The 131987-nt window shown below is 40.3% G+C and overlaps 1 protein-coding gene across 12 annotated transcripts; it reads right to left on the minus strand.

Annotated features, from left to right (window-relative positions):
- Positions 1 to 6295: 6295 nt before the first annotated feature.
- ACSL4 (acyl-CoA synthetase long chain family member 4) lies at positions 6296 to 120997 on the minus strand. Of its 12 annotated transcripts, none has more exons than XM_032329438.1 (17): positions 120912 to 120997; positions 103967 to 104069; positions 57032 to 57086; positions 44226 to 44752; positions 43804 to 43981; positions 42345 to 42454; positions 42089 to 42227; positions 37100 to 37250; positions 36824 to 36947; positions 33581 to 33652; positions 29450 to 29589; positions 28367 to 28539; positions 26277 to 26351; positions 23625 to 23816; positions 22222 to 22336; positions 17605 to 17762; positions 6296 to 9193 (listed from the first exon to the last, which is right to left on the minus strand). In XM_032329438.1, the coding sequence occupies exons 4-17, from the start codon at positions 44574 to 44576 to the stop codon at positions 9036 to 9038; spliced, it is 2136 nt and encodes a 711-aa protein (XP_032185329.1). In that variant the 5' UTR covers positions 44577 to 44752; positions 57032 to 57086; positions 103967 to 104069; positions 120912 to 120997; the 3' UTR covers positions 6296 to 9035. The 12 variants fall into 12 exon arrangements, with proteins under 12 accessions (XP_032185329.1, XP_032185338.1, XP_032185332.1 ...); XM_032329447.1 differs by having other exon boundaries at positions 44226 to 44462; positions 120912 to 120996; XM_032329441.1 differs by having other exon boundaries at positions 44226 to 44465; positions 120912 to 120996.
- Positions 120998 to 131987: the final 10990 nt, after the last annotated feature.

Consider the following 131987-nt stretch of genomic DNA (forward strand, 5'->3'; position numbering starts at 1 on the left):
GTTTGTTTTAATTTTTGGCTTTGTTTTGGGGCAATAATGCTTCAGTGGCTCTTTATTTATCCAGCACTATGCTAAATAGGCATGATGGGGCTTGTTAATTTCCTACTGCCTCCAAACACAATCAGTTCTCAGCCCCTCAACTTTGTTTTCCAAATTGTGTCTGGTGCACACCACGACTGTATATGTCTCTGTTTGTGCTGTTCTTCCCTGCAAATGTTTAACCCTTCCATGTTATTCAAATCTTACTCATCCTCCAAGGTCTGGACTCTCTTGTTCATTTACCCATTCATGAAATCTTTTCTATTTTTAAATTGAGACATAATTGACATGTTACTTTCAGGTATACAACATAATGATTCAATACTTGTATATGATGTGAAATGATCACAGTAGGTTGAGTGAACATATGTCACCATACGCAGTTACAGATTTTTTTTTTCTCATTATGAGAACTTTTGAGATCTACACCCTTAGCAACTTTCCAATACGCATCACAGTACCACTAACTATAGTCACCATGCTGGACATGATATCCCCATGACTTATTTATTTTATAACTGGAAGATGTACCCTTCGACCCCCTTTACCCATTTCAACCACCACCCAACCCACTCTGGCAACTGCCAATCTGTTCTTTGAATCTATGAGCTTTTTTTTTTTTTAAGATTCTACATCTAGGTGAGATCATACAATATTTGTATTTCTCTCTCTGGACATTTCCCTTAGCACAATGCCTTCAAGATTCATCCATATTTTCAGAGATGGCAACATTGCCTTCTTTTTATAGCTAAATAATATTCCTCTGTGTTTGTGCACGTGCGCACGTACTTCTTGTATTTTCTTCATTCATTCATCCATCAGTGGACGCTTAGGTTGTTTCTATATCTTGGCTATTGAAAATGATGCCGCAATGAACACAGTGCTGCAGATCTCTTTTTGAGTTAATGTCTTATATTCTTCAGATAAATACCCAGAAGTGGAATTGCTGGATCGTATGGTAGCACTATTTTTTACCTTTCTGAGGAAACTCCATACTGTGTGCCACTGTGGCTGTACCCATTTACAGCAGTGTACAAGAGCTCCCTTTTCTCCACATCCTCACCAACACTTGTTATTTCTTGTCTGTTTGGTTCTAACCATTTGGACAGGTATGAGATGATATCTCATTGTGGATCTGCCTTGCTTGAAATATTTTCCTGAGAACTCACCGCATGCCAGGCACAGTGGCAGGCCCTGGAGAGAGAGCAGTGAACAAGAAAGACATTGTCTACCTTCCCAGACCTGACAGTCTGCCTGGGACTACAGGCATGGCATCATGGTCACGTGTTACCAAGGTTTTCCAAGATGACGGATGTATCTAGAGGTGTATTTCCCATAGTTTTCACCACAAAGCACACACAGATAACGTCTATGATGCCCTGGGATGAATGAATAATAAAGTCAACCTCCCAGGGAGCCCTGGCCACTCCCAAGGGCCGAGGCATCAATATTTCAGCACACCTGGAATCTCTGTGCAATCTCTGGTCTAGAGCCTCAAGCTACGAGATCGCTATCGCTCTCACTCCACTTTGTCCTTGCAGGCTGATGGGCACAAAAGCGATGCTGCTACAGATGAGTACATACTCTTCGATATTAGCTAGAAGCTGCTAAGAGTCACTCGTGTCTCTTCAGCATTAGGCTCGGGCTGGAGGCTCCAAGAAACACTTCCCGGACAACTGAATCCTAAAGGGATCTCTGCCTTTGCCAAATTCCTACGTAGTTAGAGACTTCAGCTCACAGTACAGCTTCTATTGCACGCCCGTCGTCTGATACTGAGTGCTGACAGCACAAGCCCTTCTCCTGCCCCCTTAGAGAGACACAGAGAGAGTGAGAGGGAGAAAACACGAGCGGGATGAGGGGCAGAGGGAGAAGCCGACTCCCTGCTGAGCAGGGAGTCCAACGTGGGACTCGGACCTGGGACTTGGAGATCATGACCTCAGCAGAAGCTTAGCCGTCTGAGCCACCAGGCACCCCTCAGGAGTACTTCTTAACTTTAATCACATTAAAAAACTTTACAGAGAGAAGGTTACAAAGTTGTAAGAGGATAGAAAGTTACAAAGTTGTAAGAGGATAAAGTCCTACAGCCTTCCTCCAAGAGGCAGAATGCTGAATTCTCACAGCTCCCAAGCCAGTTTGGAGTTTTTCCTTCTCTGAGTGAAACCAAAAGCCAGCCAAGATACCCCACAACCCCGGGGTGGGGAGGATAGGGTGGAGAGAGCTGTTTATATCATAAGCCCAAGGAAAGAATTCACGAGCCAAGAGAGCCCAAGAGCCCTCTCGCAGACAAACCAAAGGCTCCTGCTGAAATGAAACAGAAGACCCCTTGTCCTTTCCTTCACTCAGACACATCCCCCCCCCCCCCGGGGAGGTTAATGTTCTTGCCACAGGGAGTCCCTATGGCTAATGAAATGCAGATCCGGATTAGAAATAATGTGGACTCCCCCAAATCCACCTCTCCCTCCCCCTCCAGGGAGAAGGCTGGGTATCAAACTGGACAGAGTTTTAACTCATTTCTTAGATCCCTCATTTCATTCATGCATCCAACAGTCACTGTCTGGGCAGAAAGACGTCCCTAGGCTTCCCTCTCTGGCCTCGTCCCTTATCCACTCTTGGGGAGCTACGTTACAACTCCTTACTACTCTCCTGTGAGGACATGTGCGGTTCACCATCCCAAACTGAATTAGGGCGTTGGAACGCCCTACCCTAAGGAATGTGGAGTTACCCCTAAGGTAGGGCTGTTGGCCATGAAGAAGAAAATACATTTGGACATGTCCGTAATAGATACGTGTGTGTGTGTGTGTGTATCCGATTCTAAGCTTCCTATAACTCTGTGCGCTTGCCAAGAGCCAGGCACAGGAAGAAATATCTGACTTTGAAAGACTCCTTTTCAGATTTATGCTGCAAAAGTCACTCTGGGGAGATAACAAGATATGGGAGTCTGGAGTCTCTTGACTTGTTTTGTTTGACTGATCTCTTACAACCCCAAGGCAACAATGTAAATTATTTAGAGTTGATAATTAGCACTTTTGAGTGGCCCCACCACTAAAGCCTGTGTCTGATTCTTGATACCTTTAGGAATGCCACCCGAGAAACATTCATTCTCCAGGAACCTCTCAGGTTTGCAAGCGTCAAAGGAAATAGTCTGCCAAAGCAAAAGAAAACTCTGTCTTGTACAAATAAGAGAGGGTTATGGGAGCTGACCGTTCACCAGGAGCCTCCTTCCTTGGTAACCTATGAAGACTGTCCTCTCTAGGAATTATTTTGTGGCTTAGTCGTAAAAAGAGATGCTTCTGGTGGGGGCCTGGGTGGCTCCGTCGGTGAATTGTCTGCCTTTGGCTCAGGTGATGATCCCGGAGTCCTGGAATCCAGCCCCGCATCGGGCTCCCTGCTGGGTGGGGAGTCTGCTTCTTCCCCTGCTCCTCCCTCTGCTCCTGACCTCACTCTCACTCTCTCTCTCCCTCACTCTCAAATAAATAATAATGTATTTTAAAAAATAAAAATAAATACAAAGAGGTGCTTTTTGTTTATTTGGGTTTTTGTTGTCATTGGTGTTCATCTTGAAGTGCAGCCAGGGTGAAGAACCACTTAAATGGATGAGCTCACCTTACTAGGGATCCAGGGATTTGAATACCAAGCTGACATTTTGATTTGAGTAAGAATAGCATCAACAAGGTGGTATTTTAGCAAGGTAAGTTTGATTTTTTTTTCTTAAAGATTTGATTTCTTTCTTTGTCAGAGAGAGAGCCAGAGAGAGCACAAGCAGGGGGAGGGGCAAAGGGAGAAGGAGGCTCCCCACTGAGCAGGGAGCCTGGCACAGGGCTCCATCCCAGGACCCCAGGGTCATGACCTGAGCCCAAAGCAGATGCTTAACCCACTGAGCCACCCAGGTGTCCCCCGTTTGGTAGGTTTACATCCGAGAGAGTAGACCAGCAGTGATGGAAGGAGTGGACTTGCCAAGAAACAGGTTAGGAGGTCGATGTGTAGTTCTAGGGGAAAAGGACTGAAGGTCCAGTCTAGGGTGGTAGGAGCGGGAAACAAGTAAGAGATGAACTGCAGGTACGTGAAGATGCCATGTCTCACAAACGAAGCCCAGTGGAAACAACAAGCGGGTGCCAACACTGACATACACTCATCTGCGTGCGGGTGTTTTAAGGTCACTGGAGTTGTCTTGTCCCCTTCTTCACAGCCGTCAGGCCAACAGAGGTTTCTCATGACCTGAGCCTCGGGCTCTCCTGCACCCCTACTGGAACACGCTAGTTCCAAAGACCGATCCTTCTGAGGCTTAGCACATTCTGGACAGAAAGTGATGAACCTAAGTGATTCATCTTTTTCACCCTCAACGTACCCAAATACACCCATCCTTCAACCTCTTCACTGTATTACCTATCTTGTCTACGCCAAGCATGCCTGACCCTACTCAGGATGCTCCGAAGAAAAAGACAGAGGACAGGGGCATCTGAGTGGCTCACTTGGTTAGGTGTCTGGCTCTTGGTTTCAGCTCTAGTTGTGATCTCGGGGTCCTGAGATCAAGCCTCGCCTACACTGAGCCCCACGTTGGGCTCCACACTCAGTGCAGAGTCTGCTTTAGACTCTCTTGCCCGTGGTGTGCCTGGGTGGATAAATTGGTTAAGCATCTGCCTTGGGCTCAGGTCATGACCCTGAGGTCCTGGAATTGAGCCCTGCATCAGGCTCCCTGCTAGGTGGAGAGTCTGCTTCAACCCTTCCCTCTGCTACTCTCCCAACTTGTACTCTCTCTCTCTCTCTCTCGATCTGTCAAATAAATAAATAAAATCTTTAAACACAACAACAAAAAAAAACCCTCTTTCCTTCTCCTTCTGCCCTTCCCCTACCTGAAATAAACAGTTTAATAAAAAAGTAGAGGTAAAGAGGCTGGAGCCCAAATCAGGACTAGTTCAGAACTGTTGTTATGAACTAACCGTTCGTGTTCTCCTTGCCAGAAAAAAAAATTTTTAAGATTGTATTTATTTGAGAGAGAGAGGGAGAGTGAGCGTGCAGGAGAATCCTCACTTCTTGTGATGGCTTCATCTACAGCCTCACATCCTTCTAGGAAAATTCGGGACCTAGGGTTTCGTTAACAAACCACAGTCCCAATGGAAAGCTAGAAGTGCTCAACCCTATAGGCAACATGACATGCCTGATTTCCTCTGTCGTTCACCGTTCCATTTTTACAAAGGGTGTCTTCTTCAAGGTTTGGTCCTTTTATTTATTTATTTTTAAATAAAGGAAGAAGAAACTGAGGCTAAGAGGGTATCATGAGATTTGTCCAGGGTTACAAAGCTAGTGATAGAATGAGCCAGGCTTCCTCTCCTCTATATCCAGAACCCTCCACGGTCTTCTGGGACCAGCAAGCCTGAAAGCCTTAAAGCCCTCAGTGTGTTAAGTAATACGTGAAACCAGCTCGCTGAGGAAATTGCCTGGCTAAGGTTGCCCTGATCCAAACACTTTACATGGACTAATGTGTTTTAATCCTCGCAACCACCATGTGGGGTAGATCCTCTGATCAACCAACCCCATTCGTTCAGATGGAAAAATGCAGCAGGCACACATTCGTGAACTTACTCACAGTCATAGAGCGTGTGAGGAGCAGAGCCAGAAAAGAGACTGAGGACAGTGTTTTATTCCACAGTATCAGGTGTTCCAAAGCAGTTCTACTCTATTAACTGTATCAGTGTAACAGCTTTAGGTTCAGATGCTCCAAATTAATGGATGGGACATATACAGGCCGGATTAACTGCTTAATTCAAGTCCATAAACGTACAGATGAGTGCTTTTAAAATATGTGCTTACAAGTCTGGCTAAGGGGCACTTGGGTGGCTCAGTTGGTTAAGTGTCTGCCTTCGGACTCAGGTTATGTTCCTAGGGTCCTGGGGACAGAGCCCCACATCAGGCTTCCTGCTCAGTGGGGAGCCTGCTTCTCCCTCTCCCACTCCCCCTCCCCCTGCTCACACTCTCACATGCTCATTCTCAAATAAATAAAGTCTTCAAAAAAATAAACATTAATAAAAGTCTGGCTATTTAGGGGTGGCGGGCTGGCTCCACTGGAGGAGCGTGTGACTCTTGATCACGGCGTTGTGAGTTTGAGCCCCATGTGGGGTACAGAGCTTACTTTAAAAAAAAAAACCTAAATATACTTTAAAAACCACCCAATTTAAATGAATAAAGAAATAATGGCTGGCTAGTAGTCTTCAAACCTGTGGGTTTTATCTTGGCGCATCAATGAGGCACAAATCAGCTTGATAACATGTGTGGATTTATTTCTTAAGATTCGAGTGCAAACTTAAAAAACAAGAACAAACCAAGCTTTTCATTAGGAATAAACACAAAAATTGAAGTAACAACCCCGCGATCATGCATTTTAACAGAAAGTACAAAAAATGAATACATTCTAATTTGTAACTACATTTGAAAATTAAAACATTCCTCTGGAGTTCCAAATATGACACAATCATTAACCTATTCTCATTCTGTCACCTCAGACATATCCATCATATGCTATCAGGAAAACACAGGCAAGGATTATTATTAATCAGCCTTTATGCCCAAAAGAAACATTCCTCTCCTTAACTTCTGACTCTTTGAATCATTTACCTGTATCTCAGTTCTGAAAGCTATACAATTATACCTCTGCTCTAAGAAAACGAAAAGAAGTAATACAAGTATCAGGAGGCAAGATATTTTCATGTCATTAAAGCAAAAGTCACAAGTGTTCAACTTAGAAATGTACAGAATTGTAGTAAATTTTTAAAGTACAACTTCATTTGATGGCTGACACGTCATAACAGCGAACAATTTAAACAGGTATAAAAATGTAGGATTAAAATCTTTAGGCTCAAATACTTGAAAAGTCACTATGAATATGGTAAGATCGGTTTACATAACCATATATTTTTTTTTTCTGATGAAAAATCAGGGGGGTAGTGGCATCTCCCTTGGTCCCTTAACAATATTTGGATTTTCTCAAAGAATTAGCAGCACCCAACTTTAAGTGTTGATTCCATGTTTCTAAAGGACCTTATACAACAGATTAGTTGGCAGTGTTCTAGCTTTCAGGAGATGGGACTGGGCAGGGGTGCAAACACGGGAGTATGCATGCATTCACATATTTGAAATCACCATTCCAGATGGGAAAACAATTCACATATTGAAAAAAAAATCTAAGGGACTTGTCCTTGAAGGATCAACAGTGGGCCAGAACAGTAGAAGCTGAATAGTAGTCTACTTGATGACAGTGGTTTTTCAAGCTTCCAAGGCAAGTTGGGAAAAATGAGAATAATCACATACACATAACTTCAGAGAGAACTTGCCTTGAATTGGACACTGCAGAACACTGAACAGAAATCTTTACAAAAACCTTCATTCTTGCTTATAATAACATCAGATTATTTATTTTTTCCTTTTCACCACCATATACATAATATTTAAATATTTTCATTATAAATATCTTAGAGCAAAAAAGAATGTATTTAATTGCAGTGGTGGCCCACATCTGTACAAAGCAATGTAAGCAACATATATATATATATGCATATATATATATGCATATGTGTGTGTATAAAATGATTAAGAAAAAAGTGCAAAGAATAACAGTATTAAGAATTTTTGCTTTTTACAGTAACTATGGTTCAAGTGTGAAAACCTGTCAGATCTAGAATCCCAGATTTTAATGAAAGAGTCAAAAAGAAGCCCACATGCCTAATTGCTGCACAAGTATCAGTCCCTTACTGAGTATCTTTCCTTTGCCCATATCGAGCATTTCCAGTTTCTAAACTTTTCACACAATCAGGAAAATAGTGGTAACAGTGTGTTCTTTCCCTGTCACTTCCCCAAACTCATCCATGTTAAGTCATCACTCAGAGATCCAAACAAGATATTGGGAAAGTCAGTCATCATAACCCGCTTTGCGCACATTAAAGCTAAATGAAAGGCTTTCTGAAATAAACTACAGATCAAGAATCAAATCAGCAACAGCAAACAGACCTTCAGTTCCAAGTGTAATTTAATACGAGGACATTTTCAAATCAATCCCTGTTATCATAGGTAAATTCCAAATTGAAATCCTTTCCTAGGTTCAGTGCTATGCAAGGATCAGAATTCTAAATATTTATGATGGTTTCACCTTTTCAAATAAAGAAAGTGCTTCCTGTTAAAATCGGATTCATTTTTTATCATCTTACTCTTGGTTTCAGTTTTTTCTTTGGAAAAGACAGACAATTTTTGGCAGTCTTTAACATAATTTACCCTTAATCATTCAAATAATTAGTTACTGATTTTAAGACCTCCAAGTTTCAGAAAACCAGTTCAATTTCCCTTTAAAAATATATTACTAAATATTTTTGGTGTGTTTAACGTTGTTGTACTCAGACTTCGGGCACTGTAATTATTCACAATATTACAATGATTCTATGTCTAACTTATGCCAACAATTATGAATCCTAAAATGGTTTCCAAGGTACTACTATTTGATTCTATTATATTATGATTGAATTTTGCCTTCAAGAGAAATGGTTGGAAGAGAATTTCAAAGCCCTGCAGAACTCCTGCTTTGAGTAGTGTTAATACATATTTTTTTGTCATGCTTAGTATTTTAAGCTTCTTCTGAACTAGGAAGACAATAGACATTGGAAGATACAAATTGCTGCAAACTACATTCTACTCCAATTTATTTTGTTCCACATTATTTTCCTTTAAGAAAACAAGCATATCTTGGGCTAATTTTTAAAACAGAATTTTTGCTCTAAAATTAGTAACACAGCTAAAGGGAAACAACTTCTCAATTTTAGCCACATGAGAACTAGGCAAAACTAAGTTAAAGTAGACTCGATGACTATCTTAATCACTTTGGGGTTTTTTTTTAAATTACCATGTCTTTAAAATGAGACACCCCTTACATTCTAACAGCTCAACAAGGCTTAAAACTCTAGCACTGAAAACCCGCCAAGCCACCTCCTGCACAGCTGTAAATGAGAGGCAGCACTCTACTTGCCCCCGTACATTCGCTCAATGTCTTTGAGGTAATGGTTCTTCAGCTCCTTCCTCTTCAGTTTGAAAGCATCTGTGACCAAACCAGTTTCAGGCGTCCATGGCTCTGGACTTAGGCGAACCTTGATTGGAATTTCAAATCGCTCCAATTTCACTGAAATGAGAAGGGGGGAGGTAGGAGAGAGGGAGGGACAGGGGAGAGGGGAAGGGTTGGTTAATTTAGGGTGCTAGTATCTTACAATCTCAGTTTCATTGTAGAGTTCTTGAAGTGTACATAAATCGTTTCAGTTGCATGTAGTTTTAGCCCACACATTTTTTTTTTTTTTAAATTCTATTGTATATGTAGACACCCTCCTCTTTCGAGTCTTCCTATTTGTCATTTCCTCTGCCTGGGCTCGTCTTCCCGGTTGGTAGCTGCCTAGCTCACTTTCTTACTCCATTTCGGTGTCCGCTCAAATGCCGCTCCTCAGAGAAGGCCTCCTGGACCCTTCAGAACAGGAGTCCCTGAGTCTGCTTAGCCTCTCTATCCTCTGACATTACACTTTTTTTTTTAAAGATTTTATTTATTTATTTGACAGAGAGAGACACAGCAAGAGAGAGAACACAAGCAGGGGGAGCAGACTGGAGAGGAAAAGCAGGCTTCCCTCTGACCCGGGAGCCAGAGGCGGGGCTCGATCCTAGGACCCTGGGATCATGACCTGAGCTGAAGGCAGACGCCCAACTGACTGGGCCACCCAGGCACTCCGGACATTACACTTTCTTCAGAATGCTTCTCACCAGCCCACAGATTATAAATCCCCATCTGACCTACTAGAAGGCAAGCTCCATGCAAGCAGGGGTCTTTTGTTCCCTGTCATCCATGGGGCTCCATCAAGAGCCCTCGATAAATGTGGACGTATGTGTTCATTCATTCTGCGGAAAACTATGCCTCTAGACAACTGTTCTTCAGGAGCTGTATTCAACGCTCAAGGAAGAATCAAAAGGGGGATGGTGAATTTCACACTTCAGTGGCATAAGGATGTGAGACAGCACGTACTGTATCAGAGTTAAACAACTCAGCGCGTGCGGAGAGAGGTAATGAGGCCACGCAATCAATCAATCAAGTACTCCGTAATTTTAAATTCAATTATATCCCCTCAAGCTACTTACTATTAATAGAGGCTCATCCTGAAAATCCTGACAGCCCCTTAACGGCAATGTCAAGCTACAGAGGAGCTATATGGCATGAGGTGAAGGGACATGGATCTGCATGGGTACAGCCTACCGCTAACCAGCCTGGGTGACTTTAGAAACAACTAGGTTTCCATGACAGGTGCCAAAACCTCAAATTCATGGAAGTTTTTGACCTAATACTGGCCTGGAGGTTTAGGAAAGCTTGCTTCGATTACTGAATTTCTCATTAAAATGAGAGAAAAATATCTGAGTGTGGAAAAATAATCCTTCAAATTACACAGAGCCAAATTCCTAAAAGTAGCCCCTGAAGAGGCAGTAAAAGAACAGGAAACTTGCTCAAATTTACTACATCTATTCTGTTGACACATCACAGCTCAGTTATGGGGAGGAGAGAGGCCCAAAGTAAACCCATCTGCTCCCCAAGTTCACATTTGGTTCTCAAAGAAACACTTCCATTCTCAAGTATAGATTTGGCTCCAGAACCTTTTATTTCATATTCTTTTCCTTATTTACATAGGCCCTATTCATAAAAGTCACTATATTTCATTTTTATTAACTAAATTCCTGTTCAAAGTGGGGAAAAGGCTACATGAGAGGTTTCATTTTGGGAACTCCTAAATATTATCTAGTACCACAAGCTTTAGAGAACAATGGGCAAACAGGATACACTGCCAGCAAGTGAGAAAGAGCAGGGGGAAGAAAAAACAAACAGCATTTTATGCATGCCATTTTATCGAAATTACCTACATTATGAAACAGAGCCTACAGGTGGCAGCAAATGTCGACATTTCAAGCCACTGGTCTTTCTCAAATAACCACAAAACTACTAATTTGTATCCTTCTCTTTTAAATTAGACTTTATAATTATTTGAGAGCAAGCGAGCACACGTATGAGCGGGTAGGGAGAGGGTTAGTGGCAGAGAGAGAGAGAGCAAGAGAGAGAGAGAGACTCTCAAGCAGGCTCCATGCCTAGCATAGTGCCCAACCTGGAGCTCCATGCCATGACCCTGAGATCACCACCTGAGCCAAATTAAAAGTCCAACACTTACCTGACTGAGCTACCCAGATGCCCCTATTACTTTGTATTCTTAAGATAGATACTACCTATACCTGAAACCATGCCCGTAAGGTCAATGAGGCTGAAATGAATAGGAAATTTCAAGCTTGTTTTTCAGAGACCTGTTTCTCCCGAATCTGCTACTCTTTCTTTCCAGACCCCAACAACAAATCCACTAGCTCCCCTGGCAGAGGCATAAACTGAAGGTCAAGGGTATGGCTTTAGCCTGTGAACAAGCAAGGCTCTGCAAGCATTCCTTCCCAGAGATAGGGAATCCGAGACCCCATCCAGTTTATACTGGTTCATGGAGCTTGCACCTAGCCCTTCACCTTGTCCAAAGAAGACCTCCTGAAAGCAGGGGCCAAATTTTGCCTCATTTTAATATTAAGTCTGCATCCCCAACAACACAGCATACAGGTTACAAATGTTTGCTCAAAGTCCACACTCCATCTTTCTTAAGAATCGTTAAGTTTCCCGTGCTGGGGTGGCTCAGTTGGTTAAGCATCCGACTCTTGGTTTCTGTTCAGGTCATGACCTCGGGGTTGTGAGGTCCAGTCCCCGCCTCAGGCTCTCCGCTCAGCATGGAGTCTCCTTAACACTCACTCTCCTTCTCCTCTCTCCCCCACACTCTTTCTCTCAATAAATAAATCTTAAAAAAAGAGTCATGTTCCCCCACCCTTTTCATCAATATGTATATAACCTCAACCCCTGTAAATGTTAAAAACAAACAAACCAACCAACCTTGTCCTCTCCTGAACAGGTAGTAAAGGAACATGAAACTTGCTCAAATTAACCATGTCTACCTACTGAAACATTACAGCTCAGTTATGGGGAGGCGTCTGGAACTGTGGAATCACTATATTGTACCCTAGAAATTAACATAACACTGTATGTTAACTATACTGGCATTAAAATAAAATTGAAAAAATAAAAATAAAAAAGGCTTTGTGGTTGTCAGATGCTACTTCTGATTAACTGTTTTTTGAGTGTTTGTTGTTTCCCTATAAAACTCAGCCAGGTACTGATTTCTTCTCCCTGAGTATCTGCCTATGACCCTTCCAACCGAGGCGTCCAACTTTCTTCCAGTCCCTCGAAATGATTTAAAATGAAAACAGCCCTTTTTCTAAAACCCTAGGAACAGATGCTAGGCTACTTGAAATGAATGTCAGTGAAATGGCCACAGCGGCTCAACTTTAGACAACCTTCTTACCTGCTGCTGTGCATGGGCCACTCGAAAAGATCACCAGAGACATTAGAATGGCAAGCCAGGGAAATCTGTCCAGTGGCCAACGCCTGCCCTCCTCCAGCTAAAGATGCTTCACACCTGGTATCTAGAAACCATCTCACTGGCAGCTCTCAGGACTCAGGACAGGGGGTTTATTCTTTCCCCCAACCACTAACGTCTATTTTCTTTTTGTTTCCAGAGAAATGTCACTTATTAGTTCCTTGCCTGCTTGCATAATATAGCCCTAAGTTTGAAGGCCCACCTGCCCCACCACCTCCCGAAATGAGACAGCCGTTTAACTGAACTGACCTTCTCTAAGACTGCTGCAGGAGATGAGGAGCACACCTGTTCCCTAAGGTCCACAACACAACTCTAGCTACAAGGGAACAATACACACAATCTGTGTGATATTTTTCTAAGAAAAATCTTGGTCTAAAGGGGGATCTCCCCACTACTTCTAACCAGATCTGGGGGAGCCATGTCTTGGCAGTTGGAAGATAAATCTGTTGATTTAAAAATTTGGTCCCCCCTTTCTCTAGTCACAATCTCAAGGAACCCAGTCACTGCACTAACCCCCTTAAACCTTTTCATCAAACAAAAAGGGAATCGACACCTCCTGCCTACCAGGAGGATAGAATCTGATGTTTGTTGGGGAGAACATTTTTACCCTGGTGGGGAATCAGGGCTCATGAACACATGAGGAAGAATCTTTCTATCACCTTAGGCGTGTTCACCAACAAAACTGCTCTTGTCACTGTTGCCCAACAAAAAGAAAATACATTTGTTAGCCTAGGTAGTTGTTGGTCACAAGATAGCAATGCTGATGGTCACATTGCTCAAGACTATATTATCTATGCACAACAGGCTCGGATATGTGCCATTTCTAACCAAACTGCAGTGTTTAGATAATCCTTCTGACCCAAGTAAAACTCACTCAGATAAAATCAGAGAGTGTGCCACTTGGCTGCCAGGAATTTCCCCAGAGATGTGTGGAAATTGACTGGTTTATTGGACACATTTCCTAGAACCCTGAAGGCATTAGGTCAATGGTACAGGGACTATTAAGATTTGGGTTATCTTTACATTATTTACACTACATTAACTAGATATGTAATAATAAAAAATGCTTTCCAGTATGGTTCTAAAACAATCAAAAAAGGAACTAATATATTGATTGCGCCAAATGTCCATATTAAGCTAAATACCAGGAAATTTTCTAACAAAGTACAAAGTTGCCTCTTTCCTCAAATCTAGAAACTGCTCTTTTCCAGCAGGAAGCAGCCAGAGTGGTCACTGTCCCAATTCCCTCAAGATCCTCAAGATCGAGGAAGGACTATAAAGCAAGGGAAAGTGAAACCATGCACATAAGGTCAATGAGGTTGAAACAGGAAATTTCGAGCTTGTTTTTCAGAGACCTGTTTCTCCCGAATTAGCTATACTCTTTCTTTCCAGACCCCAACAACAAATCCACTAGCCCCCTTGGCAGAGGCATAAACTGAAGGTCAAAGGGTATGGTTTCAGCCTATGAACAAGCAAGGCTCAGAATACATTCCATCCCGGAGATAAGGAGCCGGAGACCCCATCCAGTTTTACTGGTTCACAGAGTTTGCACCTAGCCCCTCACCTTGTTCTAAGATGACCTCCTGAAGGCAGGAGGCCAAATTTTGTCTCACTTTAATGTTAAGTCTCTACCCCAAAGTGAAATGAGATGTATATTACTTGTCTGTTTGCTCAACGCGCAAGCTCCGTCTTTCCTCATTAAGAGTTGTAAATCCGCCCCTCTTCCTCCGTATGTATGTATTCCCAACCACTAAGATTATTTGAAAAAACAAAAAGAAAAACCAAAAAAACTAAGAAAAAACCCTGTGCTCTCCCCCTTCGGGGAAGTGGATGTGAGACTTGCCCTCCTGTTGGTTCGGCTGCCTCTCAAATAAGCCCTCTCCTTCCTGTACACTCACTGTCTCAGTGACTGGCTTTGTTGTGCGCTTGCACCCATGCTGGGTCGGGTTAGGTACCTCATGCTTCTATTTAAAACATGAAGAGGCCATCTATAAAAGATGTATGATTTCAGGCAGATTTAGCTGAATACGACCAAAACTATTTTATACTTTTTGCATTCAGTCTCTGAAATTGGCATTGGAAGCAAAAGTTTGGCAAGATAAGTATTTTGTGGCACAGGAAAACTAGGATTTATACACTGAAGCTCATGATGATTGTGTATTATCGAAATCATCAATTGTTTGATTTCCTGCCTCAGTCTAGGAAAGTTATGAGAACCCAGCAGGTCCTAGAATTTTATTCCATTTTTCATCTGATTGTGATCCAGGTTGACTTTCCCCATTATTGCTTTTACACAGTGAAATGTACAATGACAAATTATTTAAGTTGCATTTTCCCCATCAGTACATTCAGAGAGTGACTAAGAATAACAGCCTATTGGCTGAAATACTTTTTGAAATAGTGAATTAAAAAAAAATTAGGATCTGTAGCAAAGAAAATTCTGGGAACCCAGTGACAGTAGTATAAAAAGTGTGGTATATCAATAATACTATAGCTGACAAAGCCATCTTCAGGAAAAAAACAGTAAGTGCCTGTTTTTAGGGTCATAAACTTAATTTCGTATCTGTTAATAGGCCATCTGTCATTTAAAACTTCATAGTGTCTAGAGTTAACTACAAGAATGCTCTTCTTGGTGGAGCTGGGGGGCCTGGGTGGCCTGGTGGGTTAAGTGTCTGCCTTCAACTCAGGTCATGATCTCAGGGTCCTGGATCAAGCCCCATGTTGGGCTCCCAGGTCAGTGGGGAGCCTGCTTCTCCTCTGTCTGAACCTCCCCATGCTCATGCTCGTTCACTCTCTCCCTCTCTCTCTCAAATAAATAAACAAAATCTTTAAAATAAATGTTCTTCTTGGGGAAAAATAATTTTTTTATTTCAACCTGGTAGTTAATATTATCAACTACTGAGTAGAACCTAAATAGTTAATTTAAAAGAATAAATTATAGTAGACTAGTTAGGGAAATAGTGGTGCTTATATACGTCAGATAAAAGCATAAACATGTCTACAGGTTTTCTGAGCGACGAGGAACTTATATGGCAACAGAGTTGGAAACAAGGCTTTAAAATATACATTTTCTTTGACTCAGAAATTCCATTTCCAGGGATTCTAAATAAACAAACAAACAAACAAACATGATAATATGTTACATTTGTTTATAGTGTGTTGCCAGGGAGAGGAACTCACCCTAAAATCCAACAAAGACTTAAGTGGATATTCCTATGCTGGAATACTATTTAGCTATTGAAAATGACAATGCAATTCTGTATCTACTGACTTAGAAATATGTCACTGATGCTGACAGGCTGGGTACGTATACCATAAACAATGTAACATTACCACCCAAAGATAACTACTAGAAAGTGATTTTTTTTTTACTTCCTCCTTTATAATTCTCTGTACTCTCTAGTATTTTATGATGAGTATACATAACCTAATCAGGAAAATGATGTCTTCATTTTTTAGGAGGGAAAGCAACAGGTTAAAACTAGGTTAATAGCTTCCTAATAAACATGAAGAGTTGGGTGCCTTGTTGGCTCAGTTGTTAAGCATCTGCCTTTGGCTCAGTTCGTGATCTCAGGGTCCTGGGATCGAGCCCCACATCGGGCTCCCTTCTCCGTGGGAAACCTGCTTCTCTCTTTCCCCCACTCCCCCTGCCTGTGTTCCCTATCTCGCTGTGTCTCTCACTGTCACATCAATAAATAAAATCTTTAAAAAACCCACAAACATGAAGAGTTCACAGTTTCTCTCTGTTCCCTTGGAAAGTAATTTAAACAGTTTAAAATAATCTTTTAAATTAAAAAAGGTAGTAACCACAAGGAAACAGCTGAGATGAGAGAAAGAGGACACTGGGTGAGTAGTCAACAAAATTTTGGAAGACCCAAAGCAAACGGACTAGCAGTAACTGATGGAGAGTTGAGGGACTTAAAGCTAACTGCCAAAAAAAAGAAAAAAGATATAAAAGCTCACTGCCAACAGAGGACACCAGTGAGAGGCAAATGGACCTCTTGAGCCCATGCCTCTGAAGACAGAGGTGAGGGATACACCTCTGAAAAGAGAGTTCTGGTCCTCAGCCCTTTTTCAGAGGACAGCTCTTCTCCAAGAAGAAAATCTTGCCCTTTTTCAGAGGATAGCTCTTCTCCAAGATGAAAATCGCCTTGCTCTTCCCTAAGCAGGATGGCAACAGGTTTACTTTTTGGAAAGGCTGAACGAGAAAGACTCGGGACTCCAAGGACACTAGGTAGGACAGAAGGAGGGAACAGAGCTGAAAACAAAAGGATGCTGTGAGGGTAAGAGCCACCCACCCCACCCTCTGCCCTTTTCCAATTTCTTCTTTTTGGGCCCCAAATGGGCAGTCATGCTGCTATCCTCCAGGCAAGAGACTCAAGAAATCTTTACAGAAATGGGATGACTTCAGATACTAACTTTGAACAACCTCTCAGTGAAGCCCAGTGAGCTCTCCAAACACTATTTTAGTGCCTTGTTCTCAAGTATGAATGGACAAACAGGGACCAATGGGTATAGGAGAGGCTATGAGCAAAGCAAGCAGGAAGTGGAGCTTGTAGGAAACGACCAATAACAGGAGAAGAATACGCAGGAAAGGAATACCTTGAACATCCTCGGGGGAATAAGAGGCAACACAGTGAGTGCATTCATGAAAGAGCAATAGGATGCTATTAAAAGAACATGGAGAAAAGAGGAAAGAGCTCTTGAAAACTAAAATTCTGACACTGGAAGTTGGAAATTCAATAGACAGAGAGATGACAAAGTGGAAGGATTCTGCCAGAATATAAAACAAAAAGGACAAGATAGAAAACAAAAGGAAAAAAAGGATAATAAATCTAGAGGATGAAAACAAGAGGTCCAACAACCATATAAAAGTAGTCTCAGATAAAGACACAAACACAGAACTTGGGGGAGAAAAGCCATAAAAAGAGCAGGTTTTAAAAACCCTGTATTATGAAAACAAAATAGATAGACATCTCAAAGAGCCTAATGCATAAAACATCATTAAATGACTTCTAGGTACTTAGTAGACAAGCAATTTCTTACTTACTGGCATTGGCAGCTTCTCTAATTTCTTTCAGTATTTCAGCTTCCATGGCAGGATTATTGCAGATATCAACCCAAGATCCTTCCACTCCTTTCTGTTGTGCCAAAAGTGTCAACCTTTTCTGATTAGGAACCACAAAACTAATCACATAGGACTGATCACTAAAAAATTAGAAAATAACACAAAATGGAAATTAAAACATTGAGAACAATCATTTTTACATTATTGACTTGAACAGTACACATAATTTCAAATACATATTTCTGTTAAGTGTTACAGTTTCATTAAGAAGTAATAAAACCCACAGCACCTGGGTGGCTCAGTCAGTTAAGGGTCTGCCTTCAGCTCAGGTCATGATCCCAGGACCTTGGGATCGAGCCCCACGTTGGATTCTCTGCTCAGAAGGGTGCTTGCTTCTCCCTCTCCTTGCCACTCCCCCTGCTTGTTCTCTCTCTCTCTCTCTCTGTGTGTGTGTGTGTTACATAAATAAAATCTTGAAAAAAAAGAAGTGATAAAATCCATAATACTGGCATAAAGATAGACATTTAACCAATGGAACAGAACAGAAAGCCCAGAAATAAATCCCTGCACATATGGTCAAATGATGTTCAATAAGGGTGCTATCGCCACTCAATGGGGAAAGGACAGTCTCTTTAACAAATGGGTGTTCAGAGAATTGGATATCCCTTCGTAAAGAAATGAAGTTAGACCCTCAGTCCACACTACACATGAAAAATAACTCAAAAAGGATCAAGGACTAAATATGTAAGAGGTAAAATTATAAAATGTCTAAAAGAATATATAGGGGAAAAGATTCATGACACTGGATTTGACAGTGCTTTGATACCCAAAGCAGAGGCAATAAAAGAAAAAACTGATAAATGGGAGTACAATAAAAATTAAAAAATTTCAGCATATCAAAGGACATGGTCAACAGTGTGAAAAGTCAATCTATGGAGTTGGAGAAAGTATTGGCTAGCCATATAGCTGATAAGAAGTTAATATCTAGACTATATAAAGAACTCTTGTAACACAACAGCAAAAAAGAAAACCCAAGTAACCCAATTAAAATATGGCCAAAGACCTAAACTTATAAAACTCCTGAAAGGGTATGGGTAACCTCCTTGACATCAGCCTTAACAACGTGTGTTGTTGGATTTGGTACCAAAAACAAAGGCAACGAAAGCAAAAATAAACAAGTGGCACTATATCAAACTAAAAAGCTCTGCACAGCAAAGAAAACCATTAACAAAACGAAAAGGCAACATACAGGGGTGCCTGGGTGGCTCAGTCAGTTGAGCATCTGATTCCTGATTTTGGCACAGGTCATGATCTCAGGGTCATGAGCTCGAGCCCCACATTGAGCCCCACATTGGGTTCCTCACTCAGTGGGGCGTCTGCTTGAGATCTTCTCTTTTCCTTTTCCCCCTCCCCCCCAAATAAATAAACCAATCTTTTAAAAAAGGCAACCTACAGAACGGAAGAAAGTATTTGAAAATCATTTATCTGGTAATGGGTTAATAACCAAAATGCATGAAGAAGTCCTGCAACTCAAGAGGGAAAAAATCCAATTAAACAATGGGCTGAGGGACACCTGGGTGGCTCAGTGGGTTAAAGCCTCTGCTTTCGGCTTGGGTCATGATCCCAGGGTCCTGGGATCGAGCCCTGCATCAGGCTCTCTGCTCAGTGGGGAGCCTGCTTCCCCTTCTTCTCTCTCTGCCTGCCTCTCTGCCTACTTGTGATCTCTCTCTGTCAAATAAATAAATAAAAATCTTTATTAAAAAAATGGGTTGAGGGCGCCTGGGTGGCTCAGTAGGTTAAAGCCTCTGCCTTCAGGTCAGGTCATGATCCCAGGGTCCTGGGATCGAGCCCCGCATCAGGCTCTCTGCTCAGCAGGGAGCCTGCTCCCCGCTCTCTGTGCCTGCCTCTCTGCCTACTTGTGATCTCTGTCCGTCAAATAAATAAATAAAATCTTTTAAAAAATGGGTTGAGAAAGTAAATAGACATTTTTCCAAAGACGACATACAAATGGCCAGCAGGCACATGAAAAGGTGCTCAGCATCACTCATCATCAGGGAAATAAATGCAAATTAAAACCACAATAAGATAACATTTCAAGCCTGTCAGTATGGCTATCATCAAAAAGACAGGAGATAACAAGTGTTGGCAAGGATGTGGAGAGAAGGGAACGTGGCACACTGTTGGTGGGAAGGTAAATTGGTGCAGCCGCCATAGAAAACAATGTGGATGTTCCTAAAAAAAAAAAAAAAAAGCAAAACAAAAAATAGAATTACTGTATGATCTAGCAATCCAATTGTTGGACAAAGAAATATAAATCCAAAGGATATGAAAAGATATTGAAGAGATATCTGAATTCCCATGTTCACTGCAGCATTAGTCACAAAAGCCAAGATAGAGAAACAACCTGTGTTCGTCAATGGACGAATGAATAAAGAACATGTTGGGTGTGTACACACACACAAGGAAATATCATTAAGCTAAGAGAAAGAAACTTCGGCCATTTGTGACAACACAGATGAACCCTGAGGGTGTCATATTAAGAGAAATAAACCAGAGAAAGACAAATATTGCATGGTATCACTTACATGTGGAATCATTAAAAAAAAAAAAAGTGAAACTCAGAGTAGAAGTGGTTGCCAGAGACTGGGGGAAATAGGAACAGGTTGGTAAAAGGGTACAAGCTTTCAGCTAGAAGATAGATAGGGTCTGAGTATCTAATGTAAAGCATGTTGACTACAGTGGATAACACTATATTGTGTAACTTGCAAAGGAGAGAGAACAAATTTTTAATGAGCAAAGGACTTCACATTTCTCCAGAGGTGATACACAAATGGCCAATGAGCATATGAAAAACTGTTCCATGTCACTAATCATGAGCGGAGAGATAGCCCTTCACACCCATTAAGATGACTCCTATCAAAAAAAGAGAAATAAGTGTTGGTGAGGATGTGGAGAAATGTGCACCCTTGAGCAGTGTTGGTAGGAATGTAAAAATGGTGCTGCAGCTGTGGTAAACAGTATGGTGGTTCCTCAAAAGATAAAAAATGGAATGACCATATGACCCGGCAATCCCACATCTGGGTATATATCTGGAAGAACTAAAAGTAGGATCTTGAAGAGATATTTGTATAACCATGTTCATAGCAGTAGGATTCGCAATAGTCAAGAGGCAGAAGCCACCAAAGTTGGCCATTGATGGATGAATAGATACACAAAATATGGTCTATACACACCCAATGGAACATTTTTAAAAGATTTTATGTATGTATTTGAGAGAGAGGAAAGAGAAAGAGGGAGTATGAGCCAGGGGAGGGGCAGAGGAGAGGGAGAAACAGACTCCCTCCTGAGCAGGGAGCCCAGCATGGGGCTTGATCCCAGGATCCTGGGATCATGGCCTTAGCCAAAGGCAGAGGCTTAACCCACTGAGCCACCCAGGTAACCCCATCCAGTGGAACATTACTCAGCCTGAAAAAGGAAGGGAAATTCTGACATCTTCAATATAGATGAACCCTGAGGACATTATGCTCAGTGAAGGAAGCCAGTCACAAGAGAAATACTGTATGATTCTATTTATATGAGGTATCTAGACTAGTCATATTAACAGAAACAGGAAGGAGAATGGTGGGGGCCAGAGTCTGGAGCCAAGGAAAACGGGGAGTTGTTTACTATCTAGAAAGTTTCAGTTCTGCAAGATAAAAAGTTCCAGAGTCTGACCGCACAATGATGTAAATATACACAACACTAGTCAACTATACACTTAGAAATGGTTAAGATGATAACTTTTATGTTCTGTGGGGTTTTTTTTTACAGTTACATTTTAATTTTACTTATTTATTTGACAGACAGAGATCACTAGTAGGCAGAGAGGCAGGCAGAGAGAGGGGGGAAAAGCAGGCTCCCTGCTGAGCAGAGAACCTGAAGTGGGGCTAGATCCCAGGACCCTGAGATCATGACCTGTGCCAAAGGCAGAGGTTTAACCCACCAAGCCACCCAGGCACCCCTACAGTTACATTTTTTAAAGGGTGTGATAAAGCCCCTAAAAATAAACCCTATTAACACAAAAAGAAAATGGTCCAATCCCTTAGGTTTTTTTATTTCAAAAACTTGTAGTAGCTGTGTAAACTTCCTAGGAAATTACTTCACAACTTATCTCAGTTGTTAAGGATGTTCAATGAAGTAAGTTCTGTGGCACAGCTAAGTAATTTAGCAAGACGTTGTAGGTGTTGAAGAATTAGTTAAAATGTCTCTGTTAGGGACACCTGGGTGGCTCAGTGGGTTAAGCCTCTGCCTTCAGCTCAGGTCATGATCTCAGGGTCCTGGGATTGAGCCCGATGCTTCCTCCTCTCTCTCTGCCTGCCTCTCTCTCTGCCTACTTGTGCTCTCTCTCTATGTCAAATAAATAAATAAAACCTTTTTTTAAAAAATGGCTCCATTATCTCAAATGATCTTCAGGCTGGTTAACTTTCAGAAATGTTTAACATTCCCCAGTGCTGATGAAATGTTGGTGTTTCCCTTATGATTAGAAATGATCAAAATGTCTTCCAGTTGTCCTTCCACCGTGAGTACAAGGAAGCACAAATGCAACTTTTGAAAAATTACCTTTTGGCAAATGCACAGATGTTGTCTATAAGTGGACAATTCTTCAGTGCTGCTTCTACTTTTCCCAGAGATACATATTCTCCTGCTTGCAACTTCACCAGGTCTTTCTTACGATCTGTAAGATGAAAAATGAGGAATGTTAAGTCACCCACAGTCCATTTTATTAAGGTATATACAATTCTGATTTTCTTTCACTCTCACTGCCATCATCTTGAGTGACAAAGAGAATTCTTCTAAAGTCTCCTCAAATCTTCTTACATATAAGCACATACATGTGCTTACATACAAGCACATACATGTGCTTGCCCATGCACATCACTTAAAAAGAAAATACCTAGCTGAAGAAGTACTGGCTAAAATGTTAGACCCCATACAGAATGCTTCGGTATCTTAACCACCATAATCAAGTGAATAGAAGGAAAAGGATCTCAGCGCACTCGATTTGAATGGGCGGCTTGGCCCATTATAAGCCATGTGGGCCTGGGCACGTCAGCCGACCTCTCCAGCTCTCAGTTTGATCAGAGATATTGACACAAGCATGTAGCACAATGTCAGGCACAGGGAACACAATTAATTAACGTGAATTCCCTATTTCCCATATTTGACATCATCTTGTTAAAACAACAGGGCTCCTGGCACAGGATAGCATGGCTTGAATAATCATCCATTGCCTTACGACTTTCGTACGAGTGCCGGCTTGCCTACCTCTAGCCTAACCCACTCTACATGCCCATAGAAACTACCTTTGATGCCAGGGCAAATAAGGATCAAGGGGGAAAAAAAAGCAGGGGAGGGGAAGGGATTGGTTCGAGACTGAACCATGCTTACTGGGGATTTCCCCAGCAGATCAAACTTCTAGATGAAGAACCACTTTTCCCAGAAGATCTCTAACTATATTCAGGTCAGGCATGGGTCCAGGGACAGATTTAAATGGACCACTGGAGATACAACTGAGGAAATCTGATGGCTTGAAAAGGACTGGACTGGGACCCTAAAGACTGGTCCTCGCCAGCTAGCTCACTGAATTTTACTTTCAGGTTCTGCCTGCTTAAAGTGAATAGCATAAATGCTCTCTTGGAGTTCAAAGTCTATCTCAGTTGGCTCAGTGAGAGCAGTGTCAAACCAACCGACATTCTCAGAAGAATGGACTGCTATTGAGAATTTATAATTTTCTAAGGTTCAGGGATAACTGGGGCTATATAAATAGCCACTAGGGAAAGTAATGTGTCCACACTGCTTCTCGAGTGGGGAGGTAAGTGGTGAGGGATTCTACTCTGTGGTGTTCTATGGTATTCTAGGTAGGGTATGTTACAGTAGATGGTTATACAGTGCCATGTATAGTTGACCAAAAAAACCCTCTTTTGTGTAATCTTTGTGTTCTTGTAAAATGAGAATACACTGACCTATAATCTGCAAACATCCATCAGGATGAAATTCTCCAATATCACCAGTACAAAACCACCTTTGTCCATTTTCATCCACAGAATAATCCTCTGCTGTTTTCTCCTCATTCTTAAAATAGCCCATGGAGATATTCTGTCCACCAATTACAATTTCACCTCTGGGGTTCGGCTTGTCGTGAATTGTATAACCGCCTGGAAGTCATTAAATGAAATTAGTTACTGTTCTAACACAGAATGTACTTGCATTAATTCTTAAAACTCTTACACTGATTCTGTGGATCAAATCTTCTGTCACTTCTGGTGCGAATATTAGTTTATATTTATTCCATGGATGTGAGGACCATGGGTAACTGTAATTTCAGAAGCAGCAAGGAAGGCTCGATGATAATCACCAGCCACCAACTATACCAAACCTCCTCAGTGTGAAAAAATTTTCACACTTCAAAATGGGCTTCATAGAGCTCTGTTTTGACAAAAGTACCCCCAAGAAGGGTAACACTTGAAGCTGTTATAAGTTACTAGTATGCAGTCATCAATGTATTTCAGATTGTTTCCCTAAAGATGTTTTATTTGCTTAATCTTGTTTAAATTTTTATAGTAACATACAGTGCAGTATTGGCGTCAGGAGCAGAATTCAGTGTTTCATCACTTACACATACCCAGTGCCCATCACAAGTGCCCTCCTTAATCCCCATCCCCCATCTAGCCTCTCCCCCACCCACTTCCCTCCATTGACGCTGTTTGCTCTCTATCGTTAAGGGTCTCTTAGGGTTTGTTTCTTTCTCTCCTTTTTTTTTTTTTAAGATTTTGTTTTAGACAGAGAGAGAGAGAAAGAGTATGCACACATGCGCGCATGCGTGAGCGGGAGGAGGGGCAGAGGGAGTAGCAGACTCCCCGCTGAGCAGGGAGCCAGATGCTAGGCTCCATCCCAGGACCCCGGGATCATGACCTGAGCTGAAGGCAGATCCATAACCGACTGAGCTAGCCAGGCACCTCCCTTTCTCCCTCTCCCTTTCTCTCTCTCATGTACATGAGTACATGTACATGCACTCACTCTTTTTTAAGGTTTTAATACAAGAGAGCAGGTAGAAAGAGGGAAAGGGAGGCTAGGAGAAAAAGGAGGGAAACTTTATTTTCTTAACTTTGCCTATGACCAGTCATGACTTTAAAAGTGAGAACACTGAAATAATTGACAATAACTCTAAAATATCTTACCACTACTCATTACCTGTTTATTACTGAGTAAAACTTGCTTGCTTACCTGAAGGGAAATATACAAAAATCTGAATTCATAATCTGAGATGTTGATTGGATTTTATGTCCTAAAACAATTAAAGCTGCTCTTAAAAATTTTAAACTAGTCAGTATTTGAATTGGACGAAACCCACTGTACATAAAACATTAAGATCATTCCTATTCTAGAGAGCAAAGGTTCCTTCACAGCAAGAAAAATTCCCAAATACATTTGCACAAATGGACCCACTCCCCCAATGAATATTAAGGCTCGATGCCAGAAAATCAGAAACAAAAATTAGAGGCAAAATTTGCCTTACCAAGTTGTAGCAATATACCTCGTTTCTCTGATTTCACTGCCTCATAAATAACCCATCGAACAAAAACAATTGTGATGCCAAGACTCAACAGAGCCAGACCCATATTCCCTATATTCTCTCCAGATTTCTATCCTAGAATTGGAATGTCACGGCTTGGGAGGACTCATTCCCAAGATGCAAAACTCTTGGGAATGCAACTGGATTTTAAATGTGGTTCAGTGGCCATTTGCTTGTGAAGCACTAAAACAATATACATCTTAAGAAAGTCGAAGAAGAGAAACAATTTCAGGGACTTCAAGTATATGTCAGATAAAGCCCATTCATTTTCTTGAGTTTGAACAACCTAGGGGAATTGTCCGAAAAGGTAACTAACCGGTCCTTTAAATTTTCAGTCTACGGCTCCATCCCAAGGTGAATATTCCCTTTTAAAATTTTAAGTTTCTAATTACTTTTGCTTCATCTGGCAAAGCCAGGCTGCTAATTATTTTGCAATTAATGCACATATTTTGTATTTGTCACACTTTCTTCAGGTACACTGGTTCACTTTTGCCTTCAGCTGATTTAGAAAAAGGATTATTGCCAATGTCTGTAAAGCCCAGGCTCCTCTTCGTAGTCACATATAAAAATAAAATTATACAAATAGCTGGAGAATTGAGTCTCAACTGTGAAAATGTTTCCTGGGGTCAAAAGCTAAGGGGTTGTTGGTGTGTGTGTGTGTGTGTGTGTGTGATCAGTCACTCAATCCCCTAACAATCTGTGGATTCATTTCCCAGCCCCAACCTCCTCACTAGCAAAGGTGAGATTCAAAAGATGGGATACATCTTCTCTAAACCTAGGGAATGGCCCACTAAGAATGTTTTTCCTCTTTACCATCAAGTTTTCTCAAGTTCAGAATCACCACGCCTGTATTCTAGAGATTTTCTTTTCCTCTTCGGAACCTGATGATGTTACCAAGGAGAAAGCAAGCACGGGGTATGAGCAGCAGAAAAGACTCACACAGCACCACAGACCACCTAACACTTTAAGGACTGGGCATCTTGATGCTCAAGGTGGTGTGCAGCATATCTAGAACCAGTGGAGCGTGTCATAAAATTCTTACCTTCCTGCCAGTCTTTTAGCTTAATTTCACAGCAAATGAGAGGGGCTCCAACTCTACCAGTAGTATAGTCAGTAACTATGAGGGAAAAGGAAACAAAGATATTAGCATACCACATTTCAGACCCACCTGAGACCAGCAATACTGGAGTCCAAGCCAGAGTCTCACAGATGACAGAAGAGAGACCATTGTGAGTGCAGTGCAAAGTGTGGTCAGGGTTTCGATATCTCAAGCTCATTTCAACAGTGCAATCAACTCCTGCTGTTGTTACATCATTTTTGCTTCTCACGGGCTATATTTCAGATAATGAAGTACAAAGCCCTCTGGTAAAGGAGAGCTCGCTCCACCATGACCTACCTAGGATTACAGTAAGACGGATTTGGAGTGGAATTCCTTCTCTACCGTTCACTGACTGGCTGTGCAACTTGACAAATTACTTAACCCCACTAAGCCTCCATTTCCTCATCTATTAAATGGGGAGAGTAAGAAAACCTACTTCTTAATAGGGATATATGCTATAGGGATTAAATGAGATGATGTGTGGAAGGTGCTTAGTACTTCCTAGCACAAACTAAGTTTTCGATGAACCTTAAATGTTTTTACCAAACATGAGGATGACGATGATGACGATATTCTTCTTCTGTAAGCTGGAAGTCCTGCTATCCATAATCAATTATTTATAGATAGCCAGTAATGTACCTAGCATTATATTAAATACTGAAAAGAGAAAACACATAAAGGACCACATGTGTTATGTGCCCTCAGTGAGCTTACAAACAACCTACCTGAGCCAAAATGCACGTGAAGCAATTTAGAGCACATTTAAATACTCAAGCGCACAGTCATGGAAGCCATCACCACGGTTACCTCAGAGACTAGCAAGTGTAAAACTGGGGAAGACTTCACTGAGGAGTCGAACATGAAAAGGCAGCTGTGACCAGTTAGCCAAAGGGCATTCTAAGAGAAGGGAACAGAAGCTACAGAGAGGTGAGAGCAAGAAGGCCCAGATGAGAAAGAGTAAGAAAACTGGCTTGTCTGGAGAGCAGAGCCAGGTACAAGGAGATATGAGAAATCATGGAAAATGACAATGGCTACAATGGCGCCAGATCAAAGATGTCTGGAAAGCTCGGCTGGCCGGGAATGAAGCAGTGTTTGAGGGGGAGGCGTCTAAAACAAGTACATACGATGAATCCAAAGTGCAATCATGGAGGCAAGGCACAGCCGCGGAGAGGCTGTTACAGCAGAGCAGTGTGAAGTAATAAGAGGCGGGATGCCAAAGGCGACATGAAGGGAGGGACCAGTCCAGTGAAGAAGTGGGAAGATCTGATCCAAGTTGAAGATATTTAATTAGATGACTTTAAAGTGAATGCTCTGAATGAATTTAAGGATGCTAAGACCACTGTCACAAACAATTTGTGAGGTGGTGAGATGGTCTGGGATGTTGGATATGATTCTGAACATAATAAACTTAAAGTGAAAGTGGGATGATCCCCCAAATATTACCATACCCAGTATTTCCCAATCCAAGATGATTTTGCCCCTCGGGGGATATTTGGTAATGTTTCCAGTTATTCCACTGCTGTAACTGGGAGGAGTGAGTTACCCCTGCTATCCATTCATCCAGCCACTGAACAACTTACGACACACCAGACAGCCCAAACAATAAAGAACTATCTGGTTCAGGATTTCAGTAGTGCCAAAGTTGAGAAACACTGCCATGGGGTGATGGAAACGACAGAAGAGAAAACAAACAAGAAGTCAGGGTGGGAACATGCGTTCAAGAGGGAGCATGAAAATGATACTCTATTCTAAGAGTGCAGTTCTCTGAGGAAGGAATCATTTGGAGAGAGAAGTTTAAAGGCCCAGGGTGACAGAATTCTGAGGACTGACAAAATGGCATAAATATTTACAAGGCTTAAAAATAAAGGGCACATGTGATAGTTCAATTAAAAGTTACTGAAAGTCTTCAGGTTTGCCCTGAACCTGATATCACGTAATGAGGTATAAAAATACCATAGTTCCTAAAGCTAATGCCAATGGGTTTTATCAGCACCAACTAACATTGAATTATTTGCCACGTTACCAACACTTACCTTCAGTAACTGTCCCAGCACCACACGATTCTGTGAGTCCGTAACCCTGACCCACTGGGCAGCAGAAGCAGACATTCATGAATCGGTGTGTCTGTGGTGACAGTGGCGCTCCGCCAGACAGCATCATACGGACATTCCCCCCCAGCAAAGCCTTTACCTTCTTAAACAGTAACCTTGAGAAAATGAAAAAGGAGGAGGGATTGTTTTAATGCATGCATTTGTTATTCTTGGTGACATCCTAATTTATAAGCTCTGAGCAAGACTGCTCAACTTGGCTGGACACCTAAGTTTGAGAACCATGGTGGTAATTAATGAAAGGTTAACAAAGTGACAACTAGTAACACTTTAAAAAAAGGCAGAAAAATGCCAGATGGTAGTGACACCTGTGGTGAGCCCAGCATAACATCCGGAGAGGTTGAATCATCATGTGATATGCCTGAAACTAAGGGAACATTATGTGTCAACTGTACTTTAATTTTTAAAAATGCCAGAGAAACTCTTAAAAAAGCAAAAAAGAATGCAGTGTCAGGAAATTGCTTTGACACAGTAAATGAAAGAAAATCATGTCATTGAAAGAAATTACAGCTCTCTTTAGAACATTTAGTTATCAACTTCTCTTTCTCTTAATGAAAAATGTTTCCCCATCTCCACTCTCCTAGCACTGAACTTTAAATAGCCGTTATAGTCATATACCTATTATACTGTTCTATGAAGACAATACACTGGAAACTTTATGCAGAATAAAATCTTGAGTATCACTTTTAGTTAGACATGACCTTTTTTAAACTCAAATGTCTTGATTTGAAAGTCTAGATTTTCTTCACAAGACCAAATTTTATAATTGAATCTTAACTATTCACTCGATTATTAAAATCTATTAAATTGCCACAATCAGAGCTTGGGGTTCTCTGTGTTGGCTGTGTAAGTAATGAGGGTTAGAAATGAATAAAAGAGAAATGCAAACCTTATGATGATGGTGCTGATGCTCAAACTAACTTAACTTGCCAGTTACTTAGTCAGTTTCCAGATGGAAACACACAAGACCTAAAGGCTCACACTATAGAGTCTATCAAATGTACTTACAGATTGCAAAGTGGTGCATCATATCCCTTTTTGATCTGTTCCAATTTGTAATCATACCCAATCTTGAACAGTGTTTTCTGAATATAATTCATCTCTTGGACTTTGCTCATAACGTTCTTATAAATTCTATCCATGATTTCCTAAAAGGTAAGCACAATAATCAATAATCTGAAAAGAATTACACCAACACTGAGACAGTCTTTAGTTGAAGATACCTTGTTTACAACATCTTAGGTAAAAGTCTTCACTATAATAGATATGTGTATTCCATAATTAATTTCACTGAATTTACTTGTTCACTATTTCAAAAAGACTAGGAGTTTTTCAGTTCTATGCACTAAGTTTACCTAATTTTTTTAAAAAAATGTTAACTAACTAGAGTGTAAAAAAATTCATTCTCCTCCCACATAAAAAACCTTTTTTAATTCTTTTCTTTCACATATATTCATTTATTTTCAAAAAACACCAAAATCCCATGTTGAACCTAATCCTGATGTTTTTCTCACTACTACCTTGTGACTGTTAGAGCATGGCAGAGAGATTTACAGAGCTGCTTAAGAGTTTACTCATACAGTTTTCTAAAGTTCAATGTCCCTATAATTTAGATATTTTGATTCCCTTTCAACAGAAGCTAAGACAACAAAAAAGAATAGGTTTCTTGCTCATAGCTCCTTGGAAAATTAAACATAGAACTAGGTTTGGGATATAGGGATTCCCAAGATAGTATATTAAAAAAATAAAACAGAGAAGCAAAAAGGCCCAGACTATCACTAAATGTTTTCTTGAAATGACTTAGCACAAATTAATAAGAGTTGCACAAAGCACATCTATTTACAAATACCTGGTTAAATATTTGAAGTAGCAATCAGTGTAAATTCAGTTGTGCTACCATGAATGACTTTAGGAATGGTTCCTCCCATATCAGAATAGAGCCATTCACAAATGAAGACAACAAAACCATCTCTTGCATTCTGCTCCATGAAATAAGGCAGACGGAAAAAGACAAATATTGTATGATCTCACTTATACATGGAGCCGAACTTAGCAACAGAGAGTAGACTGGTGGTTGCCAGAAGTTAGGGGGTGGGGGGAAATGGGGAGATGTTGGTCCAAGGGCTTACAAAATTACAGGTAGAAGATGAGTTACGTCCTGGGGATGTAACATACAGCACAGCACGGTGACCACAGCTAACAAGAATGTATTGTATATTCGAAAGCTGCTAGAAGAGTAGGTCTTTGAAGACCTACATTGATGTTCTCATTGCTCACAGACATATACACACACATACACACACACACGGTAACTATGTGAGGCGATGGGTGTGTTAAGTAATCATTTCACAATATCTGCAAATATCAAATCATCACACTGTACACCCTGAACTAACATAATGCTACGTCAATTGTATCTCAGTAAAGCTGGCGGGGGAGCAGAGAGACTACCTCAGGATTCAAGCATGGGACAGCGTCGTTCTGTCCATTTCCACAGATGGAAGCATTATTACAGAACTGAAATATTTGTCTAGATCTGTGATTGAGAAATTCCAAAACTTCCCTGGAAGGATTTTAATATCCTGTAACTGTCCCTCTGAAAAAAGTGAATGGGATGTTGGGTGGAAAAAAAGCATATGGGAGTGAGACAGATGTATGAGAAGTAGCCCCCCCGCCACCCTGCTCCTTCCAGTAGATACGAGTCATGAGCACAGAAAGGCCTCAGTGAGGAAGGAACACAAACAGTATGGTTGCAATGAGTTGGCAGGATTTATTGTTAGCCCATTAAGTCACCCTTTAGTTCAACCTAATAATTACATGATGTTCAACTGAGTCACTGCTTACAAGAAGCAGCGATTTATTCTAAATTCTGTGAATATGCGATACTAAATGGATCTTTTGTTCTGACCCAGGAAAGAAATTAACTCAGATAATAGAATCTATCAGTTCTCAGCAAAAAAGATTTTTTTTTAAAGGCCTATTTGTAGAGGAGTAGGAAGAACTAAGGGAACCAACAAAGTTGGGTGAAGCATCAATGGACCAGCAACATGGGGATTGTTTACTATCCCTAGGCCTGAAGAAGTAAGTGGAGAGAAGTATCATTGGAACTAATAAGGACTACAGCCATGGGCAAGGCCTGGTTATGGCTAGTGGGAAAGAAGAGACTGTCCAATGGGCACCTGACCACTTCCCCAAATCACAGGCCAGGAGGAAAGGAGCAAAGTATGCAGAACACCCCTCCCCCCCTCCCCATGCCTCCATGCCCCACGATCTCTCCTGAGTGCCAATAATTTCGCTGAAGCCAACCACAAATCAGAAGGCAAGCAAGCCCTGATAATTCATCCACAGAAGCGACCCTTTCAAGACACAAAGCAAAGAAGAATGGACGATGGGCAATCGGAAGATACACAGCATATCAGCTAAGTCCTGCTTATCTTCAGACCTAAATTCGGACATTACTTCCTGTAGTCCTCGCCCTTTTCCTTCCCTTGGTTCTCTGATATGATTTACTAAGGATTCCTGTACTTTGGGTAATAAAGCCAAAATACTGTCTCCCAAAATGAAACAATCCTAAATAGATAAGCATAGTAGTTAAGTCGACTGATTCTGGGATCACTGTAGTTAAGATGACTCAGGTCACACTTGAACTTTAGCACCTGCGGGCTCTGTGACTTCGGGCAAGTTTTTTTCCTTTAAAAAAACTGGAAAACCCCAACCCATCTATAGCACAGTGCCTGGAACACAGTAAGTACCTTGTGCTACCTATCACTAGTGTCACTTTCTTACGCTTTAGTGAGAAGATTCTTGCAGTTGGTAAACATGCTGAATCCCACAGCACCTCTAAATAAAAAGGCAAAGGCGGCCACTCTGATCTACCCTAATTTTTTGGTTATTTGGTAATTTTGTAATTAGGAGCTAGAAAAAAAAAAAAAAGTAACTTCCATCTGTAATTCTTAGAAAACTTGGGCCAAACACTTCATGATCTAATCTCTGACTTTCCGTGTGCAAAAAGAGTTCTGAGAAAGATACTGGGATAAGTCTTAAAATCTGGTGATAATACAAGCAAGTCATGATACACAGTCCCACCGCAGTTGCCAAGCCTAAAAGTACTAGAATATATTTCACTCTGCAAATTGGAAACACTGTGTTAAATATTTTAAAATTTATTATTAAAAGGTCAAAAAATGGGGCACCTGGGTAACTCAGTCGGATAAGTGTCTAACTTTGGCACAGATCATGATCCCAGGCTTCTGGGATCCTACCCCATATTGGGCTCCCTGCTCAGTGGGGAGTCTGCTTCTCCCTCTCCCTCTGCTCCTCCCCTCCCACTACGCTCACCGCTTATGCTCTCTCTCCTCTCTAATAAATAAAATATATTTTTTTAAAAAAAAGACCAAAAACTATAATGTCTTCCTTTTCATAAAAGACACTATTTCACATAAGGATTTTAAATATCTAGAAGAGCTTCACTTTGGAAGCTCTCTCCAGTGCCACTTTTCCTGGTCACCGTAAGGGTCGGGAGGCTTGGATTCGAGACCCAGTTTCCTAACCTTGGATAAGCTGCTTCAGTTCTCTGGGATGGCCTACATTCCCTCCGTTTGTTTGTTTGTTTGTTTTTTAAATTTGTGATGAAACAGAAATGATCTATAGGATAAACTTGTACCTTTGAAACATGACTGATTCTCACATGAGGTGATCCGAACTCAGGTCATTTTCAGCCCCTAATTTTAAAGTATCTGCAACACTAGCAGGCATACATTTCAGAAGCTTGCCATCTCACCCCTCTCAATACTTATTAAAGCTTTTAATGAACACATCTGCCATAATTTCAACATAGTAAAATTAACATTTAAAACCATACACAGGGGCACCTGGGTGGCTCAGTGGGTTAAAGCCTCTGCCTTCCGCTCAGGTTGTAATCCCAGGGTCCTGGGATGGAGCCCTGCATAGGGCTCTCTGCTCAGCGGGTAGCCTGCTTCCCCCTCTCTCTCTCTGCCTGCCTCTCTGCCTACTTGTGATCTCTCTCTGTTGAATAAATAAATAAAATCTTTTTTAAAAACCGTACACAAATCCCTAAAGGTATTACATTTTAAAAAGTCCAAGTGCGAGCAGTAAAGAACATTTACATTCTGTACTCACCGGAACAGCTGCCATGAGTGTAGGCTTCAGTACAGTGCAATCCCCTTTGCTTCCTTTTTTAATTTTGCTGGACTATAGCAAAGACAAAGTAAATAGGATGAGGAAAACCAATCTTCACCAAAAATGTTGTAATTCAAATATCAACAATGACAGTGACAGAAATTTACACATGGAATTCATCTACTGTCCTGGGAGTTATCAGAACTATCATAACCTACAAAAGTCTAAAGCATAAGTGCTTTATTGCTTTGGTCCATAGATTATTTCTTCTAGCACATTTCAGCCTTCTTTAGAGCAGAAACGCTGATTCAGAATGAAGAAGAATGGGATATTTTGGTAAATTGAGCATTATTATTTATGACATAATGACCATAACACAAATCATCCACTAGGGGAAGAAAAAAAAAAAAGGAAAAACAGAAGCCCTCCACTGAGGTAGATGGGGCACTAAAATAAAATTGAGGATACTTTTGGGGAGGTGAATCATGAGAGACTATGGACTCTGAAAAACAATCTGAGGGTTTTGAAGGGGCGGGGGGTGGGAGGTCAAATACCAGGTGGTGGGTATTATAAAGGGCACGGATTGCATGGAGCACTGGGTGTGGTGAAAAAATAATGAATACTGTTTTTCTGAAAATAAATTAATTAATTAAAAAAAAAGAAGGGAAAAAAACTGAGGATACTTTTAACTCTTTTTGATGAGCCAAATGGTAAAGCCACCTCTCAAAGTCACTGCTGTCAATTAACAACATACCAAAATACTCAAAATTTGGTAACATTTTGGTCAACAGGATACTGAAGACACTGCCAGTGACCATGGGAGATTTGCACATACAAATGTCAATGTGTATATACTACTTCTTTCTTCTGTTTTCCTTTCTTTTACTTCTTATACACATAAATACTGTTTGGGATTTCAAATGTCAGATCAGTAGGTAGAAACAATGATAAAGGAGCCCACTGAAAAAGGGAGATGAAAATAGAAATCTGTTAAGGTGCCTGAGTGGCTCCATTGGTTAAGCGTGTGACTCCTGATTTCAGCTCAGGTTATGATCTCAGGGTTGTGAGGTCGAGCCCCACATCAGGCTCATGTGCTGGGTGTGGAGCCTGCTTCAGATTCTCTCTCTCGTCTTCCCCCTCTGCTCCCCCTCTCTAAAAAAAATAAATAAAATTTAAAAATAGAAAGTGAAAATAAGAATCTGCTATAATGCAGTTCGCTAGTCTGTAAGCTTAGATGTAGGCTGTGTTATTTGTGCTGCCACAGGCGGGAAGAAAACTAGCTCTTAAGAAAAAGTGTGATATTCCAGGTAGCACCAGCCTTGTCACACAGAAGGTTCTGCTGGAAGAACTCAATTGCCTTTATCCTACTTTTCTTTAAGATGGACAAAGGAGGGGCGCCTGGGTGGCTCAGTGGGTTAAAGACTCTGCCTTCGGCTCAGGTCATGATCCCAGGGTCCTGGGATCGAGCCCCGCATTGGGCTCTCTGCTCAGCGGGGAGCCTGCTTTCTCCTCTCTCTCTCTGCCTGCCTCTCCGCCTACTTGTGATTACTCTCTGTCAAATAAATAAATAAAATCTTTTAAAAAAAAAAAGATGGATAAAGGAAGGGGCGGGGGTGGGAGGTTGGGGGAACAAGGTGGTGGGTATTAGGGAGGGCACGTATTGCATGGAGCACTGGGTGTGGTGCAAAAACAACAAATACTGTTATGCCGAAAAGAAATAAAAAAATGTTTTTTCTAATAGAAAAAAGTCTTATATTAAACTGAAAACAAACAAGATGGATAAAGGAAATAAAATAACTACCTGTTGTTTTGTGTATATGCAAGCATGTGCACTTTTGCAAGTGGGAACCTATCCCCACACAGGCATACCACACATGGTGGGGGGAGCGCTGCTCTATAGGGAGAAAGATGGGCTCTTAAGTCCTTTGAGAGAGAGAGTTGCCCTCTGTGTGGTGCTGACCACTTGTCGTTCTAGAGAGCCATTCCACAGTAGATGCAGCCTAAAAAGCCCTTCCTCACTTTATTACTCTCTGTAATGACATCAGTTCTCTTGTCTTATTACGATTGCAGGAACCCTAGTTAGGACATCACAGTGATCTCTGGCTTCATATGTGGTGCCTCTCATCTCCCCACTTTTTCTGATTCCAGACATGAGGGAGATTCCTGGGTCTTAGATGCCTGGTAAAAACTGAGACTCTTATAAATGTCATTAAAAAGGTAGGTGGGCATTCACTCCATTGGCCCCCTTCCCTACATGGATGCGACTGTTTTCAGAAAGGCAGTGAAAACAAGGGTTGCTAGTCCCTGGCTTCTGAACTTTCCCAGGGGTGGGGGGGAATCACACTCAAAGCCTACTGAAATGTTTTTCACATTTTGAAAACATTTCAAAACATTAAAAAACCACACTACAGTGCACTGAAACATAATCATCACAGATCTCCCTCCCTTTCTCCCTTCCTTCCTTTACCATTACAAAGCTTTCTAAAAAATCTGTTTTACAATTCAAGCCCCAGTGTTAGTCACAGGTCTATTTTAACTTGACTACATCAGGTGCCATTTACTAGCAGGTATTGGTTGTGTAATTTCTAGTGGGCTTAAAGTACATGAGTTCGCTCTATGCGCTGCTGGCCTTGCTACTTGTGAACACCAGGGAGCAGGCAGGCCTTTGGAGAGGCAATAGAACTTGCCACAATGATGGAAATGTTTGGTACCTGTGCTGTCCAGCGGGGTAGCCAGTAATGACATGCAGCTACTGAGACCTTGAAATGTGGCTACAGCAACTGAGAAATGAGATTTTTCTCATCTACTTTTAATTCTTCCTACTTCAGTGTGTGACTAGGGACTACTGCAGTCGACAGCACAGTGCTAGAGAAAACCCAGAGTAAAACCAGGCCCCAATCCCACCACCACAAATCTGCCCCCAAACCCACCACTGTTGATGGATAATGCACCCAAAAGCCCCAGAGCCTGTATATTCTCTATCCTAGCTATCTAAAATCAAAATCTAATAAAGACAAGATGAACTGTTAGTTTCAAAATCGTTTAAAAAAAAGATGCAGAAAAAGCAATGCTAACAAATCCACAAGATTATTTTCTACGGTTACATATCTGCTCATGGGAGCTATTTTTGAACTCAAGGAGAAAGCTTTCACAGAATTAAAATATCTCAAGTTTCCGCAATATGTTGTCAGCCAAACAGTGCAACTTAATCTGATCACGCCAATATAGTGAAAAGCTTGTCACCTGGTCAGAGAGTGTAAGTGGAGAAGAATACCCAATCCTACAGCCATAGGTAAAGCAAGATATCTCTGCGGTCAATTCTAGTACGTGAGCCAGAGGCAAGTAGCCAATGTACGTGTCCTTTGGTCTAAAACAAAATGAGAGAAACATTTTAGCCATTCTTAAAAAGGTGTGGTAATTAGCAACATCAAGAGTCTTGTCATTTTAATACAGACTGGGCTCAGGGAAGGCCAAACACGAGCTCTGACTTCTAAGGAGAAAGTGGAATAATTCTCTTACCCCAGTCCGGGAATTCGCTCACACTGGCCAGTCATGCCAGCGATCAGATTGCTATGGTGCATCATCACTCCCTTGGGACGGCCAGTAGAGCCGCTGGTATACATGACAATGGCCATGTCCGAAGGGGTCGGTCTGTTCGGAGGGACGCCCACTAAATAAACGAAAAAGCACCACACTTTTTTCAGTTTAAAAGTTAAACTGCTAAACAAAGATGAAGATTTTTAGGTTTCTGCATCATGATAACCTGTGTAAAACAAATACTCTCTACTGATACTCAACGGAAAAATGGTGATCGAATTCTGGTGACCTGCAGTGAAAATTTCAAACTTGATTTGGCCCGTTTTCCAGATATTCAGCTCAATCCCAGTCTACGCCTGCCTTTCAGCAGCGTTATGGAAAGCTATCCAGGACTTTGAAGAATTGGGAGAATACAGTATTGTGCACAAGCGCCTCAGGTCTCGGTCTTCCCATATTTAAAATGAGACAGTTGGACCTGATTGTGGTTCTTAACTACTGGTGGGCATGAGAATCACAAAATGCCATCTATATCTCTGGTCCCTAGCTTGGAACATTCTGTGTCTGGGATGGAGCAAAGGCTCGACAGGTGACACTCATACAGGCCCCTAATTGGAAACCACTGGACTTGATCTTTCTTTTTTTTAACTTTTTCTAAAAATAATTTTATTTTTCAGTAACTAAACTGTGGGCACTGAATTAGATACCACAATACATTTAACAGGTGATTTTAAGATCAGATTCCAAGTGGCAAGTAAAATCCAAAGAACACCAAACCAAAATTACCTTTTCCACTGTTTTTATCATTGCTTCTTGAAATCTGTAAAGGAAATCATTTTTTCAAAGTACTGAATGTGCAGTTAGTTAAAAATAATGGTGTAAGAGGTCCTTTCTCTCTGACTCACTCGCTCACTCTCTCCTGTAGTCAGAACACTTGTCATGAGTCTGGCTTCGGGACTCCTTGGGGCCTTCCAGATTTAGTGCTTCTTGCCCTGTCTGGATTGGATCATACTTTGACTCTGTGTAATTGAAATTAGGCAGGAATTTCCAGATACCAAGAGAGAGAGACCACGTGGACGGGTTTATAACAACTCCATTCCCTATCAAAGGTAATATCTACATAGTATTTAAACTTCTCATCTTGTAGCCCTCTGTCTGAAGGCAGGGCTGTTTAATCATCTTAAAGGTCTTGAGCTCCAGTGCTATCTTTGTTTACTGAATGACTGAGAGAGGAGAATAATAAAGAGGTCCTCCCCACTGATTAGTTTCAGCTATCTTGAGCAGGGGGTCAGCAGACTTTTTTTTGCAAAGGACCAGACAGCAAATAGTTCAGGCTCTGAGGGCCAAACAGTATCTGCCAAAACTATCCAGCCATAGATGCTTGTTAAACAATTGGGATGGTGTTCTAGGACCAGTTTATTAACAGAAACGGAGAGCAGGCTATAATTTACCAACCTCTGTGCTATAGTCATGCTTCTCAAACTATGTGTGGTAAGAACTTTTTCTCCCCCTCAATAATTTGTGGATGGATACTTTCAGAAAATACAATAAAAATGCATTCTTGGAAAAATGAAATTAAAAAAGACACAACAAATGAGCTGAAAAAGCTTAGATTACCCAGACAACAAATTACATTTCAATAAGTACAATTAGAACAGTCATACACAGGGTAAGTGAATTAGAAAAACTGTAAATATTGTCACTTGAAAGTATCTTTGAGCCTACCAACAAAGAGAATTGCTATAACCGTTATTACTTTTTTTGTCATTCCACAATACTAACAAACAGTTGAGTGAAATCGAAATTCCCCCTTTATTAAGTGCCTAGATACACACTCCAAGCAAATGTTGTGTATGTCAGTATTTTAAAACTAACACGACAGAATTTGTTTCTTGCTATTAATTTACCTACTCCAGACTGACAAGTGTTACATAGAAGATATAATGTTTACCTAAACTGTTCCTATGTTGTTTTTTTTAATAGCTCTGCTGAGGTGTAACTGATACACAAAAAATTACACATATTTAATATACACAATTTGGTGATGTGAACATATGCAAATGCCTGTGATACCATCACTATGATCACGATAACAGACCTCTCTCCATCACCTGCCTCCATTTCCTTGTGTTCCACTGCTGCTGCTATTGTTGCCTTGATCTGTCAGGCGACTTTAACTCTACATGCTCATTTAAAACAGCATACTGAGGCCTCCACTTTCAAGGTGGGGTATTCTGGCAACCTAGTAACCTCCTTACCATTCCAGAATACACCAAAATGGCCAAGAATCCACAGATCTTTTATCAGAATTAAATAAATGTTCTACAAGATGGGTGACTTTTTATTTTATTTTATTTTGAGAGAGAAAACAAGCTCTCTCTAGTGTCTCTCTTTTTTTTCTGAAAGATTTTATTTATTTATTTGACAGACAGAGATCACAAGTAGGCAGAGAGGCAGACAGAGAGAGAGGAAGGAAAGCAGGCTCCCTGCTGAGCAGAGAGCCCGATGCGGGCTCCATCCCAGGACCCTGGGATCATGTCCTGAGCTAAAGGCAGAGGCTTTAACCCACTGAGCCACCCAGGCACCCCGATGGGTGGCTTTTTAAAAATCACTTTATATCCCTTATGGTCCCATGATGGTGCCACTAGGACAGGGAGACTGGAGCGGTGGCACTGTAACAGCAATGTAATGATTATACATGTGTCTAAACTCGCGGAACGTCCAACACCAGAGTCAACCCTAGTATAAAGTATGGGCTTTGGGTGATAAGGATGTGTCAGAGTAGATCCATTCATTACAACAAACGTACCACTCTGGTGGGGAATGTTGGTAAACAGAGGAGCCTATGCTTTGTAGGGGCAAGGAGTGTATGGAAAATCTGTACCTTCTGCCCAATTTTGCTATGAACCTAAAACTGCTCTACAAAATAAACTTTGTTTTTTAAAAATCAGTTTAGAAAAATGAATTCTACTTTTACATACCAGTTAAAATAAAAAATTTAAGCAGTATGATTTACCACTGAAATAACCAAAGGTAAAGTTATCCTTCAATTGGGTCATGCTCCTTAAAGATATCTACTGTCAGAACGCCTAGCTGGCTCAGTTGGAAGAGTATGTGACTCTTGATCTCAGGGTCGTGAGCTCGAGTCCCATGTTGTGTGTAGAAGTGACTTAAATAAATACAACTTAAAAAAAAAAGCTACTGTCAACTTATAGAATCAAGCAAATAAGAACTGCATTCTTTCTCTGATGACTAAGGGAAGCAGCAGCAGTAGACATGTTAAGTTCGTCTCAGTCTAAGGACATGATGTGACGCTTCACTTCTTGTTATCATAACAACTATTAACTAAGGTAAAAAAAAATACATGTGTCTCATTACTATAGAGATAAATGGAACTAGGTGGGATATGTGGTCTATCAAGTTACCACTGACACAAAATTATGAAGACTAATACCCCCTCAGTTTTGTATCAAAATCTTCTGGTGAATCAACAGAATTGGCAACAGATCCCTGCTGCTAAGGCTCTCCCAGGTGACCTCAATCTTGCAGTGTCAGTCTGGTGTTGAGAGAGAATTCTCCACGGGTCTCTTGAGTTTCTTTCTGCATGTCTCATGAACAGAGGCAGTGACTGGGTTCTAGACCATCTTTTCAAGGATGTTTGTGCAATAAACCACCTTGGAAGATAGAGATAGCATCTACCTCTAGAGCAAAAGAGTAGATGTGCTTCCTGTCCAGTACGGTAAAAATAATCTCTCTCTCACCAGAGCAGTCCTACTACCCTCTATAAAAGCTCCGGGCTCCCTAATCTCATGGTTGCTCTCCTGTAACACGACTCACTGCGGGTGCAGGCAGCATCCCAACCCTCTTCACACTGCCCTGTGAAAATGGGAACGTGGGGAAGCAAAATGAATGCTGACAGTCTGACTACTGCTTTGGCTGAGAGTAAACAACTGTCCTTCATCGCTGACCCAGGCATTTCGGACCTCCAGGAAGCTGCAGCTGGCTCACTTGTTTGCTTGAAAGGGGGGCAAAATCTCAGCCTCCATGCCATTCTCCATACTGGGTAAAGGGCTATACAGTCTCTCTTTTTCATTGCTAATGTGTTCGGTGCCTAATGGTCAAATACTCAGAAGCTAAAGAGGGGTTCAACCAACGTTTTCTCCTACCAAAATTAGTCCTTTTCTCATCTAAGTAGACTCTCGTGATCTTCACATTAAACATGAAGAAAGAAACTACTTAAATGGAGTCTTTAATTTCCTCAACCCTCTGTCCTGATGACCAGCCGACATTCTGCCATAAGGTGCATCAACTGGTTTCAAATGAAATACCAAATACCACCTCAGTGGGAGAATAAATTTGACCATGAGCTTGGCCAACAGCTTTTTACATCCTCTGAAACATCAATAAAATCACTAGCATTAAGCATTTAAAAAAAAGTTACTGGGGGGCACCTGGGTGGCTCAGTGAGTTAAGCCTCTGCCGTCAGCTCAGGTCATGATCTCAGGGTCCTGGGATCGAGTCCCACATCAGGCTGGCTCTCTGCTCGGCAGGGAGCCTGCTTCCTCCTCTCTCTCTCTCTCTCTCTGCTTGCCTCTCTGTCTACTTGTGATCACTCTCTGTCAAATAAATAAAATCTTTAAAAAAAAAGTTACTGAATGGAAGTCCTTAGATCTTTTCTTTACGTGAGCTCCAGGCTGGAAAATTACAGTGAGTCACTTGAAAAAGAAATTCAGATTGCCCCGAGTCTGAACCGCTGAATACATTAACTATTTGGTAGATTTTAAAACACTGGTTACCTTTGAGGAGAAAAGGAGAGTAAACTTTAATCATATATGGTCCTGATAGTTTAAACATTAAAAAAATTTTTTTTAAATCCAAGAAGTTTATGGTTTTCACTTGTATTACTTCTTTTCCTAACCTACCAAAATAAACCTTAAATAGATGAATAAATTTTGTTTTCACTGCTTTACTTACCATTTTCTGGCTTGGATCCCAATTCTTCTACTGATTGCATGCTGTGAATCTCAAATCCTTCAGGGTATTCTGCTTTATTGATAGTCTTATTGTCCACATAAATGATGTGTTTAACACAACTGATGTCTGACAATGCAGTCTGTTGAGCAGAAAAAAAGATCCAGCTGTTACATGTGGGCCCGTAATATACTCAATTATTGGACATTTTACTGTCAGACAAATACTACCATGAAGTCAAAGAAGAATTCTTATTTACCTTAAGTTTACTTTCCAGAAGTTCAACGCTAGTGATCAGGTAGGTAGCCTCAGATTCATTTAACCCATGAACTACAGCTTCTTTGCCAAGTGTGGCATATAAAGTCACAACTACATAATAAAAAATAAACACATACGTTAAATGATAAACATTTATGAGATAATATTATTTAAATTGGCCTTTTGTGATGGGTACACTCATGGATGCAAAGACATTTTATAATGTTGTTTGATTTCATGTTCTCTGCTATCACCTTCAAACGTTGCCTGAAACTTCCCAGTAGCCCCAATTTGTCCTTACAGAGTCTCAGGATTCTAACCTCCTAAACCTGAAGAAACCCAAGCATACTGGAAGCGTGCAACTGTTCAAAAATTAGTCAATCAAGATTCTCAAAGCCAGTAAGTTTCTGGCTGTACTCTTAATTTAGGTCAGAGCTAGCCCACCTAGAACTACCCCGTGCCATGCTCTTTCACTGGGCATAGCACCAAAGAATGAGTAAGTCCTTGAGAATCTTCAGATTGAGGATTTCAAGGTAGAATCATGTCCTCACTCCTAGGGAGTGTTTTTAGTGGGCCTAATATCCAAGCTCAATATTGGTGACCTCCAAGCCTTAACTGGGTGGGCCAACGAGATCTACTCTATAGGGGCTGCCAGACAAAGGAAACATAAGCTGAAACCAAGATGAGTTAGAATCAAGGGGTGTCTGTTAAAACTTCAGACTGGAAATTCAGCTCTAGGCTAGTAACCAAAACAGCAACATGGTTAGGAAGAGCGACTTTTCACAAGCTGTTGATTGTTGAAGGTGGGTGATGGGTATATAGGGGATCATTTCATATTCATTTTGTTTGTTTGAGATACAAACTCTTGATCACTACACTGCACTTGTAGTGTTCTTCATTCAGTAAACAACTGAGTGCCTAGCATGTGGTAGGCACTGTTCTGGACTTTGAATTTTCAAAAACAATATCATGCACAACAGCAAAAACAAATGCTTATGAATCAGGAATACACTCTGCACTTTACTTTCTGGCCAATGTATCTACTGTCAGTTCAAGTTGTTATGTGCTCATTTCACATGTAAAATGGAATAGGTCAAAGAGGCGGCCTTGAAGTAAAGCAATGAACTATAACGATCCTAAGCAATGATTTTTCTTTTGTTGTTTTAATCATTATCTTGTATGTCATGCCCTAAAAAACACTCCTAAACCTTTCATATATAATTCACTTCCAAATGAGAAGTAAAACTAAATTCTATCTATTAAGCTGCCAATTCCCATACTGGCTATTAGAAATTACTCTCTTTAACAGAAATTATCAGACAGCTTTTAAAAAGAGTACATACCATTTTATGGATAGAACTTATGCAGAAAAATTGCTAAAGAACACAACAGCATCACAGGACAATTTCACATGTTACTAAAACCCCTTCTCTCCCCCTCCAAAAACACAAGGCACTTACGAGGGAAGTTGTACTTAAAGCAGGTCTGGGCCGCAATCATCCATTCGGCCCTGGTCTCGCAGAAAATGGCAATAGTGTTCTTTGGTTTCAGTCCCAGGGCAGTGAGTCCGCTACCAAAATTATTCACTCTGCAGTTCACTTCGATATAGCTCATCCATTTATAGTTCCCAAGAATTAACTGTTAAAGGAAGACATTCTCTAATATGAGTATGTTTATTTCAACAAGCAGTCAAAATACTATTCAAAGTATAGAACTCTAAAACTGCCTTTAAGTGAATATGCAGAAGCTGGAGCACCCTCTGAGAATTGGTTACACAGCATATTTAAGTGGAATGGCAGCATATTCTAAATGCATTTGATCTCTGATCAACTGATGCATACCTTGCCCTTAAAAAAAATTAAAAAGTGCAAGAATGCTGTACCTTCTTAAAAACCTTTCCATTAGGCTGCATTTCGTTTTCTTCACTTAGGATTTCTCTGGTCCCAAGGCTGTCCTTCTTCCCAAACTTGGACACGGCGTGATCAAATAACTTATCCAGAGTGTCGGCTCCAGGGATGTCTATGACAGCTAGCGAGTCGAAGTGCGTGACAGAGCGATATGGACTTCCGGGTTTGTCTGAAGTGGGCTTAGCTTTTATTCTCTTTGCCATAGCGTTTTTCTTCTTGGCGTTGGTAAGAAAATACCATGGAATAAATATAAGGGCACTGTATATTGTTATTAACAAGTGGACAGGCAGCAAAATAATGGTGAGCACGTTTAGCCTAAGTTTCATAGTGGCAAGGCTTCTACAGTGGTGTGTCTTGTTATTCTTTGGCTGCAGAAAGCCTTATTTTGCTGAAGAAGGCAATAATGGAAGCAGCAGTGAGAGTAGCAGTATAGCCAAGGCAGTTCAATTTTAATGCTACAGATAGAAGTTAGTAATCTTTGGAAGCCGACAATAAAGTACACCTGTAGGTGAAAACAATGAACCAGGCAGAGAGCAGGATAAAGGAAAAAAAAGAAAAAACAAGAGTATTAGCAAGTTGATAGCAACACTGATTTAAATACTCAGGTCTTCAGTAGTTTATGTAATTGATCTGATACAGAAAGTTGAAATAACTGGTCTGAAAGACTGGCACTTTTCAGTTCCAAGCATTGCCATAAACTTCTGAATTTAATGTTGAGGGATGCTACTTTAATGCTTACACGAACGTACAGATGGGATACTGAAGACTGGTTGAATTTGGGGAATGCCAATAGTGAGATTTCTCTTAAGTATGTAGATGTAAAATGGGTAGTTTTAAATAGGATTCGGTTTTATATGCAAAATGGGAGAAATCCACCAATGTAGGTTTATTTCTCAATGACCAACCCGGAAATACTATTTCTGAGGTAACGCTGTTCACGATATCCTGGCCCCCAAACTGTTGAGCAATAGAATTGCAAAGTCATTTCCTAAGTGTTCTTTTGTGCTCAAAATTGCACCCCAGTGCCTGGGAATAGTCGTAGCAGGTCCAAACTGGTGTCAGTCCAGTCCTGGCCCTTGTCCATGACCAGTTAACACTTATGAGGAAGTCAGCACACAAGTCAGATCCAGTGTCTTTCAAGCTTCTTTCTGGGGGGTGGGGTGGAGGGGGGAGGGGCAGCTAAACAGCTTCTTCAAATAAAAAGTCATGCAGACTTTCCACATATGCAACTAAAGTGGAACTGCTCTGGATGAATTGTGGGTGGGGTACTGGGGGTGTCCAGAGCACCCACACTGGACTTCCCGGAACCCCACTCCCAAAGTGACCACCACTGAAGCATTTCCAGTGAAAAGCCTGTGGATAAAGCTAAGTGCTCTGGTGTGTGGTACAAGCAATAAATGCAGAAGGCGTCCAGGGGAAGTGTGAAATAGCCACCAGTAGGTAAGGGAGGCTCTGTGGACATAGGACTTAAACTGGGCCGGGCAAAGGAGGAAAAGACTGGAGAGCATTCGGGCAGGGAAGCCACATGAAGACACACAGAGATAGGGGTGAAAGGGCCTTGGGGGAGTAGGAAGTGCCAATAACAAGGACAATAACTCTGACTGGGGCACAGAGTACGTGCACGTGGGCTAAAGAGGCTATGGGTAGTACAGGGTCTGATAGATCAGACAAAGTCATTTTGATTTGATTAGGCATAAAATCGGGGGCCATGGCAGGTCAGGAAAATAGTGCCCGTTGGAAAGGAAGTGCAGCAACAGCCTCGGGGACAGTACTAACTCACAAGGAGCTGGCCTGCCTTCAGCTGAGAAAGCTGTTTTGGAGAGTGGCGGCATATTTCAACTATAAAAATTAATAGTTCACTTGGAGGAGACAAATTGAAGCCCATCCTTTGGCAACTCCTGTGGCAACAGAGGGACTATCAATCCCAGGACAGCTGTGTGTTTTTACACCAGTTACCATAAAGAGGTAGTTTAATCCTGCCTCAGTTTTTGTTCATTCCCTTCAACTGAGTGGGGTAAAGTGAGTAAGAAACTACAAGTGGAAAGACCTGGGTTTTGGTTCCCATCTTGGTCACTAACTGGCAGGGTAAGCTTGAGCCAGACAACAGATCTAAGCTTAGGATCAGACTAGATCAGTAGCCCTTAACTTCTTCAGGCGATGGACCCCTTTTAGAATCCAATGAGAACTATAAACCCAAGCTATACAAAATGGTATCTGTAAATTTAGAGGGTCTGTGGGTTCCCGGAAATCTATCCACAAAACCCTAAGGGTGACACACACTGAAGTAAGAACTGCTGGCCTAGATGATTTCCTGGGATCCTTCCAACTTTAAATTTTGTGATTTACCCTACCTAGAAATTGCTTCCTTGGTCTGACAAGGCTGGTCATTCATTTCTTCCTCTAACTTCCTACATCACTTGAAATGTCTAACACTCATTTTGATCCTTGATTATATTACCAATATTACCAAACATCTAAGCACCTAAGTAAGCAGAGACCAGTATGTAGTTCTCAACCCTATCAAACCCAATACCTCTTTCTTAGAACAAATATCCTGTAATATTCTTTTGTCAATCTTAAAGGACAGTCACAGATGATAACCTACTTATGTGTATAATTTAAAAAAACAATTCCTACTGGTAAGAGAAAGGAATACCAAAAGGAAATCAACTCAAGACAAAATATTTATTTCAATATATAAATTCTCAGAGACAATAACAGAAGATCAACAAAAAGTCTTGCCTTCAATTGAAAAATTGTCAGACTTGGGGCTGAAGATCTATAAAGAAGACAGCTTTTGAAGGGTTTATAATCTAATTAGATTAACTGTACTATATATTTTTAGTCATTCATGTTATATACATTTAATCTTTTATACATATTTGCCTTAAGCTTCAGAGGTAGGGACATGTCTTCTACTTAATCCTCATAGAAACACACACACAAAAAAAACACAACACACACAGAGTAGGCACACCTAGAAGAACATTTAGATGAGGAGAGATCGGAGACATCATTTATTCCAGTCATTTTGAAATTCTTTCTGGTGGTGGCGAGGGGGACATGGATCATCCATTTGAATAAAATCTTACGTGAACAAGGGAAACACAAATATGTATAGATAAAAGCCAAAAGCAGAGCTGCTTTGGTGGGAGAGGCTTGAGAGCCCCTGCCTGGACTTCTTGGAACCCCAGTTCAGCTGAAAGACCCACTGTTGTTGGTGAATAAGTAGCCAAGTGCACATTGTAACCAACCCCTAGTCCCCAGTCTGGTGCTCTTTCAAACCCAGTGGCCAGTTTTCCCTGTCATCTTAAAATCTTTCCTTACCAAAGATTTTCTAGGGTTACACTCACATCTATTGATAAATTCATTTCAAAAAGAGAAAGAGGAGAGAACACCTACCATGTGTAAGTTTTGAGCACTGGATACAAAGATGAATAAAGTATGTACTCAGTCTTTTGAATGCATTTACATATGTGTTCATATGTATGACAGATGGCAGGAAGATGAGTTCACAAACATGTAGAATATATCCCATAAGAGGGGTACCTGTCTGGCTCAGCTGGAAGAGCATGTGACTCTCGGTCTCAGGGTCCTGAGTTCGAGCCCCATGTTGGGTGTAGAGATTACTAATTTGGAGGGGAGAAAAGATGGTTGAAGTAGGAAGTAGAACCATCTGGAAAGGTTTCACAGAAAAAGAGCAGTTGAGGTAGACAAGAAGGACGGTGTGTTTTCAAAAGACAAATAAAACAACTGGAAAAAGAGGACAGTCCTAACAGAGAGAACAAATGGATGGGCGAACGGATGGAGGCAGAAAAGGGCAGGATGGTGGAGAAACAGCCGTAGTGTAGCAGAAGCTTTAATGCCTTCCGCGTGAGGAGCTGCTCCACTTGAGGGATCAAAGTCAATGGGAAACTTGAATTTTTTTGGACCCAATTTTACAAGCATGCAGCTGTACCCTAAGAGACACATGTGTATGACGACTCAGCAACTCAAGATTCAACATCTGCCTGTTGTACTAAGGGGAAATGAACTATTCTCTATGGAAGAGAAAGTCTGATTTCTTGGGTGGTAAATGGATTAAACTAAGGTAGGGGATTGTGTCTAACCTCACATGTGCTGATAAGCGGGACTCTAAACAAGTTTACCGACCTCTCACTGAAGAGCTCTGGGCCAGTGGCATCACACAGCAAACAGCAATGCTGCTTCGTGGCACTGTTGGCAGAATTCCTCCCCAAAGCCTGCTTATAGTCCACGGACACCAATCATCAGTGCTCGGAACACAGTCTTGCCCCCCTTTCACTTTGTTGCACTTTTTGGTGAAACTTCAACCCGGTTAAATCTAATTCTCCACTGAAGTCTGCCCCTGTACCCACGCAGCTGCGTTTGGCTGGAGAAAAACTGGACTGTGCTTAATGTCCCCTGCCCCACATGCATGACGGCTCCTTCCAGCAGGCCCTCTACACTGCGCAGGAACTGCACTGCACCAGACCGCTCCATTCACTGGCCTGCTCTCCTGGGTTTCCTGTCTGCTCCTCGTACTTCTGACCATCGACATCTCTGACTCCGTCACTCCCGCCACTGTACCTACCCACCTTCTCGCACCTTTAGCCACGTGCTCTTCCCTCTGTGACTCTGCCCATGGACCAGTGCTGTGCCCGGCTGGCGGTGACCACTGCCTGGGGACTCCCGGGCCAGTGTCTGCCTGGGGACTCCCAGGCCAGTGTCTGCCTGGGCCCTGCCTCTAGGGGGCGGTGCCCGTGCCCTGTTCCACAGAATCATGCCCATTAACATCACAACAGGGCTATTCTTTCTCTCATCTTAAAAACCATAGTGCATGGAGCCCTGGGTGTTGTGCATAAACAATGAATCTTGGGACACTGAAAAAATAAAATAAAATTTAAAAAAACACCATTGCCTCTCTCAGATGTTCTCTGGCCACAGCCCCATTTCTTCACATCCCCATCAGGACTTGAGAGTCACCTGCACTCTTCCTCTTCCCGCTCTCTCCCCTAGCTCCTCCTGAGCCTACTACTCAGACTTTTACCCCCTACCACTCCACAGATTGCTCTGATCAAGGACCCCTGAGCACCTCCACATCTTCACATCCCAAGGTCAGTTAAGGCTCCCTCATCTCTCTTGACTCATCAGCAGCCTTGGACAAGGCAAACCCCTCTGTTCCTGGGATTCAAACCTTCACTTGGCTTCCAGGAGACCACACTTCTTCCAGTTTTCTTCTGACTTCCCTAGCTGTTCCTCCTCAGTCTGCTTTGCTGCTTCTTCCTTATGTCCCTGACCTCTAAATGCCACAGTCCCTGGTCACCTAACCTCCTCTTGGCTTTCTCTACACTCACTCCCATGGTGACCTCATTCAGTCCCACAGCCTTAAGATGGCGTGTATGTATATATATGCTGATGAGGCCCAGATGTCTCCCCCTCTCCTGGAGGTCTTCCCTAAACATTGGATTTGTAGATCCAACTTTTTCCTCAACAGATCCCTATCAGTCAAGTACCTCTGACTTAACATGCTCAAAGCTGAGCCGCTGACTGTCCTGCCACAAACCGATCCCATCCAGTCTTGTCCGGCTCAGTAATTCCAGCTGCTCTGACCAAAAACCTTTGAGATTCCCTCTCTTGCACCTCTCTCTCTCTCTTGCTCCTCTCTCTCTTTCTCTCTCACACACACATTCCACACCCAACTCAGCAGCAGCAAATCCTACTGGCTGTACTTATAAAACACATACCAAATTCAACTATATCTCCCTACCTCCACCGCTACCATCCTGATTTCAGCCACTATCATCTCTTACCTAAATAAATGCAGTTGCCAATCTGATCTCCCTGCTCCCACTTTAATAACAAACTCTAAACTCGGCAGCCAGAGTTAGTTAAATGTAGTTAAAATGTAAGGTAAATTAGGTCTTTCAAAGAATCCCCATACAACCCACTCAGAAGTTAGTCCTCACTCTGCCCTATGAGACGACAGGGATTTTCCCCTGCTCTCTTGTGTTTCCGACTTCATCTCCCATGCTTTCCTTTGGCTCATTCTGCTTTAATTCAACCTGTTCCTTGTGGTTTCTGGAACACACCAGGCATGACCCTGCTTCAGGGCCTTTGGACATGTCTTCTCTCCCTGGAATGTTCGTCCAGCTCCTTTTTGTATTCACTCAAGTATCACCTTCTGCAGCCATCCTAAAATGGCACCCCAACACCTCCAGTCCCTTTCTCACTGTTTTTCTCCTCAGCACCTATCACCAATATGACACATGCTTTCCTTTTCATATTTGTTACCAATGTCCCCCTAAGCTCCATGAGGCAGGGTTGACAGTCTGCTGCTGAACACTAAGTGACCACAACAGTCCCTCTGTGCACTAGTGGTGCCATAAATCTGCTGACTGAAATAAGAACAGATATGGCGGGGCACCTGGGTGGCTCAGTGGGTTAAGCCTCTGCCATCAGCTCAGGTCATGATCTCAGGGTCCTAGGATGGAGCCCCACATCGGGCTCTCTGCTCAGCAGGGAGCCTGCTTTTCTTCCTCTCTCTGCCTGCCTCTCTGCCTACTTGTGATCTCTGTCTCTGTCAAATAAATAAATAAAATCTCAAAAAAAAACCATTTAAAAAAAAGAATGGATATGGTATTGCTCTGGAACAATAAAGCAAAAATGTACGCAAGTACAACAGCCTGAAAGCCACCAGCCTTTGTCACCTTTAAAAAAAAAAAAAAATCACTCGTCTGTGTTGACATTCTAGGACAGGGTATCCTCTTAAAAATCCCTATAATAAACTTAACCTGTTTTTAGCTGCTTAATAAAAAACATGAAACTGGAAAAACTGCCTGTTGCACAGAAGTGAAAGACTGCTCTTCTACTATGCAGCGAGGACTACGTGCTTTCTCACCCACGCCTCTCACTAAGGTATGCTGTCCTTCTGCATGTGAAGAGCAATACCTGCTGCCCTACACATTAGGAGGACATGAACTCGAAGTTGTGCTTCCTTGAAATCAAGAAATTCATTTGTATGGCCTCCAGGAAAGGGCAGGCCATCATCTTTAGTCACAAAACAGTTCACTGTTCCTGTTGAGGATTACCATTTCATATGGAGAGCAGATGAATAACCACTCACTGAGCATGGACTCTGGGCTAGGCACTGTGCTCAGTCCTCCAGATGCATTATCTCACTGAATCCTTCAAGAAACCCCTTTGAGGTGGTACCCTCGTTTTACTGATGATATAACCAGTCTCTGCCACGTGACCCAGTGAAGTAGGGATTCTGATCCAGGTCTAATAGATTTTAAATAGATCATAACAGCTTCAAATAGATTTTAAAGCTATGTTTTCATCTCTCCTGTCTGTGACCCTAGGCATACTGGTATAATCTAAATAGGTGACAATGACAAATTTTGTGTATGAAGAAATCCTGGAAGCAATTTTGAGCACTGATCCAGCCTATATCCCGAGGCATTTTTATAAGTGAAAATATATCCTCTAGGTATCGAGTGAGTCCTAGAAGCTTAGGGGAAAATCAAATAAAATTTTACATTTTGTCTTAAGGTCAAGTTTAATGTTAAATATTTCATTCCAGTTACTTCAAATGCTCTGAGATAGTTAGCTTAAACACAAAAAGCATTAGTGATACATTTAAGCTCTAGTACACAAAGTAAACAAATACTATATATTGATTAAAGTCTGAATTTAAAAGAAGAAATCATCTCCCCCAGAAGCATGTGACACATCAATTTAAGAATGAAAAAGAAAAACTAATAAACTGAAGTCCATTAATGCCCACACGTTTTTTTCCCCCCAAAAGTCTGGGAAAACAGACTTCACTAAGCACGGATTCATGCATTTGCCAAGTCGAAACACACGATAAGGCCAGATAAGGTCATCTGTCCTTTACAAACAACCTTATGAAAATGAAAAAGGCATCAATTTGAAAATCAATGATTAACTATGTAAGTGCTACTTTAAGAAATTACATTTTCAGGTCACACATCACTTAAAGGGGTAATTTAAATACCAAATAAAGAGACAATTTGCCTTCTGTATCCACTCAACATTAAATCAGAAAACAATTACAAAAGTTCCAAGAGGGACACCTGTGTGCCTCGCTCCATTGGGTGGCTGCCTTCAGCTCAGGTCATGATCTCAGCGTCTTGGGTTCCAGCCCAAGTGGGGCTCCCTGCTCAGCAGGGAGTCTGCTTCTCCCTCTCCCTCTGTGCTCTCTCTTTGTCTCTCTCAAATAAATAAATACAATCTTTAAAAAAATAATAAAAATAAATAAGTAAAAGTTCTAAGAGATTAAACAGATAACATACCTGTGGCACTTTAAAAGATCCTATTTCTACATAGTTGTTGCATCCCCGAGACTTATAAATGGGTGGAGTGCTTTTTAAAAAAAAAAATTTTCTCTCACATACTATTAAAAAGTTCCAAATGATTTTAAAACACAGAAGAGAAAGCTCAAAAATGATGTTAAAGAATGGTTGCATTTGGTTAATGAAATCAAACCTCACAGGAGCTGTATTACAATATGATACACTTCATATTTAATACCAAAACTTTAAAAATGGTACTATTTTAAGAAAATAAAAGGCATTAAGGGCAGCTAGTAGGCTTTCTTGCTGTTAGTTTGCAAGACTGAATAATCATGTGAAATACATATTCACCTGCCCTTTGTAAGTCTCACCTGATTCAAATTGACAGACCAATCTAATTGACACAGTATAGTTTGTACAATCAAACTTTAGACCCGATATACAGTAATTATAATAAATACATTTGAGAGCTGAAAAAGCAAAAAACAAAAACAAAAACCTAGGATGAATATATGCGTGCCCTGTCCCAACACACCGCACCTGTGCCTAGCTAGCTATTTTGACTACAAGCCTCTCACTACCACGACTGATCTTTGGGTGCGTCTCCAGCAAGATTACCCAAACCTGTCTACTTCCTCACCTGGAGAGGGATTAACCCCTGAAGTCGCCATCCTGCCAGTCTCTTCCCAGCTTTTCCCAGCAAAGAAAGCACCTCAGCTGCCATGCTGAAGATGCTCTTTCACAGTGCAGCAGAAGTCCCCTCCCATAATGCTTTAAGAACATCCCCAGCATGCATCAGATTATGTTTTTTCTAGGTCATAGGATCTTATAATTGGGATCCTATCTATATGTGTTGAAATGAGGAGATCCAGCAGCCAATGTTGCTGCCTACACACTTCACATACACTGTGTATGATGATGCGGCTATTCCTCATTTCAAGTGATCACAACATGCTGCATTTTTAAATATGAAGCTTTCAAAAGTCAGGAGTTGGTTGTAGAGCTTTAATCCAAAACTCAAATTAAAGGAATACTGAGGACAGACCAGACTAGAAGTGGCACCTACTGACCAAGCATGATGTTCCAATCCAACTTGATTAGACACCAGGAAAGAGGGAGGAAAACCAAGTTCTAGGGGGTACGTATTTGCAGAGAAGTGCAGTGCTATAAAACAGGAGTAAGGTAGCACAATGCCAATTTCAATGTCTTAGGCTACTGCTGAAGATGAATTCCTGCAGATCCCTGTAGACAGATCCCTGCTGCTAAATTAGAGGGCACATCGTAGACTAATTTTGTCTGTAAAGTCTTCTATTTCCCAGGTATTTTTTTTCTCTAGGGGAACACAGTCATGGCTTATCAAAAATCATTCAAAATAACTTCAAAATTAACTTTTAGTCATAATAAATGTCTTGCATCCAAGTGAGATCCTACCTCTCTTGTCATGTTACCTATTTATTAATAATAAAGCAATACAAACCGCAGGCTGCCAACCATGAGTATAGATGAAAAAAAAAAAAACCTGTACCAGCATAATACTTGCCCTAGTAATAACTTTGTATAGTGGGGACAATTTTGCAACCATTCCTTTTTCTGCCACATGACCTACCCTCCACGTTTGCTAGAGGAGGAGCCAGTTCGACAGGTTAGTTCTTTGCTAATGTTGTTTCCCGGTACTCTTTACTATTAAAAATTATGCAACAATGTAGTCTTAAGTCATTTCCATTTTTTTTTTAGATTTTGTTTATTTGACTGAGAGAGACACAGTGAGAGAGGGAACACAAGCAGCAGAAGTGGGAGAGGGAGAAGCGGGCTTCCCGTGAGCAGGGAGCGGGATGTGTGACTCAATCCCAGGACCCTGGGATCATGACATGAGCCAAAGGAAGATGTTTAACGACTGAGCCACCCAGGCACCCCTTCAGCCATTTCTTTTTTTTTTTTTTTAAGATTTTATTTATTTATTTTACAGAGAGAGATCACAAGTAGGCAGAGAGGCAGGCAGAGAGAGAGGAGGAAGCAGGCTCCCTGCTGAGCAGAGAGCCCGATGCGGGACTCGATCCCAGGACCCTGAGATCATGACCTGAGCCGAAGGCAGTGGCTTAACCCACTGAGCCACCCAGGCGCCCCAGCCATTTCTTATAAAATGGCCAAATAAGTCACTACAATTCAGCCACATGGCCACCATGTGAAACTGTGGTATGGTTTTGTCTTGTTTAGTTTTGTTTTTACAAGCTCCCTCTGTGCTTCAGTATTAAAATACCTTTAAAGTGAGATTATTAAAAGAACTCAAAGACTGATGAATCTGTTTAAGACTGAAATCCTGTAGCCATTCAGACAACTCTCAAATATTAGCACTAAGAAAAAGAAGAGCACAGATATTCCAAAGACTGCAGAAAGTTCAAGATTTTTTTTTTTAATTCTTAGCATTTCATTATGGCTCTACCTGACAGTTTAGAAATTAAAGGATTCCTCCCTAAAGGAGGAAGCCACATGATGCTAAATACAAGAAGCCAGGGGAAAGTACTCTTAGAGTTAATGTCTCCATACTGGGGATGAAGAATACTTTCCATTCTTTTCTCTTCACGTTCATTTGCTTCCCTGGCCCATGCATGCTTCACTAAGGTGAGTGAGGGAGGGGGATAAGGGAATTAGGTATTTCTGCTTGGAAGTGTATTTGGGACAGCGAAGGCCCAGCTATGCCAATCGGAGATGAGTCTCTGAAGTGTCAAAGACACTCCAAAGTATCTGTAAACTCCTGAGTACAAACTGCACATGTTTCTGCCAATGTGTTTAGCAACTCCTACTCTCTGCCTTGGTAATTTTTTTTTTTTTTACCTATCTAGATGGGCTGTAAGCCGACTGCTCTAAATGGTTATCTGTGTTTGTAGGGTGTGTGCATGTGGGGCATGGCGGGGAGAGGTGGGGGAGAGAGGAGGATGGAGGTGGGGAGGGAGGCAAGAGGAAACAGACTCTCTGTGCACAGATAAGTCAACTACAGAAGCCTGAATACTACTGTCCTCAAGATGGCACCACAGTCTATTTCCCAAGGAAACACTAGCCTCACTGATACCTCACCACTTTTACGAATCATGGGGTAGCGTGCTAAGCAGCTGAATTCAGAGACGGCTAATTTGGGCCTGCTGAGGAAAATCTCTGGCCATGTTTTCAGATTTTTCTAATGCAGGCTCATCAGCAGACTTTAGTACCAAGCTACACAAGAACATTAAGTCTTGAATTTCTTTACACTCGGAATTCAAAAATAGTTATTAGCACCTAAGAGCTACTAGATCTTCTGTTTCAAGTTTATAACCAATTATAATTAAAGTGATTCTCAGAAGACCAGAAATACAAGAGAGGCAGCATCATATACAGGGTTTTAGTCCCGGTTCAGCAGCTTGCTGAACAGTAAAACATGGAACAAATCAAATAACCTCTTGTCTGTGTCCTCATCTGTAAAATGAGAAAACTGGATTCTTATTTTAAGACAGCACAGGCCTGTCATAGTTTTAAAAGCAAAGAAGGATGGTGAAGGGAATAATACAGCTGCCTTGGGTGGGGAGCAGGTATAGACATTAAAAAAAAACCCTATGATTTGCTATCACCATCATTTCATAAAATACAGAATGTATTTAATGCCTCTAAATTAGATGGGCAGGTCTTATAATGACAAGAAATCATTTGAAGGGGAAGAGTTTAACCTTAAAAAAAAAAAATGCACGGCCTGTTGTCCTTACTTTCCTCACTTCACCCTGGACCACGAAAAACTCCTCACTGACCACCAGTGGTCTAAAAATTGATGCTTGGGAAACACTGGACTAGGTAATTTTCAAGGTCCAAGACTAACACTAGGACTCTAATTTTAAGTGTGCTATTGTGTTTCTTTTAAGAGTGCTGTTGTGTTTCTTGTATTCCATGCTATGGTCTAGAGAAGATACTCCGGTGAAGGAAAGAGCTAATACCTAAAATTATGCAAATCAGAAATATATTTCAATCAGTTTTGAGAACCAGTAACTAGAACAAGCTTCAGCTTACTAGGGCGAGCAGCCACTACTACAGACATCCTGTCATCGAGAATAACGAACCTCCTTACAGTTAGCAAAGTGAGGCAAAGGGAAGCAAACTAGCTTGCCAAAGACTCTCGGCCTGTCAGTCTCACCAATCAGAACTGGAACACTCCCATCTGTGGCTCCACTTTTCGGTAATCACTCAAGGAAAAACATTTTACTTAGATTTCAATTATCACTTCCCCTTTCAAAAACGAGGGGTGGTAGTTTAAATTTTAGAAGCTGTACAGGGTAAAAAGTTTTCCTGTTTTACTTTTCCAAATATTGCCCTTTTAACACAAACATGGAGATTGGCAGGGTTTTTCCACAACAAAAAGAGTCAAGATGCCTGTTAGTATAGTTAAAACTTAATTTCCTCCAAAAGCTGATAAAATGACAAATTTAGAATTTTCAAAGAATACTTACAGATTTCCTTTTTCTCTTAAGAAGAACACGTGTATGTATCTTTTGTGATTTCAATCTGCAATAAAAGACAACATTAATGGGTACATTGACACAAGAGAAGAACCCCTTTTGAAAACACTCAAGTGCTGTTTCACATTACCCGTGCACCTTAGCTCATGATGAGCCAGGTATCCAAGACAAAATAAGAAATGACTCGAGATGGTCATCTGGCTAGAAGTAATGCTATTAGGATCACAGAAAAGTAACATAGCCTGACTAAGAAACAGTAGTCAAAACTCTGTGGGAAAATGGTAAGATGAAAAAAATGGGCAGAGGAACTAAATAGACATTTCTCCAAAGCAGACATCCAGATGGCCAACGGGCACATGAAAAGGTGCTCAACATGATTCATCATCAGGGAAAGGCAAATCAAAACCACAATGAGATACCACTTCGCACCTGTCAGAATGGCTATCATCAAAAAGACCAGAAATAACAAGCCTTGGTGAGTTTGTGGAGAAAAGGGAAGCTCTGCGCAGTGTTGGTGGGAACGTAAATTGGAGCAGCCACTCTGGAAAACGGTATGGAGGTTGTGTAAAAAAATTAAAAATACAACGATCACATGATCCAGCTATCCCACTTATGGATATACAGCCAAAGGAAATGAAAACAGGATATCAAAAACAAACCTGCACTGCCATTTAAAAAAAAAGATTTTATTTATTTATTTGAGAGGGAGACAGTGAGAGAAAGCATGAGAGAGGAGAAGGTCAAAGGGAGAAGCAGTCTCCCGGTGGAGCTGGGAGCCCGATGCGGGACTTAACCCTGGGACTCTGGAATCCTGACTGGAGCTGAAGGCAGTCACTGAGCCACCCAGGCACCCCTGCACTGCCATATTTACTGCAGCATTATTCACAGCAACCAAGATAAGCAAACAGCCTAAGTGTCCACCAATGGATGAACGGGTAAAACAAATGGGTATGTACACACAATGGTATATATTCAGCCATGAGAAAGAAGGAACGCCTGCCATTTGCAAAAACATGGGTGGACTTTGAGGGTGGACTTTGAGCCTTTGTGAGATGAGCCAGGCAGAGAAAGACAACTGTGGCATGATGTTATTCATTTGTGGTTGTGGACTCTAAAAAAGCCACGCTCACAGGAACAGAGTAGAAAAATGGCTACCAGAGGCTGGAGGGGGAACCCAGGGAGATGTTGTTAAAGGGTTGTTAGAAGATGAGTAAATTCTGGAGATCTGATGCCCAGCACAGTCATCATAGTCAACAATGCCATGGCATATACTTTCAAAACTGCTAAGGAACTAGACCTTAAATGCTCTCACCACAAAAAAAGAAATGATAATTATGTGATGCAACAGAGGTGTTAGCTAAAGCGAAGGTGGTAATCGTAACAATATATAAAATGTATCAAATCAACATGTTGTGCACCTTGCACAACATTATACGTCAATTATAGCTCAATAAAAAATGTTAAAGTAAAATGAAAAGAAAATGGCAAGAAGCAGGAGTCATGCTGTTAATAGTTTTATTTGTACCTCTTATTCCACCCCCCAGCCCCAGTCAGGACAGGAGCCATTCAGGGATAAAGTCTGACTACAGAAAACTAGTCAGTCTACCCAGATAGCCTCAACCCCAAGTGCCTGCACATGCCTAGCGATTTTCCCATCAAAATCCAAAATGAATAATTTCCTTTAAACAGTGCAAGATTCTTTCCAAATCAAAACACAGCACTGCTCTAGGCAAAAACCTACAGATATTTTCATCTTCCCTCAGTGAACATACAGATCAGTTTTATGATGCTCTTGAAGCTATACATGCTATGAAAGTTTTGGACTGACCTATTTTGTATAGTGCAGGAGAAAACAACTTATCATCTGAACACCCAGAATAGTAAACTTAAGGCCCTTCTGTAATTTGACATCACTTACTTACATTTCAACACTGCGGGGCTGTCCTAGGCACAATTATGATTTAAGAAGAAGAAATGAAGTCTTATCTCCATGAGGTAGTACTCAGTACTACTTGCATGAGACTATGAGAAAAACCCTTCAAACACTTTTTTAAAAAAAATCTAGACACTCCAATGGAAGTCGCAAACATCCATATGGCTAACGACCACACTAACTACTTGGTGTTAACTCAGTTCGTTTTCTCTCCTGCTACCATCAGAACAAGAGGGCAAGAATGATTTACACCCAGACCTATCACCAACAGAGCATTCCTTTTGTTTGGTTTCACAGAACTACTTCTTCACTTTAAGTGAATATCCACAATCTACTTTTGGAGAGGGTGTGCTGGGGACGGTGTCAATATATGTGTGAACACAGATGGTTAAGACTACTTATAAACGGAAGGCATGCTACTTAACATTTTCTTATTTTTCTCCCACAGGGCTAACAATTCATATTAACATAAGCAGAGTAAATCTCTGCACATACATACTCAAAGTCCAAAGAGCTCAAGAAGAGAATGTTGGAGAAGAAAAACTTCGTATTTCTAAATACAAATGGATAGATTACCCCCACAGATTAATTCAGGTAACTGATAAACAACAAAGACCAACTTTCTACAAAGTCATTTAAAGACCTATGGGTGGCAGGGGGGAGATACAAAACTATCCACTAGCTTAATTTGGAAAATAATTTCATCCATAAATATTTGTAAAGGATAGTTTACACTTGGTCGTTGGTACCATGGAAGGAGAGGATGGAAAGGTAAATCAGAAGTGTCAGAGAATTCTCTCAGCTGGATGAGAGCCCCAGTTTCCACCTTCTGCTCATTTCCAGTCTCACAGTCCTCCATCAATCAGGCAAGACAAAGAAACTCTCAGAGGTTCTTAAATACAAGAGACAGGGATAAAGTCCTGTCCTGATTTTTTTCCAGCATCTGTACATTTAACGGACATTTATTTCATCATTTAAAAAAAAAAAAAAACAAAAAAAAAAAACAAAAATAAGCCACCATTGCCCAGCAGATAGAAGGGAACTAAATCACATTTCCTCACCTTACTTTTTCTACACGATGGAAAAACACTCTGAACGTAATCTCTCTCCCCCTAGCTTCCCCCTACCAAATAGCACCCTGTTCTTAGAGTCATTCTATTAAAATAAATTGAAGACATAATTTTGTATGAAAGATCTAAGCAGATGACCACCTTGCAGCTTCCACTTACAAATGACTGGGACTAGGAATAGGAATGATCTGGCTGAAATTAGAATGCAAATTTGGAACACACTTTTCACTTTCACATATATATGCAAGTTTTTGTTAGCACAAGGAAGTTGGAAATCCTTCGCAAGGCAAATTTTTAACAGATTGAAACATATAACACAGTTTGTTTCGACTTAATGATCACCTGATACTATGAAAAAAAGAGAATACAGCATCTAGAGTTTATCGTCTTTCAATTAGGAAATGAGGCAGCCCTGAGAAAGCCTTACTCATCAAATACCATGGAGCAAAACAGTGTCCAGGCAGCTAACAGGATGGTGATTAAGGAAAAAGCAACCACAAATACAAGGCAGGGCTGTTCAACTTCAGACAACCCTCATATTTTGAGACAGACTTCAAAACAAACCATTACTGTGCTTAGTTTTTGCCCTGTTGCAAGTAAGTTAGTCTGCTAACCAGTATTTTGAAAACATTCTTCTAGAAGTAAAGCCAATACTCAACTTGTGATAACATCTGTTGGAAATGTTTAAAGCACAATCTTCCTCCTGTCATTAATGTCTCAAGAACCAAGCTTAGTACGTTTAAAAGAAAATGTTTCAAAAAGAGTGGGAAATATTAACAAAGTCCTGAGCATTTAGTGTCCAAATCTAAAAGTAAATTCTGGTGAGTCCCTTATAGAACAATCTCCTCAGCAATGGTCTTTCACAGGTCTTGCTTCAGAGAGATGTGCGTAGGTCATGTATCCACTAATGGATGAAAACTGCCATAACTATAATACAGTTCAAAGGTTAGCAATATTGAAATCAAGAACAAGGGAAGTACAAAACAGTATGTATGACTCCATGATATACGCATTTCTTTGAGTGGGTACATGTTCATAGAAAAATTAGCAAGATACACACCAAATATCAATTGCTGTGTGGCAGCATTACAGGTGCATTTTGTGTTTTAATTTTTTTGTTTTGTTTTATATACTTTTGTATTCTTTGCGCTGATTTTAACAGCTTCTGACGTTTCCATAAATATTGTTTATTTTAAAAATGATTTTTAAGGGGCGCCTGGGTGGCTCAGCGGGTTAAAGCCTCTGCCTTCAGCTCAGGTCATGATTTCAGGGTCCTGGGATGGAGCCCTGCATCAGGCTCTCTGCTTGGCAGGGAGCCTGCTTCCTCCTCTCTCTCTCTGCCTGCCTCTCTGCCTACTTGTGATCTCTATCTGTTAAATATATAAATAAAATCTTTTTAAAAAATGATTTTTAAAAAGTCATAAAGAAGAAGAAAATGACATTTAGAACAGGCCTCTGTAACTATCACAAGCCAATCAAACTACTAGAGGGTACTACTCAGAATCTGAGCTGTAGTAGAATCTTTTTTTCCCCTTAAGAATATATAAAGTATTGGCAGTTCAAGAGTCTTAAATGTTTCATAGGCTTATAGGTCACTTGGTTCATAAAAATTAAAATGTATAAAACAAATATTATAACCTAAATAATAAAACTACCCCAAACTATCATGTAATAATGTAAAAAATATGGAGATGATTCTAGGCTGTCATAGACTAGAATGCTGGTTCATGGAAAAGTTAGATAACCTAAAACAAAATGTTTTTTAAAATATTCATGATATCTCAATAACGTGTTTTTTAAAAAAAACAAACATTACAAAATATAAAATACAAAGTGAAAGTATCTTTTATATTCAATTCTCCAGAAATAACAGCTTTCAGTAGTATGGTGGGTACTCCTGGGGATGTTTTTGTAAACATAGTCTAATAAACATGTGTGCACAGAGGTGCACACACACACACACATACAGTTTTTAAGCAAAAAGTGAATCATACTATCTACACAGGTTTGCAACTTTCTTTTTTAAAAATATGACTCTCTTACATGGCTTTCCATGCCAGAATACATAGATCTACCTACTTCTAAACAGTTAGAGATGGCTGGGTAGATCACTGGATTAAGCAGATAAACATCTGCCTTCGGCTCAGGTCATAATCCGGGGATCCTGGGACTGAGCCTGGCATTGGGATCTCTGCTCAGTGGGTAGTCAGCTTCTCCCTCTGCCCCTCCCCTCTGCTGATGCTCTCTCTGGCTCTCTTAAATAAATAAATAAAATCTTTAAAAAAACACTCTTAAACAGGTATATGGTATTCCAGCAAAGAATATCCTTAATGATATATTTATGCCAGTGTGTCTATAGGATATATTTCTAGTTGAATTTCTGGGTCAAAAGGGTATGTGACCATTTTAGGTTCTAGTCTTTTAAAATTGCCCTCCAGATCTAGAAGCAAAGATACTCAGTAGCAGCAATCATACCTAGTACCCAGATCTTGGGTTTCCAATTACCATTCTCCAGTAAAAGGAACCAGGGCCCTTTAGAGAAGTAGTTGATTCCAGAGCCAAGGCAGGAAAAATGCCAGCTGAACCTGGTATCTTCTGGTGCCAGAAAGTAAGGAAGTGCTTAAAAAAAAAAGATGGGGATGTGCCAAAAGGACACAGGGGCCAACCCAAAAGAGTTCTCAGTGGTCAAAATCAGAACAATGTGAACAATATAAATGATAGTATTAGAATATATCCAAAAGAATAAAGTAAACATCCATGAGTCCACATAAATAAAATAAATGATGGACCAAATAAATAAATACAGGAGGGAGAAGGGACAAAACTTCCTTATATAAGTTCTAATTAATAAATGTGGAAGGAATAAAGGAAATAGAAAATCTCCATTCAAACACTACAGTAAAGTCCTGGGTGGCTCAGTCAGTTAAGCGTCTGCCTGCAGCTCAGGTCATGATCCCAGGGTCCTGGGATCAAGTCCCACATCAGGCTCCCTGCTTAGCGGGGAGTCTGTTTCTCCCTCTGCCCCTCCCCATGCTGATGCTCTCTCTTTCTCAAGTAAACAAAATATTTTTTTAAAAGCACTACAGTAATAATTGGCTGCACACAAAATCCACTGATGGATGCTAACACTGGTGAGTGGAAGTTTAAAGTTGAAACTGGATATATACATGGTCTCAAAATACCATCTCATATATCAAATATATGTTAATACAATAAAATAAAGTAGTCATAATACCTATTAACAACAAAGGAAAAAATGATAACTTTACTGTGGAGAAACACAACTGAGATCAAGGTGATCAAGATTACCATCACCAAGTACAGGGCACATGAACATCACATACCTCCGACAGGACACACTGAGAAGAACACAACACAGCTTTTCTATGGTGTTCTTGCCCAAATTATATCATCTTGAGCTACCAAGAAAGAACATCAGGTAAACCCAAATTAGGGGCATTCAACAAAGTCCTGAATATTCTTCAAAGTTGTTAAGGTCACGAAAGATAAACACTGAGGAGTTGCCATGGAAGAGACTAAGGAGGGGTAGAGAGTCTTAAGTTACAGGAAATCAGTCGAAGACAAATACTATATGATTTCACTCATATGTGGAGTTTCAAAAACAAAACAAGCAAAGGGGGAAAAAAGAGAAACAGAAAGACCAACCAAGAAACAGACTTCTAACTCTAGAGAACAAACTGATGGTTACCAGAGGGGAGGTGGGTGGGGTGCTGGGTGAAACAGGTGATGGGGATTAAGGAGGACGCTTATGATGAGCACCATGTGATAAAGGAAGTGTGAAATTATTATATTGTACACCTGGAGCTAATATAACACTGTATGTTAGCTGCAATTAAAATAAAAACTTAAAGTTAAAAAAAAGGGAAGAGACTAAGGAGACATAATAACTAAATGTAATGTGAGAGCCTAGAATAGATCCTGGAACAGAAAAAAGATGTTAGTAGAAACACTGATTAAATCTGAATAAAGTCTTGGGGCACCTGGGTGGCTCAGTGGGTTAAGCCTCTGCCTTCAGCTCAGGTCATGATCTCAGGGTCCTGGTACTGAGCCCCGCATCAGGCTCCCTGCTCGGCGGTGAACCTGCTTTCCCCTCTCTGCCTGCCTCTCTGCCTACCTGGGATCTCTGTCTGTCAAATAAATAAATAAAATCTTTTAAAAAAATTTTTTTAAATCTGAGTAAAGTCTGTAGTTTAGTTAATAGTATTATATCAATATTAATTTCTTAGTTTTAATTAATTATACTATAATTATATAAAATAGTAACACAAGGTGTTGGTGAAGAGCCCATGAATATGATGTACTATCCTTGCAACTCTTTTGTAAAAGTCTGAAGTTTATTCCCATCCCCCCCAAATTTTAATGACCTCTAAAAGAGAAGATACCATTTCACATTCCCACCAAAATTAACATGCCCCTCTCAGGGCACCTGGGTGGCTCAGTCTGTTGAGTGATTTCAACTCAGGTCATGATCTCAGGGTCCTCGTGAGTAGGCTTGAGGATTATTTCGCTTCCTCTCCCTCTTACCCCCATCCCCATGCACTTGTGTGTGCTCTCCCTCTCTCTCAAATAAACAAATCTTTTAAAAATATATGCCCATATCTCCATATCCCCTCCAACCATGAAGTGAATTCTATTCAACAGGTACCAAAACACTTTTTTTTATGTTTTTCAAAGAATATATTAAAATGTTCCACTATATCTAAATTTCTTTTTCCTTTTTAAAGATTTTATTTATTTGACACAGAGAGAGACACAGCGAGAGAGGGACTACAAGCAGGGGGATGGGAGAGGGAGAAGCAGGCTTCCCACTGAGCAGGGAGCCCAGTTCAGGGCTCAATCCCAGGACCCTGAGATCATGACCCGAGCTGAAGGCAGAGGCTTAACCCACTGAGCCACCCAGGTGCCCCACGTATCTAAATTTCTTATATGAATGAATATGAATCCAGTAACTCTGCCCATTTTTTCACTTGATTATTCATATTTTCTTGGTGATTCATAAGAGCCCTTTGTATATTAGGGAAATAGACCCTTTTTCTGATATATTACAGATACTGTTCCTGATATAGATTTTCTCTTATTTTGGGTGCTTTGGGCCAAATATTGGTTTTTATGTGTTAAGTAGTAACATGTACCAGTAGTCTCCTTTGTGGCTTCTGGGTCATCTTCCCTCCTCAAGATTTAAAAACCTCCCTCATATTTCCTAGAAGTGTGATAACCAAGTCAAAGATAGACTGGGTGATGGTGGGGAGTGTGGGAAAGGAAAACTCTTGATATATACCTATAAAATTACTTTCCAGAAAGGCTGCACCTATTTATACTCCTATCAGCAACATTAAATACTTTACTATAAAATAAATCTTTTAATTGAATAAGAAAAAATATCTACCTTACCTATATCCTACCCAAAAGAAATCACTTACCACCTTGGGGGGGAAAAAAGCTGACATTCTCTGAAATTCTCCTGTGTCAAAGATTTTATGCATGCCCTTCTTTGTATCCAGAATTCTGCTCAAAAGCCAGCTTTTCTGGGATATCTTCACTGATACCTTGAGCTAACATGTCTTGTCTTCTTTTGAACTTTTATAGCTCTTCCCTAAAAGCTTGAAACTTGTAATACATTACCCAAATGGGCATCATCTCTTTGCCTTCCACTCAGGTGACAAGAAGGATTTTGAAGGGAGGGCATTTCAGAAGTTAGTTGTACTATTTATAAATTTATCTTAATCACTTATCTAAACAGTAAGCTCATTTGGGAAAAGGACTGCATCCTATTATCTCTGTTCCCCACATGGGCTTGGAAACAGCATCAAATATTTGTTGGAATGGATAAGAGAAATAATCTAACACTTGTCAGAGAATTCAGCTGGTTGAAGTCTTTATTTTTTCCTTCACAATTAACATCAGCCTTCATTTTATCTGTGACTGTTTTTTAATTTATTGAAAAATAAATTGAACCATAGTTGACAAAGTATTATATGAGTTTCAGGTGTGCAACATAGTAGTTTGACAATTCTGTACTATTTTTAGTATATAAAAATATATACTGTTAATACATATATTAATGGTATAGAAAAAATATATAATATGACATGTGATATATATTATATATATTAATAGTATATAAAAATATACTATTTTTAAACTAGACTTTCTGTTTACGTTATCATCTTTGGCAGATATCAGGGGAAAACATTTACACCAAAAAATTATGATTATATTTTAGAATGATGATAATCAATGTTAGCCAAACAGAAAGTCCTTTGTTCTACTCATAACTCAAAGATTATTCTTTAAGTATTTTTTTTAAAAGATTGTATTTATTTGAGAGAGAGAGCACATGAGAGGAGAGAGGTCAGAGGGAGAAGCAGACTCCCCACCGAGCAGGGAGCCCGATGCAGAACTCGATCCCCGAACTCTAAGATCAGGACCTGAGCTGAAGGCAGTTGCTCAACCAACTGAGCCCTTAGCACCCACTCAAAGATTATTCTTGTCACTACTGGAAGAACGTATCACTTGCATATCCATGACAACAATGAATATTTCCTCGCATAATTAAATCTGCAGTATTCTGGGGTAGTTTCTTTGTTTTGCTTTCTCAGTTTTGAAGCAATGCTTATGTATGCTATGCTATACCCAAGCTTGAAGACAGAGTCTAGTTGCAATTCCAACAGAAATACTCCCAACTTTAGTATTAGGTTACCACCCATTTTATTATATAAATGCTTCCCTTATCATTAGTATCTTTACATACACACACACACACACACACACACACACACACATCCCTACACACATTTAGTTTTACCATTAGTATGGTAAAATATACATTAATACATATTATACACACATACATATGTAAATTGTGTATATAAAAATAACAAGTACCTAACCTACAATGTAAGTACTATGCTTCACCTGGGACAGGAAAATAAACTAGATGTATATGAAACTTGTACACTTTCAGAGAGCTAAAATGGGCTCTAAGATGGGAGTAGTGAACTAGTCTCCGAAAAGAAACTCTTCTCCCTCTCTCCCCTCCCAATGACTACAGAAACTAAAATAGGATCTACTTTCTAGAACATTAGGAAAACATCTTATCTGCTTCTTTATGAGAAACAAACTGAGGGTTTTAGGGGGGCGCAGTTGGGTGAGCCTGGTAGTGGGTATTAAAGAGGGCACATATTGCATGGAGCACTGGGTGTGGTGCATAAACAATCTTGGAACACTGAAAAAATGATAGAATTAAATTTAAAAAAGAATTAAGAATTTCTTTGTAATCAGTATTGATTAGTTTTACTCTTAAGATGAATATAAAAATACCAGAAAACAGGGGTGCCTGGCTGACTTGGTGGGAGGAACGTGTGACTCTTGATCTCAGGGTCATGAGTTCAAGCTCCACACTGGGTGTAGAGATTACTAAAAAAAAATAAATAATTTTTTAAAAATAGAATATTAGAAAACAGCAAAAAAAAAGTGCACTTGTCCCTATCCCTTCTGTTTCGTAGGATTAAATTAACAACAGCATCAAGAGGGGAAATTCTCTTTAAAAATTCTTGATGTATCATCACATTTAAATAAGAATTTTCTTAGTCACAAACATCAATAAATCCTACTTGTAAGGTCTGTCTCAGGTATAGCTTTGCCATTATGAAACAATCACTGTGAGGAAGACAGTTTTAATAGATGAAAATTACTGTCACACTGGTGATTCCTGACTTGGGACCAACAATTTCATGACACCGATTTTTAAACATTTTGGCCAAATAGATTACATCATATCAAACACCGGACTTGCTAAATCCCTTTCTTCCAAATTTACTCAAGAAATGTATTGATACATGGATGGTTCTGAATTTATAAGGTTTCTATTTAAATACTAAGGATCTGAACAATACTTGGAATGCTTGTTGCTTTAAGAAAGTACTCCTGTGTGATGACCAAAACTTCCCAAACCCCACGTGATTTTTGCCAAAGGTTACATTTTGTTTTTAAAGACAACAAAAGCATGGTTCTTAATAAATGCCCAGAAAGGTCTAAGAAATGATAAGCACTCATGGAGCAATAATTTCAGGAGAAAAAAACTAGAACTTACCCCTCAAGTTGTGATTGATAAACTGCTTGAGAGAGGAAAAATGTATTTTTAGAAGCACAGACTCTTGAAGCTAACACATGGCCTGCTTTGATGGTTCTTGAACTATCCTGGGCTACCAGTTCCTTGCAGTACTGCTGTTAATATTACATTCCCACCTTCAGTTACCAGGAATAATTTTTTTTTTTTTTACTAGAACAGCAATGCGTGGAAGTTCCATCAAAAGGAGTGCCAATTAAGAATCAAGAAATCACTCAGTGCTGCCAAATATACACAAAAAGGCACTTTATATACTGTTGACAGAAGTGTAAACTGGTACAAACCTCATAGGAAGCAATTTGATGATATGCATCAAGAGTTCTTCTATCATAACTCCCCACCTAATAATTTCATTTTCTACTTCTAGGAATATCCTAAGGAACTAATCAGAGATACACACACACACACATACACACACACACACACACACACACACACAGGTAAGAGTCACCACTGCTATAAAGAGAACAGAAAACCTAGAACAAATTTCACGTGCCCAAATGGAGGTTGGTGAAATAACGATGCATCCATACGATCACATGCTACACAATCAAACGCAGCACTGCCGAAGAATATTCAAGGATACAGGAAAATGTTCAAGATACGCGCAGCTTAATTGGCTTGAGAGGTGACTTAAAGAACAATAGCAACTTCCTCAGATATAGGCAGGCTACAAGTTAAAACGCTAACCCCTAGGTTGGAGAATTATCAGGGATTTTTAATTTTATCCTTACATTTTTCTTACACTTCCTGAAACTCCTGCAGTGAACATATTAGTTTCATCATTTAATAAATCAGTTGGAAACAGAGCATCAGTCTTTCAGTTCATTCTAGTGTTTGTGTATGTTGGTAGGTGACAATGAATACAGCCCCTAGGGCACTTGACACTACTCAAGTGACAGAGGGACGCTGTAAAAGGAGCCAAAAGGGAACTTCAACTGCACTACAGAAAGATTAGACACTTCTGTTTCTTTTTTTTTTTTAAGATTTTATTTATTTGACAGAGAGAGGTCACAAGTAGGCAGAGAGGCAGGCAGAGTGTGTGTGTGGGTGGGGGGCGGGGGAGGAGGCTCCCTGCTGAGCAGAAAGCCCAATGTGGGACGCTGGGATCATGACCTGAGCCGAAGACAGAGGTTTAACCCACTGAGCTACCCAGGCGCCCAACAGTTTTGTTTCTAAACTAGTCTCAAAGTAAAAGAAACTTTGTTTACTCATGCAATATAATCTGTGAAGCGGGGCACGTGGGTGGCTCAGTGGGCAAAGCATCTGCCTTCGGCTCAGGTCACTCCTGGGATCAAGCCCCGAGTCGGGCTCCCTGCTCAGCAGGGAGTCTGCTTCTTTCTCTCCCTCTGCTACTCCCTCTGCTTCTACTCTCTCTCTCCCTCTCTCTGACAAATTAATAAATAAAATATTTTTTAAAATCTATGACACAAAATAAAATAAAGTTTCTTTTTTCTTGCTATAACTACAACGTTAAAGTTTTCCTAAAGTTAACTGTCCTTGTGGTCCCCTATGCCAAAACACGACTAAGAAAAATTAACTACTACTGCCAAGTGAATAGAGGATATCAAAAAGCCAGACAATCGTGAGGGGCTCCACACAGATTGAAATACAAATAATTTCTTGAAGGCTCAGAGTTCCACTCATTTATTCTATTACAACAAACAGGAACTCAAATGTCAGATGATATCTGCATAAGATTTAATAGGCACCTCATACTTGCCAACTCTTCTGCCTCACAAGGAAAAGATTTTTCATCTGACCAGAATCAGTACCCTAGGAGTAATAAAGGCCTTCCCTCAGAAAAAGTATCACAAGCAAAAGGTATCTGATGTGTATCATTTCTTTGTCCTCCACTTGGGTGGTAGGAAGGATTTTGAAGGGAGGGCATTTCAGAAGTTAATTTTCCATCAATATCCACTTGTTTACGATCTCAACTCTGGGACCAACTACTCTGAACTTGGAAGTATATCATCTTACCCAAGACTGTCTAGCTTCAGACATTCCAATCCACTGTGATATCACATTACAAATGTGTACTAGCTTCAAAAAGGAGTAGGCAGGAAAGGCTGAATCATTTCTTTCCCTCAAAGTTTTCACTTCAAAATGTTTCGGGTAACAGTGAAGTATCATTAAGTAATCTTACTTCCTGTAAGGCCCCAGACAGCTATAAGCATGTCCTGTAATAACCTCGACAGTGCCCAGCAGCACAGAGTTCACGACACTAAAAATTATCCAAAGAACACAGCTGATTGATATATATACAATTCCACCGCAACATACAATAATACATCTATTTGAAAATTAATGTTTTACTCCAAAGTCAAGGAAAGTCCATCTGTGGTTGCTGGTTAATTTAACTGGGTTGAGCCAGTGAGTCTGAAGCTAATCTCACAAATTTGATCCCCTATGAACTGGTTAAAATGATGGTGATCACACTTGCCAGTTTGCCAAAGTCTGTCCCCTGGTTTACCTGTTGGTCCAGTGTAATTATTGTCAGAGTCCCCACCCTTTTTTTTGCTGAAACCTCCTTCAGGATGACTCTAGTGATAACCCTAACTCTGCCCTAAAAGGTACAAGGCAAGAATGTATGACTACATCAGCAAAGCCAACATTCACTCTACACAGAAATACTAACTCTTGATTGAATCCACTGTCATATGCAAATGGGCAAATAAATGAAAGTACAAGCCTCGTGCTGTTAAACATACAAACATATACACAAACACAATTCTTCATTCCAACTGTTTCAACAATGCAAAATTATGACAACCTTAGTTTACATACAACTGAATATTTATAATCCAACTTCTAAAATCTAGATTAAAACCTTAATTGAGGGGCGTTTGGGTGGCTCAGTAAGTAGGTTAAGCATCCGACTCTTGGTTTTGGTTCCTATCGTGATCTCATGGGTAGTGACATGGAGCCCAGGGTTGGGCTCCGTGCTCAGCAGGGAGTCTGCTTAAAGATTCTTTCCTTCTACCCCTTCCCCTACTGGAGCAACTCTCTCTCTCTAAAAGAAATAAAACCTTAAAAAAAACCTTAATTGAAAAATTCAAACTGAAGTCAATTCCTCAATTTACAAAATACATACATGTACTTGTAAGTACATAAAAAGATAAATCAAATCCACTATAAGAAAATATCTCCATTTATAAGTCCTCAATTTATACAACTTTTAAAGACTGTCATCCTATTTAAGAAGCTGTATTTACCCAGTGTACCTAGGTGGCTCAGTTGGTTAAGTGACCAACTCTTGATTTCAGCTCAGGGCATGATCCCAGGGTCATGAGACAGCCCAGCGCCAGGTTCCATGCTCAGTGTGGAGTCTCGAGATTCTCTTCTTCCTCTTCCTCTGCCCCTCCGCCTGCTTACATGCACATGTGCTCTCTAAATAAATAAATAAATCTATTTTTTAAAAAGTTGTGTTTACCCTTTAACTAACTGAAAGGTCAGAGAGCAAGATATTGCCAAATTAACTTTAGCAATCGGGCAAAAATTCCAGCCTTGCAGGAAATACGTGTTACTTATCTTTATTACACACACACAAAAAAAAAACCCACTAACCGAAACTTCCCATCTATGATTTTTCTGGAAAATACGGGTTAGCAACCTTAGAGTTGCATATCAAATGAAGTATCTAATGTCCAATCAATGACAAAATACCAGAGCAAACCAGAGAGTTTCTGGGCTACCCCAGATGCTATAAGCTTAAGGAATTTTTCACATATTTATAAACTCTAGCTCTTGGAATAGTTTGCGTCTAGTACAGCCTAACATTGTTTACTAAGAAAAACTGTATTTAATTTGGCCAATCCTAAGAAAAGACCACAGATTTAACAGGATAAGGTCCTATGCTTCATCGAAGGCTAAAGAACCAGACAATGAAGCTCCAGTCTAACCCAGTGCCCTGCTGAGAGACCGTCTACCACAGAAGTTAGGAGCCAAAACACTGGAGCCAGATGGCCTTGGTCCAGCTCTTGGCTGTGCCCCTTACTAGCACTGGGTGACCTCCGGCAGGCTATTTAACCTCTTTACTTCATTTGCCACAGCTCTAAAATGGAGGGAATATTATTACTCCCTGTTGAGAGGACTTTTGTGAGGCTTAAATCAAGCTGATCTCAGGGCTCTAGCCATTATAAACTTCTTTTAGTTTCTCAAAAGCACCAAGCTTAATCTCTCACCTCTGAGTCTAGCACACACTTTTTCTTCTGCCAAGAACATTCTCTTCTCCCTTTCCCTGGCTCCCTTTACGTCTTAGTTAAAATGGCACTTCAAAAAAGCCTTCCTTGACCTCGCCATGTTACATCAGGTGCCTCTGCTTTTTGCTCTGTGGGCACCCATACAGCAAGGCACTTAAACTTGTTCAGGTTTCTGTTTCCTTGCTGGACTGGCAAGCTCCTTACTGGCAGAGACCATGTCTGTCTTGACTCCCACTATAATCCCCAGAACCCAGCACAGTGCAGGAACACTGTAGGTGCTTACCAAACAGCTTTGGAACAAACAAAGAATGAATTAAACCAGTAATACTAAGCAGAAAGGAAACCAAAAAGTCATTTCCAAGTTAAATCTTTCACTCTGAGGTGGACATGCATGCCTCTTCCAATCTGAGCTGTATAAAAGGGCTTCCCTCTCCCATAACAGAGAAGTTGAAAATTAAACGTGACAAGTGTTATATTCTGACAGGATACAAACTCGATGTCCTTGTGGGGTAGGAATCATGACTTCATAAGCAGAGCAAATAACAGTCTGTTTGGTGTGTTACTTATTATTTCATGTCTCATGTTCCAAAGCCTTTATTTAAATAAGGATTATCACAGCAAAATTACATGACTAGTGTATCTCCCTGAATATTATCAGCTGGGCTAAATGAAACCCATAAGTGCCTGGCAAAGGTGGGGGTTATAAAAGGAAGGGGAGAACATGAATACGGAAGTGCATGAAAAAAAGGGGAAAGGAAATGAAAGTATTTGATATGCTGGAGAGGGGGAGAGCAACATCAGCTGCTCCTCTGCAAGGTACCACTGGGTGGCACCAGTGTCCCTGGCTAGCCCATACAGGTGAGAAAGCCCACGGGCTATCTTGCGTAGAGCTTGGGTTGAATGTTCAGAAGTCTTTTTTCCTTATACACATGGGCAGATACAATTCACTGGAACACACGTTCTTTGCATATGTCACCAACACAGGCATAGGTCTTGAGGATCCTGTTTATCAGCGACACCTGGAAGGGAAGTTTGTCAACATTTTTGCCTGACAAAATGTTGGGGTCAGCTCACCATTCTAAATGCAGAGATACTCAGCAGAGTGAGAAGCCAGGGATTCTCGTGAAATGAGAATGGCAGGAAAAGGTAGCAGAATAATCTAGAAAGCTTTTTCAAACGATGAGGATGACCCATACAAAATTGCCAATATAGTAAAAAACTTGTTACGTGCCAGAAGACAGCAATTTCAAATGGTTCAACCTAATACACAGGTATTTGGACTCACAGGCTTAATGAGCCATGGTTACTGAGAAGAGGGTGTCATACTTCTCGGGTTTATAGCAGGGGGAGGGTGAAATCACATGCATAGTTTGGCCTTAGGTCATGAAGAATTAACTAAGCTCAGGAATGGAAACAACAAAATGTCTTAAGGGAAGGAAAACACGTCAGATGAGGGAAGACGTAAACACACACAAAAATATTATATTAAGTGTAAAAAAAGCAAATTACAAAACAGTACATAAAACACATCTTGTGACTTGTCTTTAAAGGAAACCCAAATAGTTTTGGGGGGGTAGGGAACAGATTTCTATTCCCTATAGAAAAAATATGGAAGCATGTGTACTAAAACTATCAGTAGCTGGCTCTGAGTGGGGGGGATTACCCATACTTTGTCTTTTTATCTACACATGTTTTCTAAAATAAACATGTATAACAATTTTGGATCCTGGTACAGGAAAAAAAAAAAAGACCAGTAGAAAAACTCTAGCAATCCAAAGAAATTTTATAGTTTTGTTAAGAGTAGTATGCTAGTGTTACATAAACATGAAGGGGGAGCTGGGTAATGATGTACGGGACCTCTGAACTACCTTTACAAATTTGCTGTAAGTCTAAAATTATTCCAAAATGAAGCATTTCTTTTTCAAAATAAGCTATTTATTAAGATCACACTTGAAAAATTAGAAAAAGGAATCCATTTGGTTAAGGGATCCCCACATATAAATGAGAATACATTGAAATAAAACTTCTTTGACAGGAGAATTTCCTTCTGCCTTCTAGCATGACAACAGAGAGGCGTAAAGACGGTCATACAATATGGCCTCTCCTAAATATGACAGTGATGTCTCCCTATTGGGCACAGCCTCACTGAAGCAGGAAACAAATGTTTAAGTCTCTTTTCTTTGGTTTCATAATCATCATTACTGAAGACTTACCACCATATTCACATTTCTATTTGAGGAAAGGAATGAAAAATAAGTACAACCAGTAATGACCCATTTCCTTTGTAATATTTTTTTAAAACTTAGTTTCCTAAATCCTGGGCAGTTACAGGTGCATGCACATGCATCTATTCAAAAACTATTCAGTGGGCACCCACTGTGCTGTCTTTACAGGGCTTACTATTCAATAGATAATACTGTAAGTGGGCTAACACAGATAGCAGACATACTAGAATAGGAAAGGAGGGTCACCCATGAGGCAACCCTCGACCCTATAATATGCCCAACCAGGTGAGTATATACATTTTAAAAAGCTAATAATAATAGCTACCCTTTGGGATTATCCAGTTATACCTATTACTGCTTAGGTCCTAGTTGGCTTGCTTAAAACGTACTTTTTTTAAAACCTCCTTCAGATACTGGGGCAAGGCAAAGTTTGCAAAGCCAAAGAATGAAAGTGAGTTTCTGACAAACAATAAAGGAAAGAAAGATGCAGAGCTGGAAAACACAAACCCAGAACTAAAATGTCGCAATCAATTCCACCTGCACACCACTAGCCAGCTACTACAAAGAGCACTGTCTTTGGGTTACACCACTACTCTGGCAAGCATAAAATTTGGAATAGGCTAGCTCCATTGTGGAACATATCCAGCAGAGGTTTTATTACTTGGAGGTTTCGTTACTTAAGTATTTAAAATGCCTCAATATAAAATGCCTCAATATACAACAATTTTGCATAGGATGAGACCCACAAAAAGAATTTCAAAAACAGATTTAAAGAGAAGCACCAAGGCTCTAGAAACTCCCAAGCAGAGCAGTCTTATTCCCCATCTCCATGAAACACTGCTATTTAAGGGAGAGGATGTATGTACCATACAAAGGTCAGCTAAGAAACCTGCTACAATGTCAACAGCATTGCTGTTTCCTACTAGCAGATCTCACCCATGTATCCCTGAAGCGGGGAACTTCTGCTGCATCTGCAATGTAATTTACCTAGAAGACACCCCTTTGCAATTCCTTCTGTGAACATTTAATCTAAAATATATTGTCTTTAGACTAGGTTACAATTCAGTCTTCCTTGAAGCATCTGCAACCAATGTGAGCAGCAGTAAAAGCTAAGAAGGTGCTCTGTTTTTATTAGGAGTATGAGCCAATCTGTTGCTTACTCTTCCTCAAAAGCAAAACCAAGGTCAACCCAGAGGAAGGTCTGAAAGCCAAAGTTCTCTGTTACTAAACATCTTCAGGTCTGATGATTATGTCACAGCAGCTTACCGGTCAGATTTTTAAAGAATAAGAAAAGGTATTATCAAAACAGTTCCAACAGCTCCATCTTAGAGTTTCCAGGGCTGCCCCACCAGTGAGTAGAAGAGGAAGGCCCTGAGGTTCAGCGCCTGGTGCCAAGCCCAGGCAACATCCTGATCTTTCAGCGGCAATGGGGCAGTGCCGGGAAAAATGAGAGAAAAAAAATTTTTTTTAAAGGTTTAGCAATAGCAGGATGTGGCCCCAGACCTGGCCAAATATCAAACTCAACACAAATTCCCAAAGTTTATAAAATCATCCCACAGAACAATTTTATGCAACCCAAATAACTATGACACTTTGAAACATCACTGATTTTCCCTCGCATGGGAGGTAGAGGTCAGCAGCAGAGGCAACAAATCTAAGAAGGGATTTTGCATCCTAAACAAATTCTGAGTCACTCTACCCAATGCAAAAGAAACTTTTTCTCATGATCTCATGACAAAATGCTGTAGCATCTAGAGGAGAATGGACAAAGAAAATTACCATAGTGATACATTAGCTAGGAAGGGTGCAAAGTTAGAGAAATCAACTCTAGGTTGAAAAACAGTTCCTTCAACCCAAATTAGCTGCTTCAGAAAGAATTGCCTGTGTATGGTGACAGAGGGTAACTAGACATTGTGGTGATCATTTTTGCAATGTATCCAAATGTCGAATCACTATGTTGCACACCTGAAACTTATAGAATATTGTGTGTCAACTATACTTCAATAGAAAAGATAACAATAACAAAATAAAGGATAGATCTTTGATTACCTATTCGATAAAAATGAGTTGCTTGCATCTCCTGAAAGTCATTAAAGTAACATGTTACGTAGCAGTAATCCCACCTTTGAAAAAGACAGAGTTTTGTGGCGCGCCTGGGTGGCTCAGTGGGCTAAAGCCTCTCTGCCTTCGGCTCAGGTCATGATCCCAGGGTCCTGGATCGAGCCCCACATCAGGCTCTCTGCTCAGCAGGGAGGCTGCTTCCTGCTCTCTCTCTGCCTGCCTCTCTGCCTATTTGTGATCTCTCTCTGTCAAATAAATAACATCTTTAAAAAATAATAAAATAATGAAAAAGACAGAGTTTTGACTCCATTTTGCAGATTTCCACTGGAGACTGTGGTGTCATCCAATAAAACATGACAGGGCTTCTCAATACATATAGTCTTAGCTTAAGGAACCCCAGAGGCTACAACTGGTTTTTAAAATATGTCTTTATAGCACAAATGGGTTGAGACTCCTGGTTTCAGACCTTAAGATACACTCTGGGTATAGATCATATATTCACTGCCATTTCCTAGTCCTTTGGTAATGCCCTAGTGTAGCACCCACTTCCTCTCTCCTGCCTGCTATGCCTTTAAGCAACATAACTCTCCAAACAAAGGCAGGCACAGAGGTGGTCCGGCTTCCTCAGTTGAGGACAACAAGAACCAAGATTGCATGCAAGCCCTTTCTCCCTATGAGGTTTTATTGTTTGTTTTTTTTTTTTTAAATGCCATCTTTAGGGCTAGGGGCTTTCTGAGAACAAGATCAGCTGTCTGAAAGTTTTGTTAGGGACAGCTCTCCCATTTCACCAAATGTTATCACTGCAACCATGGGCCAATCACTCCACACAATCATTTCATGTAAGCAAAGAAAAAGGACATAGATGCAGGCTACCACGGAGAGGAGACAGGGCTTGGCGAGCCATCTGGGCACTAACATGTCTGACACATCTTCCTCCCAAGGGTCGAACGGGTGCATCTTGTAAAACAGCTTTGCTTACAGAAGCTCCAGGGGGGAACCATGGAGCTAGGATTCAAGACAGCTAGCAGGGCTGGGGCAAGTGTCATTTTAAACCCACTGAATCATCCCTCATTCACTTCTACCCAGGTAGTCCCCAAAGACATGCTGTGAAAGTGAGGTGGGGGGAGGTCAATCAGTTCAAAATAAGAATTTAAAAAAAAGGTGGCAGGGGGTTCATAGAGGTTTTCATGTTGCAGCTGTCTCCTCCAAAACTACTTTAAAGGATACCACCTGTAAAGAATAAATTCTCTGGGGGCTAGTTCCTAAAGAAAACTACCAGCCTACAAACATTTAAATGTTCAGCAATCTCTTGGTGGTCAAGCAAATATTAACATTAATGTAAATATGCCTATAAGTTAAAAATCTGCTTCCACATAAAAACCCTGGCCTTCATACTTGACACTAAAGACAAAATCTAGGAATCCAAAACTTTCTGGGGGAAAATGTGAGTTGTACAACATCCTATGAGTTCAATCATTTTGCTTAAAAAATGTGTAATGTAACTGTATTGAATGCTAATGCTTACATTTCTTTCTACATAGCTTCCCATGTGTGGGTTCCTATAATTCACCAAAAATGAGACTGAACCCTGCGCCTTTTCTAGTTTCCTGGTTATGGAAACTACTTACTTCACAGAAATTCTAACCTAGGCCTGTAAGGAACTGCCTGGGCACCAAGAGAATCCCAAAGACTTTAAACCATCCTAGACCAACCTTGCAATTGACCAAATCCTGAAGGTTTCTGTGGTTCCAGGCAGAAGAATGCCATTTTCCCTGGCCTGCTTTTCTCTTTTCTGCTCTATTTGCCCAAAACACATTCATCTGACAATTGTTTATAGCTAGTTCTATCCATTTTGGCCCCTCGGTCAAGTTAGGATTTTTCCACTATTCTTTTAAGCAACTTCTCTGTATCTTCAGTGATCATGTGGAACACAGCATCTTTTATTTGGGCTCATCCCACGAGACCTTAGCACTAGCTCTGTCTTCTCTCCAGTTTTCAAAGCCACAACTGAATTTTAAGCTCATTCACCAAGTTCCTGTTTCCTGTCTGAGGGAAATGTTGAGCTTTCAGTTCATCTGAGAAGCAGAAATGGCTGACATATTCTGAGCCTAGTGAATGATCCCCATCTCAATGGTAGCAGCTCTGCTCATTTCTCTAGATTTTCTTTGATGACTCCTCATCTGGATACCTCTAGGAGAGTGGTCCTTCGAAACCCTATCACTGCTTGCTTTTTAATCATATTAAAATCCTTTAACCACATATTAAAGGCAATGCACAGAATACCTAAGAGAAACCAGGTATTTCCCCAAGCCTTCCACTGCATTCACCTCACAACCCGTAGAATCTACTAGAAACATTTTCAACACCTCTGTAACAGTCGAGTCTCACATGCCCCTCTCATTAATCAAGTGGGAAATACAGTCCCTCTATCCTGACTCTCCTGTAAAATCTGCCCCCTTGACAGCACCCATGAGAGAAAAATCCTCATATTGCAGAATCAGCTTCCAAAAAACCGAGATGCACAGCTTGGAGAACAGGGACACTGTTTCAATTACCACAGCAAAAACAAGAGCATCTACCATGGGTCTTCACATTCACACCATTGTTGGTAAGGGAGACTCTTCTTTTGGTAGTCCATTGAATTCACTAAAAATGGTTAAAGTATCAAAACGTATTCAGTGTAACGTAAAATAAGGTAAAAATTTCCACTTCTAAGTTCACAGCATAAACCCAGGAGAAGTTGTAATGAACCTTCAATGGATGTGCTTAACTAATGCTTCCAGATGGGCTCATGGCTGGTTCAGTCAGAAGAGCATGAGACTCTTGATCTTGGGGTTGTGAGTTCAAGCCCCACGTTGAGTGTAGAGATTACTTAAAGTGGTTTTTTTTTTAACGTTCCGAGATGACATGAGAGAGCAGAATGCATATATACGTGCCCAAATCAAATGTGATCCACCAACACAGTTCTAATATTCAGTTGTATACACTACAGATGGAGATATCCTAGACAAAGATTCATGTCGTTACAGAGAACCTAGATTTTCTTCACCTTTATAACTTGTAGAAGAATACAATTATGCCTACACCTTTACCAAAAATTGGAACAATTGGTTTTTCTCTAAATTAAAGTAACTCTTCAAGTTCAGTTCTAAAATCCTTATTAAAATCCTTTAAAATACTTATTAAAGCCAAACTCCTTGGGGTGCCTGGAGTTAAGCATCTGGCTCTTGATTTTGGCTCAGGTCATGGTCTCAGGGTTGGGAGATGGAGCCCCATGTTGGGCTCCGTGCTGGGTGGGGAGCCTGCGTAAGAGTCTGTCTCTCCCTCTCCCTCTGTCCCTCACCTCTCTTTCTCCTTCTTAAAAAACAAAACAAAACAAAACTCCACTCAAAACAGATTGTTAATTACATTCTGATACATTGAACTTATACATCATTACTAGTAACTACAATTTAAAGAACATGCTTATATGGGGCGCCTGGGTGGCTCAGTGGGTTAAAGCCTCTGCCTTCGGCTCAGGTCATGATCTCAGGGTCCTGGGATCGAGCCCCGCATTGGGCTCTCTGCTCAGCAGGGAGCCTGCTTCCTTCTCTCTCTCTGCCTGCCTCTCTGCCTACTTGTGATCTCTGTCTGTCAAATGAATAAATAAAATAAAAAAGAAAGAAAGTACATGCTCATAGTTAACCTGCTTCCTTCTCTCTCTCTGCCTGCCTCTCTGCCTACTTGTGATCTCTGTCTGTCAAATGAATAAATAAAATAAAAAAGAAAGAAAGTACATGCTCATAGTTAAATTCAAAACAGAACTGAACTGGTTCAACATTGAGAATTTTAAAATTCCGTGGCTATTTACTTTTGGTAACCATGACTTTTTTTTTTAAGATTATAGTTTGCTCTAGAAACCAGTTATTTTAACGAGAACACTGTATTTACATGGTAGTGTTTTTCGTTTCCCACCAAGAGGTCTTTTTCACTCACTCAAAGTTACCCATTCTGAAAGATGCTCATGATATAATGCCACGTTGAAGGAAGTGAGTTACAAATCAGTCTATGCTGTAAGAACCCATTTTTGCAGAAAGATACACTTTTGCACATGTGCCTATGTATGTGCGTAAGTGCCTACACATGTGTATACAGAATGTGTGCACAAACAGATATAACCAAAAATTGGCAATAGATCTCTCTGGGTATGGAATTACAGTGCCTTTATACTTCTTTGTACTTAAATTTTTAGTGTAGAAAATCTAAAAGATACAAATAGTACTTTACCAAAGGGAGAAATTACCAAAAAAGTAGCAGAGTACTCACTAAACACAAGACACTGAGTTTCTAGCATGGTGTCATTGTATAACGCACAACATCGGGACTGGGGTGCGAGCACCCTCCAGAGTGTAAATGTGTCAGACTATTCATCTGTATAATCACCGGTAAAACAGTAATCACAAATTTAGAAACTCACCATAGAATTGTGCAGGGTCAAAAATTAAAGTATCCCTTAGACTGCCTTCCTTTAACAACACTCCCTTTCCCCCCAGAGATAACCACTCAGGGTGTGTATCAATTGGACCTTTTTGTATCATCCGCACACATAGTAAGGGTCCGCTGTTGTTTTTAGGTAAGTGGAATTATGGTATGTGGACAGTGCTGACAGCCTCCTTCCCCTACCTCTTTTAACAGTGTACTTTGGAACTCCTATGTCAATTATTACATAGGTCTATCTGAGGGTTTCTTTCCTTTAATAGCCCTATTGGATCCCATAGACCAGCATATTATCATTCAACTCATTCCCCTATTGATGGACATTCAGGTTGTTCTGAAGGTTTCACTGTTATAACCAGTTTCACTGCAGCGAAACCTTATACATATCTTTATACACATGTGCAGATATTTCCCTATGTTCCTATCAGTAATGCTGGGCCAAAATACACATACATTTTAAAATGAGAGGATGTGGGTATTTTTTATCAAGAAGCTATACAATCTGCACTCTCAGTGACAGTATATGATAGTACCCACTTTTTTGCTAAAAGTGGGTATTATATTTAGTTTTGCCAATGTATTTGGTGGAAAATGGTTTTCATTTCCCTAATTACTAGAGGGAACTTGAGCATCTTTTTTCATATTCATCATTTTTATTTCTTTTTCTGAGAAATGCCAATTCATAACCTTCTAATGTGTGCCTTTTTCTTATTGATTTTCAGGAGCTCTTTACATAAAGTGGGTATTACATAGCAGAAGACTTTTTTAGTAAAAGGTGTAAGATCTATGCAATCCGCAGAGAAACCAAAGTATATAGTAGAAGCCTTTTTATCTAATGTTATTCGGAACAGTTGATTAGTTATTGAAAAGGTCAATTAAAGTAAACAATCATAAAAAATACGCACATGACAAACACTTCATTTTATCTTCATTTCATTAGCAGTAAATGCACACATGTTCCTCAAACTTTTGATAGAGGGCAAAGAGGCCAAGACCTTTTTCTTTAACTCCAGGACCACTAACAGTGAAGAAATTTAAACTGAATTTTTAGAAAACGTATAACTTCAAAGAACTTAAAAGACATTTACAAAGCACTATGAGTGAAGAAAACTTTAGATTTTTATCCTTATTTTATACAGATCTGTTATCATCTTACCCACACTTAACTGGACAGTAGTCACTTGCTTTCATCAACACTACAAAACACTCTATTTGTTTTGTTACAATGACTTGAATATAACTATTACTCAGCTTCAACAATTATTCACATGTGCTGAATTTTATTTTTTTACATCTCTATGCACTCTGTACCTCCCCCAAACCCCAACAAAGTTTGAAGCAAACCCCAGACATATTATTTCATCTATAAATTTTTATAGGTTAAGTAATAAAAGTATCTATTCTAATGGTGGGTCCTCAAGCATACTGGCATACTGGAGACCAGCCTACTGACAGCAAGTGCTCAATGCCATGCATTTTACAAAGGAAATGAAGAGCATCATATCATATGGTGGGTCGGTGAGGGAGATGTCAATTAAACTTTCCATTGCATATGTAAGTGGCATTTCCCCCAGTTCCATCACTTGCATTTTAACTCTGTCACAGTTGTCTTTTGCTTTCCAGAAGTTTTTTAACCATATACTTAAATTTTTAAAATACATCTTTAATTTCTTTTTGTATATGATGGGAGGCAGGGATACATCTCTTTCCCAATGTAGAGCCAACCCTCTTAACTCAACTACCATTTTCAACAGCACACACAGGGCATTTAAGAAAATTCAAGTGTCAACTTCAAACTGACAAAAGAAAGCTATGCAAACAAAACAGTAAGCCAACGGTCTAAGTTCAGCTTGCCAGGCCTGGACTACGGTGTATTTAAAGGTTAGTGAGCAGTGCTGGGAGCAGGAACAAGGGCACTGCCCTACCTGGCTCGGTCACGAGCACTCTGGCTTACAGTGGGGTCCTCCGAAGGACTTCACAAATGAATAGACCTTTCTGAATCTTACCAGCTGAAAATCTACATCACACTGAACTCGCCCACACTTAACAAGAACAATAAAATCCACATTTCCACCCTTCTATCCATTCCTTCATGCTGCTCCTAGACCACAGGTCCTTGTAGACTTAGTGAAGAAAATGAGTACATTCTCCTGAACCACAATTTCCCACAGAAATGTAACTAAAAGGTACTAGAAGTCCAGGTAAAGTCTGCTGAATTTCCCTTATAACACAGAGACTCAGTAATTTATAACACTGCTTTATCTCTGGGTAAACTTTGTCTATAAAGGACCAGAGAGTAAATAGCCTTTGGTGGGTCATACATTCTCTGTTTTGACTCCAATAATGCATTTTGAATGCAGCCAGACAATATATAAACGAATGGATGTGGTATGTTCCAACAGAAGTTGATTTACAAAAACAGGTGGTGGGCAGGATCTGGATGCCAGAGTATTTTGTCAGCCCTTGCCGTACACCAATGATTGATCTCTATCAAATAGGAATACACTCCCCTAGCTGTACACTTATTTGAGCAAATATGGTGACACTGAGGGAATAAGTAATACTTTCAGTACCATCTTACAGAAATGAATACTCTAAATATTAATCACTAAACTTTTCCTGTAAGTTCTTCTCATAAAAGGAGTACATCCATTGTTCAAAATATAAAATTGTAAGCCACTTTAAAGCCAGCGCTTACTTTTAAAGAAAGTGAAAATGAACACTAAGTAACTACTCTAAAAGGAAAATATACAAAATATAGTTTGTAGACATACAAATTCATCAGTCTTTTATTCATTATTCTGGTAATCAACACTGAGTGTAAAAAGCCTCCTAAATACACAGTAAAGATTCATGACCACAGTACTCGAAACACAGAAGTAAATTTTAAATGAGAACACAAATTTGTTCTTCAGATCACTCACTTACCAGAAACCTTGATACAAAAAAAAAAACTATACAGTTTTGCCAAAATAGTTTTAATTTAGAAAGTGAAACCAAAATCTCCTTGGCACATCATACCGACTTAATTTTAAAATATTAATTTTAACACTTCACAGCCCGATAAGGCAGAATATTTTCAAGGGACAAAAGATGGCAGCCACTTTAATATAGCAAGAGCATGTGTGAGTATGTATTCACACTGCAAGCCATCAAGACCAGTTGTTCACAGAACACATTTGAGCTCCAGGATGGTTGAAATGAAAAAAGCTCCACTGCTTACAGAAATATCGAATGTTCTATAGAACAGCAAGGAATAAAATTAAATAACAAATGCACATCAGACCCTTGACACCCAAGGCACTACCCCTAAAAGGAAAAATTGATAAACTGGACCTCATCAAAATTAAAGACTTTTGTTCCTTGAAACTCCCTGTGAAGAGGATGAAAAGACAAACTACAGACTGGGAGAATATATTTGCAAACCACATACCTAACAAAGGACTAGTATTTAGAATATATAAGGAACTCTCTGAACTCAAGTTAAAAAAAAATACAACAAGAAAATGGACAAAATGCATGAACATACATTTCACCGAAGAGGATACAGAGATGGCAAATTAGCACATGAAAAGATGTTCAACATCATTAGCCACCGGAGAAATGAAAATTAAAACTATGACAAGATATCGCTAGATACCAAACAGAAAGGCTAAAACAGAAAATAGTAAGAATGGCAAATGCTGGCAAGGATGAAGAGCCTTCATACACGGATGGTGGGAATGCAAAATGGTACAGCCACTCTGGGGAAAACAGTCTGGCAGTTGCTTTTAAAATGAAACATACAACTACCTTAACACCAGAAACTGCACTCTTTGGCTTCTATCCCAGAGAAATGGAAATTTGTGTCCACACAAAAACCAGTACACAATCATTCATAGGAGCTTTATTTATAATTGGTTCAGAACAAAAACCAGAAAACAACCAGATGTCCTTCAATCGGTGAATGGTTAACACAAACTGGGGCACATCCACCCCATGGAATACGGCACATCAAAGGGGCACATCCACACCATGGAATACGACTCACCATTGAAAAGGAACTACCTGGATACAAAGTAGACTCCCTGCAAGAATCTCCAGGGCACTACCCTGAGTATAGAGCACCTGGGTGGCTCAGTGAGTTAAGCCTCTGCCTTCAGCTCGGGTCATGGTCTCAGGGCCCCGGGATCAAGCCCTATATCGGGCTCTCTGCTCAGTGGGGAGCCTGCTTCCCCCTCTCTCTCTGCCCGCCTCTCTGCCTACTTGTGATCTCTCTGTCAAATAAATAAATAAAATCTTTTTTTAAAAAAAGCCCATCTCCAAAAGTTATATCCTCCATGATTCCATTTATATAACATTCTTGAAATGATGAAATTATAGGCATGGAAAACAGATTAGTGGCTGCTGGGGATCAGCGAGGGAGAAAGATAGCTGTGGCTATAAAAGGGCAACACCAGGGATCCCCGTGGTGATGCAACTGTATCTTCACCCTGGAGGTGGTTACATGCATTTACGCATGTGATTAACACTGTGCAGAACTAAATACACACAGACAAATGGGTGCATGAATAACTGGTGATCTCTGAATCAGGTGGATGAATTGTATCTATTTCAGTTCCTTTGTTGTGATATTATACTAGGGCTATGCAGATGTTGCCACTGGGGGAAAGTTAGATAAAGGGTATTGTTTCTTAGAACTGCATGAGAATCTACAGCTACCTCAAAAATGAACAGCTAAAAGACAATGAAAAGAAGTACAGAACACCAGCCAGCGATGGGAGTGGAAAAATAAAGCTTTTATTTTTGCTACCATCTCAGGAACTAAAAGTCAAGGAAGGGGGAGAAAAGGAATGCCAGGAAGAGAAGCTATAGGCTACAATTAATACAATCATCTCCTCCTTCCCTATGGAGCTCTGAGGTTCCCAGGATTTTGTTTGTGTCCCTGATTTGAATGCTGTTGTTGCTGTTAATAAAAATAAACTGTATATACATCTATCTCTTTACAACCCTCCCATAACCATCCCAGACTATAAAGTCATAAAGATGGTTTTCTTAACCATCATATCCTAGTGGCCTGGCACAAAATAAGTGACAGCTGAAGGAACAAGATAAGTTCAATGAGCGATAAATGAAAGAATGAGATGCCAGCATATTCTTTAAAGTTCCTAGTCAACTACAGTTACAAGGCAATAGGCTGCATGGACACATTCACTTTCAAACTTCTAAAGGCCATGAACATTTTTTAAAAAGTGTAAAATGCACACATTTCACTTGCAAGCAGAAGTTAACAATACTCGACTTTTGTAAAATGCTTCCCAATTTATAGACTTCCGCATACAGTCCCCCCTCATTTGATAAGGATGAATTAAGAATGATGCACACATACACTGGAACAGGTATATGCAGATCTTTGAGAAAAACATTCTAGACAACTGGTATAACTAAGAACTTATGGCACAACATTAATGCAACTTATATAATCTTAATAAACTTGTATATGTCCTATAATCACATATACAGATTCATTATGTATATATTTTCCAGTATAAGAAGAATTCAAATTAGGGGACTTATGGTTCACTCTGTCAATCACCACAGCGCTTTTACAGATGCAAAAATGAAGAGAGGCTAAGTGAGATGTCCAGGATTATACAATTAGCTAGAGCTGGATCCAGAGCCTCTCCAAGCCCCAATTCATTTTTTTTTTTTTTTACTGAATTGGGCAAGACTCTCCTTCCTCCTCCACCCATCCCACCCCTACCCAAAACACATACAAAAATGTTCATCTGAATCGCTTTTTTAAAAATAGGGTTTTCAAAGGGAAAACTTTCTTTTTTAATGTTGCATTACACCTCCCCATGGATTTTTGAAGTGTCAAATTACCTCCCATATCAGAACAAAATGGTACTTTATCCTATGGCACAAGTACACTAACGGTCTACTGTTTCATCCTCCACCCAAGTGGTGGCGAGGGTGTTAATTCTAACATGAGGCTTACATGTCTTACACTTTTGTGGCTCCAACTGAAAAAGAGAGCTACTTTACAATTCAAGAAGAGGTCTTGTGCGATAAAAAGCTTGACTGTAATTGAATCACCACTTGCACACAGCCATATGTATCAAGAACAGTTACAACTATTAAGAAGCAAAATCCAGGAAAAACTAAAGTGACAAGCAACTAACTACCAGGAAATGGGGCTTTAATTAGGTTAAATCTCCGTTATGCAGCAATATGGAACTAAGCATGAATTTAGAAGTCCTAGAATCACACTGGAAGAACCTTATTTGTGCCCTAGTCCACATCCTCATTTTTGTACATGAACAGAGGCGTCGATTTAGCCAGTAACCAATAAAGCAGACTACTTACTCTTTCAAAGCGATTCATTTTTTCAAATGCCATTTTGCCCTTATTCTGCATCTTACCGTCGTTTCTTGGAGCAATGACTGATTATTTTGAAGGTGAGACACTAGAGCAAAATTCATTTCAAGAGGGTGGAAAAATGCCTTTGAAGGAGGAGATGTTGGAGTGCAGAGGAGAAATGACGTCCTATTTAAAATATGTAACCCCTTGATGGGGGTTAGGCAATGAATCATATTCTCCTCGATTTTTCTATGTGCTATAGACATCGGCTGCAATTTTTTCTGTAGGGTACTCAACTGAGAGGAAGAGGAAGTGAATAAAGCTCATGCTAAATATACAGCATTCATGAGGACAGGGATGTAGATAGAAAGACAGGAAAAAATACGAGCATGCTTCTGGTAGAATTCAGCTGTTTTCTAACATACCTAAAGATACGGAAGCTAAAAGGATATCGGAAGCCAGGGCATCCCTCAAATCGAAAGGGCGGATGCTGCCAGGGCCAGAGAGATCCTCTAGCCCTCGGAGCCATACCCATCCAGAGGGGACAAGGTGGTGTTGAGGTCGAGGGGCACCCTAAAGGTCGTTTGGAGGTCTGGAAGCACCTGAGGTGCTTCTTCGGAAAGGGTCAAGGCAAAGCCCAGAATGCCGGTCGGGAGGATGCTTCTGGCTCTCGCGGGGTGGGGGGCGGTGGGCGGCAGGAAGAGGGGCAGGCTGGGCTCCCTAGGACCCTGGACTTCGGCGGAGGAAACGATGCAGAGACCCCGGGAACCTTCCTGGCCCCGGGGGAGGTGGGGTGAGAGGTTTGCAGGCGGGCGGGTAGCTCGGCCGGGCTCCAGGAGAAAGCGAGCCGGTTCCGGGAACTGGGACGTCCCCTCCACCTCCGCGGGGCTCAGGTGTGGGACGGCGGGGCCGCCGGAGCTCGGGCGCCGACTCCGACAGGGGTGGGCAGCTGGGGCTACTCACCGGAGACACGGCCCCCGGTGTCTTCGCAGCCGGCCGGCGCCTGGCACTCGGAAGCCCTCGGAAGAGCCGCGTGCCCGCTAGCGCTGGGGCGAGGAGGGGCGCGCCGCGGAGGCCGGAGAAAAAGCCGCAGCGGCGCGCGCGCACCCGGACGGCTGGCGGAGGCGGAACGAGGCGCGGCGCGGCGCGAGCCCGGAAAAGACGCGCCCGGAGGGGCGGGCGGAGCGGGGGCGCGCGGTGGTGTGGCTGAGCCGGCCGAATCGGGGGCGGCGGGCGTCTCGGCCCACCCACGCTCCCGCCTCCGCTCGCCCCGGACGTCAGCAGCGGAGGCGGGGCCCGGCTGGCTTCCCGAAACGAGGGAGGGGAGCTGAGAGCGAGCAGAGTCGGCTAACGGCTCCTCGCTGGCTTGCCGCAGCCTCTCGCTCCGGCTTCCGAGCCGCTGGGAGAGCCGGCCGCCTTATCAACTGTGTTTTCGGAAGGGCCTAGCGCCTATCTGATTTCAGCGAGGCTTGGAGCGCGCCCACGCCGGCACCTGTGCTCTCTACTTAGGACTCAGCCCGGGGAGGAAAGTTCCCCTCGGGTCATCTTCCAGCTGCCCTTTAGAGATATTCATCTTTGGACTTCTACTCTTTCTTCCGACGGAGATCCTATTCTTTGATTAAAGACATCCTGCTCCTCCACGCCCGAGCTACTGCCTCCGCTCTCTTACCTCGCCTCTCACTCCGTTAAGACCCCGCTCCCTCCCATTTGTGAACTACCACTAGGATGAGGGCGGTTGGGGAGGGGGGTTCCCTTGATGCCTTTCCTTTCCACCGCAGGGGTCATGGCCAAAGAGCCCACAACTGATAAGGAGCGCATTGTGACATTTTATTGGCCATGATCATGGCTTAGGAGCCGGTCTTACAAAGACCATTCCCAAGAGATAGCTGTTAAAAGTAAGATTCTGGTGAACTGTTTCAGGACTGCAAAAGGGACAGACCATAACCGTAAATGAACCATGACGACAAGCTGCCTAGAATGTATCACCAGAAGGATTAAAGCACCAATATTCTTCCAAGCTCCCTGATGCGAAATGGAGGACTAGCTTCCTCTCCCTGCTAGTAGTGGTCATTTCATTTCTCTTGCTGTTTTCCATCGTCCCATAGAATTACACATGTGTGTGTCACCCTTTCAGATTACAGACTAGAGTCATTCTGGAGCTTTAGTATGCATCCAAATCATCTGGGGTGCTTGTTGAAATATGGGTGCCTGGAGCTACAACCTCCAGATACTGTGATTAGGGTCTGAGTGAGTCTGGGAAATTTGATTTTTAATAAGCATCCCAGGTGACACTATGCGTGATGAGAGGCCCACAATTGGAGAGCATAGAACTACAGCTCTTTTGTGTTACTTACTCTGAAGTAGGATTACTCAGCCAGTTTCCAACAGGTCAACCCACCTACCTATAATATGCCTACAACTTTTACTATGGCAGTCATGAACTTCCTTTTTCGATACTGACCTAGAAAGTTCAGGACTTCAAACAACGAGTTTGTTGTGTTTATTTTATGAGAGATTTTGTAATACCAGAAATAAGTAATCATTTGTTAGCTATATAATTCACTAGGTACCTGCAGAGTACAGAGCCTCCATAACAGGGTTAACACAAATGAAGTAGAAGGAATGATCATCTCTGCCCTCAACGAATTTAGTGTCCAGTCATGGAATTAAAATACAGACACAGAACAAACCCAGTGTAGCACATAAGTCAATCCATTGGACCGGGAAAAAAAAGGACTTATAATTAAAGAGTACTTTTGTTGAGGTGCCTGGGTGGCTCAGCCGGGAAAAGCCTCTGACTGTTGATTTCCAATCAGATCATGATCTCAGGGTCCTGATATCGAGCCCCTGAGAGAGCCCCGCATTGGGCTTGGAGTCTGCTTAAGGATTCTCTCTCAGCCTCTCTGTCCCTCTCTAAAAAAATAAATAAATAAAATAAAGAGTACTTTTGTCCATTTCCTTCACTGGCTGTCATTTAGCCCAGACCTCTTCGACTAGGTAATCTCCCCTGAACACTGAGCCCTTAGCTTACTGAAGTTGCTCCAACTTTAAAAGGTATCAAAGAAAGAGCCCAAAGCTCTCTGTTTTTGTTGGTATGTATGACTTTGTATACATACATACCTATGCATGGACCCATGTGTGTAATAGAGACAGACCCAGAAACTCTTTCAATTTTTCAAGATCTTTATCACTTAAGTTATTCATTAACGCAGACAGTTGGGGCTACCTTTATCATAGACCACATCTCTTTGCTCTACAGTGAACGACACCCAGGACGAAGACTGAAGAAGAGCTACATCCCCAAAAATGAAACCAGGTAGCTCCATACAATTTCTAGCTTTCCTTTCTCACGTCTTCAAGGTCAAAATAAACCTTGTTTAACTTCTTGTCATCAGAAACCCTCCAGCACTCCTACCCAGGAACAAAACATTCCCCCAGCCAGCTGCCTGACATTTTAGAGAGAACATTTGCACAGTTGTTTACCAGTTAGGAAGACAGGGTATTATTATCGCTGTTTTACAGGTGGAGAAATAGATCCAGGTGTAATGACTTGTCTAGTCCCACAACTAACTAGTAACAGAGCCTGGATTTCCTACCATGGGTCCCCTGACTCCTGGATGACAGCATTTACCAGGACATCAGTCTTCCTCAGTAGGAAATCTTGCCTGGGACTGCCAACCCCATTAGAAACCGAAGAGATCAACATATGGAAATGGAAAACAGGAAAATAGATGGCACAGTGGACAGATTTAAACTACAACATAAAAACAACGAAAAGCCTGAAAATAAAGCTGTTCAAGTGGAATTCAACGCAACAGCTCTGTTAGCAGGTACTCATACTCGGGCCTTGCTCACTTGACTCTCCTGTAACAAGAAGCTGAAACAGATAGCCAGGCTGCTCCTGAAAGCAGAAAACAACCGCTCTTCATTGACCATGTAACAAGGCTTTTCGTGTTAAACATACTGCACAGGTTTGTAAAATGTAACTTCTTCCTGTGGTCCAACTACAAGCAGCAGGACTTTACAATAATATTTGCATAGACAAGTTATATTATATTTTGTCCTGAGCAAGGCCTTCTTTTATTTTCAGGCCCAACCACTGGGCCAAATACTGTCTTCGATGGCTTGTGTGAAACGAGTGAAATCAGAAACCTAGACAGGAGATGATCTTACTGTGAACATAAATAATAACCCAAGCTACTCTATTCAAAACTGGTCAGAGGCCTAATAGCTAGATCTAGATGTTGTTGTTTGAGAAGTGATCCTTTTATTTTTCCAAAGAGCCCTTTCTTTTCATTCCAGCATATTTGGCAGGTTTTTATATTCACGGAAAGACCAAAACAAAGGGAAAGACACCCCATGCATCTGAATGCAAGAGGATGGTATTGTAAAGCCTCAATTCTTCCCAAATTAATCGATAAAGTCAGTGCAGTTCAAATCAAAATCCCAGCAGGGGTTTAATGGAACTTGACTACAATGTGTCTTACTAATTCCTTCTTCGTCCTCTTAAAAGTGAGCTCCTATCCCCTCTAAATAAACTCCTCCCAGTGTCCTTGCAAACTGCTTTAGTAACCTTCCCAAAACGGAAAAGAGAACAAAATATTCAGATTATGCCTAAGGCAGGAGGCAAATGAAATGGGCTGTGGGTGTTATTGGAACAGCATGGAAATTACCTTTAGTGTATTTTTATTCCCTTTCTGTACGATTCTAGCCCAGTAATTTTAGGGGAAAAGAAAGGTCACTGGCATCATAACTCATATTCAGTCTCTCTTCATTTTCCTTTCCCTTTCACATACCAAAACGTTCTATTTCATCTTCCATTCTTAAAAGACAAGGCAAATAACGACAACATTTTCAAATGTCCCTTACTCAGAATCATTGTCTACCAGAGCTGGAAGGCCACTCAGAGGCAGACTAGCAGCATCGAAATTATGTGGGCTTTGGACGGGGACCACCCGGGACCCAGTTACATAACGTCTTCTAAGCCTCAGCCTCCTCATCTCTGAATTGGGGCTAATAATGGTTTCTCCTTCATAGGGCTCTTCTAAGGGAGGATTAAATGAAACCATGCTCGTAAAAAGCCTGGTTTATGACAAGTGTGGAGAAGATGGTGGCTATTAATTACCAGGTATGACCTCCTCATTCTACTGATGAGAAAAAAGGAAGCTGTTACCAAAATTCACATTCTTCCGTTTACACCACACCACTCTTTGTCCAGATTCTCCTGTTTATTGAATGACTTTCTTTAGAGCCAAGGGCTAAATTCCTTAAGTGGTCTACAACCGCCACCCTCACTTTCATTTACTAAATCACTCTGTAACCTGTGCACTAAACCTCCATTCCCTTCAATCCTCTAAATATGCCTTTTGCTAATGCCTTCTCTGAAATGGACAAACCCCTTCATTATACCGACATATTCATTCTGCTTAAGCCTTGAACATTTATTCAAAGCAATCCTTCTCCAAACTAAATGTTATAATAAAACTGTCTCCTTTGCTTGGATGTGTGTGGCACGGGTCCAGGCTAAGTTATTGTTATTCAAATGGAAAATCTTTAGCAACATGTTTAAATAACAATGGCCACCAGGTATTAAATACTTACTCAGTGCAGGGCACTGCACCAAACACTTTACAGGCATTATTTCATTTTACCCGCACAGTAAGCTTACAAGGTAGATACTGTTATTATTTCAGTGGAAAATGTGCATATGGCTGGATAAGTAATATTTCACATAACCATCTCATTAGCACATAAACCCACCTAAAAGAGAAGCAAATTCTCATTTTTGGAACATCTTACTTCTATATTAAACACAGGGGAAGCCCTCCTACAAGAAGACATTGATAGCAAATACCCGGAAAGTGAACTCAAAGATTCTGAGTCACTTTTAGCTAGGTTCTGTATCTAATCCAGACCATCTATACAGGCAGCTTTCAGATTCAGGGTCTAACCTCAACTTTCGGAGAGCTCATTTCAATAGTATTTATGAAAGAGTTCAACAAATCTAATTTTGTTGCCAATGGACAAAACATTACATAGGGCAACCCAGATCAGCTTATGAATTGGTTATCTCTCTTAATTGAGACATGATGCAAATGAGGCCTAATATAAAAATTATCCAAACTCTTTGTAGCGAGGCATCACTGTCCACGGACGAATACGTTTCTGGAAGACTATTTTAAGCAAATTTTCATACTGTAAGCCCTACTTTTCTACTGCTTGTCTCTATTATTCTTTTTCTTACAAAAGAAGGGCATGTTCACGTCTTTCGTTCAAATAGAAGTATATAAAGTAGGGCGCCTGGATGGCTCAGTTGGTTGGGTGACTGCCTTCGGTTCGGGTCATGATCCTGGAGTCCTGGGATCAAGTCCCGCACTGGGCTCCCTGCTCAGCAGTGAGTCTGCTTCTCCTTCTGACCTTTCGCCTTTCATGCTCTCTCTCTCATTCTCTCTCTCTCAAATAAATAAATAAATAAATAAATAAAATATTTTTTAAAAGAAGTATATAAAGTAAAAGGAGTCTTTGGTCCTGCTCTACAGAGACGATGACAACTGAGAACAAGCTGATACACATCTTCCCGAGTGTTTGCCATGCACATACAGGGTAACATATACTTATTTTTCAAAATGAGAACATATTATACATATTGCTCTCCAAATTGCCCTTATCCACTTAATAATGTATCACAAACATCACTCCATGGTATTATGTTTGTATGTAGATAGCTAAGTAATTAACTTTTTTTTTTAAACTGCTACCCGGTATTCCATAGTATGGACGTACCATGATGTATCCATCATATCTCTCTTAACAAACATTTAGGATTTCCCCCTAGTTCTTCACAATACTCCAGTTAATATCCCTGTGCAAGTATCTTTGCATATTTGTTCAAGCATCTCTATGTAGTTAAGCCCTGTAACTGGAAATGATGCTGGGTCAAAGGCTATGTGCTCTTGAAATTTTAAAGGATACTATCAAGGTGTCTTTTAAAAGGACCAAACCATCTTACACTCCTACTTAGAGTATGTAAGGGTGCCATTTTCCTAGTATCCTTGAAAACATTGAATATTATCAAATCTTTAAAAATCTTATCAATCAGGATATCTGGGTAGCTCAGTCGGTTAAGTTTTTGCCTTCAACTCAGGTCATGATCCCAGGGTCCCAGGATCAAGTCCCGAGTCAGGTTCCTTGATCAGGCAGGGAGCCTGCTTCTCCCTCTGCCTGCAACTTCCCTTGCTTGTGCTCTCTCTCCTTTTCTTTCTCTCTCTGTGACAAATAAAAAAATAAAATTTAAAAAAAAGAAACCTTACCAATCCAATAGGTAAACAATGCTTTCTCATTATTATTTAATTTCCTTTCATTAAAATGTTTGGAAATTTTATGTATTTTTCTAAAAGTAATAACTATTCATTATAGAAAACAGAAAGCACCAAAAATATATAAAGAACGCTCTTTACTCTTTTTTTTTTTTTTAGTATCCTCCACACCCCATATGAGGCTTGAACTCATGACCCAGAGATTAAGAGTCACATGCTCCACCAACTGAGCTAGCCAGGCACCCCTAAAGAGTGCTCTTTATTTTTTTTTAAAGATTATATTTATTTATTTATTTATTTGACAGAGAGAGAGATCACAAGTAGGCAGAGAGGCAGGCACAGAGAGAGAGGGGGAGGCAGGCTCCCCGCTGCGCAGAGAGCCCATGCCGGGCTCAATCCCAGGACCCCGAGATCATGACCTGAGCCGAACGCAGAGGTTTAACCCACTGAGCCACCCAGGCGTACCAAGAATGCTCTTTAAATCCACAATTCTGCAGCCTTGAGTGAGCCACTATGAATATTTTGATGTATTTCTCACCAGCTTCTTCTCATGCGTATTTTTTTCCAAAATTGCAACCATTCCATATGCCTAGCTGACACTTGAACAGCATGAGAGGAAGGAGTGCTGATCCCTTGTGCAGTCAAAAATCTACATATAACTTTTGACTCCCCAGAAACTTAACTACTAATAGCCTGCTGCTGACCAGAAGACTTACAGATAACACAAAAAGTTGATTAGCAAATATTTTGCATGTTACATATATTATATACTGTATTCTTACAATAAGGTAAATTAGAAAAAAGAGTTATTAAGAAAATTGTAAGGAAAAGAAAATACATTCATAGTACTCTACTGTATTTATTGAAAAATTTCCACGTGTAAGTAAATCCATAGAGCTCAAACTCATGTTGTTCAAGAGTCAACGGTATAGTATTGTGTGCTTTTCCTCACTTGACACTGAAAGTGAGCTCTCCCCCATGTTGTTAAAAATTAGTTAAAGACAAGGTTTAGGGCTGCATAATATTCTAGCACATGGCTATTACATAATATATTTAACCAGTCCCCTATAGTGAGTGGGTGGGGCATTTAGGTTTCTAAATTTTTCAAGTGCTATAAGTGATGCTGTTATGAACATCCTTGAATATCAATTTGCATGTCTCTCTAATTGGTTTCTTTAAATAACTGTTAGATGTTGATTTGCTGAATCAAATGTTATTATTTCAAGTTAATCGACTCATCACCAAAACTTTTCCATCTGATTTTCAGTAGAAATTGAAAACAGTAATTTGTAGTGATAGTCCCATTGATGAGTAGTCCCCAATAAGAAAACAAATGCATGCACTGATCTGCTGTAAAATCATAAAGGTAATTTTAATTTTAAATCAAATTAAATAAAATGATTTTTGAAATAAGTTACCAACACAAAATAGTGTTTGATTCAAGGTGGAGAGGTTGTTTCTCTTGTTTAGGATTTGAGTTTGGGGAGGTTTTTTGGCAGGAATATAATATTTTAACATTCTACTGGAGAAAACAGTTGGGGAGAGATAATTTCAATGAACAGAGCACACTGACCTTAAGAGTCCCTTCAGCTTCAATTACACCTCCCTCCCCCGGACCTCATACTCTATCCTGTTGCCAGCCTTTTGTAGAAGCAGCTGCTTTTTTGGAAATAAACAAGCTGATCTTGGGCTGAAAGAAAGACACTAAATACAGAAACCTAAGGAAAGCGCAAAAGCAAAGTATGTCTGCAAATTAACAGAAAAGAAATAGCCACAAGGTAATAAAAAATATCAAAAGTGGGTCTTCAGATATTACAGATCAGATCAGTTCCCTGATCAAGTTCTGTGATCATAAATTTTGATAGAAACTTTATCTTACCTACTGTTTTTAACTTGAGAAAGCCTCTAAAACTGGAAAGAAATACTAATGCAAAGACCATGCCTTCATCACTTCCACTCCTTTGTATTTTATTTATTTTACATGTTTATTTTATTTTTTTCTTTTCCTTTTTTTTTAAAAAAAGGTTTTTATTTAAATTCCAGTTAACAGGGGTGCCTCGGTGGCTCAGTCATTAAGTGTCTGCCTTCAGCTCGGGTCCTGATCCTGGGGTCTTGGGATCAAAGCCCACATCGGGCTCCTTTCTCAGTGGAAAGCCTGCTTCTCCCTCTGCCTCTCCTCCTGCTTGTGTTCCCTCTCTTGCGCTCTCTCTCTCTCTCTCAAAAAAATAAATAAATAACTTTAATAAATAGATAGATAGATGAAATTCTAGTTAACAGACAGTGTAATATTAGTTTCAAGTATACAACATGACAATTCAACACTCCTGTACAACACCCAGAGCTCATCACAAGTGCACTACCACAGCTCATCCTATGTCATGCCCAAATGATAACCTAATCCCTCCCAGATAGATCTTAAATCCTTGACACCTCCTCAGGGACTGAAGGTGCTAATTGTTCTCTTCTGACAACGAGCTGACCCAGAGCTCCTCTGACCCAGAGCTCCCTGGAACCTGTGTCAGATGGGCTGGAGAACGGCCCCTATGCTGGCAGGGCAGATCACCTTACCATTTATTAAAACTTTTCAGCTACACGTTAAGAGGGGAAAAGTTTCAAAACCTGGTACCCTCCTGCAGGGAAAAAAAAAATGCATCATCGGATTAAGTGAAAGTCAAGGTACCCTCATCTGAAGTCACAGAAGTTAAGAGAATGAAAGACTGGCAACGTTCATATGAGAAATGCTTGAGCCACTGACTAGGAAATAGTGCAATGTCCTGTCTGAGTTAGTTACACTGTGTGATAAACAAATATCTATGACACACATTGCAAAACGGAGATTAAGAAACCTCAGGGCAGAGGACAGACCATCACACATACAAGTGTACTGAGGCACTCAGCCAATACATAAAGAGGAGCCTGGCTTCAGAACTTAGAAGTCTGTGTCTCTCGGCCCTTTTTTTCTTTGCTCCTTTTTAAACTTATTCTGTTGATACAGGTTTGAACTGAAGCAACAGTTTTAATTTCTATATGTGCAAACAAAGGAAGAGTACACATCTGCCTTTGAAATTTAAAGCACGTAACACATGAACTTCTCAAATAGAAGTCCAGAGCTGTAAAAGATTTTAAAGGTAATGGAGAGTCCGATCATTCATTTATTTACAGATGAGGACATGGAAGTTCCAAGAGATAAAGTAATTTATTCAAGGTTACAAAACTAGTCATTTCAGAACTGAGGGTTGGGACAGAGATCTCCTATCAACTCACAACTCATCCTACTTTGCTACATTGTCTACCTCATATTGATTTCCCAGAGGTTTGACAATCTAACCTTAAGCACAGTTACCAAAGCCATATCTATTAAAATGCTCTGAAAAAAATAAAATAAAATAAAGTGGTCTGAATTGCTTGATTTAAAAAAAAATCAGGAATGTCTAAGGAAGACAGAAAAATATGATCTGTTTAATTTATGTGGAACATATCTGAGGAAGTAAGCAGAAATTTCGATGGGAAAGATTTTTTTTCTCATTTACATTATGTTTAGGGGGGAAAAAAGTCCCACAAAACTTTCCAATACCCTTGTTAATTATCTGCGTGTGCGCAGACCTACAAATGTCCCTTCTGGGTTGCCATGTCCTCCTTAACCAGTGGACATATGAATTTGATAGTCAACTTGTCCTGTTTACCATGGCTTTCCTTATTCCCGTCTGTCAGTTTTATGACATTCCTGCTATTTCATTTAACTGTATCAGCAAATATTCAAGGTCTGTAAGACTTGCTATCAGAAAGGAACTTTCCACTGTTGTGGGAAATGTGACATTCTCAGGGGTGGGGGCCAGGAAGGCATTTGGGGCATCGGCCAAATAGAATCTTATGACGCTAGCCCTCTCATTCCTGTCTGCTTCTGATCTATCTTCCGCACTATCTAAAAGAAACTATAAAAGTTCAGAAATTGTCCAACGTCAGAAGTAGTCTACATTGAACATGACCAATAAATACATGAAAAGATGTTCCACGTCATTAGTCTCAAGGGTAACATAAATCAAAACCACAGTGAAGTACCACTTCCCATCCACTAAAAAAAAAAAAAGGAAAATCTCAAGTATTGCACGAGGATATGGGGAAAAAACCTCCCATCTTGCTAGCAGGGACGCAAAAACAGTACAGGTGCTGCAGAAGACAGCTCAGCTGTTCCTTAAAGCATGAACCACAGAGTTACCGTATAATCCTGAAATTCCAAGCCTAAAGTATATATCTAAAGTCACTGAAGATAGGCATTCAAACAAATACAGGTACACCCCTGTTCATAGGAACATTATTTATAATAGCTAAAAAAATGAAAATGCCCGTCCATTTACGAATGGACAAACCAAATGTAACACACCCATACAATGGACTATCATCTGACCATAAAAATGAATGAAATACTGGTATCCGTGAAAAAGGCCAGACATATGATATGATTCCGTTTGTACAAAACATCCAGAATAGGTAAATCCATAGAGACAGAACACAGAACACTAGATGCCAGAGGCTGAGGGAGAAGACACTGCTTAACGCGTACAGGATTTTATATAGAAATCACAGAAAAGTTTTGAACCTAGACAGGGGTGATGGCTGCACAATACTGTGAAGGTACTACGTGCCCCTGAATCATCTGCTTTAAAAGGGTTCATTCTATGGTATGTTAATTTCACCTCCATAAATCATGAAAAATCTGCATTGAAAGAACCAAGTGAAAGACTACGAACTTTGTTTGCCAAAGTTCACGAAATGAAGCATCAGAGAAGACACCGCTGATGGTAATACCTCAGAAAATAAAACAGAGTAGACAAAGGTCCCTGGGGGTAAAATTTATGTTCAGTGAGTTGCAGGGTGTTTTTCTTGCTCACTTCTCTTGGCTCCTTTTCTAAGACAATGTTTTCTATATCTGTGTGAAACCCTAAGTCCTAAAACCTAATGGCTTCAGCAGTGTTGTTTTCTTCTGTCCTCGTGGGATTTTTTGCTTCTCTTAAATGAGAAAAAAATCTAGGAAGAAAATTTTAATTAGGTTTTAATGCAATACCAAATTCAGAATTACCTGAATAAAGTCTTCATTGACATACAGTATAACAAGTTGTAATCATTTTATGATTTAATGAAATTAATAAACTATGTAGTGTGTTTCTAATTAAGGAGGCATTCAAACTACAAATGGATTTTTTTATTTTTAAATTTTAAATTCAATTAATTGACATATAACATATTACTGGTTTCAGAGGTAGACTTCGGTGACTCATCAGTCCTGCATAATACCCAGTGTTCATTCCATCACATGCCCTCCTTAATGTCCATCATCCAGTTGCCCTATCCCCCCAACCACCTCCCCTCCAGCTACCCTCAGTTTCCTATGATTAAGAGTCTTTTATCATTTGTTTCCCTCTCTAATTTTGTTCTGTTTTATTTTTCCTCTCTTCCCCTATGATCAAATAGTTCTTTTAAAATATCCCATATTTTGAGATTTTATTCCTCAATTTCCATTTTTTCCCTTAAGAGATTAAGGAAGCACAAAACATTGTCTATGAATTCAGAATTTTCCGAAATTTTAAATATTTACTCCCAACTGCTGCCTTCAAATTCATTCAGTCATTCGACAAATATTTATTTAACTTGGACTCTGTGCCAGACTGGGTGTTGGCACACAGATTCAAACTGAGCTAAAGAGACAAAGTCCCTGCCCCTAGGAAGCTTATGTGGTAATGTAGCAGACAAAACAAGACAATTTCAGAAAGTAGTAAGTGCTATGGGGAAAATAAAATGAAATCAAAATAGGTGTGTGTAGGGGAAGGGACTGGGCTTTAGATTTAGGAGATTAGCTTTGCTGAGAAGATGATGTTTGAGTTAAGAATGATGAAAAAGAGCCAGCCTTGTCCACCCAGGTCTAGAGGAAGAGTAGTCCAGGTAGAGGAGTCATTAACTCTAAGGGTCATAAAGCCAGTCTGGCCTTGGGCCTTGAGCAGCTGGATGGGTCAAGAGAACCAAAGGCAGAGGACCATAGAAAGAAGACATGAAGGTAGGGAAGATCTGGTTTTTCAGAGCTTTAGAGGCTAGGGTAAAAAGTTTGATTTTACTCAGGAACATCTATGCTCTGAAAGGTCTTTCAACACCAGTGGTAACCTGGCCAAAGCTGTAGCTAAAAGGGGTTTTTGAAACATGCACACACACACACACACAACTTAAAAGGGGATATATCAAGACAACTATGCCTCTCTCTGGTTGTGAGAAATTAATGTGATCAACCTGGAAGACTGTTTTCGTCCTCTCTAGTCCAGGGTTTCTCAGCTTTGGCACTATTGGCATTTAGAGCTGGAGAATTCTTTATCTGGACAACTGTCCTGTATATTGTAGCATGTTTAACAGCATCCCTGGTCTTTACCCATTAGATGCCAGTAGCACCTGTTCCCCAAGGTTGTGACCCATCTTAAACATCCTCAGAGGTTGACAAGTGTCTTGAGGGAAGGGGTGAAATATTGACACGGATTGAGCACCATTGCTCTAGTGCAGGGCAAGGAAGTGAAAAGTCGTGTACAGAGAAGTCAGACTTTGAAGACAACAGCACTTTCTTTTTGATTTCACCTTTCCTACCTCCAGAGTCATTTCAAAGCATCTCTTTGATTCCCTGAACTCATGGACTCATGACAACTTTAAGACCTTAAGTCAATATTCATTTAATTCATTCAACACAGACTACCAATGTGTACACATTGAGGCACTAGTTTTCTTCAGTGGTGAGGTGGTGGGGGAAGGATACCACTGCATTTGAAGAGTCTGGGTCACTGTCTCAACTTTTTGGCTCATTTCTGTTACACAGAGCCTTAGAGGGACTAAATCTCTTATTTGGTGTTCATATAACACCCAAAGAATTACTCATTTTATGCATTGTAACAAAGTTCTCTGAAAACACAACTTTCAGTCATTGACTTTGATTTTAAAATTTAAGTTGTATTTCCATATGTACCATCTAACAGAGTAGAATATCAAATGCTCTAGAGCAGGGTACTCAACCTTGGTGCCATTGACCTTGGGTCAGACAACTCTTTGTTGTGGTGATTTATCTTGCATACTATAGGACCAGTATCCCTGGCCTCTGCCCACTACATGCCATAATCACCCTCCCCAGACCCTATTGTAAAGATTAAAGTGCCTGGGGGAGGGGGTGCCTGGCTGGCTCAGTCAATGGAGCATGCAACTCTTGCTCTCAGGGTTGTGGGTTCGAGCTCCATGCTGGGTGTAGAGATCACTTAAAAAAATAAAATCTTAAAAAAATTTAAAAGTCTGCAAGAAATATCCAGACATTCATACTAGTGAAAATGAATGTTGACTAAATCAATATGGGAAAAAAGACAAATCTACCACATAGAATCCAAATAATTTATATAGCTATTTCCCCTTAGTTAGATGGAGCATAAGGACTTGCCCAACGAATAAAGGCTGCACATAGTGACTAGCTTCCAAAGAAGAGAGAATGGAATGGGGGAAAAATAACTTTAGAGCAGAGAAAGCTCATAAACATTATCTTGGACAGGTGGTCGAGATTAACACCATCAGTGATAAGTCATGTTGATAGCCCTAGATATGATAGGATGAGAACAGCTCTTGATCTCTATTGTCCTTCCCCTTAAGAAACTCATAACCACATTATAATCACAAGAATAACATCAGTCAAATCCCAATTCAGACACATTCCACAAAAGTTCTGAGCTATATTCCTGCAAACGGTCAAGGTCATCAAAAGCAAGGAAAGGGAGCGCCTGGGTGGTCCAGTCATTTAGCCTGCCTTTGGCTCAGGTCATGATTCCAGGGTCCTGGGATCGAGCCCTGCATTGGGTTCCTTACTCCGTGGGAAGCCTCCTTCTTCCTCTCCCACACCCCCTGCTTATGTTCTCTCTCTTGCTTTCTTTCTCTCTGCCAAATTTAAAAAAAAAAGAAAAGAAAAAAAAGCAAGGGAAGTCTAAGAAAACTGTCAAGGCCAAGAGAAGCCTAAGGAGTTATAACAACTAAACACAATGTGGTTTCCTTGATGGGACCCTGAAACAGAGAAGGATATTAGGTAACAACTAAGGAAATTTGAGTAAGGCATAAACTTCAGTTAGTAATAATGTATCAATATTGTTTCTTTTCATTATAACAATTTATCATACTGATGTGGGATGTTAATGATAGGGGGAACTGAGTTCAGGTATTTAGAAGTCACTGTACTGAGTTTGCAACTTTTTATAGTTACAAAAACTACTAAAATCAAAAAGTTTATTCTTTAAGAATACTTGCAGACATTGCCTTATGTCCCCTAGATGGCAAAGTCTCCCTCAGTTGAGAGCCGCTGCTCTAGGTCCTTGAAACCATTTGCTTTTTCATTATAGTGCTTTTCAGCCTTTATATTTGACCAACTCCAGATTCTTCTTCATGCTGTCAGCAATTCTTGCGAGGCAAGGATTTTTCTTATGACTTCTAGATCACCTGACTCATCACCCACAGTTTCCAAAACTTTATTCCTCTCTAATTTTGTCCTGCAATTCATGACATGCCAATCAAAGTGGAGCTCATTGTCATTTCCCTCATGGGTAACAGTATCTAATAAATCAGGTCTGTAAATTCTTGTACTTCATTAGTTTTTTTCTTTTTTATGATTTTCACAGTTTGAAAATCTTCATAGTGAAATGACTAATTTAAAAAGGACACTTGCTGGGGCCCCTGGGTGGCTCAGTTAAGTGTCTGCTTTCAGCTCAGGTTATGAACTCAGGGTCCTGGGAACGAGCCCTGCATCAGGCTCTCTGCTCAGCTGAGAGTCTGTTTCTCCCTCTCCCTCTGCTTGCCACTCCCCTTGCTCTCTCTCTCTCTCTCTAATAAATAAATAAAATCTTAAAAAAATTAAAAGGGCTACTTGCACTTCTTCACCATTGCTGTAACTGTAGTCTGAAAGTGATATGTGTTCTTATTAAAGCTGCTTCACCTGGACTGCACAGGACTTTACCTGAGATTGCACCTATTTACGGAACAGATTTATGGAACAGAAGGCTTCAGCTTTGGATATGAAATAGAATTAATTTAAGCCAAGGGGGTCTGCCAAACTCAATGTAATCAATCACTTTCCATAGCATTTTGTGATAAAAGCCTACCTTAGTTAGCAGTTATTCAGCCATGAATAGTAATTAATTGCTGTCCTCTTCTGGATCTAAAGATGAAGGAACAAAAGCCTTGGGCTCAATATTGAAATTAAGCCTAAGAAAATGAAAAAGAGCAGTAAGAAATAATGACAAAGGGAGTCACTGACTCTTTCAATGTTTAATTCTCTTTCTGAGATGGTGGTTTGTTTTATATCACCATTTCCTTCCTCAGATATGCTCTTCTCCTTCCCACTCATGCCCTGATAGAAACAGAGTTTATGTCTTTATTATATGCGTAACAGAATCTTGGCTGGGGCAAAGCTGGTGCTAGAACTTCATCTGAAAGAGACCAGGTGATTGTTTCCCCTCTCCCTTCCTTTACCTATTGTGTTAAGTCTATATGCAAGGAGATTTTGGAATTTGGGCTGAAGGAAGAGTAATAAGTTGTCTTTTGGCGGGGGGGCACACAGAAAAGAGAAAGATAAGGAAAGAACAGAGGGAAAGTAGAGTGTTGATGCTTTGGTTAGCTCTTTGGGTTTGAGGCCCAGTGAAAAGAGAGAACCAAAAGCTGAAGGCACTGTTTTCACCAAGGCCCATCTGTGATCCTGGGCTCAAATTACGCTGTTTCAAGCCAAAGTGACAAAATTTATATAAAATTGGGTGAGGAGCCTAGATTTCAATACCTCCAGGACTGGAAGCTCTGTGCTATTTGCACAAAGGGTGTCAGCAGTGGAGGCAATGATGAGGCGCCTTGATTAGTAGTCCCGACTTTAAGAATGGGAGTGATATTTTTACAGGCCCATGTGGTAGCCCCTCTCCACTGCCCTCCACCCCCCTGAGAATGATCAGAAATAACTGAAGCGTCTTTGGAATGGGGTTAAATTCCTCTGTGAGCAGGTGGGGCCTTGCAGCTGATGAAATTTGGATAGTAGTGTTCATGTGATCTCATTTCACCAGCTGGAAATGTCTGGGATATTAGTGTTACATAATTCTTCTTTTCTGGGGCTTGATTCTAATAAAAACTAGGACTTCTTAAGCCTACCTCCATTATAGAAGAATCCTTCTCCAAGCCTAAGCCATCAGTTCTCTCCCAGATCTAAAGGAATCCTACTGCAGTTTCTTCTGAGCCCTTTGAGCTGCCTTATCTAACATCATAGTAACTGGCTATAGCTCTCATCCTCTGTAAATTCTCTAGAATTAGTCTTCCTGAGATAGTCTCCTTCAGAAGAATCATTTAGCTTTATCCACCTTGGTAAGCTCTAAATATCCTTTTATAAACACTTCCTGAAGGGAGCCACTTGCTTCTTTCAATGACCAGTGATTCTTTCTATGAAAGTGTGTCTCATCTAACCATAACTTTACTGAAAACCTAGATTCTTGTAACTCAAATAAATATAACATTATTTTGCTCTTTGTCTCACTTTTTAACTGTTTCTCATTTTTTAACATGCTCAACATGGAAAAGAAATATTCATACTCTCTGCATTGTTGCCGATACAGAAAAAGTTTAAGTGAACATTAAGATTGCTAGACTATATTATCCCTGACAAAAGACTTAGCACAAATTTCCTGGATGCTAGCCATGTATCTTGTTGCTGATTCATATAAAATCCATTTAGGCTTTCATAATAATATGGTTGGTTATGTTGTAGATGTTAGAATCCTAACCATTCCCCTCTATCACTAAGGATTTGAAAGAAGTTTGTGTAGTAGGCTTATTTTTATTTTTCACAACCAAAACTAGCAACCTAATGAGGAATTTGGAAACTGATCTTTGGAGTAAGTTCTTAATCTGCTTCTCAATTACCATGTAATTCATCCAAGATCCAAATGCTCCTGTAGTCTGTGGGTATAAAATGGAAAATACTCACAAGATGACAAGCAAAGTGTCAAGAAAATAGATAGGAAGAGTACTGAGGTCACATACCGGACTTTATCGCAAACATGATACAAAATATCCTGAGATATTCGTGGCAATAGATAAGCAAAAACTAATGACAAATCCTGCTATCTAGAGAAACCAGAAAACCAAAATTATAAATTGATGTCTCAGAAGATTAAGTAAGCAGAAATAGTGGTAAAGCGACATCATTCTTTAGATTAATCCAGAGGTCTTCAGAATTAGGGCTAGGGTTTCTTCAGTAAATGATAGCATCATCATCTTTAAGTCAGATGAAACACCAGGATCGCTCCCCCCCCCCAAAAAAAAAGAGGTCTTAGAATGAAGCTAAGTGGAATTATACTTAACCCAATGTACATTCCAACAGTTTCTATATGGCAAGCACAAGTTGGGTTACTATAAACAGGCAGTCCCTCTCCACAAGAAAATGCTGTAAAGTTAGAGCAAAACAAATCTCTGAGGACCTTCCCATTACTATAGAATTGCAGACATCCCTAGCATTAGGCATGCCAACATGGAAAACAACAATCAAGCAAGTCATCGATGAGCAGAAGATGCTGAGTGCCTTCCACAGTATGAGTGCTGAGGAGGGTGTGAAAGAGACATAATATCTGATCTCTGGTTGCAGCGACAAGACTTGAATACATAAATCAGAGGAAGCCATAAAACCAAACAGATGGGTTAAATGCAACAGTGCCGACTAGAAGTGTCAGAACAAGTCCAAAAAGGCCAGAGTGGAGAGTTTTGAGGAGACGTCTGGATTTGAGCTGGGCAGACATTGAAGGAAAGGCTAGGTTGTAAGAGCCAACACGAGTGAGGGCAAAAACTGAAAATGAACATGGCGCATCAAGGAGAGTCTGGAGACTGGCCTGACGGGAACAGAAGATTCATGTTGGGGAAGAGTTGGAAGGCAGTTCGGGAAAGACAGAATGCAAAGTGGAATAGACCTATCAAGCTAGAAACTGAATCGCTACAGAAATGGCAGCTAGAGCGCCTGACACCCAAGAATTTAGAGAGGACTGCTTCACTTACGAGACTCTTTTGTCATCCTTCCACACATGGAGAACTCTGCCAACTGTGTCATCTTTTAAGGGTACACAATGAGGTGAGGATGATGCAGATATGGAGCAAAGGAAACATAAAAAGGAATGGCCCGGGGTGTCATCCCTGCCTTCTGGAATTGAACCATTATTGTCCCATCCATTACAGTGGAAGTCATTTTCATACAGAAAACTCAACCTTTGCCTGGGGACAATAATAGCTATTTGATCAATTGTACAGTTAATACCAATGAAGTGCCTATCTCTCTAGCCTGCCAGTATTTCAGTAAGCAATTCACTTTAATGCAAAACAGATTATTTTCATTTGTTTTTAAATTGTTTTTATCTAAACACAGCAGAGATAATATCTACATTGAAAGTTGGCTTTAAAAACACAGCAGGCACTTCTGGTTTCCGGTCTAGCCCATAAAGAACTTAGAAGTCTCTACTCCATCCTAACAGAAAGTAAAAAGCTGAACAAACTGAAAAACTCACAACTCTTCTTAAATCCACAAAAGCAGTGAGATCTTGAAGCAAAATGCTGCCCCTCAAAATTGGAGAGACAAATGGGCAGAAACGGAGAATCACAACTTACCTAAGCAGATATGCAAAGCAGAAATCTCCACAGGAACCAGTACTGGGGTAGGAAGACCTGATTATAATTGATGAGTTACTGGAGGCTTAGTGTGTAGACAAGTATGACAGTGAAAACATCCAGAGGGGACCCTACACTTTTATGAGTCTTACCTCCTGGAGCTCTGTCAGGTTCTTAAAGTGAAGAAAAGCCCCTCAGGCTTCCAGTAAGGGGAAGGTAAATGAACTATTTCTAAATAGGCTAGAGCATTCTGTTCTTAACAAGGCCTGCCCTTTAGAGAATATATTTTACAAGAGCCTAACCTATTGGGGTTTTACCGGAACCTAACTGACTTGGGAGAAAGGAAATATTCCATTTTAGTTTGCTCTAGCCTTCCATGTAGGGGGAAAGGGAATACCCAAGTTCCAGCACCCCACCCTAACCTAGCCATCCTGTCATAACAAAGATGAGGGAAAAGGACTGGGAAACACTGGTAAAATTTATGGTCCATTGGCACAGGCTCATTAAAAGACTGAAACCTAATCATCAGACTATAAAATGCCTCACCTGCCCCCACACCTTACCAGCATATCACTAAAGTCCTATTTACTGGAAATCTTTTCATTCGGTACATTATGTTTGGCTTTCAACAAAAAATTATGAGACCTGCTAAATGGCAAAAATACAGTTTGAAGAGACAAAATAAGCATCAGAACCAGACTCATATATGGCAGGGATGTAATTATCAGATTATTAATTTAAAACAACTATAATTAATGTGCAAGACACTCTAATGAAAAAGCCAACAACATGAAGGAGCAGACAAATAATGTTGGGCAGAGAGATGGAAATTCTAAAAAGAATAAAAAAGAAATTCTAGATATCAAAAACACTGTAACAGAAATGAAGATTGCCTTTGATGGGCTCATCAGTAGACTGGACATGGCTGAGGAGGGAATCTCTGAGCTTGACGACATGGCAATAGAAAGCTACAAAACTATAAAGCAAAATAAACCCAAAGCAAGCATAAGGAAGAAAACAATAAAAATTAGAGCAGGTGCCAATGAAACTGAAAACAGGAAATCAATAAAGAAAATCAATAATACCCAAAGTTAGTTTTTTGAAAAGATCCATAAAATCAGTAAGCCTCTTGCTAGGCAAACTAAGAAAAAAATAGAAATGACACACACCACTAATATTTAAAATGAAATGAGGGAATCATTACAGATCCTATGGACAGTAAAAGGGTACTAAAGGAATAGTATGAACAACACCATGCCCATAAATTTCATAACCTGGGCAAAATGAACCGATTCCTTGAAAGATACAATCTGCTAGAACTGACACAAGAAAAATTCACAATCTGAATAGGCCTATATCTATTTTAAAAATTAAACCAATAATTAATAACCTTCTAAAACAACAAACATCAGGGCCAGATAGATTCACTGATGAATTCTACCAAGCATTTAGGGAAAAAATTACATTAATGCTCTATAAACTCAGAAGATAGAAACAGAGAGAATATTCCCTAACTCATTGTATGAGGCCAGCATTACCATAATACCAAAGTGAGGCAGAGATATTATTAGAAAAGAGAACTACACAGATCAATATCTCTAAGGAGTATATAAGCAAAAATCCTTAAAAAAACATTGACATATTGAATCCGACAATGTATAAAAAGAATTCTACACCATCACCAAGTGGTGTTTATTCCAGATATACAAAGCTGGTTCAACACTTGAAAATAAATGAATGTAGTTTATCACATTGATAGACTACAGAAGAAAACTAACATGCTCATATCAACAGATACCAAAAAAACATATGATAAAATCCAATATTGATTCATGGTAAAACAATAACAACAACAACAACTCTCAGCAAACCAGGAATAGAGAGGAATTTCCTCAACTTGATAAAGAACATCTGGAAAAACCCTCCATCTAACCTCATACTTAATAGTGAGAAATTTGCAGCTTTCCCACTAAGATTCAGGAGTAAGGCAAGGATATACACTCTTACCACTCCTTTTCAGCATCATATTGGAAGTCCTAACTAATGTGTTAAGACAAGAAAAGTAAGTAAAATGTATACTGATTGTCTTTCTTTGAAGTCTTTCTTTGAAGACTTTCTTTGAAGATGATATGATTGTCTATGTAGAAAATCTGAGCTGACAGTCAAAAGAAAACCCTCCTGGAACTCATAAGCAATTATCCTGCAACTAATAAGATTGCAGGATAATAGGTTAATATACAAAAGTCAATCGCTTTCCTATATACCAACAATGAACAGAGGGAAAGTAAAATTAAAAACATAACACTTTATATTAGCACCAAAAAAAAAAATGAAATACTTAGGTTTAAATCTAATCAAATCTATACAAAATCTATTTGAGGAAAATTACAAAACTGATAAAAGAAATCAAGGAAGAACAAACAAATGGAGCTATTCCATATTCATGGATAGGAAGACTCAATATTGTCAAAATTTCAGTTCTTCCCAAATTGATCTATAGATTCAACACAATACCAATCAAAATCCCAACGAGCTCTTTTGTGGCTATCAATAAACTGATTCTAAAGTTTATAAGAGAAGGCAAAAGACCCAAATAGCCAACACAATATTAAGGAATAACAAAGTTGAAGAACTGCTACTACCAAACTCAAGACTTACTTTAAAGTTACAGAGATCTAGACAGTATACTGTTGATGAAAGAAGACACAAATCAATCAATAAAACTAAACGAACCCAGAAATAGATCCACAAAAATACGGTCAACTGATCTTTGACAAAGAAGGCATGGCAATAAAATGGAGCAAAGATAATCTTTTCAACAAATGGTGCTGGGTCTATTGGATATCCATATACTACAACAACAATGATCTTCTGCTATTTCCACAAAAATTAACTGAAAATGGATCACAGACCTTGATATAAAATGCAAAATTATAAAACTCCTAGAAGATAACATACGGGAAAACCTAGAGGCCTGGGTATAGTGATGATGTTTTTAGCCACAATATCAAAGTCAAGATCCAGAAAATAAATAATTGATAAGTTGGACTTCATTAAAATGAAAGCTTTGGTCTGTGAAAGACAATGTCAAGAGAAGACAATGTCAAGCTACAGGTCAGGAGAAAATATTTGAAAAAAAAAAAAAGGACCCTATCTGATAAAGAACTGTTCAGAACATACAAAGAACACTTATAATTTACCAATATGAAAATGAACAACTCAATTTTTAAAAAATGGACAAAAGATATGAACAGACACCTCACCAAAGAAGATATAAGATGGCAAATAAGCATATGAAAAGATGCTCCAGGGTACCTACGTGGCTCAGCTGGAAGAGAATGCAACTCTTGATCTCAGGGTCATGAGTTTGAGTCCCACATTGGGTGTAGAGATTACTAAAAAAAAAAAAAAAAAAAAAAAGCGGCTCCATGTCATGTATTATTAAGGAAATGAAAGTTAAAACAATAATGAGATACCAGGCACACCTATGAGAATGACTAAAATTCACAACCCTGATAACACCAAATGCTGGTGAGTATGTGGAGCAATAGGAATTCTCATTTATTGCTGGTGGGAATGCAAAATGATATAGCCACTTTGCAAGATAGTTTGGAAGTTTCTTGCAAAACTAAGCTTATTCTTAGCATATGATGGAGCATTTATTTGCACTCCTTGGTATATATTCAGATGATTTGAAAACTTGTGTCCACATAAAAACCACACATGTATGTTTATAGCAGCTGTATTCATGATTGCCCAAACCTAGAAACAATTGAGACGTCCCTTAGTAGGCAAATGGTTATATAAACTGTGGCACATTCAGGTCATGGAATAGTGATCAATGCTAAAAAGAAAGGTTATCAAGCCATGAAAAGATATGGAGGAACTCAAGCACATATTACTAAGTACAAGAAGCCCATCTGAAGAGATTACATATTGTATGATTTCAACTCTATGATATTCTGGCAAAGACAAAACTGTAGATAATAAAAATGCCAGTGATTGCCAAGGGTAGTGGAGGAGGAATGAATGAATAGGCAGAGCACAGAGGCTTCTCAGGGCAGTGAAAATACTCTGCATTGTACAGCAATAGCAGATGTTTGTCACTATACATTTGTTAAAACCCAAAGAATGTACAATGTCAAGAGTGAACCCTAATGTAAACCATGGGCTTTGGATGATGATAGTGTGACAGTGTAGGTTCATCAATTGTAACCAATGTACCACTCTGGTTCAGGATGATGATAGTGGGAGAGGCAGTGTATGCATGGGAATGGTGAGTATAAGGGAAATCAATTTTGCTATGAACCTAAAATTTCTTTAAAAAATAGTCTATTTAAAAGGGGAGAAAACCACAATGGACAAAATGTCAAAATTTAATTATTCTAGTAGCACTAATAAGATGGCATCCTTTTCAATGGTTAACATAAAAAAATCTAGATGCAAAACCCCACCCCTTTCATCTCACTGGCATGTATATTCATGAAGGCCATAACAAAGTCTATTCTTCACCACCCTTGAATGTACTGTTAACAAAACTTTAAGTGACTATTTGAACTTGGGCATGGCTATAGAATCTAGTCAGTAGCTCAAAGAATGTAAAAAACTAAATAGGTCCATATGTTTTCTCCAGGGAAAACATTTAAGTACATTACGTACATAAAGAATATAAAAAACTAAAAAGGCCCAATGTGTTTTCTCCAGGGAAAATGTTTAAGTACATTGACCCAATGTACTTAAACATATTTAGTCATTCATTCAACATATATTTATTAAGTGTCTGCTATGTACCAGGCACACAGTATGTGCTAGGTACTAAGAACACTATAGTAAGCTCTTGCTCTCAAAGAACTAACAATCTAGTAGGGACACAGAAAATAACCAAGTAACCACACTAACAAATGTCAAACAGAACGATGAGAAGTGTGACAAAGGGTAGTAGAGAGTACTGTGACACCTGGTAACAGCGAGAGTTGACCTAGTCAGGGCAATCAACAAAGACTACCCCAAGGGACTTACTCCAAATGAGATCTGAAGGATGAATAGGAGGTGAGAAAAGAAGGAACAACAAAGAAATCAAATAAACAATTCAAAATATGCAGAGCCGCACCACAAGAAGGAACAGGGTGACATGGAAAATGTAGGCAAATGTGGCTAGAGTGTAGACAGTGAGGGGGTTTGAGATGAGCCTGGATCATGCAGGACCTTGTAGGCTACATTAAGACATTTGTGTTTATTCTAAGAGTGATAGGAACCCATAAAAACTTTTAAGCATGAAGATGATATGGCATTCTTTATGTCAAGACCATTCTCTGCAATCAAAAGAACAAATAAGGGTGCACCTGAGTGGCACAATCAGTTAAGCATCCAGTTCTTGGTTTCAGCTCAGGTTGTGATCTCAGGGTCATGAGATCAAGCCCCAGATCCAGCTCCACAGTCAACATGGAGTCCACTTGTGACTTTTTCTCCTTCTCCTTCTGCCCCTCTTCACTCTCTAAAATAAACAAATCTTTTTTAAAAAGAATAAATTAGAAGGGACCCTAAATGTGGGTAGATTAGGAGTTATTGGGGTAGTCTAGGAAAGAGGAGATAGACAGAAGGATGGTGCTAATGGAGATGGAAAAAAGTGGATGGAGTTTGGAGATTTTTAGGGGTTAAAATGAGAAAATTTGACCTAAACAAACCAAGTTTTAGAGTTGAGAAGGAACAGGGGTTATCAAAATATCCCTAAATACAACTGGACGGAATGATAAGGCAATCCACAGAGAGAGGGAAGGCTAGAAGACCAGGTTTGGGGAGCAAGTTGCATTTGAGTGACCTTTGGGACACCCTAGAGGAGAGGTCTAGTAAACATTTGGATACATTGATCCGAAGGTCAGGTGAGAGGTCTGAGCTGGACATTGACATTGGGGAGCTCATGGAAGCTGTAGATGTGAGTGAGCTTGCCCAGGAAGAGAATAAAGTGAGATGGGAGGCAGCTGAGGACTGAGTCTCAGGAAAAGTCAACATTTATAATGAAAAAGGTTGCTGGGACAACATGTGAATTCTCTGTCTACTTCCAGAATTCAGAAATCCCAATTTCTTTCTTCTGCTTTGCCATTTCATTACTTGATAACATCCAAAAAATAACTCCCCCCCACCTTTAAATCAACATTTCATTTGTTGAAGGAGATTAGGCCATTTTTTTTTGTGAGGGAACATGTTTACTTTTTGACAAATGTCATTAGGAAGATGCTAGTAAATATATTGTTCAATTGAGAACACGATAGCAGAAGTTTAACTTGGTGGAGTATTGAGCCTTATTCATAGACACGTGGGCCTCAAAGGGAGCTGCTGTGCTCTTTCAGAGTAGTTTCTGTGAGGGCGGGAAGTGGACAACCACTGTATTATTGTGAACTTTGAGGTGGCCAGTTCCTACATGCCCAGCCATTTTCTGAGAGTAGAGCTAGACTTTCAAAATACATCAGCTTCTTGTCAATGACTGCTCCAAGAGAGAGACAGAGAAAGACTGAAAGAGAGAGAAAGCAAGGCCTACCCCCCAGACCTTACTCAGTACATATTTTTATGCCCCTGAGTACTGGAAGGGAGGAATGAGCTAATAACTTAGTTGATTTAACATTCTGACCTCTGAGTCAAGAAGTTACTCAATAATCTTTACCCTCCCCAAAAAGTAAATAAAAAGTCCTTACAGTGGGCAATGAGGGGGTGGTGTATTCAGGGTCAGGATTTCGTGGCTCTGATACTGACTCATATGCTGGATGATTGCTGGGTAAACTATATCAATTCCCTCCATTTCTGGATCAGTAATAACTCCTGTTTCTCCTATCTCTTGGGGTTGTTATTAGAGTCTGACGAAATCACACATCTGAAAGCATTTTGAAAATGTCAGACATTATCATGCCAATAAGTAAGCCCTCAACCCTGAGAGCTAGTCCTTGAATAAGATACAGCTTTGCTACAACATCCATTGTATCAGCCTGTTCTGTTTTATGTCCAAATCCTGTTTCTTTTGAAAAAAGGGATTCTGAGCTATGAGCTATTGAGAAAGATGCTAGCTGCTTCTACCACCACAACCAAATATCAAATATTTAAATGAAACATTGTTACATTAATCAAAATTCCAGCGTATACATGGAAACTCTAAAACAAAGAAATGTAAAATGAAGGGTAGTTTTTATCATCATTTGAGTTCAAAAGCCTTGACTTAGCCTACTAGACCTTACCTTATCACCTTCTTACCTATCTTTGTGACTTCATCTTATACCACTTTACCCTTCCCTCTCTCTGTTTTAGCTCTTGAGCAAAGGCCTCCTTGCCATTCCTTGAATAACCCAAACACTATCTTGCCCCAAGGCCTTTGCATTGCTATTACTCAGAATGTCATTCCCTTTGACACGCCTCATTTCATTCAGGTGTCAGTGGATGGGGAGGCCTTCCCAACTACCCTATTTAACTGGCCAAATCACCCTACCTACAGCAGCGCATAACCTTATCACCTACCACCCACGTCTTTCCTTTTCCTTCTTCTCAACTTGCTTTATTATGCTTCATGACACTTATAACCACCAGATGTCCTATATTTGCTTTTCTGTTTTTCTCCCAACAAAGTGTAAGCTCAATGAGAGTAGGGGATTCTTGTCTGATTTGTTCCACCTTTGTATCCTTAGTGCTTAGAACACAGCATGAAATATAGTAGGCACACAACAGATAGTGTTGAATGAAAGAATGAGAAAAACATATTCCTACTGCTGCTCCTCTGGCTGGCAAAATCCTTTGTAATGCAGCACCTCACAATCATGAGCTCAAAGAATTAGAATGAGATGTTAAGCAGCAAGATATTTCTGTGAGCACAATCTTTTAGCTGATTTTGCAAAAATATAGGGAGGAACATCAATATCACACATGTTACGTTATTTGGACCTAACAGAAGCCCTTAAGGTCACCAACGGAACAATCAGACTGACATTGAAACAGTCATAGTTCATTGTAACACAAATCAGGGAAGGAATGTGCCCTGCCAAATGGTGCAGTTATCACAGAAGGCAGAAGAAAACTTTGTGCACAAACTAAAGGACAGTATGTCCTATCAGTTTGTGGGGCGAATCTCAATGTTGTTGGAACTTCAGCATCTGTCCTTTAAAGGATCCTGTGTCTGGGATCATAGGACCACTTCACGAGAGGAGGGGATGGTCTGTCAGTGTACATTACAGAACTAACCAGTGCTCATAAGAGCAAGAAATAGGAAGAAAAAAAATGAGAGCTATGCATTGTGGAGGTAGTCATGGCAGAACTGTGTTCTGGTTTTTTTTAAAGATTTTATTTATTTATTTGTCAGAGAGAGTGAGCACAGGCAGACAGAGTGGCAGGCAGAGGCAGAGGGAGAAGCAGGCTCCCTGCCGAGCAGGGAGCCCGATGTGGGACTCGATCCTAGGACGCTGGGATCATGACCTGAGCCAAAGGCAGCCGCTTAACCAACTGAGCCACCCAGGCGTCCCTGGCAGAGCTGTTTTGAAGAAATCTGTTAAATCATATCAGAAAACTGAATGAAATAGGTTAGAATTTGCAGTCACATCTTACCTAGTGAAATGTGTTCTTTTTTTTAAATTGAGGTGTAATTAACATATAACATTATGTTAGTTTCAGGTCCACAACAGAATGATCCAATGTTTGTATATATTGCAAAATGATCACCATAATAAGTCTAGTTAACATGTTATCATACATAGCTGCAAAAATTTTCCTTCTGATGAAAACTTTTAAAGTTTACTCTCTCAACAACTTTCAAATATGCAATACAGTATTATTTACTATAGTCATCAAGCTATATATTACATCACCATGACTTATTTATAACTGAACATGCATAAATTTTGACCCCCTTCACCCATTTCTCTTACCACCCCCCAATGCCAGTTGGGAACCACCAATTTATTTTTTGTATCTATGTTCTCTTTATTTTAAAATTTTATAGAGTTGACTTATAGATTCAGTACTGTAATTACTGCTTGCTTCTATTTTCCATTTTGTTTACAATAAGGAACTAATATCTCTACTTTCTCTCACATGCTCAGAGGTAGCCAGATCCCTTAGCAGTGACTCCAGTACCTGAAACTATATCCCCATTCATTGACAATGACCTAGGATGGTGTGAAACTCCTGGTAGAAAATTCTTTGTCTTCATCCTCTTCCTCTTCAATGTCATTTCATGTCCAACAACAATAGAAGCATTTATTAATTGAATTTTATGTGCTGGTACTCTGCCAAGCATTGGGATTTCAAAAGCCTTTCCATGTCTTGCCTTCAAAACTCAAAATTATAAGTTGTCCCACTTGGAAACAGCAGCACAAAACTGTCTTCATATTTAGAAATCATAAACAGCACAAAACTGTCTTCATATTTAGAAATCATAAACAGTGTGGCTTTTTGGGAATGAAGGACCCAGACAAGCAGGATGGTAGAGTAGTTAAAAGCACAGGTCTTGTCTGAAGTCAGAGTCCTCCAAATCCTATTCTAGCTCAGGTACTTCCAAAACCTGTGTGACATAGACATGCTGTGCAACCTCTCTGGGCCTTACTGTCCTCATCTGTAAAGCAGGGATCATCATCATCATCATCATTATCATCATCATCTGTGCAGCATAGAATTGTTGAGTACAATAAACAAGATAATCCCATGCAGGGTGCTTAGAACTGAGTCTGGTTCATTGAAAGCATTCAATAAATATTAGCTGTTATTCTGCAAAAAACTCAATTTCTGCAAAAAACTCATTTTTCATCAGAAGGAAAAATTTTTGCAGACTTTCTAAGAGGCAACTCTGGCTACAAATCAAAGAATATTTTCTTTTGTGAAGATTAGCAAAACTATCAGTTGCTTGATAACCTTTTGTGTCAAGCCCTCATGCACAGTGGTCATTATAAATGTGTAACTAGGACATCCAGCAATATATGAAAGGTTAGATTAGATACAGGGCTTTAAAAAAAAAAAAGAAAGCACATACATTGCTGTGAAACAAAGGGGTTGGCAAAATTTCTCTGTAGAGGGGCAGATAGGAGATATTTTAGGCTTCACAGGACAGATAGTTTCTATTGCAACTACTCAACTCTGCTACTGTGAGACATTTACACATTTATAGGCAGTATGTCAATGAATGGGCATAACTCCGTTCCAATAAAACTTTATTTACAAAAACAACCTGTGAGGGGTCCCTGACGGCACAGCAGTTGATTGGGCATCTGACTCTTGGTTTTGGCTCAGGTTGTGATCTCAGGGTTGTGGGATCAATCCCCACTTGGGGTCCCATGCTGGGTGTGGAGCCTGCTTAAGATGCTCTCTCTCTCAATCTACTCCCTTTCAAGCCCCCACCACATCTCAGTGCTGAGTCTGCTTGGGACTCTAGCTCCCTCTCCTTCTGCCCCTCCTCTCTCTCTCTTTCTCTATCTCAAATAAATAAATAGATCTTTTAAAAAAACAGCCTGTGGTCCAGATTTGGCCCAATGGGTCATAGATTGCCCACCCCTGCTCTGAAAAACTGTCCTAGCTTATGAGGATTCTAATGGCCACTACAGCTGAGTAACCACAGAAATCAAATAAACTGGGAGGAGAATAAAGGGAATGAAAGGAATCGAATAGGAAGATAAACAATAGCTTCTCCAAAGTCCTTCCAGCATCCTAAATGGTAGTAGACACCTTATATGACCAGGGAACGGTGTGCTTCATTCATTCTTTCCTTCACTTAACACCTACGGATATAAACTTACCATGCCCCAGGCACTGTGTTGTGATGTATAATGCTGGGTGAAAACAGACCTAGTCTCTACCTTCATATAACTTAAAAATCCAGCCAGGTGTGGACAGGGAGCAACATCAAATGAACACACAAAAAAATGGAAACCCACATCTTGGCTAGGTTGTGTCTAAGTTTATAAGAGAAGGGTTGCTCTAATTGTGGAGCTCAAGGTAGGCTTTCCTGAGGAGCCTAAACCTAAAACTTAGGCTGATATCTGACAAATGAGTAGTAATTAAGGAATAGGGTAGAAGACCATTCCAAGCAAAGGGACCAAACATGGGCTCTATGACAGCAGAAAGTACAGCGCATTCAAGTGATGAAAATAAGGTCATAATGATTTGAGTCCAGAGGTCCAGATGGAGTATGGTGGGACATGAGGCTGGGAAGGAAAGTAGAGGTCAGACTATGCAAGATCATGTAGTAGCAATCAATTATTCATTTATTCAGCAAATATTTACTTAATAATACTCTATGTCAGACTCTGTGGGTACTGTGGCAAATGAGAAAGGCAGATGTTAAACAAACATGCAGATAAATCTATAATTACAAAGCTCTGCTTCTGGAAGCTCTATGCTCTGAAACCCTGTTTAGTGGTATGATATATTTTTAGAAATTACCGGGCCTGTTTCCCAGGATGTAGTCCCAGTTTAACCAAGAGCCCTGCTTAGAGTTGCATGTACATATATTACTCTACCTATTACTTTTTGGAATCACAGGTGAGTTTGATATATCATCCCCCATGCTTCACATGACTTTCATGTTAATAAGGAGCCACAGAAGGCCTCTTTTTTGGGGGTCATGAGCTTCCAGACAGATGTGACCCCCACCCCGTGATGTTCATTTGGACAAGTCTTTATGACTTGTCATTGAGGATGGTATCATGGACAAGACTATGAGAATAGACCCTTTCTGAGTATTTGACCTATGGATTCAATTGTTTCAATTGGAGCTCTTTTTTTTTTTAATTTGTTGCATGCTTCTCTTACATATCTATTCCAATGGTCAACCCAGTCAATGTATTCTAGGTTACAATTTGAACCCTTAGAAGAAACAGGGTTCTGTTCTAGAGAACTGCAAGGTTTTTGGTATTGATGACTCCAAAAAACTAACAAGACTTTTAAACAGTTTCAAAGAGATTTCTTTATGATGCTACTGTTTCTCTCTTAACTCCTTGGCCTATTTTTCTACCATAGACGGACTTTAAAATGTCACAGAATGACTTGTTTTGTATAAAGCTGGGCTGATTGCCATCCGGTACCTGATGCTAGTCCAGATGGGGAAAAGAGTTATTTCATTATCTCCTCTATTGCAACAATTTGGTTCTCAAAGTGTAGACCACAGATGCTTAGGGTTCCCATGACCCTTTGGGGCAAGGGCCAGAGAGGTCAATATTACTTTCATAATAATACTGAAATATTTGCTTTTGCCAAAGTGTTTCCATTTGTGCTGATGTTCAAGAAACAGCAGATCAAGGCAGAGGCATGAAACCCTACTACTCATCACGTATTCTTTACCTCTGTGCACAGATAAATAAATAAATATAAACAGATAAATTATTTTAAGTTTCTTTGTTTTAATATCTAATTTAACATAGGTAGCTGTACCACACATCAACAAAAGATATTTATGGTCCTCCATGATTTTTAAGAGTATAAGGGGCTCTTGAAACCAAACTATTTGAGAACTGCTGCTCTCTTCATCTTCCAAATATCAGTCTTATCAAGACAAGTTTCTTCTTTTTAATTAAAATTCACACACAGTCTTTTCATATCTCCAGATCTATCTCCTCTTCATGACTTCTCAAACATAAAGACTAAGGGTTCTAAAATAAACTTCTAGAATTCCTTAAGCAGGCTGCTGTGCATTTGACCAGTCTGTTTCTTCTCACTCTCTTCTAATGTGGTGTTTTTGAGAGAGTGACCTGAGTTTTCCAGAATTCTGGTGTACTGGGCAGCAGTGGTTGTGATTTTAGTTTACCTCACATACTTTCCCATTCTTTGCCTATTAACATCATCCCCTTCCCATCAGAGAGCTGCCTCCCCATTCCATGTCTTCCTGATGAGGTTGTCAGTCATAGAGCTCCACCCTCAACCCAAACCTGCAGACTACAAGAGTGACCACATGATCCAGGTTTGGCCCAACCATAGCACTGCAACTTCTGGGAAACACTGATTGGTCTGAGGGAGAGGACACATGGCCTAAGTTAAGTGAATTGGAAGCCTTACCCAAAATTATCTGAAGTAAATTTATCCTCACTTAAAAAAATATATTTTATTTATTTATTTGAGAGATAGGCACACAGACACACTCGGACACACACACACACACACACACACATACACACAGAGGGGTAGTGGGACAAGCAGACTCCCTGCTGAGTGGGGTGCCCAATGCAAGTCTCCATCTCAGGACCTTGAGATCATGACCTGAGCCAAAATTAGATGCTCAATCAAATGAACAACCCAGGTGCCTCATAATCCTCACTTTGATCATGAATTATAAGGATATATTATCTAGGCTACTACCCATCATCTTTCCCACTATAGAAAAGAACCTGTCTACAGACTAAATTCAAGCAGCGACAAGAAGAAATAAAGATGAATAGAGAGAAAATTCTGTCAATGTCGAGTACTTACTGCAATCTCTGAGGCCCTGGTTCCTGGCAGGTTTTTCTCCCTTTATAGGTTACACGAACAAATAAATCCCTTTTTGGGCTGAAGTAACTCTTCTAGTTGAAAGAATTTGGAAGAGTGCATTTAAGGAAGTTACCTAATCTTCTGACTTTAGTTTCCTTGTGGAAATATCTACTCCTTCACTTCACAGATTGAAGGATCTAATGAGATGTTTAAAACACATTGAAAACTATAAAGCATTATACAAGTGTTCAGTATAATAAATATTTTCTTTCTCCATTCCAGTAGCAAGGTGACTAATCTTGCTGCCCCCAAACTATTTTTAGACCACTAAGTATACTCATATCAAATCCTTGGGCCCAAGAATGGCTTAAGAGGGCTTTGAATTTCCTCTGGAAGTCAAATAAGGCTTAGAAACATTTCAACTACAGTTACTCTATCAAGAGCGCTTACCCTGCACTTAAGCCACTTCAAGAATCATGAGGACACCAGGAAAGAATTGACTGTTCAAGGATCTGGTTGGAGGTGTAGGGGCCAAGGGCAGCTCCAAGATGGGCTACTTTGGCATGAATACTGTTTTGAATTAAAAGCAATCAAAATAAAAGGTTTCTGCACAGTGAAGGAAACCATCAATGAGACTAAAAGCTAACCTATGGAATGGGAGAAGATATTTGCAAATGACATATCTGATAAAGGGTTAGTATGTAAAATATATAAAGAACTTACAAAACTCAACACCCAAAACACAATCCAGTTAAGAAATGGGAAGAAGACATGAATAGGCATTTTTCCAAAGAAGACACACAGATGACCAACAGTTGCATGAAAAGATGCTCAATATCATTCATCGTCAGGGAAATACCAATAAAAATTACAATGAGATATCACCTCACACCTGTCATAATGGCTAAAGTTAACAACTTAGGAAACAACAGATGTTGGTGAGTATGTGGAGAAAAGGGAACCCTCTTACACTTTTGGTGGGAATACAAACTGGGGAAGCTACTCTGTTAAACAGTATAGAAAGTCCTCAAAAAGTTAAAAATAGATCGACCCCACCACCCAGCAATTGCACTGTGAGGTATTTGCCCAAAGGATACAGAAATACTGATTTGAAAGGACACATGCACCCTGAGGTTTATAGCAGCATTATCTACAATAGCCAAATTATTAAAAAGAGCCTAAGTGTCCATTGATGGATGAATGGATTTTTTTTAATATAATGGAATATTACTCAGCCATAAAAAGAATGAGATCTTTCCATTTGCAATGCCATGGTTGGAGCTGAAGAGTATATGCTAAGTGAAATCAGTCAGAGAAAGACAAATACCATATGCTTTCACTCATATGTGGAATTTAAGAAACAAAACAAATGAACATAGCAGGGAATAAAAATGGAGGCAAACCAAGAAGCAGACTCTGAACCTCACAGAACAAACTGAGGGATACTGGAGGGAGATGGTGGGGGAGTGGGGAATGGGTTAAAAAGGTGATGGGTATTAAGGAGGGCACTTATGATGAGCACCAGGTGTTGTATGTAAGTGATGAATCACTAAATTCTACCCTCGAAACTAATACTGCGCTGTATGTTAACTAGCTGGAATTTAACTAAAAACTTGGGGAAAATAAGAAGTTAAATATTAAGAAAAAAATTCAAAAATAAAAATAAGAGAAAGCAATAAAAACCCAACAGATTCAGGAGAATTTATCTCCCCCTTATCTGCCTGTTTGTACCAGGAAAGAGGGCTATTCACAGAGATTCCCCTTTACCTAAGAAATGTATCTACATAATTGGGCAACCTTTGTTTTCCACACACCTCCTTTCACCCTCCTGCTAAAGGCCTTTCTCTGTCTTGTATCTTCAGACCCTAACCCCTCTCCTTAGCTCACATAAGCATCGTGTTGCCTCACTGTCTGAAATTTTCTTATCTGTATGGATTCTCAGTATGTACACTATTAAATTTGACTTGCTTCTGTTAATCTGTCTCCCAACAATTTGATTCTTAGTTCAACCAGAACGGCCTTGAAGGATGGGGAAAATTCCTCCTCCCCAACAGAGGTACGGATCAGCTCTTAGAACTCTTCAATAGGTCCGGACCTAAAAGAGGCACAGGAGAGAGAAATAAAATAAATGAAGATGAGAAAGTCACATGTTAACCGAAGAGGACTCCCACACAACTAAATGCCACTTAATAGGAAGCATAAATGAATGAACCAAATAATAATAATAATAATAATAATGTTATAATATTAATATTAATATTATTATTATTATAACTCAAATGGTGTGAAGAACACAGGTGAATCATCTATGGCATATGGAATTCGGGGTGTAGGTGGGGGCTAAATGCCATGGGGATATTCACAGTTTCTACAACATGCTTGGCATCTTTAGGTTACAAGGATATTTCAGCCATGTATTCTCTCACTATGGCCCAAGCTATCCAAGGACTCAGATCAGAACCAAGGTGTTCTCATTTGCTAGTGGCTGCTCTAATCTGTGCCCTTTTAGAAAATGACACTAGGAACACGAGGCCTCGTGGGGGACAGTATTTGGTTCTGTCTTATCAAAAGACTGACTTCCCCATAAATCACTCCTCCAAATATTTCTCATTGTCTCCTTAACTGAATTTGATTTCCCAGGTGAGGCTTCCCACCAGGAAGTGGATCATTTCAAAGCTAATGAATGACAAACCACCCAGCAAGAGAGTGAGAGCAGCAGGAGAGTGATTTTATTTAAATTGTGAAAATAGAAAACCTCCCCATGCATCTTTAAACAAACAAACAAACAAAAAATCCAGGACAGTGAGACAGGCGTTTGCAGTTTCTACTGGCTGGTAAAGATGTACCATTTTTACCCACTAGAAGCAGGAATGGCTTTTAATTTTGAATGAGGATTTGATCATGAACATTCTTTCATTTTTGATTCTGCCAAGGACCTGCCAGATGGCCTTGTTTCTGAGTGGGGAATGTCTTACTCATCACTGAGCTTTCTTTTTAACACAGCAGTGTAACAAATCTCCTTCCGTTCTGGTAAGTCCTTTGGCCCTCTTCCCTGTCATCAGTGAGAAACCATGGGGCTTCATAATTGGTTAACTTCAGAGATGAACAGACTGAATTTACACCCCCCCCCCCAGTGCCGTGGGCCTTTTTACTCTGTTAAAAAACAAACTTAATCTTGGAGCATTTTGGTTCACCTGCCTCGGTAGGATAGAATTCCCTTTATAGGCCACCCAGGAATCCACCCTTCTGTGGCTTAAAGTAAATTTGGCATGACACTTGCAGCTTTACCAGAGCAAACTGGAAAAAAATAAAGGTGAAAGCAATCCCCGTGACCCGAACAACCTCCGCTGTGGCCCTATAGACAGCACAGCTGGGCACCGTGAGAGCAAATCAGACTTCAGTTAGCTCTGCCTTTCTGAAAAGCATGTTCGTTGGTTCGATGTGGGGGAAACAATCCGTTCATGTTCTATGCCATTCAGGTGTAGCACTATTGTTGCTTTGTCATAATGGACTGGCTTTAACCAGTACTGGAAAACTGCAGAGTAGCAAAGGCCAAGGGGAAGGGGAGGTTGGAACAGTCGACCGCTTCTCTGACAAGTAGAAATCTCTGTGTGACCCTGTTACAAGGCCATTTGGCACACTTCACTTCCTGACCCAGCTCAGATAGGTACATTAGAGGCTCCAAGGCATCCCAAATTTGCTCCCCCCGACTCCAAGTTGTTCTAGTCCTTTGAATGCCTTTCAGTCCTGTTTCTTGAATGGGAAATGACCCAGTATTTTAGGAGACAATATTAGGCAACACCAGCAAGCATTGAGAATATTCCCAGAGAAAATACACAGTGATCTGCTGAGGCTAGACCTTTGACTATGACTTTCTTATGGCTCTTTATGACAATAGTCTTGACTAGATTCTTTAGCTAGAATTTAGCTATGAGAGTCATGTTTATATCTCAAGGATGAACCAATGCAGCCTTGAGAGCCAGTCTTCATGTCCCTTGACTCACTCGCATAGGTCCTATCAGCCTCTGGGCAAAAGAAAATGCGAACACCCAACTACCCCAATTATTAGAAGATAATAAAATCTCACTCATTCCTTCAAAGAATGAGTTGTGGGGATATTTATTTATACCCATTTAGTAATCTTCCAAAACATTAAGCAGATGCCTACCACCCACCATGGACACTGGTCCAGAATAATAATAACATTTATCAAACACTTACAAGAGGCTCGACACAGTCAAGGGCTTTAAGCATGTTTGAATTTAATCCTCATAACAACCATAGGAAGGAGGTGTTGATGTTGATTCTACCACTCATTCATTGGGAATTGGAACTTTGTTACCAGACCCTAAACTCTTCACCACTGTGTTTTTCTGTGTCCCATTTTTATAAGACGACGATGAGGATTCTGTGAACCAAAGTAGACCAGATCAATGCTACTAAAGACTGTGAACTGCAGACCAGTGTTAGCCTGTGAATCGTTAGGTACCAGTCTGTAGTGAGAGAAGTTGGAAATTGAGAGTTAGCTTTTACAAACATGTATAGCAATGTAACAGGGTATGCTTTTATGTCTGCCTCATCTAATTATTAAAAAATTGGGCCTCATCTTATGCATGTCTTTGGTTTTTATTTAGTATCATTTTATAGTAATTCATTTTTATTATGTATTTTTTAAAAGCGTCAGCCCAGGGGTGCCTGGGTGGCTCAGTCAGTTATGCGTCCGACTCTTGATTACCTCTCAGGTCATGATCTCAGGGTTGTGAGATCAAGCCCCATGTTGAACTCCATACTCAGTGTGAAGCCTGCTTAACATTCTCTCTCTCTCCCTCTCCCTGCGCCTACCTCACTCCCTGTCCAGAAAAATAATCGTAATAAAACATTAAAAAATAAAAGCAGCAACCCATGATGGATTGGAAACTAAAAAACAGAAAGAGAGAAAAACTAGTCTTTCACTGGACTAAATAGCATATGTGCATAATGACCCCTGTAAAGAGAAAAATGGAAGATAGGGAAAATTGAACTTCTTTACCAGGGTTGTGGAAGTTTTCTGTCTTTCTTATCAGCTGTCTCCACTTCTCCCTGATAAATTTACCCATTTCTCTGTTGGGTTTAAGGAGAACAACCTGTAACTCAACTTCTCTTCCCAGTTTGAAAGCAACTGAACCACGAACACCAGAATAAGATAGAAGATCAAAACATCAGTTACGAAAATAGTCCGGGAGACAGAGCTGAAATGTAAGACCTCAACTGTCTTTCTAATTCCTCCCCACTCCTGAATTAGGGAGGCTTACCCACCTAGCCACTGGCTCAGCACAGGGCTTCTCCAGCAAGATAAAGGCAGATCGCAATAAAACTCTTAGAAGACCTGGAGATGGCAGAGTGGGGTATTCTCAATTTCTTTTCAAAAACTCATTACTCAGGTAAATTTTTCTTCATTTGGTAGGGCACAAGGGAGGGTCCAGGAGAGAGATCATGGGTGTCTCTGGAGTGTATGTTGCCTAAAGGAAATGTGAGGTTAAGTGAAGGGAGGTTCCCCTAACATGTGTGATAACTCCATTCATATTATTCCTACCTGCAAATATCCTACTAAAATGCAGCACATCCCATTCTTTGAGCTTTTTGTCCCCATCACTGAATAAACTCTTGAAAGTCTATCTCTACCAGACAAGTCTGGAGAAGTGGTAATAATTCCTTATTCAAGCTCCCTTGCTCACCCCCCTGGTAAATGTCCTTCCTTTTTTATTTGCCTTCGGTGAAAATGTGTAATTGATCAAATTATTGTAAGTTATTATTTTTGCAAGTTCTGAAGTTGTTGCCTACTTGGGCAGGGGATCATGCAAGGGCCTACTCATTTGCTACAGCTCAGTTTAACAACAGGCATTTAAGGACTGCTTTGATCTCAGGGATGGCAAGGATACAGACGATGGTAAAGATGTACCTCTGGGCTGTTTGCATTTAAGTCCTTAATCCTGGATGAGAAACCAGTTTCCCCACTTCTATGGCTTGTTTTCTGGTCATACCTGATCTGCAACTTTTCTCCCAGATTATCAGTTCTCAGCCGAATACTTTTCAACAACATGTATTAGGAAAAATTAGATCCCTCTCATATACTATGTGACTTGACTTTTTGAAATTATATTCTTCTATGGAGGAGGGTTTTTTCCTGTTGGGGGGGGTTGGGGGGTTGTTTGTTTTGTTTTCTTTTGTTTTGCAGAGTAATTCTTAATGCATTTGTATCATGAGATACTATTACGTGGCCATCACCACTCCGTGGTGTGGTCAGTTTTGTCTTTCTTCCTGGCTTCATTTCCTGCCCTTTCCTTGTCACTGATCCTCTTTCCACATGTCCAGAGCACCACCTATGACACTTTCCAGAGCTGCTGTCCAGCCATCCTTCTCAGATCTGCCGTCTCTGCCTGCATTCTGGACCTTTCCATCCCGCTTGTCTTTCTTTACAAGAAAGAGCCTGTTGCCTTTGAACAAATGCCTTCGGGAACTCTTTCTCCAAAAAAAATAACATTAATGGTGGGAATGTTGTAAATGAAGGTAGATCACTAGGGGTACCATCTGGGAGCAGAGGCTTTTAATTACCCTTCTGATCACAGTCTGTAGATGGCTACCTACATGTAAGGTCAGGTCTCTGTATTAATATTTGTATCACCTTGTATAAGTACGTAATTGCATTTTAAGAGATGAGCTGTGTACTCACATATATGAATATGAATGCAAGTTTCATAAGTGCATGCTTGTGCAAACCCCTCATTAGGACATCAATAAAACATTTTCTTGCTCTCCTGGGACCTCTAGTTTCTGGCGATATGGAAACTGTCTCTATTTGATCTCATAAAATTAATTACTACTGTCTTTTTTAAAAAATTTTATTTATTTATTTGACACACAGAGATCACAAGTAGGCAGAGAAGCAGGCAGAGGGAGAGAAGGGGGAGGAAGCAGGCTCCCTGCCAAGCAGAGAGCCCGATGCGGGGCTCGATCCCAGGACCCTGAGATCATGACCTGAGCCAAAGGCAGAGGATTAACCCACTGAGCCACCCAGGCGCCCCAATTACTACTGTCTTTTAAAAAAAACTAAGCTAGATATAAACTTAATTAAATGATGAACCGAATCTCTGAATCTGGGCCCTATGAAATTGGCCAGCCTGGAGCACACTCACCACCATCTACCACTTCGTAGCTTGGAAGTCCCACCTTCAAGCCTCCTTTCAACTCTCATTTAGAGAGGGTAGGCCTCTCTAAATGACTCCTTAACACAGAAGGACTTCCTTCATCCTTGATAAGGTTCCTGATCCTAAGACCAGCTTGGGATCCCAGGCTCTGGGGTAAGGTGTCCCCAACCCATATTTCCAACCCTGTGGCCTTGTAACATTTGCTATGACTTCATCTGTATTCTTTATGTTTATAACTTTATGTTTATGTTTATAACTCACAGGGAACAGGGAAACTTGTAATAAGCAAAAAAGAGACTCCTGGGTGTCTCCAATGGAAACTAGATATTGTTTGGCATGAATTCTTTGAGTTATCTGCATTTGGTCTTTCATTTTCTTTGAGCTATCTAAAAACCCTGCAAGCTGTAGATAGCTGGTCCCAATGAGAAATAATTCTTGCCCATAGACATGCAAACAAATTCTGTCTGGTGGCAGTTCAATGGACTTCTTTTTTCCTCCCTTCACAGAAAAAGCCTGCTTCTCATCTATTCTTAAATTCAACATTTCTTCAATCCATATAAATGTGTGCATTTTTGACTACTCCTTTGGACTGGTGGTTAGCATCTGACCAGTTCTTTCACGGATAAGGAGTTAAATAAAATCTTTAACACATGCTCATTTTATGTCTGTACAAGAGTCACAATTGACAGACGTAAGCTCTTTGCAGGCAGAGGCTCTGCTGGAGTTGGAGTAGCAAGTAGTTAAGTGTGTTTCGCTTTCCAGCTCTCGACCTTGGGCAAGTTACCACTCTGTGACATCAGGATATGCCCATGTGCTGGTATAAGAATGCCTTCTCTGTCTACCCTAGGGCCTTGCCACCAGGACAAAATGAATCTATACATGGAAAAGAATTGTAGAAACTAGAAAGTATTGGAGGTAGAGTCTTCTCTTTTTTCCCCTTCTGCCAAAGTAGATGTTACCCACACTTGAAGACTCAGCATGATTCTGGGGCTCCTGGGTGGGTCAGTCAGTTAGGCATCTGCCTTCAGCTCAGGCCGTGATCCTGGGGTGCCAGGATTGAGCCCCATGTGGGGCTCCCTGCTCAGTGTGGAGTCTGCTTCTCCCTCTCCCCCGCCCTGCCCTTTTCATGCTCTCTCTTGCTCTCTCTCTCTCCCTCAAATAAATAAGTAAAATCTTAAAAAAAAAGACTCAGCATGATTCCTACTCTTCCCATATGAAAGCTGCTTTGCCTGTTTTAGCTGCTCTGTTACCGTTCTCTAAATTCATACTGTACTTATATGAGCAATATCATACCAATCATTATTTATTCCCCTTTATGATTTCATATGTGTTAATTTCATCTCCTTAAACAGATTGCCAGTTTCTTTGGGGCCAGGGAGTGTACAGTGTCTTCAATCCACTTGCATTTCCTATTGCATCTAATAGTGTTAGGTCCTTGATAGGATAGATGCTTTGATTGAAATGGAATATTGTTCTGATGTGGACAATTCCCTCCTTGCCAATGGTAGGCACTCAAGTGGAAGTCATGATGAGGTTGAAGATGATTAGTATAATCACCATCAGTCTAAAATTTACATGGTACTAAAGACGATTCATGAATATTCTGTTTTCAGAAAAGAAAGCAGAATGAGAATAGTGCATTTCAATTGAAACTGCTACTATGTGTTTGACACTATTGTAAATGCTCTCTATTAGCCCACTTGAGACTCACAAGAACCCTACTAGATAGGTACTGTTATCCCTCATTTTGCAAATGAGGAAGTCAAGACGAAGAGAGATTAAATAACTTTCCCCAAGTTCACACAGCTAGTGAGTAAAGACTGGTTCCAGAGTTGGGGCTATTCACTACTATCCTAAGAAGAAAAGTAAACTACAAAAGCATTTTCTGGGAGAGTGAGTTTCTCATTATTTTTATATGATAGACTTTTTGTTTGTCAGAACAAGGAATTATAACAAGAAAGTAGAAATAAGGAGTAAAAGAGAAAGCGAGGAAGAGAAAACAGTAATGATAATTGCCAGGAAACCTTGAGAGTATGTGAATTTGGGTGGGCAAGTTATTTGACTTCTTAATAAAATTATTTTGGGTATAACATGAGATAATTTCTATCAAGTGCATAGAGCAGTGCCTGGCACATTGTAAACCCTCAGTAAATGGTATTGCTATTAGTTTATTATTGTTGTTATTTATTTGACAGAGAATAAGCAAGAGCAGGAGCAGAGGGGGAAGGGCAGAGGAAGAAGTAGACTCCCTGCTGAGTGGGGAACCCAACATGGGACTCGAACCCAGGGCTCTGAGATTATGACCTCACTTGATCTTAGCTAAAAGGCCGAGAAGCAATTCCTGACATCATGACCTGAGCCAAAGGCATATGCTGAACCAATGGATCCACTCAGGTGCCCCTGTTAGTTTTTAATTAATATTATCTATTACTATTATTAACCACAGGAGATAGAGATAGCTTATCTTATTACTGTCAGGTCTGGGATTTTACACTACTTGCAAGCTAACAGATCAGCTTTGTATGTGTTCATGGATGCTGGCAGAAGAGATGTGACTACAGATTCAGGGATAAAAGAGTTTTACTCATAGCACAGCAAGCAACATGAGCATCTGCATATTTGTACTGGTTCCCTTTGCTCTCAATCCCTGCAGGGATGACATATGGGAGCCCAGTTAGATGCTGAGCACTCAATTGGATTGCATCCTTGTTGAGGAACAATAAACTTTGGGAATTCACAGCCTTTTTTTTAAAAAAGATTTTATTTATTTGAGAGAGAGAAAGAGAGACCACAAGCAGGGGGAGCGGCAGAAGGAGAGGGAGAAATGGACTTCCCAATGAGCAGGGAGCTCGATGTGGGGCTTAATCGCAGGGCCCTTAATCATCAGGTCATGACCTGACCTGAAGGCAGATGCTCAACTGACTGAGCCACCCAGGTGCCCCCCTTTTAAAGAATTTTTAAATTTTATTTGTTTATTTTAGAGGAAGAGAGAGATAGAGCAGGGTGAGGGGCAGAGGTAGAGAGGGAGAATTGCTAGTAGACTCCCCGCTGAGCACAGAGCCTGATGCAGGGCTCAATCTCACCACCCTGAGATCATGACCTGAACCAAAATCAAGATTTGGACACTTAACCGACCGAGCCACCCAGGTGCCCCAATTCTTTTTTTTCACTGTAGTAAGTATAAGCATCCTGTTTTTTGTCCAGGAAGAGATGTTGTCTCATCTCTCAGAACTGGTTGCTGAAAACACAACTCTGAGAAACAGCCCAGGTAAAGAATGGTCAAGGCTTTGCAGTATTGGCCTATCTAGCAAGAGCACACAGGAACACTCGAGGACTGTGACAGGTTGCTTCTTGCAATAATCATCATCATCACCATCATCTGCTTCATTGTCTTCATTAATTGCCGTCACAAATCAGGGTGAAGGAAGATGACTTCTTATTTCTTCCCATGTTTATATTTGCATGCTTTCTATATCATACCTTCTCACTCTGGACCCTGAATTTGGTCTTTTGAGGAATCATGCAATGACTCAAATAAAAAAGGCATCTGTTCTTCTTTGAGTGCTTCCAATTTCCTTTCCATGATTGCAGACTTAGGCTCTTCCCACTTTTGCTTCCTATTTCACTTCAACATGAGACATCACACAGACTTTTACTTTCCTTCCATGCCCTGCATTAAGGCATTTTGGAAGGCAGCCATGCTCACCGCTATACCACCAACACCCACTTAAGGCATTTCAAAAAAACACTGATTTCATGCATCTGGAACAGGCATGTATATTCCAGCATAACAACTCAGTCTGGAAACATTGCTTTCTCCACGTGGATTTGAATAAAGCATCAATCTCTGGGCAAGACACAGCATTCTCCAAAATGGAAAGTTACAATCAAT

This window comes from Mustela erminea, chromosome X, assembly GCF_009829155.1.
Source record: "Mustela erminea isolate mMusErm1 chromosome X, mMusErm1.Pri, whole genome shotgun sequence".
Lineage (NCBI taxonomy): Eukaryota > Metazoa > Chordata > Mammalia > Carnivora > Mustelidae > Mustela > Mustela erminea.

Coding starts and splice junctions, on each gene's coding strand:
- ACSL4 (XM_032329438.1), bottom strand. CDS start 44,576: ATGAAACTTAGGCTAAACGTGCTCACCATTATTTTGCTGCCTGTCCAC. Junction 36,948..37,099: donor GAGCGAATTCCCGGACTGGG/GTAAGAGAATTA, acceptor ATTTTGTTTTAG/ACCAAAGGACACGTACATTG. Junction 23,817..26,276: donor GCTAAAAGACTGGCAGGAAG/GTAAGAATTTTA, acceptor AATGACTTCCAG/GCGGTTATACAATTCACGAC.